The sequence below is a fragment of the Aptenodytes patagonicus genome, chromosome 2 (assembly GCF_965638725.1).
Source record: "Aptenodytes patagonicus chromosome 2, bAptPat1.pri.cur, whole genome shotgun sequence".
Taxonomy (NCBI): domain Eukaryota; kingdom Metazoa; phylum Chordata; class Aves; order Sphenisciformes; family Spheniscidae; genus Aptenodytes; species Aptenodytes patagonicus.
The window spans coordinates 74275169-74419347 of NC_134950.1; the positions used below are offsets into that span (position 1 = coordinate 74275169).

Below are 144179 nucleotides of genomic sequence, written 5' to 3' on the forward strand. Positions count from 1 at the left end.
TCCACCAACCCGTAGATGCCACGGCACAGCGAGAACGCAAAGGTATCCTTAACCCCTAGCTGCAAGTCCAGTCACAAGAGCCCAAGCAAACTTTGGGGGCACAAGCTGGGCTTTCTTTCAGCTCTGTCAGGTTTTCAGCCTACTCATATCGCTGCAGTTACATTGCATAAAATACAAAGCAAGAACACGCAATCAGATAGCGAACACTCACTACCGTGGGGTTTTACCTGAAACGAATGTTAAGTCGCGCTGTGCCTCCAGTCCCATCTCAGAAGTCATTAAAAATAAAAAGTAAGAAAAGAGGTAAGTTCACACAGCAATTACCGAGCAGAATTTATCACATCCTCTTGAAGCACATGCTGAGAGGTTTTGGTGAATCGAGGCCACGGGGGCTGCCAGGGACGGCCTGGTGCTGCCCCCCGAGAGCTGTGCACCAGCCTGCGGGAGAAGGTGTCCCAGCAGCGGGGTGGCTGCTGGGTGGGGTGGGCTGTGGGGCGCTCCCGGCGTGGGGCTGGGGGAGTGCGGGAAGCTGGTGAGCGGGGAAGGCCGCCGTGCACCCCTTCAGCAGTGGTGCCAGCGGGAGGGCTCGGTGCTGCCAGGGCTTCGCCCGGGACGGGGCTGGGGGCGACACCGCACCGCCCACGCACACCGCTCCCACGCACACCCCGCCCCTACACCTTTTCCCCCGAACACCCTCCCACACCGTCCCCTCACCCACCCCCACACAGTCCCTCCGGCACCGCCCGTCCCCGGGGCCGGGCGCCCCCCGCCGCCTCCCCCGCTGCCGGCGGCGCAGGAGCCCGCGGGCGGCCGCGCAGGAGGCGCGCGCTCGGGCGCCGCCGCCTCCCCGCCCCGCCGCCGCCGCAATGGCTGTGCGGAGCCGCGGCGCTTGGCGGCGGCTGCTGCTGCTGCTGCTCCTGGCCGGCTCCGCCGCCAGCCCGGCGGAGGAGGGCGGCGGGCGGCGGGAGGCGGGCGGCGGGGAGCACGGCGAGGAGGCGGCGCGGCCTCACCACGACTCCTCGTACGGCACCTTCGCCAGCGAGTTCTACGACCTGCGCTACCTCTCCGAGGAGGGTGCGGCGGCCGGGGGCAGGCGGCGGGGCCGGGCGGGGCGCGGCGGCCGGCGAGGCGAGCCCGGCGCGGGGGAGGGAGGGCCGGGCCCGGCCGTTGGTGGCGGCCCGGCGGCGGGCGGGCGGGCGGCGGCGGCGTTCAGCACGAAGGCCAGCGCCCGCCGCCATCTTCCGCCCGCCGCCGCCCGGGCGGCCTCCGGCCTTGCCGCTCGGGGACCGGGACCGCGGGGAGCCCCGGGTGCCCTGCCCGACGGCCGGGCCCTCCGCAGGGCTAGCGCCTCGCTCCCCTCCGGGCTGCGGCGCAGCGACACCCCCGGGCCCGGGCATCTGCCCCAGGCGGGGGCCGGGGCAGCCCACGCCGGGCGGCAGAGCCGGGGGCCGCGGGACCGCGGCAGGAGCCAAGGAGGGAGCCGGGGGGCCGGGGCTCCGTCCCCGTCCCGCTGAGCGGGGCAGGCCGCCGGCGGCTTGCCTTCCAAGGTGCAAACCCTCTCGTGAAAAGCTTTCCGGGCTGCTAACTTAAAAGGAGTCCTGGGTTTTGTGGTTTTCGAAATGCCCTGTGATGTCTTAAGTAGTAAGAAGTATAGTAGCTGCGTCTGGTTTTTGTGGCTTTTTTATTTTAAGCTACAAACGGCAGAATGGTAAAGCTCCAATTTTGTGGCTAGGCTGCATTGAAAACCCGTTGTTTGATACATTTGAAAAAAGGAAGGAGTGAGAAGATAGTCCTTCGGTGATGCTCCGCTACAGGCTGTGGTGAAATTTTGGCAACTTTATATGTTTATGCTGGGTAATTCACCCAGGCCCCTGGTAATGGAGGCTGTAATTTGCAGTTTACAGCATACGTTCTCTCTCTGTTGGCACTGTCAGAAATCTAGGAAAGCGAATCAGGGCTCCCAAATGCCTAAAGTCATGTAGGTTAAATGTTTGTAGATGCTGTAACTAACTGCAGTGTTTATTTCCTATTCAATGGAGCACTTTCAGAGGACTTTCTAGTTTCACAACTAGCGCTTTGGTTTTCAGTTGGCTAAGTAAAAGAACATCCTATTAAAATATCTGTGTTCACGCAACAGACACAAACTTCTACAAGCCAAGACAGAAAAGGTCTGTTTGCAAATGTTCGCACTTTCTCTTTGGTGTACTGTCGTACAGCAGACAGGGGATTGCTTGGAGTCGTAACTTTCATTGTCCGGCTCTTCTGGGTCTTCCAAGCGACTGCAGGTCATAACTGCAGGCAATTCCCTGTTTTGATACTCTCTTACCTTTTATTGCAATGCATGTTTTATTTTACTTCTTAATGGAGGATGTATTATAAGGTCCTTTCGGTATCCATTCCTACAGCTCTGAATCTGGTGCCCTGCATTTATATTTAATGCTGTCATTTATAGCTAAAGAGTCAGATTTAGTTCCCTTAAGGATTTCCTGAGGGGACTAAGAGCGCACAAAGAGATAGCTAAGTGGAGATCCCTAACTGTTAGTTGACTGCACTACTCCGTGTTCCTGCTGCCTTAAGTTCACTTTTGCCCTCGGTGTAGCAAAGCAATGCTCCGGCATCCTTATCCCTTCTTGATGAATGTAGGAAACCTGAGAAAATTTTTGTTTTCAGTTATCAGTCTTACTTTGGTACCTGGACCCAGGATCGTCTGAGCAAGGGATTGTGTGTGTGACAAAGCAGTCCCTCAGCTGAACAGCTCAGTTATCAGCAGACAAAGTAAATGCTATTGGAAGCCTTTCTCTTTAGTACGATTGCTTTTTATTCCTTGTATTTTATTTAGCAATGATTTATTCTCATTATACAGGTTACCCTTTCCCTACTGCTCCTCCTGTGGATCCATTTGCAAAAATCAGAGTGGATGACTGTGGAAAAACCAAGGGATGCTTCAGGTCAGTCTTGCGATAAGAGTACAGATACCTCTATGTTTGCAAATGCTGACTGATTGCATTGGAGACTTTGGTAAATATTCCACATTCATTTTAATAAATGTTTATTATTTAAGAACATACTTTGTAGTTATGGACTACATTATTTGAGGAAACTAGATTATTTAAGGATATACGTCGTGGTTATGGACCTACAGTTATTTCATGTTTCTTGTATTTTCATGCAGCACTTACAAAACCAGGGCTAGGAAGGTCAACAGAGTAATACTGTGTGCAATTAATTGCTTGCCATACTGTTTAAATACTATACCTTCTTACAGTAAAAGGGTAATAATTGCAAACACTTAATTAATGGTACTTTGTGTATAACATAATATAATATGTTTTACTGCCATTGTACCAAAATGCATTCTTTTAGTTTTTTCTTGCAGAAACGTGATTAAGTTCCATAGCAGGAAATTGCAAGGAAAAGTGACATGTATTTCCAATTCCATTTAGGTACGGTAAACCTGGATGCAATGCGGAGACTTGTGACTACTTTCTGAGTTACCGTAGAATAGGAGCTGATGTTGAATTTGAGTTGAGTGCCGATACTGATGGCTGGGTGGCGGTGGGATTTTCCTCAGACAAGAAAATGGTAAGACATGTACAGTTCTTCATGTTGGCAGCGTGCACACTTTTACGTGCTAGGATATAAATGGTTTATATTTGATCTGTCAGAAACAGAGCATATAAGGAAAAACTGACTTGCTGAAAACAAAGCGCCGTTTGGTAGCCACCCTGGGAGCAGAAGCCAGGCCTACTGCCTCCCAGAAAACCGCCTCATCCTTCCTAACATGTCCTTTCCCTTCTTCTCTGAGAATTACAACAGTATTTTGGTTCGGCTCTGAATGTTGTTAGCTTTTTGCCTTCTTATTAGAAAAGCCCTCAGGGATAAGCCAATTCATGTGGAAATGTCCTGTCACGCTTTATGTCAATGTTACTTGGACAAAAGGCACATCAGAAACTAAATAGCAAATAATATTATTCTTCAGTAAATCAGCTGACTTTCAGTGATATAAATATGCTTTCACCATTAAACTTTGGAAATCTTTTTGTTTCTTTCATACCTGTGGGTTGTTCCAGGGAAGCCACAAATGTGTGACAAAATGACTCCTGCTAATTTAAACATACATACTCTAGAAAGCAGTCTTGTTAAAATGTCTTCTTCTATCTCTCCTGGATTTTATTTGATTTGGTTTTATGCTTATTCCTGCGCTTACTTTTTCATTCAAAAGCTTCACTTTTCATTGTGTTTCAATGAGCAAAACAGGAGCATGTACTGTGCAAACTTTAAAAAACCTGAGCAATAGACGACTTATGCAAAGATGTTTTGTCTGTGATCCTTGGTAAAATGTTTAGGATTAAAATGCAGTTCATAATGTAGGTGTTTGTATACAGAAACACTCCTGAGTATATAAAACGATACTGAGCCTATGTCCTAAATCAGAAGTCAGAGGACAGGACTGTTTCTTGTACAGTTGTAAGCAGTAGCCTGAAAAAATATGGAATTTAGACGTCCTGGGCTAGGACCCACAAAAACGAATGGGAAGACTCGCGCTGACTTAACAACATCTTTATCAGACCCAAAATGAGAAACAGAAAGTGTGAGGGCAGGTGCTTTTCAGTCATTACCATATGTTTTAATATGACTCTGTAAATAAACACAATAAAGATAGAAGTCTTTTGTGTCATAAAGAAGAGTTCACGTCACAAGAAACAGTTCATGTTTTTAATGTTGTGAGGAACAGTTTTACAGCCAAATTTTGGGAAGAGTTTAGATGCCTGGAAATGCAAATACTCAACAGCATTTTCAAAGCAGCTCAGCACATTTAAGTATTTGGCCCCAAGCTATCAGTGATCGTGTTACCAGTTTGTAACTCTGATGTACCTGTGGTAGATCCCAGGGTCCCACCACCTGCACCTCATCAGCCCCTTGGAAAGCAGGCGTTACCTTTTGTCCTAGGCACACCAAGCAGCATGTTAGGTCTCAGCTTCTGGTAAGAAGGATAAAGTAAGTGTAGAGTAAAAGGGTTTGCTTCCAAATTTGCTGCGTACGTGATCTAATGCCCATCAGTCAGCTGGACTAAACCAGCTATCATCTGCCTTTATCTCTTGTTCCCCTGCCGACTTCATCCTTTTTCATAACTTCCAGGATGTTTTGGTGACCTGAGATACGGAGGCTGTAGTAGTAAAATGACTCTGGGTCAAAACAGCTTGGCTGTGAGAAGTGGGCTGTGCCTTGGAGGCCCTAATAAAAATGGTGTGGCCTGGATAGCTACAGAAGTTCAGGGAAAAAAACTATTTTGTGTCCTCAATAGTTTTGGTTTTTTTAAAGTCCTGTGACCCATTTCTTTGTCTCAAATAACACTATGCTTTTCCGCTTGCAGGCTTTTGTGCCTAGGTAGGATTTTGTAATGTCATTCTATTAATTGAGATTCAGAATGCTTTTTTCTTTCCTTTTTAATTTTTGTATGTGAAAACAGCTTTATTTTTGCCTCTTTGTAATTAAGAACAAGGGATTTGTGCTCAGATGTATAAAAATTAAACTTTGAAAATAAGTTACGGAGAGCAAAGGATAGGCTCAAGACAGAAGCTGGAAAGGTTGCCTGCAGCAGCACTGACGTGCAGAAACTCTTCAAGCATGTGTTTTACCTAGTTGTCCCCTTTTCCCCTCACTTTCTGCACACCTTTTACAAATCCACATAGCAATATTCCCAGAGAGCTGAACTGCACCTTTTTCTCTCCTTCCCCCATAACAAAGAACTCGGAGATGATCACGCTAGCAAGCATCGTGTCTATCATCAGCATGACATATCGGAAAGATTAGTACGGGAGAAGTAGGACCTGTATTTAATATGGCACCGATACCTGTGGCAGTGGTGTTCAGTAAAATGCCATTCATCCAACTGGCACAGTGTTTTAATGGTTCTAGATACTAAGGCTTCTATGAGATAGTACTCCTAGAATTAATGCTAATCCCTGGGTGATGCAGTGCTCTACCGCTTTGGCAGTGAGCTTGCCTAACTCTTCTAGCAACTGGTTTAACATTTCTATGAATGACCTCTACAAGCAGTTGTCTCACACTTCCTTCTGTCCGTTTCTTTGCTTGATTGTAATGCTTGGTGGCTGTTGATACTATGTGAAGAAGTACATATAGATTACTCTTTTCTTGTGTCTTACGGTGTTCTGTATTCTGTTACTGCATGCTGAACATTTTTCATTTTCTCGTAAGAGATATAAGAAGTGATGTTCCTTTAAGTGAACTTGAGAAGAGGTTAGAAAAAACGGACTGGAATTTATGCTATTATTTGCCCAGATTTAGTAGATTCATCACCTCTATTTTACCAAATTTTATCAGATTTCTGTCCGTGATTTGATGCAGTGGATTTTGCACACATCAAGGATTCAAGGCCGCCAGTTTTTATGAAGCAGGATCCCAGAACTTCACAAATTACAAAAGAAAACAGCCTTCCACCGATCAATTAATTGTGTGATGTCAGGGTGATATCATGTCTTACAAATATGTTATGTATGTTCGGTAAAATAACTCTTAGAAAGATCCAAAAGAGAATTTGGAGATAGTAAAGGTAAGTAAATAATACTATCCACTTTGTGTTGTTCAATCTGATTGAAAACATATGGTTAGGGAAACGAATATTTGTGTATATGTAACACAGAAAGAAGGAATGAGAGCCCCAGGTCTTGATAATAATAATCAAGATAAATAATAATAATAAAATAATAATAATAAATAATCAAATAATAATCAGGTTTTTAATAATTAAAAATATATACATAAATGAGGAAATACTTTGTGACACTTTTGTTTTCCTTCTACCAATATGTTTTTACCGTGCAGGGAGGAGATGATGTCATGGCTTGTGTTCATGATGACAACGGAAGAGTCCGAATACAGCACTTCTATAATGTCGGTCAGTGGGCTAAAGAAATCCAGAGAAATCCTGCCAGAGATGAAGAAGGGGTTTTTGAAAACAATCGTGTAACGTGTCGATTCAAGCGTCCTGTATATGTTCCCCGAGAAGAAACCATCGTAGATCTACACTTAAGTTGGTACTATCTGTTTGCTTGGGGTCCAGCAATTCAGGGTAAGTTGATTTCCATGCTTCTGACAGAACTGGGCTGCCAAAATTAATAAATGTCTTTCAATTACAAAATTCTTACTAGACCCCCTTTTTTTTAAATGGACTAAAATTCTGGCAGCATGAGGCTTAAAACAGATAAAAAGGAAGACAAAATAAATAATAGTCCTACCTGTCGTGTTTTTTTCACTATGTAGTTCTTATCCCCACTCCCCAAAGATAAATTTAAGTAAGGATAATTCATAACTAGAAGTTCTGAATTCCTTTGAAGGATGTTTATTGTTTACTTGAATTTCATTTGTTTTATTCAGAAGTTTAATTTCAGAAAGCGGAGAAATGACCCTGCTCACTGACAGTGTAACATTGCATGCTCCTGTAGATTTGAAAATTACTTGCCTTTCTACCTGTTTCTTTGGTAGAGTTATAGAAAAAATGCATCTGATGTTATTTCTTTCTGTCCTTACCTATTAAAGGTTCTATAACTCGTCATGATATAGACTCACCACCCGTATCAGAGCGTGTTGTCAGTATTTACAAGTATGAAGATATTTTTATGCCATCAGCTGCCTACCAGACCTTCTCTTCTCCGTTCTGCCTGCTCCTCATTGTTGCACTGACCTTCTATTTATTGATGGGAACCCCATGACCGATGGAAAATAGCAGGGATTTGTCAGCGGAAGTTTCTCAGGATGGACTGCTGTACGGATGGACGATGCATTTTTCTATTGGAATTTATATCACACCATCATCATCATCATCATCTAGCTGCTTTTGAACATAGTTAGCTTCTCAGAAGAACGAAATAACCACCTCCTTTGAGTGGCAGAGTGGTGACAAATCATTTAAGAATAATCAGTGAACACATAGGAGAATATTTTCAGTGTTGTGACTACTTGCTTAAAGAAAAGGAGACTTTTGTAAAATCAATGTGCGTGCATGTGTGTGTGTGTATGTGTGTTTGGGAGGGGTGTCTGTATGTGTGTTTAGGCGAATTTAGTGATGGACATCTTGTCAAATAACAAAATTGCCTTCCAAATTGCTCCCAAAAAGCAAATTTGGGAAAACATTATAATGCCATTTGGTAGTTCTGGTGCAGACAGCACAACTCCAAGTGCAGTTTCTGAACTTAAGATCAGGATACCGACACAGCAGTATAAAACCTGCCCTTCAGCAACGGACAGTTCTCCCAGATTTTTTTTTTTATTTATCAAGGTTTACTTGCTCTGGTCCTTTCCAAAACTAAACTTGCATAATCAAGCATTAACATGATTTTTTTCAATGGAAAAGAGGTGATGAATATCTTTATAAACAATAGTGTTTCAACAGCCTTCTTGAAAGAAATGGCTGCTACTTCTATGAGTGAGATACAAAGTTATTTAAACAAGGGGAAGGGAGAATACAGTAATGTAAATTCTCCATACATGGGAGAAAGATGTAAAACATAGAGAATATAGAAGTTCCCAACAAGCCATAGGACGTCCTCCCAACAGATTAAATCAAATTTTCTCTTTTTGTGAAAAGACAGTAATATTGCTGACATGTAAATATGTTTTTAAGCAGTTGTGTAGTAGTACGAAGTCATCTGTTTCTCTGTGTTGTATGCCTGTATATCCCGTTCATGTTAAAGATGAATACGGGCAGCTGGTGTTAACTTACAAAGAAATGGAAATATAATTGAGATTATTTGTGAGAAAAGATAGGGATTAATAAGAAGAGCGGTATCTTTAGTTTCATCAAACCATTGCTAAAATGTAGTTACTGTGGAAAAAGATGAGCTAAAGAGGAAATACATTAGACTTTTTTTATCACCAATAAATATTGCAAGTGTGCTAAATATTACCAAAAAGGAAAGTGTCAAAAGATATTTATGAGCCACACAATATTATGAAAAACTTTGATTTCTTGTGGAGAATTTCTGTTCTTCACGTAATAGGAAGTGTATGGCGCGTATACATGTAGTGCTCAAATGTGCTTAGATAAGGTTACTCATTCACTTCCTAACTTGCATTGAAATTCTATTTAAATAGAATTAAAATTTGAATTGTGCCAAAGTTCTATTTGATGTGGTACGCTTGAGGACTCTGTAACATAGGATCTGGTAAATTATGTGATGGACCTCATTTCTATTTTCATTGCTGCACAGAGTAAAAAGATTAACTAGCTTTGCTGGGTTTGCATCGTTATTCACAGACTGAAGTTTGTAGACTAATTTTTTTTAGGCTCAGCACTCTTCCAATCTGTGCTTAAAGTATATGAATTAAGTTTGAAGAGGAATTTATCTCCATCACAAACACTTTATCCCTATTTCAAAAGAAAGATTGCCTCGTAATATACATTTTCATTGATATCTTTAAGAATTTGTTCGCTTAAAATTGCTGGACTAGAGTTCAGGAGGGGGAAGAGAAATTCGGAATGAAGTGAACTTTAAAAGTGCACATAGTAGCTTTATTTAGTATAAATTACTTCTCTCAAGTTGGATAACCTACTCATCATCTGATGAAATACATAGCGGAGACCACCTCATAAGGAAGGTCTGCTTTGGTCCATGATAGCTGTAAAATTTAGCCTTAAGATTGGCTGAAGCCGAGAGCTGAAGCCTTGGATAATGAGTTTTATATTCAGCAACCAGGTGAAGTGAAGAAATCGTTAGGGGAAATTCTTTCTCATTTGTGCTAATTTGTAGGCAGCTGAGGTAGTGCAGTTCCTTCTCAGAGATCACAGCTATTTAAAGTAGCCTCAGGGTTGCTTTAGTTTATGGCCTTGTATTTACTGTTTTAGTTTCAGGTATTTACCTGATTACCCACTAAAGGGCTAATCTAATAATTGAAAGGTACTGAAGTAGGATAGGAACCCATTTTGGCTCCTCATTTCTTTTTTAATACACTGCTGGATTTAGGACAGTCTGGCTGGACCTAGGCACAGAGGTATGATAAAGATGACAATAATAATACCAGGGTAAACGTGCAACACCCGTAGAGCTGCTTTCCACTTATGTGGAGTCAGATGTCGTTTAAAGGTGTAAAGTTCAGGCTCTAAACCAACAGCGAATTCAGAGCAGAGGCAGAGCTGCTTAAGGATATGTCTACTGCAAAGCATAAACTGCTTCTGTCTTCAGCTGTACCCATGTTCTCAATTAGGGTAAAAAATACTTTTTTTTTTTTCTTTTTCGGTTTACTTGTCAGTGTGCTGTCTGGTGTTTTTGTCATCGTATTTTTCTCCCATTGAAGTATTAGCAGAAATGTGCATTTCTATAAAAACTTTCACCCAAGTTTCAAAGTACTTAATTAGCACTAATTAAGTATTTCTAATCAAATGGGAGGAAATAAAAGGCCACAACAAGCAGCAAAACAATTTATTCTTTGGCATTTCAACTGATGGTTGAGTTTAGCACTGAGTTTGTCTGAGACTTGCTCTTCAGAGTGGGAAAAGCAGGAATATGAGGTTCAAGTTGACAAGCAAAGAAGGTACAAGTGTTTCGAAACTAGTAGTTGGGAAGAAATATGAGAAGAAAATAGGCCACAAGGGAAATGAAAAGGCTTTAACTCAGTGGTATTTAACTTTGTGTGATACTTGGTCAGTCTTAACATTTGAGTGCGTATAGTAACTTGTCATGGAAGGTATTTGGTTTTTTAATATTGAAAAGCAGGATTGATCCCTGTTATACAAAGTTACTACAAAGTAACTATTGTCAAAGTAATTTTTAAGTGATTATGGCATTTCAAATCGGTTTTTTTGATTCTTCTAATTAACAGGTACCAACACAAACTAGAGGAAAAGGTCTCCTTTGGAAAAGGAGGCAGACATTTCCTTCTCCAAATCAAATTATTTTTAGTTTCTTTATGGTGACTACTGGCAAGCAGCTGTTAAAGAACACATTTCCAAAGTGCTTTTATTTTGAGAATTACTTGCTGCGGGATGACCTAATACAGAGGCATAGAGTTTAGAAAGTGCATGTTTAGAGTATGGTGTCCTTTGGAAATTTAACTTCGATTATTAATTAGAAAGATAGGACTGGCAAAGACCATAAGGCATTAATTAACATCCTTGAATATGTTCTTTCCATGCAGAACAAAATTCAGTTGTGACCATTGCTTGTTACATTAACCATATTATCACCCTCGCACACTCTGTCCATCTTATCTAGAATGTTTTATACTTAAAGTTTGTAAGTTAGTTGGAAGAGAAATCAGCTGTTTAAATTTGTGACAGTGCCTATCGCAAAGGGACCTTGTTTTTTGACTGTAGTGTCTGACTGGTACCCTGCTACAAATAATAAGCTAGGCCTGAAATGACATTAATAGTAAGTAGGATAGGAAAGAGAGAAAAATAAGTGGAGAGGACAGACTTTCAGAAAGTCTCATTTTTCTTCACTGGAATCAAATAACTATGTATATTTTTATGTATAGGTGAGATACTCCTAGATGCTAATTGATTCCACGCACCCACACACCCCACCCCCCCAAAAAAAAAAAAGCCTAGCTGATTTGATAATGTCATTGGGTACAGGGTGATGCTTTCTTCAGAATTCTATTATTATAAGGGAAATATTCTGGTTTTGAAAGAGAACGTATTGATGAGAAAAGTTTGAAATCCCTCTGTGGCCTTCTTGTCCTTCTTGATTGGTTTCACAATACTTGGATGGCAAGAAAATAAACACTTGTGGTCTCCCTGATCTGAGGAAACCTCCAGATTGGGTTAAAAGTTGTCAAAGCTGTGTTTGGCACTGACTTTTCCAGTCTTCAGCACAGGGATTAGAGAACGACTGGAGCGTGGCATACATCAGCAAACCCAGGCAGCAGTTTTGAAGCTCGCTTGGGGCACCATATCCTGGGTCTGAAGCAAAAAGAAGAGCCCTGCAACTGCCTCCATGTACTCAATGGCTACTGCGAAATGGAAATAACCAACAGCACAACCCGTTCTATGCCAAATCCCTTAAATATGCGTATCTTCTTTTGCCAAACTGCGGATGGTGTTCTTACTGTGAGTGTTAATGTCTAGTCTTCCTCCGAAAAGTACCGTGCTCCTTGTCCCTAGCCTATGTCCTGTCCCTGTTTCCACAGATGCCTCATGCTATATAGCATGACGATCCTGAGAAGTCTTAGCCCAGCTGTGAAGAGGAGTTAGTGGGTAAGGAGGACTGACACACAGCTGTCTTCATGATTATCCAGGTCACAATCAGAAATCTGTGTCATTGATGATACTCCAGTTATCTGTAAGTAAATGACTGCTGTAAGTTTAAGGGAAGACGCAGGTCTCCCTGTTTTTTGTCTGTCTTCTCCTTACTTTCCCATCCATCCAGTGCATCAGAAACTTACAAAGAAGCAAATTATTCTCCTTCTAGAGAACAGACCCCCGTCTGGCCTTTCTGATCTCTTCTGGGGCCACTGGAAGTTTGCACCATGCTGTACTCTAGAGGCAGAATTAAAGCTTATACACAAACTTCATGACTCTTATTAGCATTTAAATTGCATTTTATGATGCCTCTTTTTGCCACACTGATGTGTAGCAGGTGTACTTTTTTCCTTTTTCTTTTTTAGTATCTCCAAGTAGTTTCTCCCAAAGAAAAGTATTCAGTAATAGCTTTAGGAGAAGGAAACACATATCTCGTGCAATTACAGAATTACAAAAGGTCTAATATTGCTCATTTTCAGAGATAACTATTGTGAGAGTGCTAATATTTTATATGAAGTATAACTTGGTATAGAGCCTTAGATTCATGGTAGAAGTGGAGACAGGCTTAAATATTACAGTTGTTTCGGTGCTTCATGGGGCTGTGTATGTGTGTAACTTGCATGAATCGGCATCCTCCGTTTCAACCCTGACTCCACAGCGAGCGATGAACGGACGAAGCAGTCTGCTTGAATGCTATACAGTGAGTCATAGGTGACCTCAAAGAGTTTGGGATAGAGGAGTGAAGAGACTGGTAGTAAGGCTGAACGACAAGGAAGGGCTAACGGGTTTGGCATACTTCCTATTTTTGCATGAGTTTACATGTGGCAGAGCACGTCTGGCACTCTGAATCACAGGGAAATATTACTTGATGTGACTAGAAGGAACAGACTCTGACTTTAATGAGAATTCAGCTTTTATGCAGGCCCTAGCTGTGTAAAGGCTGATGTGGGCACAAGGTCAGACTATGCCTCAAGATGTGTACTCCCATCAGACTCCAAGGCAAGAGCCAGAGGCTTGATTCTGCATTTGGAGGTATGAAAACCTGTCAAGACCCTGTAGACAGTAGTGGCAGTCGGCTGCTGCGTATGTACCTACTCACTGGCCATTTGACAGACTACTACTGCAGCAGTTGGAGTATCAAAAGATGGAGGCTCTACATCCTTTCTTAGCAGCTTTCATTGTACATTGTCTATTTCCCTAATTAAAACTTCATTATCAGTATTTCTGTAGCGGTGTGTTAGGGCCTAATGCAGCTCTCCCGTAGCCTGCCCAGCACAGATAGGATCTAACTGGAAGGTTTAAAAGAAAATCTCAATTTCCTGAGTACAAAAGTTACTCAGAAGAAAATAATTTATATTTAGTGACCATATGTCAACTTTTCACATCTTTTTTTTTTTGTATCTAGTTATTTCTGTGCAATTTATATGTTGAGGTACCTGATTTTTGCAGATACAGAGTAAGATCTAGGTAAACCTTCATTTTTCTAAACCTGTTTTATTAGGATGAAATAATCACTTAGGTAACTTTGATTTGATTTTTTTTTAAATTATTATTTTTACAGTGGGTTTGGTAAAATTATGTATGCTTGAACTTGGTTATTTAACTTATCTAATTTGGGCTCAGATAGTGAGGCAAAACCAGTGTAATTTTGAAATGTCAAGGAGGACATGTGCAGCTTGTAGAGCTGATAGGTGTGAAAAAGCAGACTGAAAAGACATTACTTCCTTTGAAAATCTGTGATTTGAGTTGGCAATAGCAATGAATCTGCTGTAAGGAAAGGGGCAGGCTTTTTTTTTTTCTTGGATTGCTAAGTAGTTTGAATTGCACTCATATTCTCATGAAATATCTCAAGTTAGAAGGGACCCATAAGGATCATCAAGTCCAACTCCCTGCTCCTTGCAGGACTACCTAAAACTAAACCATATGACTGAGAGCGTCGTCCAGGTGCTCCTTGAACTCTGACAGGCTTGGTGCCGTGGCCACTTCCCTGGGGAGCCTGTTCCAGTGAGCGACCACCCTCTCAGTGAAGAACCTTTTCCTAATGCCCAGTCTGAACTTCTCCTGACGCAGCTTCATAGTCATTCACAACTGTTGCTTTTGCCCTACTTCTGTGTTTCTTATCTAAGTAGGAATGTTCTTTCAAACCGAGATGAGGTTGGAATATGTGCAGGACTCCACAGCCCGTATTTTAGAAGAGCTGCTGCTCCGTAAAGGTTAGTTTTGATCTGCAATTGGAGGCTATTTAGGAATGTCCTTACAAGGTGAACTTCTATATGGCGCTCTTAAGAAACTTCTGTAAAGGTGTTGTGCTCTTTAGACTAGAGCGTTACAGAATTACTTGGTAGTAGCACTTTTCTGAGCTGTTTCTAAAGGATGCTTACTCAAATTCATGTTTACATTTTTAAAGAAGTAATTGGATTTTTCAAAAGTGTTGAGCAGCTGCAAATCTTTTATGGCTCCAATGCCTACTCAGGGCAGTGAACATTTTATGGCAACTAATGATTGCAACGTGTTGCCTAATTTAGTTTCACATCTCTCTCAAGCTTGACATCATTCAGTTCAATTTAATAAGATGGTATTAGTAGAAGACTAAATAAAAGAACAATTCACTTAGGTTGTGTGCCAAGGAATAAAAATGTTCTTGCTGATTTTTCACAACAGTGATCTGCAAAGTTTAGATTAATGAAAAACATTCTTCCCAGAATTAATATTTAGGCAATGTAAATTTGCTGAAGGTATTTTTTTTTGTGTGTATAAGTCTGAGAATTATACAAGAGAGTTTAAAAGCAAAAGGGTGCACTCTGCTTTGGAGATAAAAGAAGACAAAACACAGAATCCTACATGTTCCCTGACTCCTAGCTGATTTTTTGTGCAGCAGAGTGATCCAGAGGAATATATAGAAACCTGAGGTGTTACCAGCTAGGGTATTATGTTTGCAATTTTTATATACTAACCTTTTGTCACCTTCTTCGGTACAAAAATTAGCCTCACATTAGTGTTTTTACAGTATTGTTTACATTTTTTTCCCAAATGATGAAACGAGGATAAGTTCAATAAGTCAAGAAAATATTGCCCTATAGAGTATTAGGATAATAGGAAAGGAAGCACAGATGCCATATTTAAACCTAGGAGGAAAAAATCTTATTATTTAAGTATAAAATATGATACTGTTTCTGAAATATTGGACTGCTCACATATAAAGCAATGATTTATTTTTCAGTTTTTCACAGTTGGTGATATGAAACCAGTGATAAAAATTGAAATAGAAAAAATTACCACAACAGATTTTCTCTAAAGCTATAAAGATACAGATAGTCAAAGATGAAATTCCAAACCTATTAACTAATTAGAAAAATGAAATGGTGGGACCCTGATATTTGTGTGTGATGTCCCCAGCCTTTATTTGGGCAGACATATTTTGTTAGCATATTTGAAGCATCATAAGTTCTGTTTAGGTTAAAACAGATGCCTGGTATGCCTTGGTATTTCTGATTAATATATCCTGAGGTCTGGTTTGCTTTAACCTCTTTGCAAGTAAGCAGGCTGTCGTAACTATGTTAACTCTTGCCACTTTGTTTTGTATTACATGAAGTGTAATGGTTGAACCTGAAATGTCACCTCTACCTTTTGACTTTGTTCAGCGTTCTCAAGACTAATACACAGATAAAACTTAAAAATAAGCAACTTGTAACTATAGTGCTAAGTGGTGTTCTGCCTTCTGTATGCGAGGCTCTGTTCTGTGTGCCAATAACCAGCATCCACTTGAAGTCAATGAGCATTCGGTTGGGTAGGAGTGCAGAACTCGGGGTTTGTAGTCCAGAAGTAATCATCAAACTCTTTTTTGTATTTATGCACTAGTCTTTTCAGAAAAATAACACTGAATGAATACAAAATGAAATTATGGTGACCTGCGGGACTACTTTACAATCTGCGCATGCCCTAAAATACTGCTTTGTAACATCTGTTTTATACTAAATGTTGGTGTTCCAGTGAGCCTTGTTAGCTATTTGACAGTGACAGACAACAATATTTATAAACCTGTTACAATAAATGCCTCTTTAGTCTAAGAAAATGTGTGGTATAGCATTTATAAAAGGGAAAAAAAAGGTCTCTATGAGGCTAAAGAAGTCTCCGCTGCTGCCCTGTGTTAACCATTCCTTCCTGTGCCATGGGCTTGAATTTATTACCCTGAGGAGTTCCATTTAAGTCAGTGAGGCTGGTCACAGTAGCAAATTAACAGATGTGGGGAAAGACATTTTTTTTTTTTTCTCTTTCACTATCAGAATCACAGTGAAGCTGTAAATAAATGTAATCATCTGTATTTTAACAAAGTATTAGCCCAGTTGTCACTGTAAGTAGAATGTAGAGGTTCCTGTGGTGACCTCTATGCTGTGTTTTTGTAACCTATTTGATGCACCTATAATCAAGTTGCCACTATTACAAATTTGGGTGTTCTTTATCTACTGTCACCGCTGCCCCATTGCTTGGCCAGACAGAGCAGCTCCTGAAGCAGTCAGAACAGGCTTTTGCAGAAAAGAAGATGCGATTGTATTAAGAGATTGGGAACAGAGAGGAGGAACTCCTGTAATACTCAGCAAGCAAAAGCAGCTGTAGAAGTCTCTCAAACAGGGATGCTTCAATTTCTGAGATCTCTCAGGTTTGAGCAGGTATTTTAGCTCCTTGCTGGTGGACTGAGAAGAAGCGTTGGCTCAAGGCACCAAGAAATGTACTGCTTTTACACTGTGTGCTCTCTTTGTTGTGTTTGTAGTACTGCTACCCGGTAGTTGCAGGCTGCAAGAAAGGATGGCTCTTGTGCGTGTCAGCTACTTGTGCACTACCCAAGTGATCATGATCAACAGAGGCCTTAAATATACTCAATAGAGGGTCTTAAATTATATTCTGTTTGTGCTACATAACATTTGACGGATTGATAAGGCATTTTGTCACAAACCTGACGAGGCCAAAATATTATTCTGTTACTCAGATCTCTCTATATTCAACTCTTGTTCCATGCACGCAGCTACCACGTGGGCTAACCCTGCAAGACAGTGCTCTGGATTTTGTTCATCCCAAGGTCTTACTGGTGCTGTGTTTCGCATGCTGGCCCACTGAGTGAACATCTTTCTGTTGGTGCTGTTGACTGCTCTGCCTTACAACCATGCATTTCATTCCCCTTGTTAACTGAACAAGATTCATAGTCTTCTACGTGAATCATTCGAGTACAGCACTGCTGATAATACCGTATACTCTACCTGAGATATTGAACAAAGTTGTTTCTGCAATAAAGTCAGGCATGGCTATAATCACTGGGTACAACCGGAGCCGGTGTTCCCAAGAGCTGGTTTTCATTTTCTTGTTACCGCTATTTTGTAAATGACATATTTTTTTTTTCTTTGGTCCTGCTACTATTGAAACTATAGTAGTTTACATTGAGTATTTTTCATTCATCAGAAGAGGGTATTACCTTGTCATTAAACTGAGGTGAATTAATGAAGTGAGACTAACCTCAACTGAAGGTTCACAAGTGTTCAGTAACGCAGGTTAAAACAAACAAACAAACACTCTCTCAAGCAGGGATAGAGTTATTTTCTAAATACACAGGCCAGTGCTGACACCTTGTGGCTTTGTTACCGAGTTATTTCATAGTTTCATGTGGTTACTTCAGGTATAAATCATGATTAACTTGCTGTTACCAGCGGTGTCTGTCTCCTGCTTCATGGCCACCTCAGTACCCAGTATTTTGGTACCACATGTAAGACAGCTTGTAACTTTGGGCTGTGCTGGCTGCACATCGAGTGAGTGAGAACTATGGGTGACTGGGATTTCTTGAAGGGGACTCAAAGCTTCAGTTCCGTGCACAAAATCATGGGTGCTAGTGCAGCAGCAGACAGAAGTTACAAGCTTCTCTCTTACTAGTTAATACCTCATTTTATATTTCCCTTTACATAAGAGAGCACCGAGGGCTATCAACACTTACCACATGTACTTTTAGGCACATACGTGTTTTCTACGTTGACACAAAAGCATTCCTTTGCCCTCTTCACCCTTGAAGAATTACTAATAGTAAAAATACATCCAAAGGGACTGTTGGAGAATTTCTGGCAGTATAGGACCCTGAAGCACACTACTTATGTATGGCCATAAAAATGCCTAAACCGCAATGTATCAGTGCAATTTATACCTAAATGGGCATCTAATCTAAAGTCACATAACATTTCAAATCTTAAACAAAACCAGCTCTTGAGGCTGCAGTCACTGTTTGAAATCTGTTGTGGAATTAACTTTTCAGAGCTTGAGGTGTGTCTTGTGAAGATCACGCATCCTCCCTCGGCTGTCGCCTCAGAGATTGTTTTCTGATGTTTACGATCATGTCCCTGTTCTTAAGTGTTCATGTTGTGGTAATACATGAGTTAGAAATCTTTATTTTATTGCATTGTGGGTTTGTTGTTTGGGTTTTTTAAAAATTGTATTTCTGGTATGTTTAGTTGTTTATAATGAATAGTGAAACACAGAATTGGAAAGGAAAGGTTTTCTACAGTAGGGACCAAATCCTCAGCTTATGTAAATCAATATTTATAGCTTCACTCAAGTCAAAGAGGTGACATTAATTTCTATTCCTGAAGAACATGACTGCCTGAGTCTGTTAAGAAAAATCAAAGGAATAAGGATGTGCCTATGAAGATTTGATTTGTTGGCATCTGTTTATCTAACAGAAGGCTTTGTACTCTTAACTCCCCCCCGTGTAAATCTTAATTGACGCTTGCTAATTGAACTTTAATGCAATAAATGTATTATAATGAGCCATTAGAGTCTCTTTTTGGCATGCTTCCTCCGTTCTGCAGGAACTGAAGAGAAAAGGTTCAGGTAGTGATGCATACTGGTTACCTATTTCAACACCCTGCCAGGAGGCAGATCTATCTGATCAAAGAGCAGTGAGTGACAGTATCATTTTAAGGTGCAATAAAAGCTTCTCATATGGACAACTGCTTGTAATGCCTCATCACTCTCAGGATCAAATGAGGTACCTGTAGGTCTGTAAATGCCTCCGCTGCATGAAATTAAAGCACTTTGTCAAACCTACATGTGCTCTGTTCAGCAATGGTAAAGAAGGAGCTGCAGGAGCCAAGAGGGAACTCTAAGCACAAACGGGTGTGTAACTGGCAGGAAAGGCTTTGCAGCATGGAAAAGTTGGGACTGCAATGCAAAAGCTCTAGGAAACTGGCTGGGACCAGCCCCACCTACAGCTGTAGGATGCAACGCTGTTACAGGAAGGGTATGGAAAAACCTCTAGCTTTCCCCCTTGGGATGATGATAGGGATAGGTCTCAGCTATAGTCTCTTGTCTTTATATTGCTCTGCCTTTAAAAGCTGGGCTATGAATAATTGTATTCCCATTTTACAAGTTAAAACCAATTGTGCTCGGCATAATTTCAGCTTTTAGACATCTGCATCATGCAAGAAACATTCCACCAAAGCCCTGGTAGACACAAATCTACCATGAAGTTACATAATGTTAAACTTGCATGTAAATCCTAAAAAGGGGGGGGGGGGGGGGGGAGAAAAAAACCCAAATTCCTGTATCTATGCACTTTTCACATGTTCAGAGGTATATAACCTCTGTAATATGTTGTAGAGGATATGCTGCATCTCTCATTCAGAAGAAAGAGGAAGCTCCTTCTGGGGGTTTTATGGTAGTGTTACCAATAGCTTTAGTACCTGATGAAAGGTTGTATTAAGCTGTGAAAGGAAAACTGTTTGAGTAGCACAGTGCCAGCGCTGAGCTAGTTCAAATGTCGTGGATTCCAGCCCTCAGAAAACTTGCTCAAACCAAGCATATTTATTATAGAGGCATTTAGACCACCTGTAAAATGTTAGCTGTCACCCTCTTGCATGGACACAGAGGTCTGGTGTATGCCAGATGCGGGAAATTAGCTCCTCCCTAGATTATTTGCAAAAAACATTTGATGTAACATAATGTCACAAATGTTAGGTCTAAAAAACCAGACAGAACAACTACTTTTCCAGTGGGCCTAATTCCCAGTAAAAGCGCAGATGTTTCCTTGTTAAATAATTTGACGCCAGAGCAGGTTCAGACAAGAAAAAACTCCGCAGCTGGTCGAACCAGTCTTGCTCTCCACCTTGCAAGGACACTGCAAATTTCCAAATATTTTCAGCTTCCAGAGACTAAGGCAGCAGCAAGGTTGGGAGAGCGTTTAAGCGAGCTGCGATAGGGCTGCGCGGCTGGGACGGGGATGAGGATGTGAAGCGTGCTGCCGGGCTCTTTCAAGCTCCAGCCCTTGGCTGCCGCCTTCAGCAAAAGTAACGAAGGCGCTGGCAAGTCTCGGCCCGCGCTCGGCGGTAACCGAAGCGGGAAGGACGGGGTAAAGGATCTCCAGGACAGCCCCTGGCCGCTCCGGCAGGCCCTGCCGCGGGGGAGAGCGCGGTCGCCGGCTCTCCCGGAGCAGAACTACATTTCCCAGCACCCCTCCCCGCCGGGCTGGGCGCACGCTACGCTACAGCCCCCGACAGCCCCGGCCGTCTCTCCGCGCCCTCGCCTGTGGCGGCAGCGGCGCGTCGCCCCCTGGCAGCGGCGGCCGGAGCCGCGCCCGTGCCCGGCGCTGCGCGGGAGGGGCCGGGCGCCATGGCTGACAGCGGAGAGTTCCCGGCGGCTCCGGCCGCGGCCCCTCCGGGCTCGCCGGGGCAGAGGCGGCGGCCGGGCGGCTCCCCCAGCGCGGGTGCCGCCGGGGCGGAGGGCGCGGCGGCGGCCATGCCGCGGCTGCCGCTGAGCGGCCCGGGTGGGGCAGCGGGGATGTCGCTGCCGCGGCTGGAGAAGCCGATCAAGCAGGCCTTCTATAACACCGGGGCGCTGCTGTTCGCGGGGCTGTGCTGTGGCGCCGCCGTCCTGGTCTACTTCATCCTGGAGGCCTTCCTGCGGCCGTTGCTCTGGGCTGTGCTCTGCGGCACTTTCCTGCACCCCTTCAAGAGCTCCCTGACGGCGCTGGGCCGCCGCTGGCTCGGCCGCCTGCACCGCTCCCGCACGCCCGTCCTGCTGGCCGCCCTCCTCCTCCCCATCTGCTTCGCCAACTACGGCGTGGAGGCGCTGGGTGAGCAGGTGCTGCGGCGGCGGCGGCTCCTGCTGCTCCTGGGCGCCGGGGGGCCGCTGCTCTACGGGCTCTACTGCCTGGGCAGCTCCCTGGGCGTGCAGGCGCTGCTGGCCCAAGCCGCCCGCCTCATCTGCCAGGGGCTGGACTACTTCAGCAGCCAGTGGGTGAGTGCCCGCCTCGGGCGGGAAGGGGCTTCAAGGGGTGGCCGAGTTCCCCTAGGGGCGCGGCGGGCACCAGTTTCCCCCCCTCCCCGCCTCGGAGGTGCGCGGCCCACCGGGGAGGGGTGGGACGTGGTTCTCTCCCCCTTCCCGCCTCCGGCGGGCCGCGGCGGTCGCCCTGCCTGCCTGGCGGCGGCCGTTGGGCTGCCTCGGGGGGCGGTTGCGGCGCGCGGGCTGGGGCGCGGCGCCGGCCGCCATCTCACTTGTTGCGCGGCAGCGGCGGGGGGCTGGCAGGGCGGTGCCGGGGCGGGCGGGGAAGGCTTGCGGGCCCAAACGTTTAAAATCGTAAGGCGCCTGTTTGAAGTCGCCGCAGCCTTTTTTTTTTTTTTTTTTTTTTTTACGCTAAAGGACGCAGAAACTCTCCTCACAGCACGTGGGTGTGACTTCGGCCGCGGCGTTGCGGGGCGCACGGCACTGCTCGGGGGGCGCAGCAGCGCCAGGGATGCCCGGGGCAAACCACTAGCTGTCACGGCATCGCGGTGGTGTAGGGCACACCTAGCCTTCGGTATAAAAACCGTATGTAAAACAGCTTTAAAAAAGCTCCCGAGTTGTAGCCCACGGCATGGAGAGGTGCTGTGTGTAATTAAGTGGGTGCAGCAGAAGCAGATATGTTTTCTCTGTCGATACGTCGTGTCCGTAGTTTAGTCATGCCCCAGTTTTGAGATGCTGTTAAGTCAAAGGTAAGTCAGGTGAGGTCTTGGACAAACATCGACTCCGTTGAGCTGTAAGATGTGTATTAAGTGTTGTGAAATAGCAGTTCAGCTCTGCAAGTGACTCGGGGGGGAAAGGCATCGTAAGGCTTGTTTCTCAGTGTACTGATTGGTTTTTTTTCTTCTTAAAGTATGAAACGGTGCAAACTCAGTTTGAATGTTAAAAAGTAAAGCTGTTTATTTAACTTGCAGATTCTACTTCTGGTAGTAAAGATACTGGGAGACTACTTTTCCCTGTATTGTCTTCAGTAGGCAGGCTAGTTAAAACCTCTGGCAGAACTTATTTTCACTTTCTAAGTTATAATCGTTGAATTGAAAATGCAAAAAATACTGCACATCTGAAGTAAATGGGTATGTGAAAGCACAGAAGATCAGTAAGTTGTACTTTTATTAAATACTGGTGTACGATTGGCATGCTCAGATTGCTTAGTGTCAGAGATTTCTTTTAAGCTGCTCTAGTTTTTTAAATGAACAAAGAAAACACACACACACACACCCCTTGGGTGGAAAATTACATACACGGTTTAATGGGGATATATGTGGAGATAAAACTGAAGAACTACCTAAAACTGATCTTCTTAAGTGGGCGAGAGAAACTGTAAAGAAAAAAAGAGATACTCTGACAAGCTTGTCCAGGCTTCTGATTTTGAATTACACGTGTTGTTTGAATACTAGTTGTATTCCTTTGGTGGAGCTGGTGCATGCTGATATCTCAAACACAACTTTGGAGGTGTATACCAGCAACAAAAAAGTAATAGTTCTCCTGAACGTACTGACAAAGGATATTTTGAGCTATTTCTAGTGTGAATAGGATGGACTGGATAATGTGTTTTGTCTCTTGAAGGTAAACATTGGAAGAAGAGATTTTCTTGGCTTTCTATTCTGAAGTGTTGTCATATGCTGGAAAATGTCAGGGGAGATGTGTTTCTGGTCTGTTTTGTCCTCAGAAGTATAATTAAGGCTGACTAGATAGTCTCTCTCTCTCTCAGCAAGATACAACCATCTTCACCTTCAGCTGATGAGAAGTTTTGATTAGTTGCCACACAATTTACTTGATAAGCTTAAGATTTTCCTTTGCATTGGCCTACTTGTTTTATTTTTAACATATCAGCGATATTGCTACACTAACTGACTTGGCTAAGTCCGGTCCTTTATTCAAACTTGGTTAATAAAACTATACTTACACTGCGTAAGTATAAGGGTACTAAAGGAGGTTGCACTGATTTAACCTCATAACTATGGTTGTTATGCACTGCTGGATGTCTGTGCATGCTCAGTGCAATTTTGTTTAGCAGTGTCTGATACTTTTGTTTTGCAGCAGTCTTTCTGACATGACACTTGTGTTCACTGAAGTGCTGTAAGATTTTAACTGGGAAAAAGATAGTAAACTCCCAGAACTCTTCCGAATTGAATTCCCTGGGAAGATTTTGGGTTCATGTCAAAATAACTGACCACGGACCTTCCTTAAGCAAACCAGTTGCCGTAGCTTTCTAAGCAAGCTGCTTATGTCTCTTTCTGGGGCGCTATATGAGAAAGAAACTGTGGGGCTTCCCTTTGTAAATAACTTCAACTCAGCCTGGCATCATCTATACGCTTTACAGTGTTTTCCTATTCCAGTTTTTTGAATTTTGCTGTTACCTGATTTGTATTATCTCAGAGCTGTAGCAGGATAACTTAATTTTATCCGTGCTGCTGAGGAGCCTTGAGCTGGATCAGTTAATAGTATCTGCTTTAACTTCAGTTAAGCATTTTAAAGCCATTTAATTGCCATGTTATATTGCAGGGCTCTGTTTGCATGTGTACATTCTGCTTCTTAGCTGCACAGGAATTTTGGATATTATGAGTCAGTTTGCTCCATCGTACTGTTCTTCTCTGGGATCTGAATCCTCCACGGTTCCTTCTGCATGTTACCTTGCATGAAGATTACGACTATTTTTGTTTGTAGAGTCTCTATGTGATAAGCAAAAGCAATGGTAATTTCATTTCTTCCGCTGTTTCTTTTAGCAGCCCACTAAGCCTATCTAGGTTTCTGTGTTTTGAAATACTTTGATACGGAATAACTTAATTAACATAAAATAAGTAAATTTTGTGTTTAGACAGCAAGGAATACTTTCTTGCCAAGAATATGATATATAAATCATTTATTAAAAGCATAAAAGGGGTGAGCAAGCATAGTTTGTTTTAAGTGTGAGACCAGTGTCTGACTAGCACAGTATATTTGTTTATGGTAATTTTCATGTTGTGAACTATGAATGTCTGTGCTTCAGCCACCAACGATTCTGCCTTGGGCTGCAAAGGTGTACAGTGTATTTATTCTTATTTGGAGCTTTGGCCCACCTGGATGGCGCTGCTGCTTACAGAGAGGAAGAACATACACGGTTGTCTTCTCCCTTTCTGATTCCCTCTGCTGTACTAGAGAAGTGAGAGGATGCCTATCATTAGAATTTGACTGAGAACAATTATGGGGTTTTAGGATACCAATTTGATGTTCTCTAACTAAAGGTATTTTTATGGTATCTACTAGGCCATGATACAGAGACAGAAATTCTCTTCAGTTCCAGAAAAAAAATGTTCTCCAAATGCAGCAATTGCTTGTGATAATGACATAGTAAACTGTATCTTGGCACCAGTATGTTACAGAGCTGTCTTGTACTGTTGTCCTCAAATCTGGGAAAGCCATTCATGGTGTTGATGAGTGAAGATTTGGAAATGGCTATGTTCCCGTCTGTGGTTTTTAAGTCACACCTGCAATTTAGGAATTAGGAATCTGAGATACCTCCATGATAGGACCGTTTGATAGGTGATTGCAAAACACTGCATTTGAAGAACAAGTCCAAGATCTTGGGCTAGTCTGCAAACATCTTGTTCCCACCATCTCCTTTTCTTTCCCTTCGTGCTTTTACAGTTCCTGCATCATCTTTGAAGAAGCTTGCTCAAGAAATGTAGTAGGCTGCTGGGCCTTAAAGCTAGGAGCTGCTTATAAATTCCAGATGAGTTCCTTGCTCTGACTCCAGCCTTCTCTATGGGTTGTTTGCAGAAGTCTTACGTAGAGGATATGTACTCTGCATGAACTTCAGTTACATATAATAGGGAAGGGGAATGTTTTTCTGTATCTTTTTTTTTGTGAAAAGGAGGGGAGTTTGTCCCATAGCAGACTGAATATACCCTTACATGTTTATATGCTATGGCAATTTCAGCATGGTTACCCTTGGAGTTAGCATACCTTCTGAAGACTAATCTTGGACTGCCTTATTGTCCTAGTTTTGTAGGAAGTATGTGTGTATCCAGCGCTGTATCTAAGGTATGGGAAATTCTTCTGCTTTGCGGCGAGAGTTCAAACTACTTTAGCCTGACATTTTACACTTACAGTAATATACAGGAAATGCCAGGTATTGGTAGTGTATTATTTTTTTTTCAGCAGGGGTCACATGCTCATATTTATTTAGAAAATAGTTTGTAGATCCCCGCAGATGAAATTAATTATACAGCTGCTGTAGATTGCCTCTGAAGTTCATCTTAGTAAATTAAATCTGATATAATCATAACTGGCAGAATTCTCTGGAGTGAACTTGGCTACAGGGCTGTCAAAATCTTTCTCCGATGGCCAGTCTTTCTTCCTTGGTTTGTCACAAGTTATTGGTCAGGGTCAGAACTGTGTACTCATGTGTGTGTGTCAGTGTATTTTTATCTCTCTGACTGTACTAGGTACAACTCATGTTGTTCTAGCAGCTAGCATGCAGTTAGAGGACCTAATCAATCCTTTCCTCACTACAGTGCTGGGCAAATCTGGAAACACCATGATTGGCCATGACCACTACATTGGAATATTGTCAAAGTAGATGTTGTCTGGTTTGGCCAGTCGACTGTCTGCTCCCTGTAAGGGAAGCTATCAAAGACATCCACCAGGGAAACCCCCTTTGTGTTGGCACTACATGTCAGCAGTCCCTAAAGTAACCCTTGCAGACTGAAATTCTCAAACATGCTTCTTGGCAAATGTTTTGGGTCACAGGTTCCAAGATGCTTGGCTTCCTCAGTGCTATTGAATATCACCTGTGGAGGCAAAAAAGCATCTACATTTTGTCAAGTTCACCTGATGGGGCAATTTCTCTTCTAGCAAAGGAATGGGTTAAGTTTGACTGTAATGTTGGAATAACTATAAATGAGAAAAACACAGTTCTGATTTTTGGGTTGCATATAATTCCTATTTTCTGAGTGTTTCAGGAAGGTTTTGGGTTTTTTCTTCCCTTTCTTCTTAGAGCAGGCTTGCAGGTTTCTAAAACTTGCCCAGCATCTAAAAAAACCCAAAACCAAAAAATAACAACCCACACCTGAAAAAGCCCTTAAGTATTCTTTCTGCTGTTTATAATAATCCTTTCATTATTTGGTCTCAAGACTTATAAATCATGCAGCCAGGTACTGACTGTAAACACACCTTAACAAAACCACAGTTTTTGGTTTGTTTTCACAACTTGGTAGAGATCAACTATGTAAAGACCACATGTGGCCTACTTAAAAACAGGATGGGGAGGGGCAGGGAAAGACTTGAGATGTTGATAGTGTTTTCTTTTCCACCTTCGTTTTTCCCTTCCACACCCACCCTCAGTTTTGGGAGAACCCACTGTGAGGTACCTTTCTTGAAAAGGCTTAGGAGCTTGTTTAGATTTATATGCATGAACTGCAGCCCCAGGCGCTAAGCTGACACTAGCCTTGAGCCTAATGATATATGCTACATAAAGTTAGGGGTTTTTTTGCTATTTATGTGTATTATTTGAACAGAATGATAATTCTTTTTCTACCACCTCTGAAAGGAATGATTTTTACGGAACTGTCCAGAAAAATTTTAACTGTGCTCTCTATGATAAAGCGGGAAGGTGAAGAAGTTGCGTATGTTGAGGAGCCATCTCTTGTGAAAGTGTCATCATGAAGCATGTCAGAGGAGTGGTGCTGTGTCTGCAGGGAATTTTATGTGCTCTGAAAAACCTCTTTCCACAAGTGAATCTTGAAAAGTTTGATTTCTGAATAGCATTTTTATTAACAGGGTTTCTCGTAAATAACTTTTGTATTAAGACAGGAAAAGTGAACTAAAGGAGGAGCATTTTCAACATCCATAGCTGCAGTCTTCTGGATATCTTGGATGTAATGTATTTCTTAATTTCACAGTGAAGGAAGTGTTGCAGGACTCATTGAAAATACTTTTAACCTGTGTGTGGCAGTGTTGATTTTGATGGTCAGTTCCCCCCTGCCCCAGGATTCTAGTTATAAGTTCATAATTTTGTCCCTTCAAAAAGGGGTAGTCTCGCTAAATGCCAGGCTTCTGTTTCACATGGTTTAGCAGCCTATGTGTGTTAATGCCAAAGATATCTACATGGATATATGTCACAGCTGGGGGTTCCAGAAGAAACAGAACTGGTATGCTGTTCTAGTCTTTTGGACTTAGGGCAAGGAATAACTGAGTCTGTCAGGTTTATGCTTACTTGGGTTCACTTAGGAAAAAAAAATCAGGATGTCATTTACTTGCTTAGGTAAATGATGGCTTCCTTAGTGAAGGGAAGAGGTGGTTGAGTTTACTCTGAGGTGGGCAATGGTATTATCTGTGCAATTAGTTGGTTTGGGGTTATTTTGTTTTAGTATCTGTTTGACAAAGACTGTCTCCATGCTGAATGAAGGGCAGTTATGCTTTCTTCATTCTGCCAAACTCTACACGTTGTGGAATATTTCCTCTTGTGTACTGTGGAATATACAGTAAAGCCACATGGAATTAATATTGGTTCTGAAAACTGGAATCAAAATGACATTTTCATAATTACTCACCTGCCTCCTTATTATCTTTTTTATGGTTTAGAAAACGATTTTCAAATGAACAGACAGATAAAGAAAACACTGTGGTGTTCATAATGGCAAACACAGTTTGGCTTTTAGCAATGCATTTAATGCCTTGTGTTGCTTCATTTTTCAAGTCCAACACTATTCTGCTCAGCTTTTGTGGTAAGTTTATTTTCCTTTGCCAGCCTGCATTGCCACTGAGGAGGAAGAGGTAGAAATAATGAACTGCTGTTATAAGGCCACTCCTTCAGCCAGCTTCGCTCAGTGCAGCACTGTTCTAAAAGTTTGCAAAAGTGCCATGTGAATGTTTGGTCAATGTTTTTAAGGATTTCCTATTTTAAGAAAAATTAATGAAAATCTCTATTTCCAAATGAAAATTTTATTTTTAAATGTTAAAGGGAAGGGGTGAGATAGTTATGATTTTCTTTTTTTGTCCCAACCCTGAAACAAACTGGAAAAGAGGAAACTATTTGAATTGGATCCACAGTTTTATCAAACAGCTTTAAATTTAAATCTCAATTACAAAAAAACCAAACAAACCAAAACAAACCCTAAAAAACTTTGCTGTATGATTTCCAAGTGGAAAACAGCAGCCTGGAGAAAAACAACACTTTGAAACGGCAAAGGGAGAGGGTAGAGCTACAGCTAGAAAATGGAAGAGTTGAAACACGCCATTTGGTAGGTCCTGACTTGTTAAAAACTGGAAACTTTTGGAAGGTTGGCAGGGCATAGATCAAAAGAGTTATTCTAATCAGTCTTCACTGTTGTGTTTACCATGGGGTGGTTTACATAGCAGGTAGGAAATGTGTTCACTGCTGGATGTTGTGTTGTTGGGGCAGCATTCCGAGGAAGGCTGCATCGTTCCAACAGCTGTGCTACCAGTGAGGAGCAGTTCTTGCTTATCCCATTCCTGACATATGCTTCAGTTGCCCTCTTGTCGGTGCCTGTCTTAGCTCTGTGAGCCTGTTTAGCTATAACTGAATTAGATTATAAACTCTTGGGTTTTTTTCTGGATAGTTTTTTATCAGCTTAGGGAGCTTGAGCTGGCTGGCTGAATGTCAAAGCTGATGTGCAGGAGAGGTGGGACTGCATGACTGGCAGTGGGAGCGAATGAACTGCCGCTTTCAGTAGCAGTGAGCTATTAAATGAGCTCATCGGTAAAACCTCTCCCTTACAGATTAACTTGCTGATAGGAAAAAAAGGGAGCGAACTGTGTGATTAAAGAATTTTACTCTTCAGTATAAATCAATACAAATGTTGTCGAGAGTTGAGTAGTGAGAAAGAGTTTGTCCTCATTGAAAAATTATGCCAAAGCCAAAAGAATGTCTCAGATTTTCAAATTCTCTCAACTTTAACTGGAACTGGAAGCAGACGTCGAGTAACATTGGTGATATGGTTATGCTGATAAATCCTAGACTTTCCAAAACTGAAATTTAAAAGAAAAATCAAAACACTGAAGCAGATGCTTGAGCTTAACATAAAAGCTGCATCTTTCTATGGTGTAATTTTGCCTCCAGTTGGCAATTTAAAGAGAACTGAAGCCCTTCAGACTTGCCTAGACATCTCAAAATCTGGCCTTTTAAATTTACCACTGTAACTCAAAAGTGGATGCTGAAATCCAAGAGGTTGCACTGCAGTCTCACAGCTATTTATTCTGGGAAGCAGGCAGTTTTACTTCTTATGCCTAAAGGCAAAACAACATTTTGTTCAATTTGCGAGGGGTGCTACAAAATGCAAAGGAGATGTGAGAAATGAGGTCTTTGTTGTCGTTCAGACAATGAAGATAAGTGAGGGAAGGAAGAAGAAGGAAAGCTTACAGGATTAAACCATCCTAAAATTCTGATATATGGGAGTTGTGCATGTCTGTAAATATTAATTGTGATTGAATAGGCATTTAAAATCTCAGCGTATGTGGTGGAAGTTAGGCATCTGCAACTGACGTCAGCTTGATAAATAAACAGCTTATGGTATCTAATGCATTCTGCAATATCTGAAGTGTATGTATTAGTTACCTGGTTAGCTGTATACCCTTATAAATCAAATTTATAGGCATTTTGGTTTAGCATGGAATTTGTATTCATTCTAGTTTCAGTGCAATAATTACAGTAGCTTAATTTTAATGAAAGTAGGCAGTATCTTTTATTCTTCATTTCCATGGTGTCAGTTGTTGAGATGGACATGTAATAGTAAAGAGGCTATTAATATTTTCATTGTCTTGTAGCCAAAACCTTTGGAGACCATTCAGAAAAACAGTGGGAAAGGTTATATAACATGCATTTAAAGGGTTAAGGGGGGGGGGGAAGAGTAGGCTGTTGCCAAGTTAGTATGGGATGAAATCCTAGTCCATGTCATTTTAAGTTAATTTGCTTTGTCAGTTGCTTTCAGCTATGAATTGTTGGAAGTAGGCTACCCAAGTTAGAGAAGTAGGCTACCCTAGTTCCCATGCAGTGTATTTCTTGCAGCATAGGGAAGTGCATGGCTGTAACGTTAACTGATAAGGAACTGATTACTCCATGGTGTCACTGAAATTAAACCTCTTGCACCAGTTGACTACATAGTATTTTTTACAGGGGTTCAGAATTGTTATTCTTTGATTTCCAAAACAAGATGACTTGTTCATTTTAAAATAAGCTATTTCTCTCTATTCAATAGAAATAAGAAATACTTTTACTTGGGTCATTTGCTAAGCTTTTAGAAATGAGAATTGGTGAATTATTGTCACTTAAAACACACAAAAATATTGAATCCTAAACCCTGAAATGCTGGCTTTTAGTTCAGCTACATGCATGGCTAAAAGCAGCGCAACATGTTTTGCTTTGTTGGCTGCTGAACATAGGCTTGTGCCCTGTTAGCGTCCTACTTTTGGAGTATTTTTAATCAGAAAGTTTAATCCATTGAACTTACTGAGTCTCCTATTTGTAATTTGTCATTAAATTTAAAAGCCAAAGAGAAAAATTCCAGCATCAAGGCAAATTTATCATACAAAGGTGTTGTGTGGCTGATGTTAGGAGGTAGGATACCATCTTCATGCTGAGTTCTCTTGCAATTACAGTTGTGCTTTAATATGCCTTGTGAATTAATTTATGTTACGAGCATATACTGTTAAAGGAGTGCTGCCCTGCATTTCAGGTCAAGTTTTTTTTGGTTTTGTTTGTGACTTTAGTCTTAAAGTCTAAGAGTTGTGTTATTTTTTGACATTTGTCTTGAGCCCAAATTTGGCCATAAGCATTGCGCAGCTCTGTTGATGCAAAACTAGAGATAGATAGCAGTGAAAAGTTGGACTGATGAGCTTTGATGAGAAAGATTAGCATGAAAAGGGTATACATTTGTTCACATTTTCTAAGTGATTTTAAATTACCTTGTGTGTATGAGCGTTCTCTCTGAAGTTAATGGGGTCAATCACTGCTTGTCTGCTGAATTGGGTACAATTAAGAATTCCTCTACACCAATTAGGTACATGGGAGTAGTCACACAAACCTGCTTTTCCTAAAGACTGTTGCCTTTTTGGCATGAGTCATATAGTGCAGAGTAAAGAGGTGAAAGCTCTTTCGGTGTGTTCTGTCTAATTGCTTGTTCTGTGTCTCTGCCAGTGCATTCTTTCTTCTTACAGTGACATCTGATTCAGCAAATGTTGTTAATGGAAGTTCTGTTTAAACTTCACTGGGATTTATGGATTTATAAGTGTAAATTTGAAAGTGTCCTTAACTGGTTATGGATAGGGAATATTTGTTGACTTTGGGCCAGAAATGTCAGATGTTCTTTTTTTTTTTTCCTTTTTTTTTTTTTTTAAGAATGCAACACTGAGGTTTTATTTTTACAGGTTTTCATACCTCTTTTATTTCACATATTCTGCTGAGTAGCAGCTTTCTACCTCCTGTTGCCTCTTCTGGTTTCTGCTTTCTTCTTTTCAGCATTTTCAAGCTCAAATTCTTCATCTCAAGATTCTTCATTAGAACTCCCTATTGTGATTATCTGATGAGCAGAGTTGTAGAAGGCAGTTGGAAGCAGCAAGACCAAAATGACCACATCTGCCTCTTGATACGCTGTCACGGACATTTTTCTGTCTCTTTAGTGTTTTTAGTTAAATATTGGATAAAATTAGGTGTCACAAGTCATTTAAAGACATGACTCTTTTGTGGACCAACACTGCTGAGGAACAGCAGTTTCTGTTGTGCTTCCTAATGGCTATCTTTGGCTTAAAACCCCCTTTGTCTCTTTGGACTGGAACACAGGACCTGGCAGGCTGTTCTGTGCTGGAATGAGTGGTGCTCTGCTGGCTCTGTCTCCCTGTGGCCCCACTGGTGCTGCTGGTGGCCCTGTTTCATTTAGGTTCTCACCTTTCAATAGTAGTTCCAGAGTAATTGCTTGGTCTCAGCTGCAAAAACATCTTCCTTCAGGGTTTGTATCCGGCAAAGTGTGTATACCCCCTCACGTTAGAACCATACTGAAGGCAGGCCAAAGGCATGTCTAGCCTGTCCTTACACTTCACACGAACTTTACATTTCTCTTACATGGAACAAAAACTCTTGTCATTAATTGACACTTCTGAAATGTAGGCTTCTTAAAGAATTAGAACCTGACTTCAGTTCTCTCGATATGGCAGTTAGGGGTGCGTGCATGTATATGTGTACACACACATCAAAATATAGCTGTATTGTACTCGTGTGTATACATACCTGTGTGTATCTCTTTCTTAAAGATATGGACGTTGGTAGTTGGTTACCTGCTGATGGTTTCATTCAAGTGGAATATAAGCACTGAACGTTACTTGAAAGCAATCTCAGTCCCTGTCTGGATTATGCTGCTCTTTCACTTAGGTGAGTAACAAGAAGTTACTATTCTAGTACATCCACTGGGATTCTGTTGTCTTGCAAACAAAGCTACGCACTTGCTCTTCTGCTAAATCTTTATCATGGAGTCTTAGCTGAGATGCAGGCTGTTTTCTCTGCTCAGTAATTCTGGCTGCATGTGGCCAGGAGGGAGCGTTGGAGTAGGGAATAGGAAGGCATCAAGATGCTGAGCAACACGTGTCTTCCACTCCTCCTGCCCAGTTTGTACTTCCCAAGGTTTTCCCTTATTTGACTCACAGACCTGGTACTGACCCCTGACAGTGGGGAAGGGCTGGAGTCACATGTGGGTGGATTTAGACATTCACTTGTGATGATTTTTAATATTATTATTTTCTTGAGAGCCTGCCATTAACCAAGGCTGAAGCTGTAAAATGCATTTAATAGTAGTAATAGAATTTTTTTTTTTGCTTCTATCAGTAATCAACAAGCATGTTGATATGATATCAACAATATCAAATAAATGTGCCAGTAATCTATACAATCTGTTAATACAAATACAAGATTATAGTAGTCTATTAGTGTTTTATTTTACATATTTACTGTAACAGATTATCAGATTATATCATATCGGAGGTTATGGTGGAAGTATCATGCAAATAACAGAAGACTATCATGATGGAAGGTTTCACAGCTTGCTTCATGATTTACTTTGCTTTAGCAGCAGGTTTCAAGGATTGTTCTGGCCATGTGGGGACACTTTCCTTAGGTTTTAAGCTACACATAATAGCTTTGCCTTTGGTTGCATTTTGACAGTCTTGTATTTGTTGAAAGTACTAGCTGAAAAGCCAAAACCCAAGAAGGCACTGCTTGATGCCACTCTGTGGAGATCTAACATAAATACAGATTTTTGGGGGGAGCTTGGTTTGTCTCTGATATCTAAAATGTTTTTATTTTGTGTGTATTTTCATGTAACTTTGCATGTTGTTTTTAAAATTGTTTTCTAAAGAATATCAGCATAGTTTAAAGTCACGATTTAGGAACAGTAACAACTTGGTTTATTCATTGAGAAACTTGTTCACCTGTTTTTTCTATTCTTCCTTTCCATGAATGTAGAAAACTTGTTTGCTTCATGACAGTTCTTAGCTTCTGCCCAGATTGTTCTTGGTTGATGTGATGACTTTCTTGGATTTGCTAAATGTAGAGTTTATTAATGGCGTATTTTTTCTTGTTTAAAAAAAAAAAAAAACAACAAACAAACCTGTATCTTTCAGCTTCTGTGGCAGGTTCCTGGAGAATTCCTGTGTTTCTGGTTATAGTTGTTCTGATGACTGTAGGCATGTTGCATGAACAGCAGAATGGGAAGGAGTCTTCTGGTAAGAAATGAGTCACTATTTCTTTTATTGTTGGAGGCAAAAGCTCTGTAAAGTCAAGTGAAAGAATCTGGACTGTATTACTGTAAATTCATTATCATACGGATTGCAAGAATTTACCATAAGATTTTCTGTATGTTTATTTCAAAGTGGTTTATGCATGCTGAAGTTAATCTTTGATTCTTTACAGAAAATCTTTGTGATGGACTGATATTTGTTTTCCACAGCAAAGTAGTGACTCTCATTATCAAGCCCGATTGTTTAAGTTTACAGAATCCAGTATGTAGTTTCAAGCATAAAGAAAGCCCAGGAAATTTGAAATCAGAGGCTAATTTTGAAAGAAATGGGCAATATGGGTTTAGTAGCTCCTATAATATTGAGTATGAGAGAAACAGACGACTGCATCCAGCTAGCTTCTTATATCCAGTCATTCGTTTTTAAAATACCAGTTTCTTAAAACTATGGTTTGTGTTTCGACTTTGAGAAAAATAGGGTTTGCCTGTTGTGAGTCAATTTTGCATGAAAGCAAATGTCAGGTGTTCCTTTCTAGTACTAGCTGTATGATTATTTTGGGAAACTTTTTTCCTGTCTTGCTGTTTTAGTTTTCTTAAAAGTCATCATAATCTTGGTTAGTAAAATTGATTATCTGGTATAGAGATTTTTAGATTAATCAGACTGCCAGCAGCTGCGAATTACTTGGTCGGTAGCAGTTTGTTAGCAAGGAAAGTGCTAAACAAATAACTGGTTTTGTGTTTTGGCTCCAGGTGTATTGTAATACTAAAATTAACAGCACTCATTCCTGTTTGATCATATTGACTACATATAACACATATTAAAAACTAACAGTGTCTATCCGTATAATTTCTGTTGCTTGACAGCTTTGGTGGATATCAGGCAACAAATAAAACATTTTAAGACTTAAGCTTTTCTTTATTTACATATACGTATATATTTTACAGGGGCAGAGCTTCCTGGTCAGATGATTTCCATTGCTGCTTCAACAATTGCCATGGCAATTTCAATGACAGAAGATGAGTCCAATAATGAACGTTCCTCACAACCCTCAGGTGACTGAATACTCTGTAAGAAGATATTTGAATTTGCTCTAAAGGCATGAAATTAAGGAGGGAATTAAGAACAAATTTCAAAATTGTCTCTATCCTCTTCATCCTGTCCAAAATAGCACATTTATACTTACCTTGTGAAACAGGTTTATCTGTTTTTAAAAATGTTAAGACGACAATAATATAAAAGCTATCTTTCAAATGATAGTTTACATGGCTGTCTGCGCATTTAGAAGGCCTGACTAGAAGATTTTCCCGCCCCCCACCCCCAGAATGAGGGCGTGTGTTTTTCCTATTCTTTATTTTTAATTTTTTTTATTTTCCGTAGCCTTCTTTTGATTTGTTGGCAGTTATGAGATATAACTGGATTTCTGGACCAGGTACAGACAGACTGGAATAACTTTTGTATACATCACAGTGACAAAAAACCCTTTTGTTCTCTGTTTAACTATGGCATGCTCAAGGTCTCCTGTAGTGAGTTTACTTGACATTGTAGCTTGAGTCATGATACTTTCACTTGCAATAACACAACTAGAAATCTGTAAGAAATGGCTCAAAAGAGTTGCAAAGAAGCTGTTTAGATGTCCATCACTGGTTTTGAACTTTACCATCATTTTTCCAGGTAGGCCTCTGATGGAATGCAATACTAGAAAAATAAGCTATTACGGACATCTTTGGAAATTGAAAGTTTTCATCCATTTCCCGCAAGTAGACAAAACAGGTCATTCAACTTGACAGAATGTGAACTTCCAAAACTTCTTTTTGAAATTGGCTGTGTCTAAGAGTCATCTACTTCAAGACAGTATGTTCTTAATATCGTCTGTAATGTGTAAATTGTGCTCCAGAGGAGGAAACATAGTGATGGTGCAGGAGAGAATGCTTTGAGCGTGTGGCATTTAAAACTTCTGTCTAAACGCCACCATTCGTGAAACTAAAAAGTTACTTCAGCCACCAGGTGAAATGGTGTATAACAAGCTCTTCAGAAATCTTTCGATGAAATGTAAACACACTTCCTAATTTTCAATGTGTCAATGGAAGCTGTACTTGAAAACATGCTTCATTTTTAAATATAAAAAGGGAAGCTTTAGACAACTTACTCTTATCTTTGTTTCTGCATTTTACGTGACTATCATCAAAATAAATACAGAACCCTATGGATGTATGTCCTGAGTTTGAGAATGGAGCATCATGGTGACAGTTCTGTTACATTGCTGTCTCTAATCTTTAATTTTGGAAATGGGATTATTTTTTTAGCTGGATTTTGGACATCTGGTCAAGCAACAGTCTCCCACAAATGTGCTATGTAAGTGGTTGTGTTCTTGTTTGTTGCTTGGGGTTTTTTTGTTTGGTTTTTTTTTTTAACTTACACACCGGTTTTAATTTTTTTCTGTTCTTTAAGACAGTTTGTTTTTCTGTTTTCAAGCTGTAACCTCTCTTGGCCAAAAGAAGACTACAGCAGTTTTACAAAGGTGTCTTTTATAGTGAATGTTTTCTGACTTATTTTCTTGAGACCAGAGTTAACCAGATGTTTTTTTGTCTTGCAAATTCTGTTGTTTTCCTTCACAGCAGGAAAAGAACAAATATGGAGTTTCCTGTTTACTCCTAACAATAGTTCATACAATTTTCCAACAGTCTGTTGTTGTGAATTAGCATTCTATTCTGTGATACATGTTAAGCATCCTTTTGGTCATCGTTGGTTTGGATCTTCTATGTGAATGGTGATGAAACATTATTCTTGTACAGCAAAAGGATTACCTGCAGGGTTGAGAAACTGCAACTCTTTTGGTTTTCCTCTGCAGTGATTTTTGGATATTGTGTCATCTTGCTTTGGAACTTGTAATGTAACACACATCTATTTTATGAGAAGTTTAAGATTTTGAAAGTTTTCACATCTTCAGGCAGGTGGATAGCAGACTTCAGGAGGAGATCTTCCTTATATCTATTCTAAATATGTCAGTGGTTGTCAAGGTTGGTTAATTGTCAGTAGCAATAGCAATGCATATACTGTATTAAAGCAATTATAGAACAATCAATGCTTCATGTTTTTGCTGTTCTCCTTACACTTCAATTTTTTCCATGAAAAAAACAGGAGGGGAAATAAACTGTATTGATTTTATAGTTTTTTATGAACACTCAGGTTTTTCCTTATTTTGTTGCTGAATACTGGTATTTAGTGTTGGGGGTGAGGAATTTAATGATACTGGTGAAGGTGGTCTAACTTGTTCTTCCTGGTGTCCCAAGAATTTCCAGAGTATACAGCAAATAAGAAGTCCGCAACTTAAGAAGCAGATACCACTGCAGTATTTTGTTAGCTGCCTTGTAGGCAAGATTCTGTTGTCTTGTTGGTTTTGAATATGATAGATACTGAAATCCTTAAATGTAGTCAGGCCTCTTACCCTCCCTTCCCCCCCACTTCGTTTACTTAAAAGGAAAAAAAAAAATCTTTTTCTCTTGAAATTACAGAAAGATGTGGTTATTCATGAAGGGGTATCTTCATCCTGGTGTTCTGAAAGACTTTGTCATTAATAATAATAAAATTACTGTTTCATCTAACTCTGAAGATTTTATTCTGATACCCCGCTCCATAGAGATACAGACACTTGCCTTCCTGTTTGTGCTGCTGTTCCTTTTCCTTTTATTTAAGGAAGGGGAGGAGAATAATTCAAAACGTTATGCCAGCAAGAAGTTGACTTGACAGAGAACATATTGTGTAAAGAAAAGAACAGCCTGGAAAATTGACTTTTTTGTTGTTTTTATTATATTCAAATAAGTACCATACATTCTGATTTTGCTAGAATTCTTTACCAGGTATTATGTTAGCCATTTGGGAAAGACTGTCATACTTTCATTAATTGGAAGATAGAAAGGTGTTTTTCAGGTTTCATCTCTAAAAATATCGTGAAGCCCACTGAATGGGGTTTTACAGAACCTGAAGTTACGCTAAATCAGTATTATGATAGCCCTTTTTTTTTTCCTATTTGTGTTGACAAGGCACTCATGCCTTGGTTTGCAGAGCATATCTTGCCAACAAAATGTGGCTTTTTTCATTTGCAAAGTTTGGTGGGTTTTTTGGGTGGATCAACTTTGTGACCTGACTTATGATACAGTCATCTGAACGGCAGTTCTGATGCTAAGGAGTCTGTGTGTTTGTCATGGGGAGAATACTGCGTCATTGGCAGTGCCAGTTTAGTTTGGCTTAAAGTGCTGCGGAACTGCATTCTGAAAAAGCTCTCTTGTCTTGGGATCCCCTAGGAGGTTTTAGTCTTAATTCTTTTCTTTCCCTGTCAGCTCTTTCCCATCTGTGTTTTGCATTCTGTGTCCAGTCTGCTCAAGTTAATAGGGAAACTGTAAGAGAATGAGGCAGTTTAATTGGTACTACTCTTAACGTTACTGTTGCTGTTATTTAATTAAGGTTTTCTTCATTGCAAAAATATGTTGATCAAATTTTTCATTATCAAAAGAAGGAATATTCTTTTTTCTTTCATAAAAGTGACTCTACTAAGGGCTTTTGGGGCAAAAAGTGTCGGATAACTTTAATCTTGAGGCATAGATTTCAGCATATTAAATTGCTTTGTTTTTTCTTGTCATGGTTTAACCCCAGCCGGCAACTAAGCACCATACAGCCACTTGCTTACTCCCCCCCGGTGGGATGGGGGAGAGAATCAGAAGGGTAAAAGCGAGAAAACTCGTGGGTTGAGATAAAGACAGTTTAATAGGTAAAGCAAAAGCCGCGCACGCAGGCAAAGCAAACCAAGGAATTCATTTACTCCTTCCCATGGGCAGGCAGGTGTTCAGCCATCTCCAGGACAGCAGGACTCCATTGTGTGTAACGGTGACTTGGGAAGACAAACGCCATCACTCCAAACGTCCCCCCCTGCTTCCTTCTTCTCCCCCCAGCTTTATATGCTGAGCATGACGTCATATGGTGTGGGATATCCCTTTGGTCAGTTTGGGTCAGCTGTCCCGGCTGTGTCCCCTCCCAGCTTCTTGTGCACCCCCAGCCTACTCGCTGGTGGGGTGGGGTGAGAAGCAGACTCTGTGTAAGCACTGCTCAGCAGTAACCCTCTACTTCTTATGACAAAAACACTTTGTCTTTTTAGGAAAGCTTCTGTTTACAGGTAGCTGTCTCTCCCCTTATGAAAAACTAACTGGTGTCTTATTCTCCAGTGTAGTTTGTATATGATAGGGCTGGCCTTCATCCCTTTGAGACATGAACTGATTTGCCAGGAAGCACTCCACCTGAAGCTTCTGCTGTGTTTAGCTGCTTGCAGAATTCCTTCTTTCAGGTTGCATGCTGTAATTCCTTTGGGAATATTGTGAAGTTCCACCAAATAATGTTACCAGCAACCCACTGATGTTCCTGTCATTGTTCCAGTGTCCATCAATTGGGAGAATCAATAGATCTACCTTATTGTATTAGTGTGGTGGGGAAGTGTTTATAAGCTCTAAAAATAGTTCCCCTTACTTGTAGAAATCTACACTGGTGTTCTACAAAAGAAGAGTGTTTATCCAGTGTGTGAGGCCGCAGAATTTGTCACTTACCACTCCTGCACACGTATGACAAATCTGTCTTGTCTTTTTGTACATGCTAGCTGTCATGCTTTAGGCTAGGAATGGCTTTAGTGACACATTGCAGCTAAAACTGCATGTGTGGAACTTGAGTTGACTGATACGCACGTAGTATATTGTAATATGGTTTTTACAGCAGTTTTTCTTTGTGGGAGGAAAGTGGTTGGTGTTCATGTGACACAAGTCCAGTGAGAGAGTTGTGTTCATTGCTTACCTGCTGCAGTATGTAGCAACGTAACAAATTGCCTTTTATTCTTCAGCATAGAGTAACTTTTCAGGTTTTTCTTGTGTGTGCATTCTTCCACCGCGGCTGCAAATTTTTCTCAAGTAATGGTGTGTGGGAAGTGTGTGCATTTTGCCACCAGTGTGGGGCCTCAGTAAAAGTTAATACTGATGTTCTCAGGGAGAGATTCTATGTACGGCGACTGAAGATGGATTTGGTGTCACCCATACTAGGCAGATTTACCAACTAAAAAGTTAAATAAATAAATAAATCACTGTGTTCTCTATACAAGCATTTTAATTTGGACATAATATTTTTGCCTGAAATGACTGTTTACTGTTTATTTATAAGTGCCTTTAACACATCAGTTCACATTTTTGAATTGAATTTCATGTTTACTAACTTATGAATGAGAGAATTACCCACTAATTTATGCTTTCTCTTGTTACTAAAATAGGTTACACAAGCAAATAATTCAGGATCACAGTGTGAGTGCTATGTTTGTAATGTGAGTGTTCAGGAAAAGAAAACATTGTAGTAAGAAATTTATAAGATACAAGCTTTCTCTTCAATGTATGCTGTATTTTTTTGTTTTGTTTAAATGAGCTTTGAAGAAATCTAAGATTTCTTTTTGAGTACTTGAAATAAAGAGAGAGATTTCTTTTCAGGCTTTAGATTTCTTTTAGGAGTGAATTACACTTTGTGTTTTTCAGGGTTTTACAGTTCTTTGGTAAAATTTATTTGGCTTGTAACTTACCTGCAGTGACAGGAGGCCTCTTAGAGGCTGTAGCATCTTTTCTTCTCCTCCCAGCACTGCTTGGCGTAGTGTTGCATGATGTGGGAGAGCTTATACAACCCTGTTCTAGCTTTTCAAAATTCAGATCAGTGCCAAGGCTGTCTGTCTTTTAGAGAAATTACAAAAAAAAACCAAAAAAAACCACAAACAAAAAACCCAACCAAAAAAAAAGGTTAATTTGGCACTAGGGAGCATATTCTGTTCTGTGGTGAACATTAATGTGATAATTTCCACTTCTTTGTTTGCATTTGTTTGTTTCAGGAGCAACAGAAGGTGATCAGCCTCCACATGCTTCATCATCTTTCTCCTCCTCTTCATCCTCTTCTGGGAGCAGACAGAGACCTGAGATTGGATCTTTTCTTAGAAAAAAGAAAACTAGTGATATATACTTTGTTACACTTGTGTGGGCCATTGTCATTGTCCAGATCTGGCTGAATTTCTGGATTGTGCAGCTATTGCCGGTGCCTTTTGCAGGTAATCGATTATTAGAAATGTACGTTAAATGATGACTTTGGATAGCCTTAGGCTTTGTGTTAAATAAATTAGAAGGAAAGGCTTGTAGGCTTGTATGAGTTTTAAATTAAAACTTTTGAAAAAGTTTTTGTTAAGACAACATGAATTGTAGGAACATTGATGTGCACTGTCTGTTACCATGTAGTGGACAACTCTGTAAAATTGCTTTGTCTGTTGGCTGTTGTAGTTACCTGGAGTAATTTAGTGCCATACCTTACATTGTAAGAATACTTCTGGTTTAGAGTACTTTGTTTTTCTTCCTCTTGATGCCATGTTTTTCATGTTTTTGCACCTATAGATAAAGAATATTTTAGCTGTTATTCAGTAGTGAAGTACAGCTCATGTTAACTTTTAATTTCCATTAAAAATGGGTTGCTAGGCTCTGTGGACAAATCGCAAGATAAACTTGATTCTAATTGTAGCTCTGAGGTTAATTAGCTTTGTTGCTTCACATCTACATGCATCTGTTCTCTTATATATCAAGCAAGAATAGCTTCAAATAGGAACAGTTATGATAGCTATCTAAAGAGGTTATTTTGCGACTTTTTCCAATACTCTTTTGGGGGGTGAATAGGGAAGATGGGAACTCTGGAAATACGCATGAGCTACTATGAATCTGAAGGTATTTCCTCCCATCCACCTACTGTAAACAAAGTGAGTTTCCTAATTTGCTTGGATTTTCTCTAAACTTCAGTTAAAAAGCTAATTTTCAGCATTTTGTGATGTATTTAATGCTTAAATGTAGCTATTTTCCCTTTTACCAAGTATGGTGGATTGGCCCCAGCTAGTGGCCAAGTACCCACAGAGACAGTCACTCTTTTCCCGTCTTCCAGTGTGGGCTCATCCATGAGCTGCAGTCCCTTTGGGGAGGTACCAGCTCGGGCGTCTCCTCATCCCTAGGCCACAGTTCCTTCAGGAGGTGTACCTGTTCTGGCATGGGTCCTCCATAGGCCACGGTCCCTCTGAGTAGTCTGCCTGCTCCACCGTGGAGCACTTCTACTCCCCTGGCCTTTTTATTCCCTCTGTTCATCCCTCTGTTCCTTCTTCCTCTCTATTCACTTGTTCTCTCTGTGTGCCCTCCTCTTCTCCCTCTCCAGTGTTTTCTGTCCTTTCTTAAATATATTTTCACAGAGGCACCACACCCGTGCCTGATGGGCTCAGCTTTGGCATGTGGTGGGTCCATTGTGGAGCCCCCTGGAACCGACTGTGTCTGGCACAAGGCAGCCCCTGGTCTCTCCCCATGGAGGCCACCCCAGTGGCCACCCTGCTACCAAAACCTTGTGATTTACACCTAATACACAAAGCCATTATAAACCATCTAGTTGTGCATCTGGAAATCATGACTGTGGGGCCACGCTTACAGGTTCGAGGGACTGTGAACTCTGAGAGGCATGGTGAATGAGAGGCGCGGTGAAAGGAACAGCTGCACATTTGGCTGTGGCACTGTGGCAGCAGCTAAAGGGTAACGTGATGGTTAGGCATATAAATAGCTGAATAGAGGGTAAGAGGAGAGAGGGGTTTGATCTTTGTTTCATTCCCATGTAGTTGCTACAGAAGAAACTGCCCTGTTTTGGTGTCTGGGCATCATGGGAAATGGCGATGGCAGGTTGGATGTAGCTCATAAATAAATCATAAAAATTATAAAGGCATTAGATAATAGATTTTAGACTTAGTAGAAGCAGAGCTTATGTGGCTTAATTTATTGAAGAGTCAAGGAGTGACTTAACTACTGTTTAAAAATACCTACTTGGGTGGAAGGAAAAATGGATGCAATAGTTTTGCAGTTAGGCAGACAACAATGAATGGTTTTAAGCTTGAGCCAGACAAATCTAGATTAAAGTGCACATCTATAACTGAAATGGATGAATACCACTGCTGCTAGTCATTAGGTCTAAAATAGCTACCCGAACAATAAACTCATGCCAAAATAGAGATTAATTTTGAGAATATTTGTGACTTGTTGCCTTAGCATGACACTCATTAAGTGCTTTTTCTTGGCATATAACTGAATATAACTAAAACACCACAAAAATATTATGAAAAGACAGTATAGTGATGAACAGAGCCAAATTTAGAACAGTGGATCACATTAAGTGTCAGAAAGTGAATGATGATAACCTGGATCGTTAAAACAGATGTGGTATTAAAAATACTGAGTAGTGGAAAATAGGAAGGCTTGTAAAGCAAGTTTCCTTGCAACTGTTCAAGTTTAAGGAGACTAATAACTTCAAGCACTTCTGAGACCTTAAGGAGAATGCTTCTAGTATGAAAAAAAATAAAATAACCCCCCAAAACCTTAAATAAAAAGGTGTTAATTTCACCAGAGTTCCTTATATTGGTAGACAAGACTTACGTGAAGTAGCATTTAGATTATTAGAAATATCTTGGTACCATTAACATTTTTCTTTGAATGCATTTGTACTTCGGTAGAACGAGACACTTTTAAAATTGCTTAATGTAGAGGGTGGAAAAATTATACCATAATTATACCATAAAATGGAAAGGTGAAAAAATTACTTTTGATTTCAAAAGCTAAGCAATAAACCAGGTTGTGGACCACTTGTAGCATTTTGTTCAGTGATGTGAGCCTGGGAATCCCAGTATTGTCTCTTTTTAAGATCTTTCATTTACTTCCTTGCTTGTTCTGTTGTATGCTTTTTTAAATTACGTTTTTGTCTTCAGGTCATTTTCTGCTTCCTGGAGATGTTTGGAATTTCTTATTATGCAGCCTTTCTCTTCTTTTGCTCACAACTTTCTAATAACAGTGCTCCTTTAGCTTTTTTTCTCTTGCCTCTTTTTAACCTAATATAATTACTGCTGTGTGATTGACTGTAGCACCTCCTGACATCACCTTTGCAATGAGCGTACACTCAGTTATTTTAGAAGATACTATTTAAACACGTACTTTTAAATAATAGCAGAAGGTTAGAATGCCATTTCAGGTATGTTGTTCACCTTGTAAAATGCAAGCTTGCCCTGTTTTGCTGAGTAGCAGTTTGAGTATTTACCATGAGTTGCATTTCATCATACAAAACTTCAACCTGTAAGTTAGGTGCTGGCACTCGCACTGTATTTTCTCCTTTTTTGTATGTTGCCACATGATCTTTAGTAGAAAGATTCTTAAGTGTGTGTTCTGTTTCTTCAAGAGAATAAATCCTGTATTTGCCACGTGGTGGTGCCAGAGGGTAAGTAAACCAAATGTCATGTTGAACAAGAACGTGAACTATTACACAAGTGGCTTACAGATAATAGGCTCTTGTGGAACTTTGATAAATGCCCTGTGGATATTAAAAGTTAACCTTTTCGGCTATGTATGTCATTTTACACATCTCCAAGTAGAAGCATGATGTGAATTTCTGAGGATGAGGGAATTACTGTGGTGTCGATGTATGGCAGTAAGTAAGGAATCTAGTTTGGAGAATAGTCTTTCATAACAAAAAAAAGCTTTATTAAAAGTACTCTTGAATGTAATGATAGTGAGTTCCGTATCAAATGTTGCTATAAATACGATCTAATTGGAGGAATACTGCTAGCATTTTCACAGAAAGTTATTTTACTGTGTAAGTAGAATTTTTAACGACTGTAATTTTTGATCTACATGTGGTGTTCACTGTTACTAAATTCTGGTTTGAAAAAAATGGGTAGAAATTAGGAGAATGATGTGATTCTGTTGCTAATAGTTTCACTTTGTTTTCCTTTAGAACCATAGTTTTCAGTATTTGGGGATGCAGCATAATTTTGTTTAGGGGTTTGTGTATCAGTAGTTCATGGTAGGACTGGGTTGTGAGACCTTCTGGTCTGTTACTGCTACATATACTAATTATGATCCTTTAAGTTGATGTATCTTGTAATGATGTTTTTGTGACTGGTATGTTTGCATCAATACCCCAGTAAAATCAGTTGTAATACAAATCTTTGTTTATGATGTGAATTAACTCCTCTGTTCTGATGTTAAATGTTTGAGGGCCCGATATGCCGACCGGACCCGTCCCACAGGGAAGTCTGCTGCCTCCCTGGGGCCCGGGTCAGAGACATCACTAGGAAGCTCCCTGGTTTGGTACGGCCTTCTGATTACTACCCGCTGCTGGTTATACAGGCTGGCAGTGATGAGGTTGTGGAGAGAAGTCCTGCAGCGATCAAAAGGGACTTCAGGGCACTGGGGCGACTGGTTCAAGGATCGGGAGCACAGGTAGTGTTTTCCTCTATCCCTGCAGTGGCAGGGAAGGATACCGAAAGGAGCAGGAAAACACACCTGATCAACGCGTGGCTCAGGGGCTGGTGCCGTCGGAGGAATTTTGGCTTTTTTGATCATGGGGAGGTTTACATGGCACCGGGCCTGCTGGTGACAGACGGAGTCCAGCTGTCTCACAAGGGAAAAAGGATCATGGCTCATGAATTGGCAGGGCTCATTGAAAGGGCTTTAAACTAGGTTCGAAGGGGGAAGGGGATAAAACCAGGCTAGCTAGAGATGAGCCGAGGGGTGGCGTGCCGATGCCGGGGGCGAAATCGATAGCCCAGCTCAAGTGCATATACACCAATGCACGCAGCATGGGCGGCAAGCAGGAGGAGCTGGAAGCCATTGTGCAGCGGGAGAGATATGACTTAGTCGCCCTCACAGAAACATGGTGGGGTGACTCTCACGACTGGAGTGCTGCAATGGATGGCTACAGACTCTTCAGAAGGGACAGGCGAGGAAGGAGAGGCGGTGGGGTGGCCCTGTATGTTAGGGAGTGTTTTGATTGTATAGAGCTCAACGATTGTGATGATGGTACGGTTGAGTGTCTATGGGTAAGGATGAGGGGGAAGGCCAACGAGGCAGATATCCTGCTGGGAGTCTGTTATAGACCACCCAACCAGGATGAAGGGGCGGATGAAGCGTTCTATAAGCGGCTGGCAGAAGTCTCTCAATCGCTAGCCCTTGTTCTCATGGGGGACTTCAACTTCCCGGACGTCTGCTGGAAATACAACACGGCAGAGAGGAAGCAGTCTAGGAGGTTCCTGGAGTGTGTGGAAGACAACTTTCTGACACAGCTGGTGAGTGAGCCTACCAGGGGAGGTGCCTCGCTCGACCTGCTGTTTACTAACAGAGAAGGACTGGTGGGAGATGTGGTGGTCGGAGGCCGTCTTGGGCTTAGCGACCATGAAATGATAGAATTCTCGCTTCTTGGTGAAGTAAGGAGGGGGGGCAGCAAAACTGCAACCATGGACTTCCGGAGGGCGGACTTTGGCCTGTTCAGGACGCTGGTTGAGAGAGTCCCGTGGGAGACGGTCCTGAAGGGCAAAGGGGTCCGGGAAGGCTGGACGATCTTCAAGAAGGAAGTCTTAAAGGCGCAGGAGCAGGCTGTCCCTGTACGCCGTAAGAAGAATGGGCGGGGAAGACGACCGGCCTGGCTGAACAGGGAGCTCTTGCTGGGACTCAGGAAAAAAAGGAGAGTTTACCGCTTGTGGAAGAAGGGGCAGGCGACTCAAGAAGAGTACAGGGATCTCGTTAGGTCGTGCAGAGAGGAAATGAGAAAGGCAAAAGCCCAGCTAGAACACAATCTGGCCGCTGTCGTTAAAGACAACAAAAAAAGTTTTTACAAATATATTAATGACAAGAAGAGAGCCAAGGAGAATCTCCATCCTTTATTGGATGCAAGGGGGAACATTGTCACTGAGGATGAGGAAAAGGCTGAGGTACTCAATGCCTTCTTTGCCTCAGTCTTTAACAGGCAGAGCAGTTATCCTCAGGGTACTCGGCCCCCCGAGCTGGAAGACGGGGACGGCGAGCAGGATGAACCCCCCGTAATCCAGGAGGAAGCAGTCAATGACCTGCTATGCCACCTGGACGCTCACAAGTCTATGGGGCCGGATGGGATCCACCCGAGAGTGCTGAGGGAGCTGGCGGAGGTGCTCGCCAAGCCGCTCTCCATCATTTATCAGCAGTCCTGGTTAACGGGGGAGGTCCCGGAAGACTGGAGGCTTGCCAATGTGACGCCCATCCACAAGAAGGGCCGGAAGGAGGATCCGGGGAACTACAGGCCTGTCAGCCTGACCTCGGTGCCGGGGAAGATTATGGAGCGGCTCATCTTGAGGGCGCTCACAAGGCATGAGCGGGACAACCAGGGGATCCGGCCTAGCCAGCACGGGTTCATGAGAGGCAGGTCCTGCTTGACCAACCTGATCTCCTTCTATGACCAGGTGACCCGCCTAGTGGATGAGGGAAAGGCTGTGGATGTGGTCTACCTGGACTTCAGCAAGGCCTTTGACACCGTCTCCCACAGCATTCTCCTCGAGAAGCTGGCGGCTCACGGCTTAGACAGGTGGACTCTGCGCTGGGTCAAAAACTGGCTGGACGGCCGGGCCCAGAGAGTTGTGGTGAATGGAGTTACATCCAGTTGGCGGCCGGTCACGAGCGGTGTTCCCCAGGGCTCAGTACTGGGGCCGGTCTTGTTTAATATCTTTATTGATGATCTGGATGAGGGGATTGAGTGCACCCTCAGTAAGTTTGCAGACGACACCAAGTTGGGCGGGAGTGTTGATCTGCTTGAGGGTAGGAAGGCTCTGCAGAGGGACCTGGACAGGCTGGATGGATGGGCCCAGGCCAACTGTATGAGGTTCAACAAGGCCAAGTGCCGGGTCCTGCACTTTGGCCACAACAACCCCATGCAGCGCTACAGGCTTGGGGAAGAGTGGCTGGAAAGCTGCCTGGCGGAAAAGGACCTGGGGGTGTTGGTCGACAGCCGGCTGAACATGAGCCGGCAGTGTGCCCAGGCGGCCAAGAAGGCCAATGGCATCCTGGCCTGTATCAGAAATAGTGTGGCCAGTAGGAGTAGGGAAGTGATCGTGCCCTTGTACTCGGCCCTGGTGAGGCCGCACCTCGAATACTGTGTTCAGTTTTGGGCCCCTCACTACAAGAAGGACGTTGAGGTGCTGGAGCGTGTCCAGAGAAGGGCAACGAGGCTGGTGAGGGGTCTGGAGCACAAGTCTTATGAGGAGCGGCTGAGGGAACTGGGACTGTTCAGCCTGGAGAAAAGGAGGCTGAGGGGAGACCTCATCGCTCTCTACAACTACCTGAAAGGAGGTTGTAGCGAGGTGGGTGTTGGTCTTTTCTCCGAAGTAACAAGCGATAGGACGAGAGGAAATGGCCTCAAGTTGCGCCAGGGGAGGTTTAGATTGGATGTAAGGAAAAATTTCTTTACTGAAAGAGTGGTGAAACATTGGAACAGGCTGCCCAGGGAAGTGGTGGAGTCCCCATCCCTGGAGGTATTTAAAAGACGTGTAGATGAGGCGCTTAGGGACATGGTTTAGTGGGCCTGGTGGTGTTGGGTTGATGGTTGGACTCGATGATCTTAGAGGTCTTTTCCAACCTCAATGATTCTATGATTCTATGATTCTATGATAAATTTGCTAGGGGCTTTGGAAGATTACTCGCTTTTCTTTTCAGTGATGAGAAGATAGATAATTTGAGTGGTGTAACTTTTTGTTGAATAAAAAAAGAATATGGCAAATATTTCCTGACTAAGGTCTATTAGCTTCCAAGGAAAGTTTCATATGTATCAATGCTTTTTTGCTTTTACATTCTTGATTGTGATGATTCACAAGTTTTGCATGTATACTCGGTAAGTGAGGGAGAGCAGAGCCATTACAGAATTGGAACCATAAGCCTTATGCAAAAGTCTCTGGGCTTTGTTTCATGGCTTTATTTCATTTTAAACGGACATGAGCTTTTATTTCTGTAACTGTAATGCTAGACATTTCTAGTGGTGTTGAGAAGCTCTTTATTTTACAGTGGATATATGTTAGGAGTGTTGGAGAAAAGCTGTTTGTGGTAGCAAAATGCTGCTTTTTGGGGGGAAAAAAGTAGTATGTGTTTCTTCTGTTGTCTAGTTTTGAGGAGCAGTATGGATTTTTCTGGAGCTTTGTGTGATCATCTTCAAGCCAAGATAAAAAGCTGATCTCAAAATAGTGTTTTTGATGTTTAAAAGCAAAATTAATCAGTAGTTGTATTTAAGTTGAAGGTTTAAATGAACACTTCTTTACTGTGAAATTACACATGATCTGTTGTCAGTTCTTAAATGAAAGATACGGCTTTAACAGTACAGAAGGCCTAAAACTTAAAAGAAAATTTTCAGCCTCAATTCTTATGTGTAGCATACTGTTAAGTTCTGAATGTGGTACTTCATGTGTAGTCATCTGGTGTGGTGTACGTGTGAAGATGTGATAAATCCGCTGTACTGGAATCATGGAATGGCATCTGCTTATTCCGGGCCTTGCTCAAGTCTGTTAGCTGCATAATCGGGTAGTGCACAGGCACCTTTCTTCTGCTGCCATCTAAATTCCATGTGGATAAGCATGGCTGTAAAGCGAGAAAGGAGATTAGTGCTAAAACCACTTGAAAATTCTGAAAGTGCTTTCTAATGGGAAATAAAACTCAAGAATCTTTTTCTTTCTTTTTCATAGGTCTTTCAGAATGGAATAGATGCGCAGTCTTCGGTGCTCCTCTGAAATCTCTAATACTTAATTTCCTTCTTGTGGTTACAGTTTGGGCACTTAAAAAACTCGTGGTTCACTTTGGAGTTTTGAACTTCATGGCAAACCATTGCAAAAGTTGGTGGCAACTTGTTGAAAATTTTGTGAAGGAACGTCAGGAAGCTCTTGCTCCACGGCCCATCAGAGGGCTTGGAAGAGTCATGCTAAAGCTTGACAGTAAGGTATTTCTACTTATTTCCTTAAGCAACCTGAAAGTTTGTTTTATTCTCTGTTTATTGTATGCTGAGACTTTAATTCTGAAATAAATGTCTGTCACTAATGGACATGTCTCTCGTGTAAAACTGTTACCTGTTTTATGGTGTATTTTAAACTATGTCTCTTCTGTCACTATTCACACTTAAGTACACATTTAAACTTCGTTAAATGATTACATGCAAAGCTTGACAGAAGTCATTTTTTAAATGTTGAGTTAGCGCTAAAAGATCCTTTATCTGAGTAAGGCAAACTTCTCATGGTTCAGTCACCTTACCTGATTACAAAGATTTTGAAGTTAAACTTAAAAAGCTTTCATTTGAAGGATGAGACGTTCTTACTTCTGTTGTGAAAAATTAATTTAAAAAGCAACCCATTTTATTCTGTAAGTAGGGCCTGAGCTAGTTCGAACGCATTTGTTTATACTGTGTGGAAGTATAGTTGTTGAACACAGTGGCGTGGTGGTGCAGGAGGGAGGCTTCTCTCTGTAAGAGAAGAAATATGTGGGATAAGGTATTTGGGAAGTACCATAGAATAAGGCTTCTGTGCTCCCCTCCCTCCTCCCCCAGTCAAAATATGCCCACATTTGCATTGCAAATTGCAGAGTTGGAAAGCTCCATAAAATTTATTAAGGCTCCTCCATTCAGAATTGTAAGTTTTGACTTAACCTGATAGATTATTTTGTTTGTAACAGCTATGCCAGTGTGTAAGAATGTGCTTTCTGTAACTGTGTTGTTGAAGTATTCTCTGCTTTAGAAAAAGCCGTTACCTCAGAGTTTCTATAACTGAAGAGCTGAACCCTGTAAGTACATTTGTCAGAGTATCTGTACCTCGGCAGATCCGTCTGCAGTTCATAGCTCTGAATTCCTACAGCAAAAGGAAGAGCTTAAGCCCAGATCTAATGGGTAAATGGATGTCAGAAGGTCAACAAAAGCATTAAAATGGCTGTAGGAAATAAGTAAAGATTTGACAGCGTTCATTGAGGAAGAATTTGAAAAAGGAAAAGTCTTTTGGAATACAGCTATGAACAAGATAAAGGGGGTTTCCAAAGGTAGCTGAAAATATTAACATGTTAGGATAAAAGCTTACGTTATACAAAGCTTTTCATTAAAAGCTTTTGTTCTGTAAGTAAGAAGACTCTAGACACAATATCATATATATTGTATTTCATGAGTTGTCAAGTTTAGTATCCTTGTCTTGCATAACTATATGATACAGTATCCTTCCTAATTCCACTAAGTCTTTTCTCCTTAAAGAAGGTAGGGCTTTTGTCGTAATGTGCAGCAGAACTTCCCACTCTTCAGATTAAATGTGTTTAAGGTCAGTTTATATTCATGTTGTTCTTGTCAAAGCAAAAGAACAGTGTTGGCACAACTCATTTGTCCATCTCCTCTGTCCCTCCCTTTTTTTAGATGGCAGTCATATTCCTTCTGAGTCTGTGCTGTGTGTATTAAAGCAATTCAAGCTCTTTTAGCCGTTACAAGAAGGACACTTGATACTCTGCATGATTCTGTTGTCCTCGTTTGTGCCTATTCTAATTACAGTTCACCTGGCTTTATCATGGGTGGCTGGAATTAGATGTGGTCTTCCAATGCTTATCACACTAATGCTTTCATTTCTTTTAAGTTCTACTGGATATGCTTATTCTGTGCATTGTAGGATCATGGATGCATCTTATTTCTGAGAATTTGGGAAGCAATGCCATAGGATATTGGCAATTGTGATTTTTTGTGGGGACAGGGAAAGGCAAGGAATGAAAGTTGGATTACCAAACATTTTGGCTTCAGTAGGCACTGTTGAAGAGGAAGTAAAAATATGCAAACACAAAATAGAAATTCATGGAGTAAATTGTTACAGCTTACCTTTTATGAGTGTGTGTGGGAAATCAAGATTGAAGGATCATTTCCTTTGCAATTAGATGTTTGTTTTTTTAATATTTTATTTGTACTTTCTTTTCCTGGGAGCTGAAGCTGCTTAGTGATTTTTTTTTTTTTGGTTGGTTGGTTTGGTTTGGTTTTTTTGTATACTGAGTTAATTGGAGGCTGAATCTCAGCATCAGGACGTATTGGGGCTCTTAGCTAAGTACAGCAAGCCATTGACAAGGTCTGTTTCATACAAATATCTAGTGGTACTACTTGGTCTTTCCAAAGTGGTATGCCCGATTAGGAAATAGTTCCAGTTTTGAGTAAAAGGTAGTGAGGACAAGGAAGACATCTTAGAACGGCATGTCTCTTTCTCCCAAACGGAAGCTTAGGAGGCTAGTGTAGGTGGTCCGGAAAATAACCCATTGTGAGAAATTATGGAAGAGTACTGCTCATGCATGCAGATCTTTGAGCTTTACTGATTATGTCTGTTTCTTAAATAAAAGCAGTAAGAAAAGAACTGCTCTTCTTCTTTCCCACTGCTCATCAATCTCTCGTTATCTTGGAAATGCAGACAAATTTGAACTGAAGAGAAGTTCTGATCAAGAGGAAAGAAAGTAGGGCATTGCTTTTTATTTTCTTTATAAACAGTAGGTCAGGCTGTGCCTGTATGTGCAGGCCTGCTTTAAATATGGACTATGGAAATAGGATGTCCTTACTGTATTATTTAGTCCCTGGTTGTGCAGTTGCCCCATGGAGCCAACAGACGCAGCAATTCAGATATGAGAGACTTCCTGAAGGAAAGAGTACGGAGGCTTCTGTTGTCATCCATCAAGTCATCTTAAAACTTAAAAGATATGGTGTTGTGCATGTTTTTATCAACAGTCAAGAACTAATAATTTGCTTCACTGATTTTTTTTTTTTTTTTTTTAAAGATGACTTATCTTTTAATATGGTGACTGTAGTTTTATTTTGATTAGAGTTTGCGAGGGAGTTCAGCAGTATAAACAGTTGCTCAACTGCATGCACTGGACTTACTCATTAGAATGTGCTAGTATTCTGCATGCATGCTTTCTGGTAGACTTCAGTGAATCGTAGTTATTATATGTTTTTTTCTAGGTATAGCATACTAGAATTTTATATATGGAGGACTGTAATAGATTGTTTGGACTTCGGGCAAAGTCAAGGTTTGGTTCTTCTGGTACCAAGTTTAGCACATAGTTAAAACAAGCACAGAAAACAGGCAGAATCTCTACTAGTGCATATATTATTCTAGGAAATACTTCCATAAACATGTAAGATCTTATATAAATAGTTTTCCAATAACATACTGGAAAAGCAGCTGTAGCCTTGTTAATTTTGGATGACCTGAAGATTAGAATTAAGCTGTAGCCTATTTTTAAGTGTAGATTGATTATGTTTGTAGCACTACTTAAACATCAGTATTGGTAAGATAGTAGGCAGGTAGAGCCGCCCAGATATTGTCTTAAACATTAATAAAAAAGATTGTTATTTTTGTCATATAATGTTATTTCCTAGTTATTGTATTTGTCAAACCACAACACAATTCCAGGAGGCTGAAATTATAGAAAAATACCAAAGACTTCCTTTCACATTCTGCTAAAATCTCAGGCTAACAATAGAGCTCTAGCTTTTGTTGTATTGGAGTTGCAAAGTGCAGAAATACAGCCATGAGATCTACGTTTTTTCCAAACTGAATCTAATGTATAGTGGGTTTTAGTAAGCAGAAGTAAAGTTAAAGTCAAGAGTATGTCACTGAGTCAGTAAACAACTTTACCTTTCTTCACTGAGAAACTATTCCATAGGTGAAGAGGTGAAATAGAAACAAATTCTACAGTGTCAGTTTGAGGCTTTTCAAGCTTTGTCATTGCTTTCCATTACTGTGATTCTTTCCATGAGTAGTAAAAGTGGGTGCTTTGTGACATATTTTATTTTCATGTTTCCTGATGTTCATATTTCTTTGTAAATCTGCTTCTTGCTTCTGATATAACTTAATTAACATTCTGAGATTTTTTTAATTTGAAATGTTCTTACATTTTGTTTTCATTGGGAGCTAATACAATTTCTGGCAACTGGTGAAAACACTAGATTTTTTTTTTGAGCATTCAATGATCCTGTTTTCAGGGAGAAACAAACTTCACTTACTTGATCTTAACCTCTAACACAGATGAATAATAACATTAAAGCTTTTCACTGCTGTGATTGTGCTGCTAACTGATTACTAATGGCTAGAATTAAGAGTATAGTCCTACATAAACTAGGTCTTAAAATGGGTGTACTTGAGGAGTATGGGTGAGAATTAGCAAGGAAAGCAACTGTAGTACAAAAGGAGAAATTGACTGTTGAGAAGTGCAAAGAACCTTCTGCACAACCAATAAAATTATATGAAATCCATACATTTATTTGATCTACAATATACTGTTGTGTGTATATTGGATTTAATTACGTATTTGATGGTGTGCCATTCAATGTGAATGTTGTAATATGAATGTGGTACTAAAAAACATAAAAAATTTGTTTAACAATAGTTGACATAATAGGAGTGTTTTGAAATACATAGGAAACTCCCTGAATGGGAGTATTAATGCAATAAACAAGTATCTCGTGTTAAGTTTTGGTGTTTCAGTAAAGTGCCCTTCTCAGAGTACTTTTACAAGTCCTGCTCTGAATTCTGAAATGTTAAGTCTCAGTATAATTAAACTGGAATTGCCCAGATTATGCTGATAGCTCTGTTAATATCATTAAAGTTGTTCGTATTTGTTATATCCCTCTTTGTTTCAAAAAGTGCATGGTAATAGTAAAATCTAGATTCTTGCATTAGAAGTTGTTATAATCTTTTCTTCCTATTGCAATTTACCTTTGTGTCTGGAACAATTTCATTTTCATTCTGTGGATGACTTTGCCTGCCTCTCATTGCTTTTTTTGCCCTCTCTATTACTGCATTTTTCAATAATTTTCCACTGTGTTCTTGTCTTTTTTTCCCTTTATCTTCCATCTCCCCCTGCCACTGACAAGCTGTGGCACTGGCTTAATGAGAAGGTAAACAAACAGAAAAATTGTGATTCCAGCTAATGGATTCTGTGGTTTTGGGGAGGTTTGGTTTTTTTCTCCCAGCATGAACACCCCTTAACATGCCTTGCTTCTTAGTTTTCTCTCCCAAGTGTCTCTTTTCCAGCTCTTGATATAAGCTACTGAAGGTCATATAATTCTGCCTGATTTCTTGTCTTCTACTAAATGAATGCACATAGTTAAATGTTTTGTACAGCAGAATATTGCATTAGCCTTTCAAGCAGTAGTTGGATTTAGCAGCACTTTTATTTAAGAACAGTTGATCTCCACCTGGTCCCCTCTTATATGCATAACAAAACCAGTTCTCTCCCGGACTGGAGAGCTGTTCTCTGCTCAGAGAAAGCATCAGTTAACTGAACTAACATGGGAGTGGTGAGGGTGAAGCACAGTTCTAAAGCTATGAATGTAGTGCTTGCAGATAGTGCATTGACTGGCTTCAGCCAGTGCTGTTAATCTTTTACTTTTGAAGTGTCAAACTGGCCTGTATATTCAGTGGTGTTCACTGTAGCAGGAGTGAAATGAGAATATTCATCGTCTCAGAACTGCTGAATCTCATGACAGTCTTAAGGGAAGTGAGGGCTAGTAAAAAAAACATAAAAAATATAATTAAAGCAGTTGGTATAGCTAGAACATTTTTTCTTCTGTGTGACTTTTAAAAGCGTGTGATGTGTTTTATAAGAAATGCACTCCTCGGTTCCCATGGTTCATCTTAGTCAACTAGGGTTCTTTGGGGAACTGTCATCCCAAGAGAAGTGAAAACTGATTCAGCCCATACTTGGCCTCATGTGTGACTGAAACCTGGACAACTCCTCAATGCAGTGATATCTCTCTGGGACTTGGGCAGTGTCATTGCTTCAGACAAGCACAGAGCTGGAGAGGGATGCCTGTAGCATGTGTATGTCTGCAGGACCTCAGAGTTTTAAAGGTGAAAATCTAGTATGTGATAAAATATATGAACCCCAAGTAATTAAGTGAAAGAGAAAAAAATCAAATACCATATCTTGAAATGGGTTATGCTTCCAGCAGCAACTTTTATCCTCACTTACCACTTCAGTATTAGTGGGAGAGTCAGAACAGTTACTATGGTTTTATAAACAACAACTCATCCTTTCCATTCAGTAGCTATTACAATAGAAACCATAGATCTGCCTTGCATGTTGTGAAAGACACCTGAAATACTGTCCTTCTGAATGCTGTTGAAAATAAGCAGAACAGAGTAGAGCATGGACTGGCACAACTCTCCAAAAGGTTCTTGTAAGCAATGAAATGGGGCTGCACAGCTGGTATCTGCTGTGGGTGGCAGATGGGGAATAATGCTGCATGTAGTGTCCAGGCTGAGCAGCTATAATGAATTTAGAAAGTTTGATCTACAGTATTTAATCGGTGAACTCAGGATTATATGATGGGGGACTTTCTGTGTTTCTGAATAAGAGGGTAGAATTGCTTGTTTTATGATTCAGTTATAATTGCCCACAAAGAGGTGAATTTTTGAATGTTCTTTTGCCCTTGAATATCGTTTGGTTGTTTTTAAAATTACATTTTTATTTCCTGACTTTGAAACGTTTGTGTTATGTGAGTGACTTAAAATTAGTAAATATGTGCAACCATAACCCTTCGTAAAAAATTTTTGATTAGGTATTTGTTTGTTAGCATGGTTTAGGTGAAGAGCTGAGCTTAGTGAGCCACAGGTGAAAGTTTAGTCTCAACTACTTTTTTTTTCTGGCTCCGAGTTTGTCATTTGCTTGTTTGAAAATTCATGTATGTAGATCAATTTTTTCCTTAATATTGATAGGCTGCAAAAATAATTTCACTGTAATTGCTTTGAACTCTAAAATGTCTGGATTTTATTTTTAGTTTAGAGATTTGCATTATTGGGCAAGACCCTGTGGATATAGTTTCTTAACAGAGGGTTTTTTTAGTTCCTAGGAGCTGTTTTTAAAAACTACTGTTTTACTTTACCGTTTCATAGGAAGAGATCCTGAAAGTCCTATAGTATTACATGCAGTGCTGACTCCTGTGCATGAGCGAGTAGTACTAATATTATAATCAAGATTAAAAAAAAAAAAGGCAAAAACAAATACTGTGCAAACACTGTCAGGTTCTTGCGAGTTTGTTTTGTTCGGTTGTTTGTTTGGTTTTTTTTAATAATAATAATAAAAAAAATCATACTCTACCAGAGGCAAAGAAAGGAGGATATTTGTAATACAGAACGCTGGATGCAGTTAAAAGGTTGCTGCCTTTGCACCTTTCTCCTTTTTGCCTGTCTTTGAAGGGAAGTACTTGTGAGAACTTCAGAAATTATCAGAAAGATAAATTTCTGATAATTCACCAAGAAACTAAAAATACACCACCTAGACGTGGCAGAGTTTGAAATGATGGTTGGTTATGGCTGCTAGTGATAAACCTTATTTTTTTTTTTTTCTTCCTGTCTAAGAGCTTCTGTCAGAGAGCTGCTTGAAACTTTTTTTTTTTGTCAAACAAGAATAATATATAATCACATAGTTTAATGCGGTATATGTAGTCCAAAATATAGGAGTCTTTAGAAAGAATTGCTAAATTCAGCTGTTGCTGTTGGAGGGACACTGGTGTGTAAATAGACTTGAGACCTCATATAGACTGTTCTCTATCTTTTCTAACTTAACTACTCATCTGACTCATCTCAACATAATGAGATGTGTCCTGATGACAGGCTTCCCCTTATTTTCATCAGATGATATTATAAGATGCTATCCTCAAATATTAACTGAACTAAAGGGAAGTGTCAACAAGTCTAAGAAATGTCTTGGAAAAAATCCTGATAGATAGTGAAGCTGTTTAAAGAAAAAAAAATAGTCCTTTTTGGTAATTTTATGTAGATTTAATTGAAAATGAAGTAGATGTCCAGGCATGCTTCCCTGTGTGGGTAATGCAGTAAATACAACATACTAGAAAAACTAGTGTTCTGATGGCTATGCAGTGTGAAACATGAAAATATGAATTCATAGATGATGTATCATACTGCATAACATGGAGAACCTGTCTAGATAGTAGGATTCCCAATTATTAAGCATGAACTGCAGTTCTGTTACAGCTCAGTGTAATATGGTTTGTATCATCACCCAAAAGTTGAAAGCAGGAAGTACTTGCAGATTATTGAGAAGCATTTTAACAGAATGCAACTCATCTTAAAAACATTTTTTACAGTGAGCTAAATTTAAGAAAAAATTTAAAAGTTGGTATCTTTTCCTTCAAAACTGTGACAATTAAGGATAGTTTTTTGTGGACAGTCTATCACAAATCAGTAACATTTCAGTTTGGTTTTACAAGTGTGACCTTCTGTAGCTTAGAAGCCTGGCTTTCCTTTACCTTTGCATAATTTTGGATGTTGTGGCAGCATCAGCTTCCTGCTGTTGACTAACCTTTAGATTGGAAGTTTGGAACTGCATTTAAAACTTCATGATCTCTGGCTAATGACTAGTGTTTAGTCAGTATATGTTTGTCTTCGTGTGCATGCCCATGGTTTACAGGAAGGATGTAAAGGGAGGTCTGACAGGGTTGTGGTAAGAACGAAGTCTGGACCTGATTTCAGTGGTAAGTACAAGCACACAGGGATTTAACAGTCTGACTTACCTGCAGTAACATAGCACCTATGCATTATTTAGCATGAGTGTGCAAAGGTGAGTGCTTCCTAAGTGTTGTGGGTAAATGTAGAGGAAGGAAGGGAAGTTTAATAGCAAGCAAATTAAAGGAGAAGGAGTAAATACAGCCCTAAATGAATGTTGTGCATCTGCTTTTACTTCTACAATACTCAGTCCAATTCAGTCTTCTCCTGTGATACGCCTGTACCAGTTGTATAACTTGGATCTCATTAAGACTGTGGTGAGAGATGTAGTTGCAGTACCTGTAGGCATACCAGAGCTGGCTTTCATCTAACTTGCTTGGGCTACCTGCCCAAGTAAATAAACACAAAGTGGGCTCGCATGGCTAAGGCTGCTGCCTGTACTGGTACAATGTCAGTGCTGCCATTACTTTACTAACTAGATCAAAGGTAATTCAGGCTTTACATGTGCTGCAGCTGCACCTCAATGGCAGTGTAGGCATACTCCAACCCACAGTAAGGAGTATCAAGAAAAGATCCCCTGTTCGTCATGTTCCAGTTCAGAGAGAGAGTCCTCATCCTGATCTTTCGGAGCTTGATCTTCCAGTAGTAGCTACCATGGTGAAACATCTAAAGCATCCAGTTTCAGCTGGATGAGATTTCGTCTATTGGACACCACTCACACAATCACCGAGGCTAGCGTTTTTGGAAGTCTCTGACAGTACCTCCAATTTCTTGGGTTCAGTGAGTCTGATTAAGGTGCTATATGTAAGACTAGCTAGTGGATTTCTTTTATCTCTAATTAGAAAGTAAATAGCAATTAGTTTGAACTTTGTTAGCTGAGAACTAACAAGGGCAGCTTTAGTTTTTAATAGCTTCATTTTGAAGCCCATGCTATAAAATTTCCATCCCCTGGCCATCCAGTGTTTTTCAGTGATATTTTTGGTTTCTGACCTTTAGAACAGGGACTTTTATTTCTCGCTTCTCTTGTGTAATCCTTAGATGTATGTGAGGCTTGGAAGGGCACAGCAAATCCTGTTTTCAGTCTTCTTTCCAAAGGGCTAACAGCTGCATTTAGAGGCTACTCAGAGTTTTTCAGAAAGCTTCAGTACTGCTGCAGGCAGGTAACCTCCCTCTAGCACTAGCAAGGCATTTCTGGTGGCTGAAATATTTCAGCAGTGCTGAAAAATGTTAAAAATATCTAAGAAGATTTTGCAGATTCCTTCAGGTTCTCTGAATTCCTTTCTGCAGGTCATAATGTAGTGCAGATTTTGTTACAAAAACTTGCTGGCTCACCACCTTGTTTCTTTTAAAAGGATTTTGCTTTCTTCCAGTTTTCTTTATCATTTTGAACAACAGTTCTAAAATGCTGAATATAATCCTTGTGTTAATTTAGATCAAACAAGGAGCTGGTTGTAAAAGAACCTGAAGTTTAAAAATAATTGCTTTATGAACATTAACTGCTCAGATGCTACAGGATGAGTACAAAAAAAAATCCTTACTTTTTTTTCAAATAGGAGATATAACTTCAGTGTTAACCAATTCAATCATCACACAGCAGTCTGTAGAAGTCAGTTGTTCCAGGGCCAATTTCACGTGTAGGGATAGGGTAAATAATGAAGAAAGAACTAATGTAAACCATCAGCAAGCATATTAGTAGTTTTGTAAGATCTCTAACTAGAAAGTTACCAGCCTAATCGATGAATTTATAACTTGTACTCACGTGGAAATACTTTCATCTACTGCACATGGGCTTTGACCACAGTTCTCTTAAAGCACAAATTTTACAGCTGTCCTGCTGCTGCTGCTTTTTCCTGCAGTAATGCCAGATGGAGTAGAAATAGCCTTGGTATTTGAACCATAGAAGCTAGAAAAATGTATTTGGCCATACTCGGATGGGCTTTCACAGCTTTTTATGTAAACAGTCAATTTGTGTATGAGACGAAGCTCAGCTTGCACTATTCTAGAGTACTCTGCGTAGGCGCGTGGCTGAGCAGGTTTATTGTTTTGAATGACGTTATCAGAATTTCTCTAATCTTAAGTGGTATCGCTATTTGTTTGTGGACATGTATAGAATGGGCCTTTCCATAAACTGACAGAACAACATACACACCTGTTTCCTTCATCAGTAGGTTTAGCTGATGCATGTTTAATGCTGAGCATCCTTTCGAGATTGAAAGTGGATAGAAATAGTCAGTGCTGAATAATTGGCCTGATGTTCAATAATGTAGAAAACCTCCAGCCCCATTTCAGTTCAGAAGGTGATGAGCAGCTTTAAAAATTTGGTTACTTGCAGAAATACCTCATTTGTCATTTAGATGGCCATTAGCTATTCATTGAAAGTCGTGGTTGTACTTTACAGTATACCTTGATAGCTTCCAAGTCCTGCACAGATAGTATCTGTAAGTTTCCGAGTTGCTGAAGGACAAGAAACAAAGACAAATTTCTAGGTTCATAGCTGACATGAATGCTAGGTTTTTTAGGTCTAGTAAGTAAATGTTGAATTATTGCTTGCTTTGCAGAGAGCTTGCTGTGTCTTGTGGTAATGTGTAAATGTCGTTTGCAAAATCACATGTCATACCATGACCTTAATCATGCTAACATTGCTTCTTAATTGTTCATCTCCAAGCTTGGGCATAAATGCTGTTTGATTAGAGCCTGATTTTGCACTGTGATTGTAAATAAAGATAACAATACTGTCATATACCATACAGCATTGCTTTCATTAAAGATTGATTTATATGCGATGATTTGTTTTTTCTTTTTTCTGCACAGATGATCGTGTGGTTGGAGAAAATGCTAGATAAAATAATCAGCATTTTCATAATATTTTTGCTAGTGATAGGAACCCTTCTGCTAGCCCTGCTCCTTACTGCAAAGGTACAGTACGCTAGGGAATGTAATCATAGAGCTCATTTTAAATGCTGAATGAAAGTCACTGATACTTATGCAAAACTGTGTAGCTTAAAGAATTTTTTGAAAAATTTAGCAACTAAATGCTCTGTAGTTGAACTTCTTACCATTCCAAGACTTCCTGTATATAAAAATCTATATATTTATATTTACTTGTATTTATATGTTTATTTACGTACATGACAAAAATATAGACATTTGAAAATACGGAATTTATTCTATTAAAATAATTACTAGCTTAGATATTACAGGAACAGATTTGTTTTGCATCTTGTTACACTTCTCTTGTCAACAGCAGAGCCAATTAGAATTTTTTCTTATTAATTTACCTTGCATCAGAAACATATTTGCAAAATGTTTAAGGTGTATTTGTCAATTTGTTTGTGTAATTGCCTGTAATAACCTCATGGTATCCTGTTCTGAGTTAAATGTGCTGAGATTCATGATCAGATGTTCTCTGAAATTGATTTTTTTTGTTTGTGTTTGGGGGTTTTTTTTCCTTACCAGAAGAGGTCACTCATGTACTTTTTTTTTATCCTTTTTTTTTTTTTTTTTTTTTTTTTTTTTTTTAAACGGAGCTGTGTTCATACTTGAAACGGTCAATGGAGATTGAATGTTTGACTTGAATACAGTTACGGAACAAAAATCAATGGGTTCTGATGTCAATCTCCTTTTTCCAAAATGTAGGCTTATGTAATGTTGAATGCTTAAAATTGAAAGCTTTAAAAGTTGTGCAAACATTCCTGTCTAAAGCTTCCTTATATTCATAAAAGGAACATTAAGATATTTGTAAAAGGTGTCTTTTATCATTCTTATTGAAGAATTAATTTGGTGTGGCACTTCATAGCATCGTTGGTCATGTTAGAGCTGAGCATTCATTAATTTTTACACTTCTTTGATCCATGGCTTAAAAAGGTATATCTGAAACTGTGCTTTGTATTTTAGTACTTCCCTTGACAGCACTGCTGTATTGTTAAATTTTTTCCGCTGATGAGATAAGGTTTAAATTTCCATTTGCTATTACTAGTCACACAGTGTGTGACCAAAATTGTCAAAAAAGACTGATGATTATTGTATTGACTGCTTTTTTGGGTTCATGGCACTTCATTCTTCATAATGGGTTGTCTACGTTGGAAGAATTATTCTTTAAATGTATAAACTGGTCACCCTCCCCCCCCCCCCCCCCCAAAAAAAAAAAAAAAAGAGAAACCTCTCTGAATGTAGGAAGAGTTCTAGTTTGCATTACATAACATTTGTCCTCTCTATATTTAATTTAGGTACATCAAGAGAGTGTTCACATGATTCAAGTCACAAGCAGCTTGATCAATGAGACAGTAGCCAGTCACCCAGAATGGGCAAAGTAAGAATGCTGAAGTTAAGCAAATAGTATAGGGTGGATGAAGAAGCTTCCAGGTGCTCTTATGCATAGTTTTTAATTTTAAAAAATCCCCTAGGTGAACAGAAATGGGAATGACTGTTGCAGGCAGATGTAGAAGCTAAACTCTCAGGCAGCATTAGTGTTTATGCATTACTCTGGAGGACTGTCAATGTGGTATCTCATTTGAGGACTGGTTGGACTTTGGAGAAGGACAGCTGTATAAACTTCTCTAGTTACAGTTTTGGAGAAACACCTGCATAGTGCAGAGAATAAAGAGGTCTATTCTTTTCCCTTTTATCTGCGTAAGAAAAGTAATGGCAAAGAATGCTCTCTGTAGAAGGTTGTGAGATGAGAGCTGGATTATTTTTTCAATGTGGAGAGCTGGCTGCAGAATGCCTTTGAGGGAATAGGAGTTGAAGAAAAGGTTTTTGGAGTGAACTGAAGAAGAGTTAGAGGGTGGAAAGAATGGTGGCTGAGGAGAGTTTGGTATGAATCAGTTGGGAAGGGCTGTTCCTATTAAGAGTAGATGTGTATAGTGTATGCAGTGGGAAATTTATAAGATACTGTCTGTGTAATGATTAAAGCAAACACTAAGGCAAATATTAAGGGAGAGAGAAGATTTTGAGAGAAATGCATACAGAGAAAAACAAGGGCACACTGGTGAGCAGAGAAAGTGATTGCATGAACAGCAGAGGGGGAGGGAGTAGGTAAGACTGAAGAGTGATTTTGAAGGGGGGTGATGTTCCAGTTTGCTTTCGTTTCATGCACTCACTCCCAGTGAGTCCGGGCACTTACCAGGAAAAAAGAATTGTCTCCTGGACGAGAATGGTTGACTTTTTTCAAGGGCACTTTCTAAACAAAAGCGATGATTGTTGAACAGGATTGAAAGAAAGTGCATGCTGTATTATAAGAGTGAGAGAAATTTTCAAAAACAGAACTAAAACGATATAGTTAATAAACGCTATAGTAATATGTGCTTTAGCAATACTTAGTAACAATCAAGAGAACAGAAGGCACTTAAAAAATGTGTTTGTTTATTCCTTCATGGCATCTCTTGTGTTGTTTGGCCTTTCCATTTTGCCATAAGATGGAAATAAGTAGGACTAATGAAAATGGAAATTTGACTGTCAGAAGCTTATTCACACAATGAAAATACTGGAGTACTAGTTGAGTAATTAGCAGAATTTTAGCTAAAATTTTTATTTCCAGTGTTTGCATCCAAATTTGAAGCATCCAAAACACTATCTTTTAATTCATTAGAAGTAAGTATATCTCTTGCCAAATCCATCAAGCTTCACCAGCTTTCAGAGCTTGATGCTCTTATTACATTTAGAGGTGAGCGACTGAAATGTCTTGGAATTCCAATGCAGAACCCTTCAGAAGGGTTATACAGACAGAAAAGCTTCCATGTTGATCTTCAGTCAGGTGAACAAATGCAGCAGTTTTATTTCCTGAATGCTTTCTTGTTTTGGAAGGGCTCCAACGTGTGCCATTGAATCAAGATGTAGAAAGAAAGTCAAAGCAGAGAATGTGTGCCCTGTATTCACAAGTGTTGAAATGCTGGCAACTCAGTAGGTTCATTGCTTGAAAGTGACATGAATCCCTGAAGAAATTGATGAGCAAATAGTTTGGTGGGGGCTTAGAAATAACTGGTGCCCAAACCTGTTGCTTCATTTGGTGGTTGCTTTTTCAGGGAAACTACATTAGCAGTTTACACTCAGCTTGTAATTCAGAAGGTTGTCTTTGCGGCTAGACGAGACTGCTTCATATAGTATTTTCAGAAAACTAGAACACTAGGAAAATCTCGAAGAATGTAGTGTGAATAGCATGCATACAGATTGAAGAGCAGATCTCTTGAAAAAGCTGAGATACCAATTTAACTAAGGTTTCAGGAACATTAGAGAATTCCAAATGCAATGACGTGCTCTAGATTTAATTGTGCTTTGCTTATGAGAAAGTCTGTTCCTTGATATGTAGAAGGAAATATTCTAGTTGTAGTAAGTTTATATGTATTTAACCTTAGCTGTTCGTTGTTGTTTTAAAATGTTAATTTGTAATGTGTTTTGGGTGTAATGAAATGGGTAAAATACGTAGCAGTTAACTTTGTTTTCCTTCTTTAAAAAAACCTAGCTGGCTCCCAGAAGCCCAGGTTATTCAGAAGGCACTCAATTCAGCAGCTAATAACGTATACCAGTATGGCCGAGAATGGATTACACATAAGGTAAAGTGAGCTCCCCCACCTTTTTTAATGTTTTCATTTCTTGTATTTCATAAAAGTAAAAAGAAAGAAAAAGATTTTTGTCAGTGGTTCTATTCTGCGTGGTTCACCATTTTGTTGACAGATCTCTTCTTTCCAGTCTCTAGTTTGTGAGTTGAAGGAAGGGTGGGAGTGATTTCAGTAGTCTTTTCTGCTCAGAGGAATATTTATTTTTAAAAGCTGAAAAATCTGCCATCATTTTAATAAGATTGCCAGTGAAAATGCATCAAATAAAGATGAGTAATTTTTTTCATCTAGCTTTAGCTGTCCAATTGTAGACAATGTAGACTTCCACACCACCACCACCACCAGTATTCTAATTTCTATGTGGGTTGGGTGTAGTAGAATGGATTTTTTTAGAAAAAAATTATCATTTATTTAAGTTAACTTTCTTCAGGAGAATTTGCCAGGATTCTTATTTATACATTTTGATATCTATCACACGTCTCAAATTATTTGAAGTATTTACTCTAAAGATGATCAAGGATTTTGGATTAAGTGTTTTAGAGACAGCACTGGTTTTTCAGTGCAGAAAGAAGACCTCAACTTAGTGCAGCAGAATGTTTTGGGTTTTTTTTTACAGACAAAATCTTCACATTGTGAACCATGTTGTCTGAAGTGTGTATTCCGTACTGATACTCAGCTTTTCTAATCATTTGGGTTTGAGCCATGCCTTTACTGACAATCTTGGGTGATTCATCTAGCTTGGAGTTCGTCAGTAGATGCCAGCTTCATTCTGTCCTGTATAATAAAAGATTTCTGTATGTTTTAGCTCCATAAGATTTTAGGAGAAAAAGTGAATAACACCGCTGTGATTGAAAAACAAGTGCTAGAGCTCTGGGACAGGCTTTATCACTCTTGGTTTGTGAAGGTGGGTAACTTATTTAAATGGTATTTATATAAATTATCACTTAGTGCTTTGCGATAATTATGCTAAATATGCATTTCTGAGAAAGAGATTAGCAAAAAGTTGGAATGCTAAGGTCATAATAATAAAGAGTTGGTAAAAATTTCAAGTGTGTAAGATAGATCGTTCTACAGTCACAGATTGAGTACAGCCAGAGCTATGTCCTTCACTTAAGTAGTTATGTGTTTTTATGTATGCCATTTAATTTATGCTTTGCTCACTTTTTATATTTAGTATTTCATAGTTTAGAGCTTTCTGTTGAATTTTTGTGATCTTGAGGGGTTAGGAAAAGGAAACTGGTATTCTGCATCATTTTTATAACTTTCATTAATTTGAAATTTTGAGAAAGAAATGACCTTTCACTAAGTTTCTTACAATGCATTTTTCCCAACTGTAGCATTCCTATAATGGGTTCTGCACACTGAATCTTGAAAAGTTCATAAGCGTTAAATCATTTTCATGCTGCCAGTGCTGTTTGCCTTTTAAAGGAAAAAGCAATTCATTGGCCATGGTGCAATGGAACTATCAAAATCCGGAAGTCATATCCCTGAAATACTTCTGTATATTTAAATAATTGTAATTGTAGTATATGAACACTTTTCTTTATACAGTCGCTTTTAAAGTACCTCTAAAGTTCCAAGACGATCTCTGTATTAAAAGAAGTAAGAGTTTCAGTACAGTAGTCAAAATAGAAGGGGAAAGAGTCAGTTTCTTTTTCTGACAAGGTAATGCTGTAGAAGAGCATGTGGAGAGATATCATGACGCTGTTGAGGAATATGGGACCACTGAGGAGAAACTAAAGCTGTATCTACAATAGATTTTGCTGGCCTTAAGCACTTGGGAGTACTCAGTGTTAAATGCTTGACCAAGAAAAGTGCCTACTTTTCATACAGTTACACTGATAAACCTATTTATGTTAGCTTTTACTAATACAACCTGTGTGTCAGATGGTCTGTAGCCCTGTGTTGTTCAGTAGGGCTCTGTGTCACTACATGTGCTGTAGGAGTACTTTTGTTGCTGCAGTATGCAGCACAGGTTGTGTCTGTGTGTGTTGCATTATGCGATTTCTTTCCTGCAGCTCTTATCTGAGGGAATACTATGAGGCTTCTTTCTTGTAGATGCTCTTCTGGTAGGGTAAGAAACAGCTTTCCTAGCAATCAAAATGGCAGAAAGAGCTTCAGGAATGCACTGATGCTCGCTGCCTACAATCCTGAAGTCTGTTCCCCTGGCTGCTGTTTGCATATTAGACACCCTATGTTACCATTGGCCTGCTGGGCTGCAACCGATTATCTGCGTGCTGCAGGTAACTTCTCCAGAGTCTATTTCTAATCTTGCCCCTTCTATTGCACTCCATATCCATATAAGTATTTCATCCGAGTGCTTTCTACCTGGCTATTTCCTTCTGTAATATTACAGTAGCCTTGCCTGGTTCTTCAGTGTATCTGAAAACTGGTAAACTAGGTGATAGTGCAGTGTGGAGGACATCTGTACCGTATCTAACTCTCTCAGTACAGCTTTCAGGTTCCCCGCTATTTCAGTTGTATGAGCCCAATAATTCAAGTACAATGAAGCACACACTTCATTTTGAGGCTTGCATAGTGTTGCTCTAGTCTGTACGTGACTGAAGAACCCAGGCTCAGGTGATACTTTTCCATGAAAGCTGTAGAACTGAGGAATAATTGCTGATGAAGCGTGGATTCAATCATTAACTGCTACTTTCTGAGAAGATCAGTAGGTAGCAAATGGTGTATATTTGAAAAGGTTCTAGAGATGTTGTGATAGATCAGTTGCCATTGCGTCTATGTACCCAGTGAAGTAAAATAGTAACAGAATAATAAACCACTTGGAAGATGATAGCATAACTCTGCAATCAAGGTGTCTTTTTCAAGGACAAAAAAAATTTTCTTTACTGAAAGAGTTGTTAAACATTGGCACAGGCTGCCCAGGGAAGTGGTTGAGTCACCATCCGTGGAAGTATTTAAGAGACGTGTAGATGAGGCGCTTAGGGACATGGTTTAGTGGGCATGGTGGTGTTGGGTTGACGGTTGGACTCGATGATCTTAGAGGTCTTTTCCAACCTTAATGATTCTATGACAAGAATCTCCTCTTCCTAGTCCATTCAGGTATGGGATTTTGTTTTGTTTTTAAGATCTAGTGAATTTGCTGAAGAGGAACCAGCTGACAATTTCTTTGAATCCCTTATTTATCAATACCCGAGGCCTTAGGTGCTACAACAGTATAGTTGCTGGGTAACAATGAACTTGAAATGTGTACGAATAACAGTGTTACAAAATTTGCAAATGATACCTAATTCTGCTAGTTAACAGTGAGAGCTGTCTTTGAAAATAGAACTAGATTAACAGAAAATAGATTCTTGATACAGTTTACAAATACAAAAGGCCTATTGGAGGGAGATTTTTGACTACTCATATGTTTCTGCTCTAAATAAACTGCCAGCTCAGAAGAAGGATCTCTGTGTTGCTGTGGATTGTTAAAAAGCATTGCTAATTCTGCATCATAAAGTGTAACAATGCATCTAGGGAGAATTGGTAATAAGCAGAAAATGTAATGCTCTTAGATAAATCAGTGTAGGGACTTCACTTGGAATACTACTTGCCATGTATGCCAAAAAAGATACTGTCATTTTGAATGCAGGCTGGTAAGGTTAAAAGTTTTTGGAAAATTCTAATGGAAGTAGTGGGACGCTTATATAAATATCAGAGTTGAGAACTTGAGAAGTCTCTTGCTATTAAAGATTAGGATGAGATCTGTTGTAGTCAATGGGTTTGCTTAGACTTGCTTACAGTAGAATTTTGGCATCCTTCTCTGAAACACTTGTCACAGTCCCAGACTGAGTCAAATAGTCTCATGCTAGATGGTGATCAGGTGTGATTCAGTTGGACAATAGGCAACTTCATAATTAGGGTGAAGCCACTTAAGGAATTAGCAGTTGTGGTTATGGCCATTTCCCATTGTCTTGCTGTGTTGCAGTTACAAAGCTGTGTAGTCAGAAGAAATCCTCCATGCTTCCAGTTTAGCTTTTAGCTTTTGCATGACTGAACATGGCTAGTGGAGAAGTAGACACTAATTGTGAGAAAACTAGTTGTTTTGGCTTCTGTTTGTATTTTCCTTTGTGGATTGTACTGGGAAAAGTTGTATGTTGCAAACAGTAAATTATGTAGGCAGTAACTGAAATCATTACCTCTTTCTTCTGTGCTTTCATAAAGAGCAAGATAGATACCATTGTATCAGTTAGGCAGTAAAGCTAATGTTTAACTGAGGTGAATCAGTACAGTATACAGAACTGTTAATTATATGGGATATTAACAACGGTTTTCTGTCAGATTTCAATTTTTCCAGTGAACAGAGTACTCCGTACTTCCAGGTATTTTTGAGGATGCCACAATTAAAGCAGCTCTAAGTATTTGGATGCATGTTGGATCTGTTCCTTATTAAGAAAACGCTAGTCTTGGGCTTTCTCATTTCTGTAAGTTATTCAAATGTCTGGTTTCTTTACATCTTTGTCTCTCTTTTTAAGAATGTAACACATTCTGGAAGACACAAGGGACACAAATGGCACATAAACCGTCAAAGCAGCTGGCTTGGTGATATTCTGGACTGGCAAGATGTTGCGTCATTTGTTCATGATAACATTGAAACATTTCTTTCAGTAAGTATTTTTTGCCTTTATTACTAAATAGGTCTTATTTTTAACTGATAATAATTCCTTCTTGGACTACCACTAAGGTTATGGAATTCAAGTACATGGAAATTTATGGGAACACTGTTAGTGTTACTCACAATTACCTAAGCAATTATTGTAAGCCTACTTAGGATATAACTATACTACAAACAGAACTGGTTGTGATGAAGGAGCTCTCCTGATTTCAGCATCTTCATTAATACTAGCTTGCCAGACTTCTTCCTGAGAGAGATTGTTACTGTAGGATTACCTGTGTCACTTGCAGGCTGGTTTTAAATGCTTCATATTTTGTAGTCTACTCTTGGAGGTTGTTTGTTTGGAATTTTCTCTTACTTCATCTGTGTTTTCTAGAAATTGTATTTGCTAAATATTAATTTGCTTCAGCCTTGTTTTTCCATAAAATGTATGGCAAGTGTGGGGTTAGTGGCTTTTCTTTTTGAAAAAGAGACCAATTTGTCTAGGAAACTATTGACCAAGAGGTTGTGAAAACAATTTTTTTTTTTTTTTTTTAGTAGTCTTACTTTTTTCCCCTCAATTTATTATTCATAATAATTGGGTTGAAAGCAGCTTATTTCTGTCTTCTTTTATGAAAGTTCTGGGGAGAATGAAATTAATACTTTTACAGTGTGTGAATTCCTGAATTAATGCACTGGACTTTTCACCTCATGAGGAGAAAAAGAAAAAGCATTGAAAACAATCCAAACTGAAGCAAATACATATCTCTCAAAAATGATGTTAAGTCTGAAACACTGAATATACAGAGTCAACCCCTGATATAGTTAATTTTTGACTTGAGCTGTTGTCATAAACTAGAAGTATCTTCAAGTTACTGTTTATCCATTTTGGAAGAATATTATTTATACCTAACTCGCAACATAATGTTTCTGTGGATGCAATTTAAGCTAGCGTTTGCCTGGAGGCAGTTCTTGGTTTAGACTGATGGGCACGTGTGCTTTTTCTGTCGTCCCCCAACTGCTGCTTAAATGGTTACAGTTTCTATCATAGAAGAAGGTGTGAGTCAAGAAAAAGTTGAGAGAAACTTTATTGTAGTGAACCTTTTTTCAGTTAATAGTGAAATTTGCTTAATACTTCCTCAAAGTTGACCATGCATGCTTGAGGCAGAGTTATAAAAATGCATGACACATCATCATGTAAAATCAATATGGAGTTTCCTTCTAGGCAAGAGGGAGAGAAGGAGGAGAAACTACAGGATAGGTGCTAGCCATGTCATTTACAACATTACTGCACAGTGCTCAGAAACCATGATGATAAGTGTACTTCAGTAATCTAAGTAGGCTAGAATAATGCAGGAGATAGTGTAAAGAGAATAAATATTTAAGTCTGAAATACATTAATATTAAAATTTTCATCTAGCTAGCATGCTTTGCTTTACTTCTAAAATCTGGTTTAGAATTTCAGGGAAAAAAGTGCCAGCAGTTGATACTTTCCTGTTTATTTCCATGAACTCATTACTCATCAGCTGTGGGGAAGCACCTGTCCTTTTTCTCCATATACTCATGTCCTTAATGACAGACTGTAAACCAGTCAGCATAGTATATAACTCTAAATCCTGATTTCACATCCTTACTGGACAGCATTTTCTTTGCTAGCTTGCTCATCCACGATGCGTTGCATAAATATTACTCACGCTGATATTTCAAATTAAAATTGATGAAAATCTGATTTCTCTGCTTGTCTAGGTCATTAAAACTTGGGAGATGATGAAAATAAGAATAGTTTTGACTTAAGTCTGGTGTTTCTAAGCAAGTTGCTTACCTACCCTAGGATACAATGGAAGCTTACTGTATTCAGGATCTATGTTTTTATGAGAGAATGAAAATCTTTCTCTTGGTATTTTGAAGAGGAACAATGAGTTATTAGAATGGCATACTGAATTGGGAAGGATCAATATTTTAAATTATATGGGTGCTTTTGAGGGGGCTTGTTTTTTGGGGTTTCCTTTTGCTTTTGGGTGGATTTTGTTTGCGTTTGGTTTGGGGTTTTTTGGCTTTTTTGTTTGCTTTTTTGTGTCTTATGGGACTTTGGGTAGGTTTTTTGGGTTTGGGTTTTTTTTTTTTTTTTTTGGTTGTGTGTGTTGTGTATGGTGGGGGACTGGGGGGGGGAGTGTTAAATTGGTTAGCTATAATTCAAACTGTAGGATGTTTCTGCATTTGGACACTTGAAAACAATGCTAACCTGCAATTCTTAAGAATATAGCAAGACATGGTACAGTCCCAAAACTGCTTTGACAGTTTTTGTGGTTTTTTTTTAAAAAAACACAAACCATTTAAAGACAATGAGATAACTATAAAGAAGTGTGTGTGAATATGCAGCTATAGTGAGACTTCCTCCACCTTTGGAACAGAATAAACTAAGATTGCGCTACTTGCACATAATAAATACTTATGCATAGATTGAGGCTAGAGTTTACCATAGAGTAACTGTCTTGCTAGCCCCTTGGCTTTCTGAAATATTTGGGAATAGTACAGATGACTCTGGATTCTCTGAAAATACAGCTCTTTCTTTGACAACGTCATATTGCAATCACAAGCAGATAAGCTCTTTTCCATTGATGGAAATCATAGGAAGTGTTCATCCTCTTTAGTAAGAGGAGGAGCATTTGCTGTAAGAAAAATGTTAAAAAACGACAGATGCAAGTGTTTCAATTCAGGCTTTTCCCATAGTGGAAGAAAGTTTCATATTAGAGTTGAAAGCATATAATTAAATCACTGGTATAGCTTTGCTGGGGAATTACTGGCATTCATTTAACTTGTAACAATATGCATCGATTCAGTAGTTTGACTATGAGTATCAGATAAAGCACAGAAGACTTCTGTACCCCCCCTCAAAACGTGCTGTCCATTATAGCACTTATACTTAGCTCTAGTTTGATGTAGACAGACCTTAATTATTTTAAAGTAATTCACTGTATAAACATGCAAATTGCCTGAAGACTTAATATGAAGATAAGCTTTTCCAAATCATCAGTTTGCTTTTTTCTAAAAACGGTGGTGTTAGCAGCACTGCTGCCTTTCAGCTTCAGATTTTTCCAGTATTCTTTAGAAGCAGTAGTGTTATAAACCAGTTTACCCAATGATGTGTTTCTGAAGTGGGGTTTATTTCATCCTATTCTTAGTTTGGGGAAAGAACTAGAGTGGATCCTCACTTATGCCTCGAATTTTGTACCCCATGCTCTATTCTAAGGTAGTTTTTCAGGTGAATGAAATATGCAATACATAGCTGGACTATTAAGATTTAATTTCTGAAAAATAAAAAAGCTTCATTCCTTCCCCACTCACCTGCTTTCCATTCATACCCTTTTCCTCCATTTCTTGAAGGCTCGAAACCTTGAAAAAGTAAATTGCTGCTGGCTATATCTGTGAATGATCACTCAGAACTCCCTTGCTGGTATATGAGACATTGCTAATGTCCCCTTAAATTGATCTTTTTGCTTCTTGCACAAGAATATTCATCATGCCACCAGCAGCCAGTATCTCATTCAGAGATTTCCTAGACAAGAAGGCAGAAGACCTTTCATTAAGATGTACACAGCAAGCGTCAGCTCAGTTAGGTTTCTCTGTCTGTGCCTTTAGTGTGACTGATCTGTGTGTTCCAAATCAAGTCAGTTTCTCAAATATTTCACTGAGTTACCACATATCCTAATGTTTTCTCTGGACCTGAGAATTTCTTCAAGTAATCCCCTAAGTTTATCGCTAATACAGTCCATTCTTCAGTAATAATTCAACTACTATGCATTTTTTTTTTTCTAGTAAGGTAAGCATTCAGAGGTTTGGTGTTCTCTTCTTCATAATGGGTGTTGGTTTTTTTCAGGGTAGGTGAAATTCAACCTGATGCATATTTTTAGAGAAGGAGTTGATTTCTTTACAATCATAAAGTCAAAGACATGATGCTGGAGGATAGTCCTTTTTCTGTTGCTGTTTTGTCTCTGTTTCATGTAAAGGTCAAGCAAAGACATTTTTTCAAAAATAAGCTGTTGAGCCCTGAAGGGTTAGCCCAGAACTTTATGGGTAAACATTTATTTGGAAATCAGCTTTTCATTGGAGCAGGAAGCCTTTGATCTTGTGCATGCTGCATTATTCTTCACAAAGTCCATTGCTTGTCTTATACCTTAAAGGTTTATTGACTTGTTCTGTTGCTGTCATTTTTGAGTTGTCAGGATGAGACATCTTTCTGAACAGAAAAAATAAAAGTATACAGAAGGACAAGTTTTTTTCCTAATGCCTCTGTGCATCCAGTTTTATTCCCTTTATAAATCTGTTAATGTTAAATTAGGTACATGAATTTACCTGGCTTCCAGAAGTTTGTTGACTTGAAGTTCTCACCAGATAACTTGTTTTGGTCAAGTGCCTTTTAAACCTTGCTTTCAGGTATTGGCCAGTTGAAGTGGCCAACAGGACACCTTAGATGGCTAAGAACATTAAGTGCAATTTTGATTTCTTGCCTGTTACAGACTGGAAAGGCACAGCAGCTGATGCTGATTGTGACACATCATGGTGTGATGCATAAGGGAGTCTTGAATTCTGTATAGCTTCCTAGCTCTTTTAAACACAGATCTCTTAAGGCTACTTACAAAGCAGTATTTCGGGAAAAGAAGTGTCTTTTTCAGTTATTTAATAACTCTAATATTAAAAGTATCATTATTGCATAAATATGCACACTTAGTTGTGTTTTGGAGAACTGGTCTCAGTTGGCAAGGTGTTAGAAATTGTTTATGCATAGTAACGGAGCTCATTAAGTCAGCTGCAGTATGCTCTGGGAATCAAATGGCATTATGAATTATTAGGTGCAGGTACATGTATTTTGATTTTGTGACTGTTAGTGAAGTATTTGAGCACTTCCTGATACTGCATTTAGTAATGATTAATGTCTGCTATGTCTGTCTTCTCATCCTAGCAATGAGAAGCATGTGTCTTGAAATTTTAATGGCACATATGCCTAAAGAGGAGCTTACTCTGTAGCTGGAAACAAGTCCTAAAAGATGCACTTGCTTTCATAAGACATACCAAAGCTGAATGAAAGGCACTATCCGAACTTACTCTAAGGCAAATGCTAGTGATAACTAGTTCAACAGTTCCGATCAATGACTCTACCTAAGAAGGATGTTCTTCTAGGAGAACCATTCCCGATATTGATAGAACCACCTGCTAACTGCATTCAAACTAACTGCAGTTGTACACTCCTGGTTATCAGCTCCTTAGGCTAAGGCTTCTAGGGGAAGTGTTAAACAAATACAACCTACACTGGAGGAACATACTATTTTGAAGGAAACTTTCCCAGCCCCCACCAGATGTACGCTCTCTTGTAGCAGATGGACCAAGCCCCTCTCCTTGTGAACCACTCACCAATATCAGCTCAGCTGATGTGTTGTAAGTGACAGTGTGCGAGGGAGGAAATTAACCATTGCTGTGATTAGTATTTAGAAGACTGATAAATCTTGTTTTAATCTTTCAAACAAAACTTTACTAGACCAACTTTCATTAACAACACACTTCATGCTAATGGTTTGTTTTACAATCTACTAATTGTTATCGTTATGTATTCAAAGTTGTCAGTCCTTAACAGTCATATCCTACATGAGCTGTGAGGATAGAATACCGTCGTGGTGACGCTGTGTAGTTGGCACCAGTAGCCACTATACTTGATGGTCTGAGTCACAGAAGTCAAAGTGAGCAGGCTCAAGAGCACTTAAATAAGGAAAGCTGGAACTGAAATGGACATCTTCTTCCCTCAAATTAAGGAGCTTGTCCTTTTATAAGGTGTTTTTGTTTCTGGACAACTCCCGCCCCTTGACCTCTGCCCCTGGACTATATGCTGTGTGATACTTGGAGAGGCATTACTTTTCCAGGTCATGGCAGGTGCCTTACCCTGTTGCTTGCCTGTTTGGTTCCCCCCCACCCCCTTAGTTGCTACCACATTTTCTTAAAGCAAAAACAGTCTTTTCCTAGCTCTTAAGGTTATGTGTCTTCAGTGCATCTTCAGTGCCTTCTTCCTCAATGAACTGTTTGTGTTTCAGGGGCCTTTGTTTTCAACCTGTGTCCCTATTTTCAAGGCCTTTGGTGCTGTTCTGTGATTAAACTCTACATCATAACAGGAGACCTGTGGCACCAAGTGCCTGTTCACACGCCAAGTTGTAGTAACAGGCTTAAACTTCTGCGACTGGAGCCTTGTGCAGTTAGCGTACAACTTATGGCCTGTTATTAGCAATGGCAGTACTATTTTTACTGAATACCAACTGAAAGGCCTCTGTTTTAGCTACAGACTGTTCCCTCAAAAATCACTGTCCTCTGTGTTTACAGTCCTCATAGAGTAATGGACATTTAATAAAGTTACCTGGTGGCTGCATGAACTTATACCACTGCTGCACCCTCAGAATGAATTCTTAATCCATAGAGGAAGGAAAGGGACAGGTACCAGTGGGAGAACATTTTTCAGCAGAAACACCCTCTTCACTTCTAACCTCACTTGAATTCTCAAGAGAGACTAATAAAATCTGTTCAAAAGATAAGCCTTAAAATTCATAATTCCCATTAAATAGTAAGAAGCGTGGACTGAGTACATCTTTCTGGTTTTACTGTGTGTTGTAATTCCGTTGTTTCCCCCAGCACTTACTCCCTCCCAAGTTTATGCTTAATAAGTTACCTTCTATATGTTTCACTCAGTTCCAAAGGAGAGGCGATCACATGGCTCGTACTCCTTTGCTCTACAAATGCTAACTACTGGGGGTTTTTTTGTTTTGGGTTTGCTTTTTTGTTTTAATTCAGTCTAATTGATTAAGATATTCATTAAACCAAGAGTAACTGTTGCTAGTTTTGAAGTCTTCACTTACAGCTTTGAACCTGGAGAAGGGCTTTTGTGTCAGAGCTTTTACAGTTTTTCCAGTTATATTAGGCTGAAAGAAGGTATAGCTTCTTGTTTGTAACTTTGCTTCTTTTATACATTCTTACTGTATTCCTTCTGAATGAAATACTTGTTATGAAATTGCTGTGCATTGCATTTAGGATGCCTCCATGTGCCATGCCGTGCCATGCCTTTATGTCCTTAACGTCTCATGAAGTTGGTGCCCTATTCAGATTGATGTGTCTGCATCCATACATAAACTAATTTGGCTGTAGTGGGTATTCTATGTCTAAAGGCATGTCTCAGAGCTACTCTTTACTATCTGTAACTAATAAGCAATCAGTTCCCTAAGCCAGTACGAAATTTAATAGATTGTCCAGCATTGTTGGATTTATTTTCCGTAATTGCTTGACTAACTGATGATTCCCTACTCAAAATCACAACTTGTGGAGTTGTCTGCAGACATTATAAAAATTATGCATCTCATTACCATAAAATATTTTTAAAACAAATTTATTAAAATAGTAATTCTATTATTTGATTTGAAGCTGTCTTCAGATTTATTTCTACCCTGTGATGTTACTCCTCGTTCTTCATGTTTTAGCATTTCTGCTTTTGAAAAGATGAATTTTCTCTCCCAAGACAAGATCTGCTTTCAATTGATGGTGATGTTAATCGCAATAAACAAGTGTCACCGCATCTAGGTTTTTTGCAATTTTGCATAATGAACTAATTTTGAGCATTGGGAGAAAAATTTTAAAACCTTGTAACCATCTACCTAGAAACTTGTCTTTGGTAAAGTAGACGTTTTCACTTGATATTGCCTGCTGTAATTTAGGAGTGAGGGAAGATGATTTTTTAAAAAATGTCGTCTTTGTATGGCTTGATGGAGATGAATCACTCTGTAAGCAGTTCTCTGTCCTAGCTAATACCATCTGGTGCTTGACTTTGTCTTTGCTTCCCCCTCCTTTTCCAGATCCTGGAGTCTCTGTGGATAGTGATGAGTCGCAATGTGAGCCTCTTGTTTACTACAGTTACAACATTAGTGACAATCCTTTTCCATAGTGGGACAGCTCTTCTCAATTTTGTGCTTTCAGTGGTAAGTAGTATGTCATCGGTTTACATGGTCCGTTTTGCTGAAGGAACCTAATTGCATGTGTTGTAACAGTGAAAAATCAAACCTAAAGCATTGAAAACATCTTCTAACCTTATCTAATACCAAAATTCTTTAAGATTTTGCAACTTTCAAATCTGTTGTTTGGGGGCATTCTAGGCAAAGGGCAAGATTTGTGTAACTTCCACGTTAAGGAGCTGGCAGTCTTCCTGTCATTCTGTTCCTGGAAAACTCTTGTTTCTGGCCTTGAAGATACTGAGCTGTAACTTGTGATATCCTACATAACTACTGAAATCTTATGACATGTCCTCATAAGCATATCCTTAAACAAGCCAATGCTCTCGGAAGAGGGGAAAAATTGTTACAAGGAAATGTCAGCAAAAATCACAAGTATTACCTTATATTCCCTTTTTTAATGAAGCATCTTCAGCAAATCTGTCTGAGGAGGTTGTTGCGTTGTTTTTATTTAACCTCTGTGAGCTCTTAATTGCAGAATTCTTCCTATAAAAAGCTAATTATTATTAATGTTATTGCCCATGCTGAGTAGTAGCCTCTGAAACCTTTTTATTAAAGGTGTTTTCTTTAAAGGATGTATTACTTCTTAGTGTATTATGTGAGCTAGATGTCTACAGTTTCTTTTGTTTCTAAATGCCACAGCTGTATGGAGTAATTTATAATGGTAGAGGTAACTTCTTTCTTCTCATTTGCTGTGACAGCTGTTACTTAAAATAAAAGTCTCCTAATACACTGGCCTGGGACTTTTTCCTGTTTTAACTAAACAAATACTGATCTTGGAAGCTTGACTGAAATCCACGTCCTGGTTTTTAGTTCAGGATTCAAAAACATTTGTTAGAAAACAAAGTGTTTTGCCAGTTTAACTTCATTGCCTTCATTGATGCTTGCTCAGGAGGGAGGTCTTTGTAGACAAAGCTGCAAAATTGAAATAATGTTTTAACAGCATTTCAAGGCAGCTGTGTGGATTCTCTTCAATATTTAAGAAAGAAATCACAGTAAGACTTAATGGAATGGCTGTCTTGAACTGAAGAAAATCAGTGCCACTTAATTTTGTTCTCTGGTTATCTTCCAGTTAGTAAAGAAAAGATTGCATGGGAATATTTCATTTCTTTTCTTCCTTAGTTCACAACTTCACCCGTGATGACACATTGAAAACAGTGTCTGAGAAGTTAGTATACTTAATGACAAGTTTGGATAATAATTGGCAGATGATTTCAATGCACTCATTGCTCAGACACAAAATCTAGCTCTAGATGCCTAGTGGCTTATATCAAGTTCATCACATGCTGTTGTTGTGATGCATGATCCTGCCTTTTTGACTGTCAGCAGGGTCCTGCCACTTGCTGGGGCACTGTGCAGTCAGCTGGGTTAGCAGAGCTAGTTGGGATATTGCTGTGTTGGAATTCTTTTAAAGATTAGATGCCCTAAAGGCTACTCTGTTTCCTCCACATCTGTTGTAGGTTGAACATGTTACTTAAAATGGTCATATAAAGCTTTCCTCACCAAAACACATCAGTCCCGCACTCTTGGTTTCTTGGATTTGACCAACAGCTTCTGTTTTGCACTCCTAGTGATCTTGCGTATATAGGAAAGGTTAGTTTTAATATATGTATAGGTTCTTTCTGTAGATTCTTGATAATGGTAGCCTTTGAAATGCAAACAGCAGAACTGATAAATTTGAAATACTTCAACTTTTAAGAAATAAGGCAAAAAATCACTGAACAACTTTGTCCTGTTAAGTGTACTTTAAATGCGTCGGGGTAAAGGGATATGCTTGCCTCCATTTTTATGCACAGAAAATGTCACGTGTAAGTGTTGGTGTTCTTGTAACTGTATGAACTACCTCTTTTGAAGGCATTTAAAATTTGCATGCCTAATTGAAGAGTAGTTATTAATGCTGTTAAATGCTGTGGGAGAGTGGTATAACTTAGTCTTGGTTGCACTGTATGTTTCATAGGCCATTGCGTCTATCCAGAGGGGTGGTTTCTCATCTTTATGAGAGTCTTCCGCAAAGGTTCTTGCTACAAAAACTAAGCAGATTTTCTTAAAACACAAAAAGGTAAATTAATGGAACTTGTTTTAATAGTGTTTAGTGTGGGTTTGTTAACAGCTTATAACTGAAAGAGAAAGGACTTAAATTTAGGATATTCAGTAAATAGCCTGCACTAAATAAAGATTAATACAGACCATTATTTGGGGCAATAAGTAAATGAAAATGCTAGTTGTCGTGAGAATTTAGTTGAGCCTTAAAGTACTTTTTAGGATAACTTAACTGAACTGTCATGGAGTCCATGTAGAAATATAACTGCTTCTTAATTTTTCCTTATGATTATTTTTTCTCTTTCGCTGCTGCAACAGCTTAATGCTGTAAGCAGAGAAAATCCAAATGTGACCCTAGGATAAATCACTGCAGCTTTCTTAACTTTTGTGATGTGCATTGTTACTGAATCCCATTTGGTATTATGTCATTGTTAGATTTGCCTGCTATTCATGTTCCTTCCTTCAGAGCTAAAGAAAAACACCCTCCAAGTGAGGAAGAGAAGATGACCAGAAGTGACCTTAAAAGTTGTTGTTCTTCTGGGGTCTCAAGGCATACTTATATCTTTCGTTGTAGCAAGATTCTTCCCCCCCCCCCCCCCAGTTTGCTTTCCAAGGGTGGCTATCTTTAACAATTTAGTTTTTCTTTAAGCTGAGATTTCAACATGAGCTGTTTTCAGCTCTTTTGGAAAGTCATAGTTTCCTGGGAAAACTCTCACTATTCTCCAGTAAGGAGAAAGAGCTTTTGTATAGAATTCATTTTGAATGTGAAGGCAAATAGTTTCAGGCAAATAGTTTCAGAGTGTTTGATTGTTCTAAACCTAGTTTAGTTGCTGCATCTTTGACTGCTACCTGGCCCAATATCCTTTCCCCATCTCCTTTTTTTTTTTTTTTTTTTTTAAATGCAGTTTTGGAACGGAATTTTTACATTTTGAATGGACTGAATGCTAAAGCTAGGCAGACAGCATTTGAGCACACTTTGTGTGTTGCTGTGGTCCAGCCGGCAGCATCAGCTGAAAAAGCTGACTCTCTTGAAAATGCCGTGACTGTTTTGACAAAAGATATATTTAATGGGCTAACGAGGGAAGTTTTTTTTTCTAAATGTGAAACAGAAGGAATTCTTTTAAATTATGTCTAGGTAGAGCTGTGTTTAAAAGAAAGCACTACTCCAGCTTTAACTTCACTCTTACTTTTTCATTTTGCAGGATTCTTAGTTGCTACAGAAGAGTTTTTACTAGATTGAAGTGTCACAAACTATTTAAAATTTTCCAACAAGATAATTCCTGAAGTGGTTAGCTTTTCAACTGATTACATTTCAGTCCCGTTTTAGTCATCTTGAATAAAAACTAAAATAGTGAATTTTATTTTGATAAATGGTTTAAAAAATTGTGCTTTAAAACATAGAAATAATGGACACTGTTCAGAACCTCAATTTTGAAAAATACATCTTCCATCAAAACATTCAGTAGGAAGTAATCTGCGTAGCATATATCCATCCATGATCCAGTAAGACTGTATTCAGATCCTCAACAGATGTTTGAAAACTGATCATTAGTTACAAGAGTGCCACTTCTATTTCACTTCTGAATACAAGTTCCTATCCGCACACACATGCATGTGGATGTATATATATGCCTTTGTGTGTGTGCGTATATATACGCACACACGTATACTCACACATGCACATGCTCACACATTCTGCTCATACTCTGTTACAAAGATCGGAAGAGAAAAGCTCCATTTGGCTGATGGGCATCTACAGTGCTGCGGGGAATACGCAAATTTTTGATGCTATTAAAAGAAAAAGGGCACGAACAAAGCTTTTGGGCAGAAAATTGAGTATGAAAGGCAGATACAAAAATATTGCCCAAGTCTATGGACCTGACACACAAGCAATTAAGTCATGTGTTTCTTGATAGATGTGGAAATGCTGAATTACCATTTTAGTATAGAGTGTTTACCCATAGCTTACTCCTTGAATTCAGTCTATCCCCCCTCAGATTAGAGTATTCAATGTTTTGGGCTACAGAACAAATTCTACAGCAAGAAATAGTAATCCATCAATTGTTTAACAATGGAAAGATCTTCTTATTTTATCTTTGGTGAATTCCTCCTCATACTCATCAGCAGGATCTTGAATTATTGCTTAGGAAACAATTTAGGTAATGTCTGAAATCTCAGATATCCTGTAAAAGAGGTCTGAAAACTTTCAGACTCCAGTTGATATAGGGTAGGACATATCTTTTTGCCGCTGACTATACTATTGAGGCTATTCTACTTGTTTGAAGGGTCAGCAAGCCACTTGATAATAAATTATTATGTTCTGTGACTCCTGCTTCTTTTTGCATTTCTGTACCTATTGAGCTAAAGCAAATATGTTAATTTCCCACAATGCTGATGATCTAAAGTTCAGTTGATTTTGTATGGTGCTGTGGTTACATGCATCTTGTCTTGACAGGAATTGAGTTAGGTTTGTATCTTTTCCTAGCTTGTAGTTCAGTTTAACACCATTTTATTCCATTGCTGTTCATGCCCAGCTGTCACTTTGGCTTTTACAGTTCAGGTGGGTATGTGTATGTCGGTGTGCTGTTACTCCCTAAGAAAGCAAGTTTCTTCTGTAATCACTGGGGAAGAGCAGGTTTTCCAGTCAGTACAGGTGTTGTGCATGTTGCCACTTGAACTAATCCCCAGCTCTTATTCATAGCCTGCCTCAAGTCAGCTCGGTATGTTTCTCGTACCGCAGGGAATCAAGCTTTGCCTGTTTGCTGCAGTTAATTTGCTCATTCCCTGGCTGCCGTATTCTTTTCAAAAGGCAACATCTTCAGAAGTTAACTGAGGCTGTCCTAATAAAACAAGATCCAGTGGAGCTGTGTTCCACTTTGCTTTTTGTACGTGTCAGGATGAGCGGATATTGTACTTAGAGCAATATGCTGCTTTCTGTGTTGAAAACCACACTGCAAGAAGGATCTGTAGCCGGATCCCAGTGGAAGGAAGACAAAACACCACCTGGATGCCTGCTTCAGTATAGGGAGTTTTGTAGTGAAATCAGGAAATATTACAGTAACTTAGGAGAAATGGCAGGCCCTATCAAGGAGAAAATAACCATACTTGCAGCATTACAGAGGATGCTAAAATCTGATTCAGGTTTTAAGATTTACTCATTTGAAATTGTAACAAAACATAGCTGATACTGCTACTGGCACTGGATTATTTCCCATTAAACCAATGCCTAATTCTTTTGGGTGTTTGGGTTTGTTTTTTTTTTAATGATCTCAAAATGAATGTTAAGAGTATGCTGTTTAAATGTGCTGATGTAATGACTTGTTTTAGTTGATAGATTGGCTTATCACCCAAGGCAGAAGTTACACACCTGGGAAGATGGAATACAGCCTACACCTATATATGACATTTTGGAAAGGGGTCACAGTAGGTGAACAGCTGAGTGTGACTTCCAAGTTAAAGGCTGGGAGGGAAGGGGGAAGTAGTAGTAACATTTCAGAGTAGAAAGGAATGAGGAAGAGAGACAAATGGATGGCATTCTTGAGGCTGCTAATGGAATACTGCATGTTGGGCTGTCTGCATCTTTTTTTCTGAGCATGTTCAGGGAGAATACAGCAAAAGGGCATGAGGTGTCTGCAGACTGGATAAAATGCTTGAAAGTAAGAGCCTTACGGAGGTCAGGCTGTTTAGCTTACCAAAAGATTAAGGTGTGGTTTATTCAAGCATACGAGTAGGTTGGAAATAAGGAAAGTGAAAGAATTCTTTTTAATCTTGGGAAGAAAGAACGGAGATCTAAGGCTTACAGATGAAGCAAATATAAGCCATAGTTTACCATTGGAGCACATAGAATGGATTTTCCTTGTTTGAGGTATTCTGTTTCAAGCTGGACACATTTCTGTGATGTATGCTTAGCCCAAGAACTTGCTGAGCCCACTAACAGGAAAATAAGTAAAACATAGTGGACTGCAACATACAGGAAGCTAATACAATCTGATCGTATTTTTTTGGTCTTTAAACTGAAACAATGGAACTGCCATTACTTCTGCTGAGACTCATCTTCAGACTCACAGAAGGAACATTCAGTCAGGATTGCCAGCCTAATAAATATTACAAATTTTCTGTTTGTGAGTCTTTGTTTAATTCTTATCTGATACCCAGCTACATAATGATTCTTGAGACAACTCGGATTTATTTGGCAGGGTGGGTTTTTTGGGGGGTTTTTTGGTTTTTTGTTGTTTTTTTTTAAGAATAGATGTTACTATTCAGCAATTCTTTGATCTACTAAACATGCTGGAAAAAAAACCCCCCAAAAAACCCAACTAGAATGTTGATCTAGATTGTTTGATCTAGCTGTGACTTTGGGAAGAGGCTAAACAGAGCTAAAAGTTTTATAACGTTTAGCTATAACTGTTATGTCCTTTGTGGAGCAGGGGAGAAAATTATTCTTCTAGCTCTGTGTGTTTCTCTAAATCCAAGCTTGTGGAATAGTATTTCGTGCCTTTCCAATGAAGTTCAATATCTGAAGCATAGCTGCATACTGTAGTTCTGGAAAGTATTTATTGCCTTTTAAATTAAAACTCCAATTTGTTTTGCAGGTGATTTTTCTGACCACACTGTTCTACCTATTGAGTTCCAGTGATGAGTACTACAAGCCAGTAAAGTGGGTGATAAGCCTGACACCTTTGTCTCAGCCAGGTGCCTCCTCAAATATAGTTGGCCAATCTGTGGAGGAAGCAATAAGGTATGTTGTTGATTTCTTGCCCTTTCTGGAAAATTCTTTTCTAAATTTGATGTTCACAAATACTTAGCAATTGTAACAGCTCATGTTTCAAAGACGAGTTGCAAATCTCAAAGATTTTCAAGAATCTAGCATTGATAACTTTTCCCCCTTGATTGTTAAAAAAAGCAATTTGGTTGGACTTGCCTAAAAAAAATTTCAGAGGTCTCTGCTGTAGTGAATACTAGTATTTTATAAAACTGATACACCCATCACATCCCTAACCCATCAGGAAGCAGAGTGCGTTTGCAGCTGCGTTGGCAGTAACAGCTAGTGCAGCTCAGTAGGAGCAGATTCATACAGCGAAACAGTTGAAATGGAGGACCTGACATCTGTGTTGTACACACTTCAGCGTTACTTAGTTTGAACTATTTTTAGTCTAATCTTGGGGACTAAGTACCCATTTGCAGCTGAAGTGTATTAGATATGCTCCTGGAGCACATTTTCCAGTTCATTTTCATCTGAGAGAAATCTAGTTCATGATCTCCATGAACCAAATTACACCAAAGGGAACAACAGGGGAGCGCTTTCCTTATCCCACTTAAAACACTACTGTACTGCACCTCCAGAGCGCATCCACAGTGTTTCGTGCTTAGTTATCATTCTTATGTTTCACCTCTAAACTACTACAGTAACTGAAGGAGGATTTTTTTGTGTTTTTAAATATGGTTCACTGAGATTTCAAAATAAAGTGATTTTTGTGGTGGTACGGTAATGTATTTCATTCATCACAGGTGAATGAAACTGTCAGCTTTCACCTGTTAGCAGCTTGAAACACTAACATGTGGGTAACGTAATAAATGGATTTTAAATAAGGTATTTAAGTCATAGCTCACTTTTTCAAAAAAGTTGATGGGCTGGGCAAAGTCAACAGACTCCATGCTAAATTCTATACATCCATTGTCTCTTACACCACTGCTTGCTGTGTCTTCTTGCACGCATATACAAAACGTGAATAGACTTTAAAGCGGCGATGTATTAAAACTGCTTTCCAAACTCATTGCCAAATGTTTGCCATTGTTCTTAGGTGTACTTTACAAGTGAGTATTGTTATCGGTTACTGGAATTAAGCTGTTTCTGGGTACATTTTAAGAATGAGAAAGTTATATCATGCTGTGTAAGGTCTTGAACAACAACGATAACTGCTGTAGTAATTTGAAATGAAGGGGCAATCCAGGTAGAAAGCAACACATTTGGAATTCTGCCAAAAAATTAATAGCCCTTCTCTTGAGTGAATGCTATTGCATTTTCATTGATCACATGGTTAGTATCTCAGTTCTCTCCTGAAGAATGCGAGCAGATTTAGAAACTGAAACTTGTCTCACGAATTGTTCTCTTTAGCCTTTGGTAGAGGGGAACAGTGTCAAAAATAGGATATGGCTTCTCTGGGCATGGATACTCTGCAAGGAGGATTGTATTAAATGCAATTTTAAGTTTATAGGTCTGTGACACAGGTGACCCAAGATATTTGTCAGAGTTTAGAATGGTGGAAAGAAAGAAAATAATGTTGAGAGAAGCCACAGGAAAACAAGTAGGAAAGAGTCAGCATGCATCAGTAACTGCAAATATGATGAGAAAAAGCCAGTGTCTGGAGAATGTGGAATGTGAAGCTGCTTGTCATACGCAAGGGAACTCAGTCTGTGTGTTCGCTAAGGTAGCCTGAATCAGTCATTCGTATCTGTTTGTTTGGAGTAGCCTGTACTTGGTGCCTTATTTGAATTCTTTGGAATGTCGCTTCTGAGATTTTCAGAAGTTCCTCTCTTACTCGATTGTACCTAAGGATTTATCATAATGCTTCTAGATTAGCCTGCATTCCACTCAATACTTACTGTGATCTTCATTATGTAAATATGAAGAGTATAGTAAGAAATGCCCATGAGTTTATGCATGCCCAATTTGTTGCCATATGAAAAACAATTGCCACATTTCTTTTGTCACAAAGTAGCAGCTATCCTTTGTTTTTGAAGATGAGTTGTTGCTAGAGGGGGTAGGAACCTAAAAATGACTTGTTCACCTCATCTATAGAAGGCATGCAAAATGGATATTAACACTTGGTGGTAGGATGGGAGGAAGAGGCTCCATTTGTATTATGAATTATCAAATAATGAAACTTCTGTAGTCACTTTCATCATTAGACTGTGATAGCATTACACAACATGAATTCAGCCTCAAAATACTCACACATTCAAGTTCACCAAAAGTGTAGCAAGATCAGGTTATAAACCCTGAAAGTCACCAGCTGGGTTCCAGCTTCCCTCACGCTTCAGCAGGACGTAGCACGTGCACAAAACTAACAGTGCATCTAACTAGTCCTGTCCAGAGGGCAGGGATCCTCCTGGCAAGAGGTGCAGTTACACGTCTGTTGCTCATGGACCAAATGACATGAAAATACTCTTCTTCCATGTTGTCAGTCACTTCTGTTGCTTTTTTGCTTAAATAGTGTTCGTACAAAGCACTACGGAACTTGTATACAATCAAGGAAGTCTGTTCCTTTGTGTCCTTTGCCATTTATTTGTGAGGAGAGGAGCAAGGGGGAAGGAAAGGGAGGGCAATCAGCAAATGGTTTCTGTAGCTCGAGAAATCCCTTAACTTGAAGCTGTTCTCCAGCAAGCACCTAATCAAACCAAGACCTTTTCCTGTTACAGTTTCTCTCATCAGAGCTGTGTTGTGATTTTTATTGTCCTGACTATAAGTAGCTATAGTTTTTATAAATATTTTTCTAACTCCCTTGGTGATGAGTTTGCAAAGGCAGTGACAGTTCTCTGTTCAGGTGGATTGATTTGTGAGCTGTATTGGGGTAAGAACAGCTCTCCAGCCTATTTTAAGCCAAGTGTTGAATCTGACTGTTTCTGTCACAATACCTCAGATGTTAAATTTGCACTTCAGTAGTGGGAGGAAAAAAAATGCAGCTGTGGTGACACTGCAGGAGTTTTAAAGAAGTGGAAGGGAATCCAAGAGTTACCTGCTGCAAGCCAAGGGATGAAATGCCCTCCTGGCCTTTGATAGGAAATCTGTTTGTCCAGAACAGAAGGGAGGCAAAATGCCAGCAGCACGTATCAGGTGGTGGGAACCACCAGGGATTCACCAAGGGCAAGTCATGCCATGCCTGACCCGAGAGCTTGCTTTGCTAGCCTAGTGGTACAAGGGCAGAGCAGTGAATGACAGAAGATGACTTGGAGGCATACGAAGGACAAGGTGACGTCAGGGAACACTCAGTACAGCTTCACCAAGGACAAGTTGTGCTGGGACCAACGTAAGCCTTGCTTTGAGGAGGTGACTGTTCTAGCCTGACAAGGGGAGAGCAGTGACTGCCATTTACTGACTTTAGCAAGGCCCGTGACGCAGCTGCTCACGCTATCCAGATGGGTGAGGCGTGGACAGGCAAAGGGAACTACACAGTGGGAGGACCACTGCCTTGTGCTCAGCAGGACAAATCCCACCTGCAGGGCAGCTGCTAGTGGTGGTGTGCCTCAGGTCAGAGGTGGGGCTGATGCTGGTGATGGTCTGAAGTAAGGGCCTCGGGTGGTAGTGGGACAGGCCACCTTCCGCAAGGTTGTGGGTGTCCTTCCCATCTGGGGAAGGCAGGACAGCTCATGTTCAAAGAACCGCAGAATCACAGAGGTTGGGAGAGACGCTTGGAGGTCCCCAGTCCAAGCTGCTGCTCAGAGCAGCCCCACTTGGATCCCGTTGCTCGGGACTTCGTTCAGTCATGTTTGGATACCCTCAAGGACAGCAGCTCCCCAGCCCCTCTGGGCCGTGTCTGAGCAGCCTCATGGTGACAATCTTTTCCTTTTATCTAGCTGGGATTTCTCCTGGGCCTGGTGCTGCTCGTTCAGCTGTGGTTGCCAGTCAGGTCCACCCCTGAGCCTTCTCTTCTTGATGCAGACCAGAGGCAGCTCACTCCGCCTGCCCTTGTGTGCCCCTCACCATCTCACAGGCTTTGGGCTGGGCCCATAACAAATCTTTTCTGGACTGTGGAGACCAGGAGGGGACAGAGGAGTCCAGATGACGTTGCCAAAGTGCCAAAGAAGAGAGGAGGCATTTTTACTGTGGTGGTGGTGGTGGTGGTGTTTTATTGTTTGGGGGTTTATTTTTAATGGTTTATTGCCCAGTCTTGAAAAGAAATTCTAATGAAACACCTAAAAGGGACCTTAAGGGTGAAGTCCAGCACTTCTTCCTGGCAGAACTGTAGTCTTCTGCTTTTCCAAAGCAACAGCTGTCTCTCTAACGTCTTTGCTTGATCTGTTGCTACTCTTTGTGCATTGCCACCAAGTGTCTGGCTTCATCTTCAAGAAGCTCTTGCTCTTCTGAGACTTTAGACACCCAGAGGGGAGAGAGGGATGCAAGAAGCGCCTTTGCTCAGGGTGAAGCTTCTCAGCCTGGGAGTGTAATTCAGTCTTTCTAGGCTTGTCCCGGGACAAGGAGGTAAAGGGAAACAGAAGGGATGGCCTGCTGCTGGTTTGGTCTTTCCCCGTGTTGTGAATGTGATTCTGTTTGTAAGCTGGGCATTTGCTTTTGCCCCAGATACCTGCTTTCGGAGTTGTCCCAGTTCTCACAGGTAAGTCCTGCTGGCCTCCAAGCAGTCCTCCAGAAAAGGACTGGCAGTGTTTGGACTATAGAACAAACGCAGATTTGTAAATTGTTCATAAATCAGTTTTCCTAATTTTGAGTAACTTTCATGATGAAAATGCTCCTATCATTTTAGAGTAAGCACCTGTGTGTGCTTTGTTGCTGTATACTGCCTTTGCTCCTCCTGATCGGTTGCCTCTTGGGGAAGGCAGCATTCAATCTGCGGAGGGAGAGGGAAAATCAATATTTGCGTGATGATTCCATAAAAAAACAGTAAAAAGCCTGGGAGGAAGATCACCACCAAAGGCATGTGTGACCACAGGGTTTTTTGACTGGTGCTACTTCAAATAAAGCAACTCATTCAGAATTCACAGTGCCAAATTCCGTGCTGGAATTTCGTGTGCCATTGCCTGCAAATGAGGTAGGAAATAAAAATTTAGGAAAATTTTAATAATCCTGAATACTGCTAATGCCTCAGTACCAAAATAGCTTCTGTTCTCTAATAGTTTTGGTCTTTCATGCCCAGTTGGTTTATCTGTTTCTCTTTTTCTTTGGTTTGCAATCAACCTCAAGTCTTTCTCACTCCAATTTTAACTTTCTTGGTGTGGCCACACTTTGTTACTATTTCTTCTTGATAAATGCTCCATTTGCCTTTCGTCCCTCCTGCCATTCTGTCCTTTTTTTCTTTTTTAATTTTTATTTTTTCCTGTTTTCCGTATTACGTAAGTGGGTATCAGCACAAAAATGTGGTGACTTATGAAGGTAGTATTGCACCTTCATCGTGTGCAAAGAGTCTCCCTTGACTGGCGGTGGTGTTTAGTAGCCTGTGAATATAGTAAATACGTTATTTTCTTTCACTGAAACTACTAAAAGTCAGCTACAGGAGCCAGTAAAGAAAGGGGAATAGGGAGGGGGCTGGCAACTGGGGCAGAAGGGTTATGCCAGAGTAGGTTGAGCTGCAGGAATTCTTTCGGCAGCACTCTCACTCAGGGTTAGGAAGATCACTTGCTTTAGAAATGTGAGAACCACTCGGACCGGTTTACTGGATTTGGATAATTTTAGTTCTCGATACTAGTTAGTGAAAGTTTTCATTGTAATTATATTAATAATGTAATATTTTGAGGGTCGGTGGGAAATCGTTATCTGCACATATCACTGTGATATTTGTTTTGTTCAGAAAGGTTCTGTAAAATCAAGTCACCTACCTCACTGCATAAGTAGGAAAATTATGTCCTTTACCCCTGAAATAGGGAGGTGGTGCTCTTGTCTGGATCTTCCCCCTTCCCCCCCCCCCCTTCCCCCCCCCCGCCCCCGAATGGATGAAGCAGTAATGCTCCAATTCACAGGTCTCCAAAGTAGTAGCATGCACACCTTTGCCTGAACCATTTTCCTTTCCCTGAGCAGCATGTCGTTCTCTTCCTGAATGCACCATACCCTTCTTCCCTGAAGCTCCCATTCTGCTTGCTCTGGTGGAGATATTGCACATTACTAAGTTGCATGTTGTCACGGCCTCAGTGCAATTTAGTGTGTGCGATACTTTCACATGAGTGCATGCACACGGGTATGGCTGTGGCTTAAAGTTACTGCAGCTTTCAATTTTGGTGGGGACTAATTACATTGTGAAGTGGTCTTAAACCCAGATCAGTATTTTCAGTGATGCCTTGAAACGTGTTAGTGGAAGTTTGTTCTGTAATGCCAGGAAGATGAGTACTGTTTGTTTTCAACTTGAGAAGGGTTATCATTATTTGCTTCATTTTCTTCATTTGCCATGTACGCCTCAAATTTGATTAGATTTTTTCATTGGTTATAAAAGTTACTTAAAATATTAGGTGTTTCTAAAGAGGAAATAGTAATCATATCCTTAATTGAAATTTGCCAGAAAGTCAAAGAGAGATCTGATATGAAGAAAACCTATAGTGCCTTGATGGCTGAAATAGGTTCTGACTGGTTTTTCAGCTTTTATTTATTAACATTTAAAGAGATCTGAAATGAGCTACCATGCAAACAAACAAATAAACAAAAAAATCTCAGCTGTTTAAGCATCGAGCTGGTTTGCTGTGGCATCCCGGCAGTAATGATGGAGAAAATGAGATGGTGATACAATTCCCACAGAAAACAATAATCTTCCAGCATGTTAAGCTAATGCTTAGAAAAAGCAAAATGTGTGATTTTGTTTATTTTACTGCAACATTAATAATGTCTTTCAGATTAATTTTTCAAAGACAACTGTTAACTGATTATGTTTTGACTGAATTCTTGCATGCAACGTATGTTCTTTAGTAGCAGGAGTATCTCTTGCAGAAATCTCTTTTGTCACAGGAATGCATTTAACAGGACCTTACTGAAATTTTATAAGCTCTACTTACAGTGTACGTTACAAGATGGGAATAGAATTGAAAATGATTCTGTCTTAATGAAATAATTTCCTAGTCTAAAACTGGGAATAACAGATACTTTTTTTTTTTTAATTACATGGAGGAAAGGAAAGCTTCAGTTGAATTACTTGAAAACAAAGTAGAATGTAGTCTATAAATCTAGAAGAGATGCTGCAATGTTTCAGTACGTTTGCAGAACCAAACTGACAGTAAGTGTAACCTGATTATCCTAGTGGGATAGATAGTAGTATTTATCAGCTGATTGGTTCAGTAGCAATAACCACATGACTCGCTCATACCACTATTTTAGTCGTAAATATTCTCCTATATGCAAAAAAAAAAGGATTTGCCTTTACCTGTATTTCCTTTTCCTTTTATATCGAAAATACTTGTTCTTATTAAACACAGCTGTCTGTATATTGCTTTATGTACACAAAGAAAAACAGACATTCAAAGAATTTCAGAAAATAATTGATTTGATCATGCTTAATCTTTACTCTTTTTCCAAATTTACGTAAAACTATGAAAACATGTTCATTATTGTACACACATAATTTGTGTCAAGCATGTCACAAAATCTGTAGGAATTTTACAGTTTACTACCCCTAATTCACAAGATTACCTAAGTGCATAATCTGATGCTGAAACAACAGTTCTGTTCTCTACGCCGTGCAGACTGGTATAGTGTATTTTCAAACACAGTGACAGGTTACTGAGGGCTTCCTTGTTTTATATCAGGCAGTGCCAATATTCTGCCATTTGCTTCTTTCATATTCCAGATGGCACATTCTGTATGTTCTAACAGCAATTTCTTGTAGTGCATTTTTGTAGTTTGTAGTTCTGTGACTGTCCAGTTTGTTTAAGACTGAAGGTATCTGTAAACACGTAGAGGGTATGGGTTATTGTGTGTGTGCATGTTTAAACACATAAGCAGATTTGCACACAATCTTTAAGAATAATGTAACCACATTGCATCTTAGATACTAGTCCTTTAATTACCTATTGCACTTATGCAATTATGCATATACGCTACTTTTTTAAACAGGTATTTGTATGTCAGAACTTACAGTCTTTATTTGAATGAAAGTTTAGTTGGTATGTGACATTCACTGTTTTTACTGATACAGTCTCACTTGCATCTGGAATTCAGCTCAGCCAGTTAGTTTTTCTCTTTGCTTCTAAGGCAGGCCTAGTAGCTGACTGGGAGGGATGGAAAGACAAGGGTTGCTGAAAGAATTATTAAACGTATAGGAGGAGATCTGCTATCAGGCATTTCTAAGAATAAAGGGATACTATGAGAATTATTTTTACTATTACTATTATTTAATTATAACATATTGCAGGATTCTGTGCTTGCATATCTAATAATTCTTTAGTATGTATTTAAGGTTGCAGTATATACTGTTATAACCTTGGTTAGATTTCTGTTATTTAAAATACAGATTAATTGTAATGTAAGAAGACAGCATGAAGGCTGATATAAAACTTCAGGATTTCCTGACATTTCAAAGATTTAACATCATAGCTTTAGCTTTTTGCTTTTTTGTCATATTAGGTTGAATTATAAAGTCAATCCATTATTTATTCTCTCCACCAGCATAACCAATCAAAATACCCTCTTCTCTATGCTTGTGATTCATAATTTTAAAATAGTAAAAATCTGAACAGACTGGGAGTTTCTTAATATGACTGCAACGGATTTTGAGCTTTGAGTCCAGCTAGCTGTTGCTCTCATTCATGAACTTTTCAAGCTAAAATGGGGATCTAAAAGAATTACATCCTTACAAGTGGTGTGGAGAATAATAAATGTTCAATGTACAGTGCCAGTGCATGCTAACACCTCAGAAAGGCTTGAGTAAGGCTAAAGGGAAGACTGACTGCATAGCTGAACAGCAAAGTAACACAGGCCACAGGAAATGAGAAACTATCCTTTAAAAAGCTGAAGTTTTAGCTAAATGAAGAAAACAGAAGGATCATAAACTTCAGCAGATAGAAATAGGCCTAAGGTGTGTGGGGGGAGAGTTTGATTCAGTTGCTCAAAGCTCCACAAAATGCTATTAAACTGAAATACCATTTTTCATATGCAGCAAGAGCAAGAAGCACTCAAGGGGGCTGAGGGTTGACAAGGAGTACTTCAGTAACAACAAGGCTGCTGCAGGTTGTTGCAGGGGGGAGGTAAATTGATGCATGTTGTTCACTGCTGTGAAAGTAAGTGGAGGGAGTCGCATTGTAAAACCCTTCTTACAGGTGGGCTCCAGCAGAACCTCTCAGAAATTACAGTGACTGTAGAAGAGGTTGTAGAAAAAACAGACAAAATGAGCAATAGCAAATTGCTGAGAGTGGATGATATTAACTCACCAAAGAAAACTCAAAGGCAAGACTAAAGAAAAAATAAAAAATGTTCCAGGGAACCCAGGAAGTACAGACATGTAAGTTGGACATCAGTACTGTGCAGCTTAGTAGGAACTAAAGTTAAGGACATACCAGCACCTGGTGAATATGATTTAGTTGCAAAGAATCAATGGAGTTTTCACAAAGAGAAGTTCTGCCTTACTCTTCGTGGTTTTTTGAAGTGGTCAGCAAGCAAGGTCATTAATAAGTTGATCTGGATGCTATGTTCTACTGAAGTTTCATAAAGCCTTTTAAGCATCTCTTTCCAAAGACTTTAAAGGAAATTAAGTAGTGATGAAATAATAGAGAAGGTTTCTGCATGGATAAACAGTCAGTTAAAAAGATAAGAAACAGAGGGCAGGAGTAAATGATGGTGTTGAGGTAGAGACCGCTACTAGCCCATCTATTCATAATTGTCCTCGGAAAGAAGTAGAGAGGGACACCTTACTGATGCTGCAAAACTATTTGAGCTAGTAAGGATGAGGACCGATTATGGAATTGCAGCAGGATTGTAGACAAACTCACTTAGAAGACAGCAGTGCCTGGGGAATAAAATGACTGCTGAAATGTAGTGTAGATGAAAGTGATGCGTGCAGGTGAAAACCAGTCCTAACTTGACACATAAACTGATGGCTTCTGTGCTGACTGTTACTGCTTGGGAGCTATCTTTTGAGGTAGGCATGCTAGCTCAGTGCTTGGCAATACTTAAAGACATCTGCCAGGCATATCAAAACATTAAGATTTGTTACAACAGACATAGAAAGCAGAAACACAGAATATTACTCCCCTTGTATGAATCTATGGTTTGCCTATACCCTGAATTACTGTGTGCCATTCTGGTTCTTGCAGCTCGGAAAGCTAGGAGGGCAACAAGACTGACTAGAGGAATGAAGTTATGCATCGGTTTTTGTATGAGGAATGACTGAGCTGGTTAGGACTCTTCAGCCTGGAAAAAGGATGTTACACAACTGAGGTTTGCAAAATCAGAATCTGTGTGAAAAGGATGACTGGGGTTGGACTGCTCATGGTCTCTTCCAACATAAAATCTTGGGATCATCAAAAAGCAAGCAGGCAGTTTCAAAAAATAAGAAAGTTGGTTCATGTGACAGACAGTAGACATGGCGGAGGTCTTGCCAAAGGATGTTGGAACTGCAGCACCCTGCAGGATTGGACAGGACTATTAATTGATATACAGACAACAAAAAATGTTTTTACAAATATATTAATGACAAGAAGAGAGCCAAGGAGAATCTCCATCCTTTATCGGATGCGGGGGGGAACGTTGTCACCGAGGATAAGGAAAAGGCTGAGGTACTCAATGCCTTCTTTGCCTCAGTCTTTAACAGGCAGACCAGTTATTCTCAAGGTATTCAGCCCCCCAAGCTGGAAGACAGGGACGGCGAGCAGGATGAACCCCCCATAATCCAAGAGGAAGCAGTCAATGACCTGCTACGCCACCTGGACGCTCACAAGTCTATGGGGCCGGATGGGATCCACCCGAGAGTGCTGAGGGAGCTGGCGGAGGAGCTCGCCAAGCCACTCTCCATCATTTATCAGCAGTCCTGGTTAACGGGGGAGGTCCCGGACGACTGGAGGCTTGCCAGTGTGGCACCCATCTACAAGAAGGGCCGGAAGGAGGATCCGGGGAACTACAGGCCTGTCAGCCTGACCTCGGTGCCGGGGAAGATGATGGAGCGGTTCATCTTGAGGGCGCTCACAAGGCATGAGCGGGACAACCAGGGGATCAGGCCCAGCCAGCACGGGTTCATGAGAGGCAGGTCCTGCTTGACCAACCTGATCTCCTTCTATGACCAGGTGACCTGCCTAGTGGATGAGGGAAAGGCTGTGGATGTGGTCTGCCTGGACTTCCGTAAAGCCTTTGACACCATCTCCCACAGCATTCTCCTAGAGAAGCTGGCGGCTCACGGCTTAGACAGGTGGACTCTGCGCTGGGTCAAAAACTGGCTGGACGGCCGGGCCCAGAGAGTTGTGGTGAATGGAGTTAAATCCAGTTGGCAGCTGGTCATGAGCGGTGTTCCCCAGGGCTCAGTACTGGGGCTGGTCTTGTTCAATATCTTTATCAATGATCTGGATGAGGGGATTGAGTGCTCCCTCAGTAAGTTTGCAGGCAACACCAAGTTGGGCGGGAGTGTTGATCTGCTTGAGGGTAGGAAGGCTCTGCAGAGGGACCTGGACAGGCTGGATCGATGGGCCCAGACCAATTGTATGAGGTTCAACAACGCCAAGTGTCGGGTCCTGCACTTCGGCCACAACAACCCCATGCAATGCTACAGGCTTGGGGAAGAGTGGCTGGAAAGCTGCCTGTCGGAAAAGGACCTGGGGGTGCTGGCTGACAGCCGGCTGAACATGAGCCGGCAGTGTGCCCAGGTGGCCAAGAGGGCCAATGGCATCCTGGCCTGTATCAGAAATAGTGTGGCCAGCAGGAGTAGGGAAGTGATCGTGCCCCTGTACTTGGCACTGGTGAGGCCGCACCTCGAATACTGTGTTCAGTTTTGGGCCCCTCACTACAAGAAGGACGTTGAGGTGCTGGAGCGTGTCCAGAGAAGGACAATGAGGCTGGTGAGGGGTCTGGAGAACAAGTCTTCTGAGGAGCGGCTGAGGGAACTGGGGTTGTTTAGCCTGGAGAAAAGGAGGCTGAGGGGAGACCTCATTGCTCTCTACAACTACCTGAAAGGAGGTTGTAGCGAGGTGGGTGTCGGTCTCTTCTCCCAAGTAACTAGTGATAGGACGAGAGGAAATGGCCTCAAGTTGCCCCAGGGGAGGTTTAGATTGGACATGAGGAAAAATTCCTTTACTGAAGGAGTGGTCAAACATTGGAACAGGCTGCCCGGGGAAGTGGTTGAGTCCCCATCCCTGGAGGTATTTAAAAGACGAGTAGATGCGGCGCTTAGGGACATGGTTTAGTGGGCATGGTGGTGTTGGGTTGACGGTTGGACTCGATGATCTTAGAGGTCTTTTCCAACCTTAATGATTCTATGATTCTATTCTATATTAATTGAGGATGACTCAATAGACGGGCTGCATCAGGCTCATGATATCCCCTGAGGTGGAAATAGAGGCTGGAAAAATGTTCGGGGGATTGTTAAATATGTTTGTCCTATTTCTTTTGTTCCCTTAGCACCTGCTTCTGGCCTCTACTGGAGATGGGATGCTGGCTAGACAGACCTTTGGTCTGAACTAGTTTGGCTTTTTATATGTTATGTTCCAAGATCCATTTTAAGAATAGTTAGGTGTTGCACTTAGTAAGCATTGTGGTCTGCTCATGATAAAAAATCTGGAAGTGTTAGTTATTTCTGAATCAACTATTTCTAATGCTTTCAAATGTGATTCTCAGAAGAATAATTTTAAGTTTGTGGTATATGTGACTAAAACAGGACAAAATAGTCATTAAAAATAATTACAAATATTACAAATATGAAAGTATTGCGAAGAAATAATCAGATATAGAATTTCTTACAGGTTGGACTACATTAATTGTTCTTTTTCAGAGAATGTAGACATTTCTGTGTTAGAGAGGAAAGTCTGTTTGCTGCTGTGTCCTTCAGACTAGTTGCCACTGTTCAAAAGCCTGAAGTTTTGATACAGTCACTGGAGCCCTGTCCTGCCTTGAGAGGTGTAATATTTGCATCAGTTACACCATCTCAAGGACCTATGCTTTGTTCAAGACTGTATCACTTTACCTGACTAGTGTCATTACTCCATCTGTTGGAGCTGTTACCTCTCTTTGTTCAGTTGTATCATTCCTAAGGAGAAATTAATTTCAACAGCAAAAATCTTGTCATGGAGTTGTCTCTGAAAATCATTTGCATATCTACATTGCTCCTGAGATGATCTCACTCTATCAAGAAACACAGCCATTTCTGCTTTATTCATAGCTGGAATATATCTTAGTGCTCTTTGCTTATTTTCATGTGTAATTTGAAACTGTGTCCTGGTTTCGGCTGGGATAGAGTTAATTTTCTCCCTAGTAGCTGGTACAGTGCTGTGCTTTGGATTTAGGATGAGAATAATGTTGGTAACACACCGATGTTTTAGCTGTTGCTAAGCAGTGCTTACACTAGTCAAGGACTTTTCAGCTTCTCATGCCCTGCCAGCAAGAAGCTGGGAGGGGGCACAGCCAGGACAGCTGACCCAAACTGGCCCAAGGGACATTCCATACCATGTGATGTCATGCTCAGTATACGAACTTGGGGGGAGTTGGCCGGGGGGGGGGGGGGGGGGGGGGGGGCGTGTGAGTGCTGCTCAGGAACTGGCTGGGCATCGGTCATGCGGGTGGTGAGCAATTGCATTGTGCATCACTTGTTTTGTATATTCTATTATTATTATTATTATCCCTTCCTTTTCTGTCCTATTAAACTGTCTTTATCTCAACCCACGAATTTCACTTTTTTTTTTCCCCCGATTCTCTCCCTCATCCCAGTGGGTGGGGGGAGTGAGCGAATGGCTGTGTGGTGTTTCGCTGCCTGCTGGGTAAACCACAACAAACTGAGAAATAATGAGGACCTTTTCCTTTAAGGGTACTGTTCTTTTAGGAATGAGAGTCAAAGAACAGCTTAAGAGTTTTTTTGCAAAAAGACTTCTTTGAGTCATTTCATTCTTAAGTGTTTTCCCGGTGATCACTTGAAATTCAGGGGATCATTGTAGAAGAAGAATGCTTCAGTCCTTTTTAAGATAATAGCTGTCCTTTGATTGTCACTGGTCGCTTGTCTTTTGCAATGGATCTTGGTGGTGTCTGAAGGAAGAAAATGAGTTATTTGGTTTTGAAGTTATGGTGACAGCGGCTGTTAGTTTCAGCTGGGGTAAGACAGCACTATTGTGCAAAGAAGAGTTCCTGCCCTCCAGCCGTGAGTGTGCTGGCTTCTTCGCTGGTGGGAACGCAGCTATTTATGCCACTGCTCTATGAGTTGGATGGGGAGTAGAGAGCTGAGCTAGTTAGTTAAAACTAACCCAGCAAAAAATACTTATTAGCTGAATTCATTGTAAAAACTGTCGTGGCACATAAAAGAGACTGTGCTGGCAGGTAGACAGGGGAAGGGTGGTCTGCAGCAGAAATGAATGCTTGAGAACAGGGGAATGGGAGGGCTCTTTTCTTGTGGCAGTGCTGAGTTAACCTGATTTGAAATAAATTGTGAAACTGTGTTGTGAAGTTTGGAATGCGTTGCATTTGCTTTTATACCTTGAACCCTCTACTTTTAAGATGTAAAGGTTGTATTCTCAAAAGAAATCGAGTAGCTGGAGTTTCTTAAAGCATTGTTTTGAATTAGTCAGCTCTGTATACAGGAAGATTTTGCAACAAAGATACAGTACGATCCTTGTAATGTCTACTTAGAGAATGTGGGAAAATACCGAACATCAGTGGTTTTAAAGAAGATGATGAAAGAGTGAAATTGTCTTTTTCTAATAGTATTTTTGGCTTAGGGTGTTGCTGTTATCGAACTTGCATTTTAATTGGATTGTAAACTACTGTATGGCTTGTGAAGTGTTTTGTAAGGTATTTAGAGAAATGCTAAATCTTGCAAACGTTTCCAAAGACAAATGTCACTTTTGTCTAGTTTTTACTCTTATGCCCATTCAGCGGCTAGGGTCAATATGCCTTCGTTATAAATTTAGTATAGTAACCAGTAAATCTCTCTTCTGGACTTAACTGTATGCTTACTCTAATCCTACTGGAAACTCCAATTCTCATCATTTCAGCCCATATGCTCTTCTTTCCTCCAGTGCTCTGGGAACAGAGAGATCTAGAAAATCAAATAACTCTGAGGTCAAAAAATGAATGCTCTGAGTTGAAGCTCGAGGCGTGTTCTGCATCCCAGGAGTCTTCACTTTTCTGCCTCTTTCCTTTGAACTGGGGTTGTTGCAACGTTAGGTTGAAATTTTTGAAATTTCACTGTGTCACTAATGGTGCACAGACCTTGCCCGCAGGCTCTGTGAAGTGAACCTGGATTCAGGTGGACAAACATTTAATGTAAACTTCAGTAGAAGCAAAGGGGAAGCTGTAGACTTTTTATGGCAAATCAATAAAAGAGAAAAAAAAAATCCACTAAACCCCACAAAACCCATAAAATGAAAAGGTGGCACTTTCCCTTGTGAAATCCACAAGCAAATTCCCTAGCTTTGCAGTGAAGTAGAAAGAACTTTAACAAAAAAATATTTAGGCCAGCTATGCAGAAACATTTGACAATTTGACAGAAGTGTCTTCATTTTTAATCTGACTGATGTGAAGTATGACCCATGTCCTCTGATTTTTTTTTATTTTTTTTTTTTTAATTTTACATGCTTGTCAAAGCTCAGTCAATGGAATATGTATGTCTAAGTATGCCTTACACCAACTTGCCATGAAGTGCTCATAAATTACACATTTGCAGATGACAGCTCTTGCAGGTAAAGTGGTTCATCCAGATACAGTGACAGTGAGACATGAGCAGCAAATGGATTTTCTGATTTCTGAAATATACAATTACTCTTGTATATAAAAGGAAGCTGTATGTATGCCAATAACATATTAAGAGATTGAATTAATTTACTTTCATAATTTCACCAGGAAGGTCTGCATTTTACAGATGGTAATAAATTCATTCAGCGTTCGCACTAGCATACCACATCATCTTTAAGATCTGGTATCACAGATGCAGAGTAGCTGAAGCATACTGTTAATGAAGATTCTGGTTAGTGTTTTCAGCATTATTTTTTTAGCTTCCTTAACCATGAAGTCAAATGGATATGAATTTCTAGAGACTTTAAGATATGATTCTTAGTTTTTCTGACAAAAGTAACAAACATGAGTCTTCAGAAACTTAAAGTTCTCCTGGGCCACACTCGCGACAAAGTAGGATCCCCTGTGCTTTTTTCTGACTAGTTGAGGCAGACACAGAGAAAGGTGAAGGAGAGGAGGAGAATGACATTAGGTATAGCCTCCTCTCGCTTCCTGCTTGACCACTGGCACCTCACGGCTTCTCAGCACTGTGTGATGCCTTCGCCTTTCAGCTTATTAGTCGTGCGTGCTAGATGCAAGGAGCTAGAGAGATGCTGTACTGTTCTACAGTCTTTTAGAGGTATATGCTGTTTTGCTCTTGAGATAAATTAGGTATCAACTTGCAGAATGACATCAGACCAGGACATACCTGTTGGTCCACGATTAGCTTTTCTGTTATTCTACTAGTGCATCTGTAATGAGTAATGGACTTAACAGTGTAAAATTTGTTTATAAGCTGCATGATTACATCAGCAAAAGACATGGCAGAACTTGAATTTAAATTTGAATAAAATTAATCTGAGGATAAAAATTATGCTTGTCTGAACTGTGAAAACTGCATAAATTAGAATGGCAGTTTTGGATGCTTTCTTATGAATGAGAAACGGTTTTGCAGTTACTCCCTAACTTAATTAAATTCACAGCTATTAATTATGGCTGTTAGAATAATTTTTCTAGTTTGTTGTCTTTCTTTTGGTTACCATAAGAAGATTGTCTTCCCTTCTTTTGTAGTCTCTCTGGGAAAATCTAAAATGATTGCTTCTTTAAAAAGTAAGTCTTTCCTGTAGTTGTAGATGGATATTTTAACTTCAGGTGAAGTTGATACTTCAGATACTTGCCTGAAGCCAGAGGCCTGTCTTGCCTCCTGTATACTTAAATGTAGTTTTGGGGCATACTTACAGAAGTTGTTAAGACCTTGTTAATTTTACTACAGTACAGAAAACATCTTTATGGGAAAAATAAGGACATACTTCAAGGACAGTTTTAAAATATTTTTGACAACTGAGATGTATTTGTGCCACAGTTCCTGTTTGATTGACAGGAAAAAGATTTACTCGAAGATTTAATTCTAGCATGTTGAAATCTGGGTTCTCATAGATGCTGTTAAATATTTAGATTTAATGCTTCCTTCTAACAAATTGTTCTGGATATGTTGGGGTGTTTTTCGTTTTGGTTTTGTTTTGGAAGGACCTGGCAAATTGCATTAAAAAAAAGTTGAAAACTTTGTGTCACCAATGAAGAGTCTCAGAAATTGTGAGATACCTTCTTTATAGTGCAAAGGGATTTCTATGGGACAGGTCTAAGATTTAAGAGACCAATAAGGCTGAGGAAGCTGGCTTGACAAAAGCGTAAGGGTTTAGTTGGAAAAAATGTATCTTTAGTGCAACCAGGAGAAGTGATGGGGTTGTTTTGTTACACCCTCGTGATCATTGCAGTACAGACAGCACTTCATCTCTCCAGCTGCCTGGAGACTTCCATTGCCAAAGACCCTGTTGTAGTTGTTCATGTTCTAAATTCTTAAAATCCAACCACAGATAACTTCCACGTATGGATTAAAGTGGTATTTAGCCCTCTGTTTTTGTAAGGTATCCTTAAATAAAATGTTGATAGATTGATTATTTCCCCCCCTTTTTATATGATGTTTATACTTAATGGTTGACAGAATCTGTTTCAATTAGTAAACAGGTTCTTGTTACAAAAATATTATGCTCCTTTCATATCCTCGGAAAGAGCAGACATGAATTAAATGTCACAGAAAATTAAGAATTTTGAGTAACTGAAGTATGAAAACATCTTGAGTTTTTAATGCAAACTAACATTTAGCATTCTTACCGTGGCTTTTGTTTTTGGGGTCTTCTCTCCTCCTTGCCAATTTTTTTTTATGCCAGAAGCTTACTTTTCTTACAACTAAACCACAGGTGAGTATTTCACTCTTCAAAATCTGTAGACTTTATATATTTTGGTCTGTGATTTCCCATTTTAAGGGAAACATTTAGAAGTTCATCTAAACTGCAGAGTATTCAGGCTCTTTTCACTGAGGCCACCACATATTTGTAAATATTCCTTCTCCTTCTTCACGCACCACATATTTGTCTTGTCAAAGGTTGGATTTGTTATTTCAGGTCATTCTTTAATGCTTGCTTTTTTCCATATTTTCCCTTGCCCTCTTTTTGGGGGGAAAATGGCTGACAACAGCTGTTCCTGGTTAATCTGTTAAGAGAATCTCACATTTTGGATAACAGTGTTGATGTGTGAGGTTTATGCACGCATAACTTCCAGTGGGTAAATTTTAAATACGATAATTTTGGTTCAGCAGTCATTAGGGAATCTATGCGTGCCTTTAGGTGGGAAAGGAGGGCAAAAGTATGCAAACTGCCCACAGAAATAATAATGAAGATAGTGCCCAAAGAAGCAAAAACTGGGAGTCTTGGAATTCTTGCTGGTAGTTCAGAAGAGAAGACTCTACCTAGTAGTTTAATAGCAGAGAAGGTTTCTTTTCTAGAAGGCTTTATCGACTCGACAGAGGAAAGAAACTGTGCTCTTAGAGGCTTTAGTTCTAGAAAGGGATGTTTTCTGTGCAGACTGTGTTCCTCTTCAAAGTGCAATGAAAACCTTTCCGCTAATCATCTGGCTGCATGATTTCTGTTGCATGTCTTCCTGTCCTCTGTGCCCTCCTGCCAGAGTTCCCAAAACTGCAAAGACACAAGCAGTGTAACTAAAAGCACGAAATGTAAAATGGGAAGTTAACATCAGCAAACTTTGCATTGATCTTTGCTAAGAGGGGGGGTGTGCCACCACTTCTGCAATGATGTAACTGTTAGGACTGTTCTGAGCAGAGGAACTCAGGGATAGTTTGGTTACTTAGATCCAAGCTAAAATAGTGGTTTTGGGAACCGTGCCTTTCTCAAAGAAGGGTGAAAAACTGGCATAATGCAGTGGTGAGATATACCAGTTTTAGAGTATAATTTTTGTGACTGTAGTCCTAAGGCACAGGTTTTCAGTTCAGTTGTAGGATACTCCACATGTGTAAGAGCGCTAGCCCTGTAAAAATGATACAGCACCTAGCTGCCTGTTTGCTGTCTCATGAAGCTGTGGTCACACTTAAGAGAGGAGAACTTTGTTTTGTGGCCAGCATGTTGGATGTAGATTCAGCAGGATTGAATTAGATTACCAGACTTTCTATTTGGTTTTTAGTAACGTAACCTAGTAAGCAACCTAAAAGCTAGGAATATAAAGATATTGAGGCTAAAATCCAGTAATGAATATGAGGTGCTCATTTATTTTCATCCGGAAAGGCATGTAAGTATGTAGGAACATAAGAATTTAAGCAGTCTATTTCACTTCACAGAGCAGTGGTTTTAATCCAGTGAGAATGAGCAGGTATGGAAATGTAAGCAGATAAAGAAAATGAATGAACAGGTAGAAGTGGAAAAGGGCAAAGAAAAAGTAGTTCATACAGAGAATGGTACTGCTTCTCATAGATAAAAGGTTATTTTTGATAGAGAACGTGGTCTGATGCTTGAGCAGTTTCTTTCAAGGAGTTTATCCCTGGAACCCATTGCACAGTAAAGAACAGTCTGGGGTTTTTGTGTCCAAATACCTTAAATGACAGATGTGATAGATGCTTATTCTTTTCATAGGGAATAAACGCATAAAGGGTTCAGTGTTATGTTTTGAGTTGTGTTATTGGTGGCACTAATGGCTTTGCAGTTTTTCAAAGCAGCTTGTGTATATAGTTCCCAGAATCCTATTGCCAATAAAATTTAATACAGTTTCTTTGATTGTTTTAGAGGTGTATTTGATGCTTCCCTCAAAATGGCTGGGTTCTATGGACTCTACACTTGGCTAACTCACACTATATTTGGGATTAACATAGTCTTCATACCATCTGGTAAGAATCTGAACAATTATAATCTATTTATAGATAATATTACATAATTATTTATTGTACAAGATCAGTAGGATTAAATGTTGCTGATAAGATAAGTCTTGAAGTTATTTTTAGAGAACATTAAATCAGAAGCTGGCAACTATCAGAATTTAGAGTTGCATAGGCAACCTTAATATGGTTGATCTGTGCAAACGTCTTAAGACGGTTTCTAATAACAGGATTGGTTACTTTTTTATCATAACACCTGAGTCTATTGATGAACTCAGTATATGGTATGAACTTAATGAGTAGCTATTCAGAATTTTTTTCTTTATTCCCTGTTTAATATGTAACCTCATTTTTATTTCCTGTTTATTGTTCAAACCCCACTATAAAAATACTGTGACAAGTTTAATACTTTTGTGTTATGCATTGTGGTTCCAAAGAACTTCTTAGCATTGATTGATTCTTCCAAGTTTAAATTTAAACTACCGTAGATCTAATTATTCTATGAAGACTGTACAGCTTTTCATAGCTCTTATTTTCAAAATCTTTAGTTCCAACTGTGAATGTATGTAGCACTGCTGAAAACTTATTCCAGGGGTGTTTCAGGATGGCCATGGGTAGGGTGGAGAGAAGTCCCTGAATGCTATCTTACCTCTGAGCCTTGCCTTTTTCTGTTGTCACAACACATCCCCTGCCAGCTATTTTACTTCTCCTGTCTGTTTCTTTTGCTGGATGTAATTCTTTCTTCTTTCTATTCAGTCCAACTCTTTCCAGGTTTTAACTTCATTCTGCCTGCCTTAGATTTTGTTTCTTCCATAGTTGACAGGTGCTGATTTTTTCAAGATGTTTAAATGCAGGAAGATGCAGTATCATGAAAATGCACGATAGAGGCGTGCTTCTTATTCTCAGTACTGTTGCCTGACTGTATTACCAGCCTCTGGTTTTCTGTTACTCTCTAATCTTAGCTTTGGAAGTGGCTGAACAGTTTTCACTGAAAAATTTTGTCCCCTGTTCCTCTTTTGCCTCTCTTCCCCTAAAAATAATAATAGTAATTTCAAAAATGTTGTACCTTCATGTACGAGGGAACAAAAGGGGAAGCTATAAAGCAACAAAACCCAATATGATAGGAAATGGCTGTATTATAAAGTGCAACTACCTTAATGTCATTGGTTGTCGTTAGACCTACTTAGAAGATAATTGTTCTTTTTCTTTCAGCTACATGCAAAATCTTAAAAGTTATTGCTTTCTGGTTAATGGGACCAAAAAAGAGGAAAAAATCTTAATTATTTTTTGTATTATGTTCATTCCTGTTGCATTAAATTAGAATGACAGCAGTACTGCATCAGTTTAGATTACAGTGGGTATTTGTACTATCAGAAGGGTGTACGCCTGTGTGTACACATCTGCATACAGAAATACATAAGTCATGGATTTTATATTTGCCTGGTTTCTCACAGCACTACCTACATTATTATGGTTGACTGCAGGAGATCCGGTAAGTTACAGTGAGACTTCTGCTTGTGTACTTTCTTGCACACAGCTGCTAATTTGTAGTTATGTAAAAGTTTGAAATGTGCATGATTGGTATAACTTCAAATTTTTCTGACTTGGTGCTGCTTTTGGAAGTAAAACCTTATGACTGACAGTTGGTGAAGCTTTTCTGTATGGGGAATAGCGTAATTTTCTTTTTTCCTAAACCACAGCTATAAAACACCAGGAGCCTTATGTGGCACTTCTTCAGTGTCTTATTTACAACAGTTTATAGAAATGGGACTACCGGTGTGGCAAAAGTGTCAGAATTTAACTGTAAATATATTTGTGAAATACGTTTCTCTGGTCTTTTTCTCACCTCTGCTTCTGTGTGCTCTAGCATTAGCAGCAATCCTTGGAGCAGTGCCGTTTCTGGGGACATACTGGGCAGCCATCCCTGCAGTCCTAGATTTATGGCTTGTGCAAGGACAGGGATGCAAAGCCGTTTTGCTCTTGGTTTTTCACCTCTTGCCAACCTATTTTGTAGATACAGCAATTTATTCAGATATATCAGGGTAAGTACATTGAAGACTTTTTAAAGTTAGTACTGTAAAAATGCTTAATGATCATCAACGCCTTTAATTAAACTTACTTTTTTGAAGCATGCAGAACAGTATCTTCAAGCATAGGAATAGGTGTAGAGATACCACCTCATCGTAAGAAGTCTTACTGACCTAAGTGCCTTTACTTTGCCAGGCTTCTTTTCTGTGAACTTTGTCACTTCAGAGGTCTTGAACTCGTTCTCAAAGTCAGCAAAATCAACTCTTTCAGTTGGTAAAGTAATTCTAAGAATACCTTTGCTATTTGTCTAATCGTTGACTAAAGACATGTAGCGTTTTCCTTTACATCGCCTAACGCCAGATGACGCTGCAGAGCAAACAAGAAATCCATGAGCTAGTTAGGGACCTGAAAAAAAAACTTTCATTTTTCAGAATGGTTTGTGAGAATTTTGAGGATTTTTTTTGAAGCCAGCCTTTGTGCTGTGTCACCATACCCCAGTGTAAAAATCTATTGATTATGGATAGATCTTTAAATGTGTTGAGACAGATGAAACTGGACATAGGCTCCTACTGAGACAGTAGCCAATGCGTTTTCCTGTTGTGGGAGGTAGGCACAAATTCATTGAAAAATCTTGCTAGGTGTTTGGCTGCCTCTATTGACTTGAAATGTCTCCTGGTTTCAGCTTTGAGTTTGTACACAGAGAAAACTCCAAACTATGGAGACAAAGTCGACGTCTGCAGTTGTATCTGGAGTGCAACTGAAATGTCCACTGACATTTTCTGCTGCTCAAATATCTAGTGAATCCCTTTATGCAATTCAGATTAGAAGATAAAGCAGCGCTGTTTAACAGAGCTGGAAAAAATGTGGACTGCCAAGTTTCATATGTGCAAGACGTTCACAACCATGTACAAGATAGATATAAAATGGTACTCCTCTAGTCACTGCTTCAGTCTTGATCGTCAGAAACAATCCTAGTAAACTGTTTGAATTGAGAACTTCATGGTCCAGACTTAGTTACATGCTGGTACTAGTCCCTCATTTGTGCTGATTTTTTTTTTTTTATTATTTTGGTGGAGGTAATGTAGAACAAGAACATTAAGTGTTCTGTGTTAAGTTCGAAATTAATATTTTTGTTCACCAAATATAATTACACTGAACAGAGAGAACCGAATAATAATATGCACAATATTAATAATAATTTTCATAGACTGCGGCACTAGTTATTTTGCATGGATTAAAGCTAACAGGTGAAGTATAATCAAATTATGATTTTTTTTTTTTTTCCCCCAACAATAAATCGTGGATAAGTTTAAGGCTAGTAGCTATTTAACCAGCCAATAATTCTTATACTTATTAGAATACGTTTTTTGACTGTAGGGGATGCAGACTGTGTTTACTGTCCAGAAAATATATGTGGCAGGAATAGATTTTCTGACAGTGGAGCAAAATTGCATTCTTCCCATTAAATAGAACAGTAAGCATCATGCTGTCTTGCAGATTAGATTAAATCTATTTGAAATAGCTATAATTAGGTTATGCAGGGTTTTCTAAATGCATTAAATTTATACTGTAGTCCTATTTCATCAGGTGACCTGTTGTTTAATTTAGCAAACTAGCCAGAAGAAGATTCAAACTGATGCAAATGCTGGAAAAAAATTATTTGAAGTTTTTAAAGGTTTAGAAATGAATCATGTGTGTACTGTTGGAGAAACATAAAACTTCAAGGTCAAGTCTGTCCCCTCCAAAAAACAATCTGGCCCTACCAGTAGGTTAAATTTGATCTAGGTAAGACGTGACTGAGGTGTGTATGATGTAATAGGTCATGTTTCATGGTCTTATTCTGCACACAGTTGTGATGAAGGCAAAGACTGTGAATATGGGAGTTGGGTACAAGTCAGGACCATGCTAGAAACCGGGCAAAAACTGCCGGAGCTCTAAACTGACTAGCTGGTACTTTCACTCCATTACACTCAGAATTTAGAGCAACTTCCTGAAAATCGGGTGCTAAGTTTCAACTGTAGCTTTTCTTATATAATTCCATATTACCATCATTATTTTAGCTATAAAGATTAAGCACAATGAGCAGGTTTTGTGTAAATGCTGTTGACAGGATTCATGTTGTGCATCTGAACTGAAACATGGAAAAGAAAAATGGCATGGCTTACTTGCTGCCATAATAGCTCTTACCAAAAGCTCCGTTGGCCCCAACTTTCCAGTAAATATTAATTTCTTAAAAATCTGGGTTTGTTTTTCATCTGAAAACATTAAAAGCTAATGATAACAAACACTCAGTCTGAGAGGTTGTTTTGTAACAAAATGAGAAGATACGACTGTTTATTTAAAGAATATATGCTAACTATTCTTTGAAAGATGCAATGCAAGTTGCTATCATCGTGTAAATTAATGTCTTTGCTCAGGGCCGCTCATAGTACCTGTTGCTAGTTGTCTTAATATTTAACAATTCTTGACCATAAAGCTTGAACGTTCTTTGTAATCAATCATCTTTCTATTTTCAAAATGGAAATGTTTTTGCCATTGACTCCTTCAGACATTCTTCAGCAGATGTCTATAAAGTAGCTACTCCATTGTGGGTATTACCAGCGTTACGTGCTACAAAACATTGTTTGATCTGTTGTGCAAATATAGCACAGAATACAGCTTGGAATATTTGCGCAGTCATTCAAACAGCAGTTTATAGTGTAAATATGGCTGTCTATAGCTAGCTTTGTCATTTCCTAAGCTTAATAAAACTTTATGATTAATTCACATTTCATAATTGGTAGTATTGTTGTATGGTGTTCTTAATTTAATTTTATTCTCCTTGTGCCGTAATTCCAGAGGTGGTCATCCTTACCTGACAGGTCTTGCGGTAGCTGGTGGAGCATATTACCTGGGACTGGAAGGAGCCATCATAGGACCAATTCTACTTTGTATACTTGTGGTTGCTTCCAACATATATAGTGCCATGTTGGTGAGTCCAACAAATTCAGTGCCCACTCCATCACAAGCAGCATGGCCATTACAGATTTACCGGTAAGTTATAAATGTCTTATACGTATGCGTTATGTTTTTACATGGATCAGTGTATATACGCATAGGTATAGAGAATGTGTGCATGAGTCATATATGAGTGTGCATACACACCTACATGCGTATTGAAGTACTTGGAGAGGATTCAGCTATCCTATATTCTACAAATAAAAATTATGGTAAAGTCAAATAGTCACTGGAACTTGTAAACTTGAAATGTTTGTTTAATGTCTCTCAGCTTCTTATAGAAGGCTCTTTTAGAAAATTCACTGATAATACCTTTGTATCCTATAATTTATATGTTGCCGTTGTGCTAGGAGATGATTGAACGTCCTTTTTTCTGTGTAAAACTGTTATTCATGGATGTCTAATAGTCAGTGTTGATTGTCCTTAATAAAAGACCTGCCTGCAAATACTGCATTTTTATGTTACTGTACAATACTGTGAAATACAAATAAGCATACTTGAATTTAAAAAATGAGATAACGTTATATGCCATTATTCCATTAAAAGTATGATCTTGATTAATCTCTTTATTGAAGTTACCAAATGTGGAATATAGAAATGTATCTTTACACTGTGCAGTTAGGAATGGGATGAATAAACTCCTAATTGAATGCTTAATTAGAGTTGGAAATCATATTGTGAAGTTACTAATGACAGTAGCCATTTTAATGTCTCTACTGTCTTGTTCAATTACATAGGTTAGCTCATTATACATATATCTTAAAGAGGATTCTGTGCTTGTCAGAAATAATCCTTTGCTTCATTCACATGAATAATGTTGTCATCTTTCATATGGGTACTTAGGAGAAAAACCACTAATTGGACCTGTCTGTAGTCTCCGACTTGTAGAAGTTATGTTCCAAGACTTCCTGTTTACGCCGTAGACAGAGCTTCCCACAGTACACGCAAAAATTTGCGTGTGTGATTCCTGTTTCATTTGTAGGAGACTAGCTATTTGTACTTGCTCAACGGATAGGAGTCTTACTTCTTTTTTTCCCCGCCCCCCAGGTCATCTAGAGAGAGTCCTGAGGAGATGAAAACGGCTGCAGAGTGATGAAGGTGCCTGTGCCGCACCTATTCAACATGAGAGAATCGCTGTCTTCTGTCTTGAGTTCACAACAGCCATGGCCGTCTGTCCTTTTCCAGCTGTGCCAAGGGGCAGTTCACAGGGAAGCATAGCTTGGGTTTTAGGAGAAACCACTTCTCAAACATCTGCTGGCCTTGCGTTATTGTGCACTTTGCCTCTTCAAGAGAGAATGTCTACTTCCCACGGCTTTGCATACTAACACACAATTCAACTGCCTTGTTGAAGACCTTGAAGACCTTCTGTCTTCCTAAAAAGAATGGTTAAGAGGACAGGTATATCCACTGGAGTCATTATCTGCTGAAATGACTAACTTGGCTTTTATTTATTGGGTTATTTGTGTTATTAAATTGTAGTAGCTTTAAAGAAAGCTAATTCCAAAATATTTATTCTCAGTTAATCTGGTGGCAAAAAAGGTGTAAACCACTCAACTCTTAAACGAAAGTAGAATATAATTATTTGCTGCTCCTTGAAGTATTTCTTAGAGGCTTTGACCATCATCTGTAACTTATAATAACACCTAAATACTATCTTCTTACACACACTGAAATTGAATGTTGTTGGAGACTGGTATTTCTAATATCTTCCTGAAATTAGTAGACATGCAAATTGTTAAATGTGGGTTTTCCTCATATTGAAATAGGAGGAGTTGTCTAAATAGTTTAAATCTTGCCCTCATTTGCAGTGAAATCTGATAGTATTTTGCTGCTTACTCACCATCCCAGTGGAGTCATCTTGTCAACTAAATTTAATCAAAGGCCTTAAGTGTTTTCAGGCAGAGGTAATGTACGATTGTCAACGTCTACTTCCGGTAATAGGAAGAAGCTGAATGGGGATTGTTTAATGTTGGTTTTCAAATGCTGTGGCTGAGTTCAGTTAAACTTAAATTTGTTTGAAAAGTTACTTCCAAAGAGGAAGGAGAGAGAGCATGGATTTTGTTTTAGTTTAGTTTGGTGGTTTTCCCCTGTAAGCCTCTGGCCAAATATCTTAAGAAGATATATCTTAATATATAAGATAGATTTTAATAATAAACAAAGTTCTTAAATTCCTGAAATGGTGTGTTGCCTAGGTCACAGCATCAAACTACTCTAGGGTTTTTCTTCCATACGTAATTTTGCTTAAATTGCAGTTTTGGTGACAATTAAGGCCTTTTGTACTGATTGTTGAAATATTTTGACACAATGGATCTTTATAAATGGATCCTTTTTATAAATAGGAAGTGGGGGTTTTGGTAGAAATTTCGTACTTGAACAGCTTTTCCACAAATACAGTGAGGCCCTAGGTACAAAGTAGCAGATGCACATGCTTAACCAAAGAACTACCTTCCAGTTTCTAGTAATTTCCCTTGAATTTATTTCGGAGTTTGATTGATAGTGAGTTAGACAAAATACAGGCATGCCTTGCATTTATTGTTGACGGTAATGCAACTGTTGGAACAAAAACCTGTTCTTATCTAGGGATAAGGATATCTAAGATTTGTGTACAAACAGCTCTCGGTAACTCAGATGTTTGTTTTACTCAAGTTGCAGAAGTGCTGACAGATTTGGAAGGCTCCTATTTTCATGATACTGCATGTATTTTTACATTGTTTCTAAAACTACATTGCCATAGGAAGTGATTGGAAGGTACTCTGATACTTACTAAGCAAGAAAGTCCTGGTACAGGTTTGCAATAAACAGGCTGCCTATTAAGACACAAATAGCGTACTCCTCAGATTCTCAAAAGTAGCCACTGCAATTTTACTGATGAAATTTTATGCTTAAATGGGGGGTTTCAAGCACGCTGTTTTTGCACTTGCAAACCTGCAGGTATGTGTTTGGAGGACAGACTCAGGCTTGATTTAGCAGTTTGACTCGAGTTCATTGAAAGACAGAAACATCCCATGTAGTATTTTAAATTCTGAAGGACCTACACATCAGTTCCAACTAACTGAATAGGAAGGATGTATTGCTTGAGTTAAGTAACTGTCCTGTATTTTAATTTCCTTGGTTTTGTGGATCACATAAAAGCTTTAATGAAATACGTTTTTATAATTTTTGCTGGCTAGGGTGGAGGATGACAACCTGAGACTGTCCCTAAGTATTCCCCCAACATTCTAACCAGCTTGAATGAGACCACTGTGATACTTGGGAAACTTCTTTATTATATTACTTTTTTAGTTCAGAATTTTGCACTGATATTGTGTTCTCATTATAGCTTCTTGTAGACAGCATTTAAAGAAGATTACTGGCAAGAAATACGCATCTTTAATGTATTTCTAGTTTTCCATTGCTCCTCTTTACTCACTGGTCAAGACATTTCTATTGTCCACGTTTGCTATCCCAGTTATTTCTGAGACAATCTTTCAGGTTCCTATGGTACTCAACATAGTCATTTTAAAGAGTCATTATAAAGCATTCTTTTGTTTGTTTTTAAGTTTTCCTCTTCTCCCTCCCCTTCACCCGACCTCCTTAGATCAAAGAAGGGTCTCTGCCGTGAAGATTAAAATAGTCTTTCAGACACAGTTATCTTCAACAGTGGCAAATCAGTAAAATCAGCTGAGAAGATATGTTGCTATTTTGAAATGTTCCTTTGCCAACGTGAAGAGAAATCATTTTGTACAGAGAATTCATATCTGATGTGGTTTTGTTAGTTGGTCCTGCTTTTAAATGAGGCTTCATATTGATGCTTCCCGTTTCAAATTCAGCTAAGGTTTGCCATGAAGAACCATCCGTAGTACAGTCATTCTCAGTAACTGTAGCTTAGGGAGCTCATGCTATGTGCTATGCCTGATTGAGGAACCAATTGTATGGTTTAGTGGTGGTACAGTAACAGTATACTGCCAAAAAGAAAAGGAAAAAAAGAAACAAACCCTCCAATAATAGCTTCTTAGAATGTGACATGCTCACTGAATTTTGCCATGTTTAAAAAAGAAAAAACAGAAAATCCCAAAACACCACCTTATGAAAAACATACCTTGATTATTTACGGTTTGTCTTTAGTGTCTAATTACCAGTAGAAATAGAAAAACTTGTCCTTGCATATTTAACAATCCATATTCTTTTTTGAAAAGACTCAGCCTCTTCAAGAACAGTTTCATTTAGATCAATCTCACGTTAATGTGAAAATAATCAAACTGGTCATTTTGACTTCTGCTCATTGTAACGTACCAGTTCCTGGTTATATTGCCTCATCTGCAAAAGCAAGCAGCAGCTCCGTGGGATAAGCTTTTAGATGGCTTGTGGGTCTCAAAAAAAAGAAAAAAAAAAAAAAAAAAGGAAAAAAAAAAAAAGGGGGGGAGGAGGAGGAACTCCTCACACACCCTTTTCTGTAGTGGCATTAAACTACAGTTTTCTTAGGAGAGACCATCTTTTTCATAATGCTTATAGGCAAGAAGTTAATGGTCTTTAGCTTTACTGTAAACAGTCATTCCAGGAGCAGGTATTTACTTGTATTTAGTACATTTAGTATTCAGTTTGAACAAAAACAGTTTAGAATTCAGAAGGGAATGCTTGTAGTAAACAAAGACAATGTGGTCTCATGGTACTGTAAAATACAATTGTGCTGGTTTTTACATTCTCTTCTAGCAAATCAGGCTTGTTGCAAATAAGCGTAGTGCCAAAGGGCTAGTGGTAACTGTTTTTTGCACAAAGTTAGCCCTTCTTCCCCTTCCTGTACCTTAGCTGAACGTTACCGTGCTGTAGCAGAGCTAGCAGAAGTGACTGTGTGCCAGTTTACAGCCCAGCATGTTAACTTCAGGTCACTGTAAATACTGGCTTAATTGAATACATGAAGCAACAAACTGCAATGGGCGAGAATCTGGCACATTTTGCCAGCCTTACTACAATATGTGACTTTCAGCACAGATGCACTGTGACCAGTTGGGAGCAGTAATGACTTATTTTGAAAGACTGCCTTTTTTTTTTTTTTTTTTTAAAGTTTAACATTATAGTCATATATACGATATACATTTTTCAGAAATTAAGTTGATACCCGTGTATCTAATAATGGAGACAGCAGTCGGATATTTCCATGCGCAATGGTATGTATTTGCAGCTCATCTAGGGTACATTTAGGCTTGTCTGATTTCAAGGACTGTGTGGCTTCTCTTGAAGACTTTGGGGAGGAAGGTATACTTATGTGTATTTTATCAGTGATTATTGGATTAGGAAATCCATAATCTGTTTAATTGAATAAAATAAGAAAAAAGCATTGTGTAGGGAAAATTAGACTCTGTCTCCAGTATTACACATTGTGGGTATCGGTGTAACTTCTGAAATAGGTGTATGGTTGCAATGTTAAACATTGTTTTTCAGAAAGCCTGAAAATACAAAACTGGATAAAATTGTTCCCCGGTAAAAGCAGCAGCAGAACTGCTATGCTGCTGATCCCTAGTACTGGTGACAGAACACTGCAAAGAGTGCTGCCTCTCCTATGGACCTGATATACTGAGGATGGGAAAATACCATTATTCTACTGAGACTCTATGGCTTTGCATCAGTGGTAGAAGATGCTCCCACAGTTGCCTTTACTCAAACCTTGTGTTCATATTATATTGGCTTAAGTTTGCCACTGGAGATAGTGCCACCTTTATGGATACTACCTCTGGAAACAGCTACAACTTCCTTCAGAAGGTGCTGAAAGCTGTTGAGATTGGAGTTAGTATTCATTATATTTAATAATGGAGGTAGCATTCTTCTAGAGATGCCGTTGTTTGCCTTGAAGTTTGCAATTTTACAAGAGAAAATTGGTTTCCCAATTAAATAATCTTCACTGAGTGACAGCTGGCATCTCTTAAATCCATGGATGCATCATCTTTATAAACTCTATCTTGGCTTGTATTTCAAAGGGTTGTTTATTATTATTATTATTATTATTATTATTATTATTATTATTATTTATTTCTTACGCTTTTTGGTGAAGAATACGTTGGCAATTCCCTTCTTATTTCTATTTCTACAAAACTAGAATTGCCTAAAACTCTTAACAGTTAACGTTAAGGAGGCTTGATCTTTAACCTGATACTGTTTATCTGTCACTTTTAGGAAAATACCTTAATGCTTTATGGTAAAATTCTCCAAAATTGCTTTCAAGTGATAAAATTGGAAATTTAAAAAAAATTGCAATGTGGAAAATGAACTTGGTATTTTGAAACCAGAAACAATGCCAGAAGTGACGAGCATATTCAGGGATTCTGCACTGGGTTTGTAAGTGTATATACCGATATGCAGCATTATATAAATATGAGCAGTGTATGTCCTATTCAGATTTCAACTGAAATTTTTTCCTATCTTTTTTTTTTTTAAAGATATCTGAGAACAAAATTGTGCCTGTATTTAGTGAAAACAAGCAACATTTTGTAGAATTAATGTTTACTTGATAAACGTCGGGGAAGAACCAAGGAAATACTGGTAGGGTGACTAGAACTGTTTTGCTGTAGTCAATATAAAGTCGGGAAAAGCTGTTCTTCCATCTAGTAATCCATTGCTAAGAGATTACTGTTCCTGGAAGTATTTGCACACAATCCACTAAAGAGCTGCCAAAATTAATAGGTCATGAAATACGTCTTCAGTTCCCCCGTCTCTTAACTTCTTCCACACCTCACCTTGTTTTGAAGCTGGTTTAGTACATGAGAGTATTGCTTCATCCTCTTTTGGGATCGATTCCAGGACCTGAAGGGCATGCTTTGAATGTCCATACTGAAATAATATGTCCAATTTGGGAAGGAATTGCTAATTGGCAAGTAAATGCATCCTTGATGTGCTCTGCATATGGATGGACTTGGACAAACATAATTCATGTTGCACTGAATTAAAGATTATTCTTTGAATATAGCACTATGTAGCGATACCGAAGCTAGGTTTGAGTTAGAAGCAGGGCATATTTGCTTGCAGCAGGATGCATTTGCAAGCTAATAAGGCAGAGTGAGTGCTCTGGCATCCGTGTATATAGCTGAATAATTTTCAGCATGATGGTTTTAAAGCAAAAACGTTGATTTCTTTTTTCCTAGCCTCACTTTTTTCCACTTGACTATTGTATACAATGATCCAATGAGGACCTAAAGTCAAAGTAACTATTCACAGTGTCAGTGTAGATTAAATGTAAGAGGCATCACAAAGCTAAAAAGTAGCCACAGAACAAAAGTTCATTAAGCTTAAGAACTGACATCCAGGCCATAAGGTTGGAAAAACAGAATCCAAATTTTTTGCCTCCTTTCTGCCAGTCTCAGCCCAAAACTGAAGCTTTTTCAAGAAGTATCAGTAAAAAATAATTTTGCGTTGTTTATAACCTACTGGCTGTGTAGGTCAATGTTTTCAGTTTCCAGTGTCATCACTGGTATATTCTGTGAGCATACAATTTGTTCAGATTGTTACCTTTAAAAACAAATTTTCTATGCTTCAGTGATGGTTGGAAACCAACTTTTTATACTAACAGTTAGGTGTTTACCTATATATGTATATAAAAATAATGTTAACTAGTGTTTGATGTTTTGGTCGGAAGACTAGGGAAGTTTGTTTTTTCCCTTTGGTAACTTTTACCAAACCAAATCCAAAGAAACTGTTGACATCGGGCCCTAAGACTGGCTAGACCCTACTCAAACCTAACAGCAGATCTTTTGCATTACAGAGCGCGGGTTGTTCTAAAGCGTGCATTCCTACCCAGAACCTGTGGGGATTTGGAGCAATAACTTCTATTGTCTGTTGATACAAATTTTGTCTGTAAATGTACATGTGACACATTTTCAGAATGGAACTATGTTCAAAACTAATGTTACCATAGTTGGTTTTGGTACTGTACCCGGTTTTGCATGTATAATATTGAAAATATAACCCCTGTGTCCCTCTGTGGCAGAACAGAATGTGTGAGTGAAGATTGAGAAGTACTCATGTAGACTGCAGAGGTATTTAAACTAAGTAATTTTGATTGTATGCACCAGCCCTCTTCCCAATAGAAAAGTTTTTTGTAGCAGGTTTAAGAAGCTTTTAACTTAATATTGTATTCACACTGCAGTCCTTTGTAAGCACAGAATGGTTAATATATTTTGAAATAAAATGCTGTTAAAGTAAAGAAAACTGAGTTTGATTTGAATGATGAGATCTTTGGAATGAGCCACAAAGACGGCAGTTAATCTGGTGAAGTAACAGGTTTGCTGGAGACGAAGTACAAATACGGCAGTGGATCTGCAGTCCCTGAGCATAACTTCATTTCACTGAGAGAAGCCGCACTTTTCTTTTTTTTCTTCACATTTTCCGCGGGGTAAGGAAGGACATGTGCCTCAACAGTAACCAAGGTTCAGCTGACGTCTGGCAACTTGCTACACTGCCTGCAGTAACACAACCACGCGTCCAGACCCTACAAAAGCTTACGTTCAGCAGCTGTAGGTAATTCAAGTTACTTCCATTATGGCTTACTCTCTGGAATGGAAATGGTTGTTTAGTGTCTAAGCATAATTTTAGATCACTCTCATAGAATCATAGAATAGTTTGGGTTGGAAGGGACCTCTAAAGGTCACCTAGTCCAACCCCCCTGCCGTGGGCAGGGACATCTTCAACTAGATCAGGTTGCTCAGAGCCCCGTCCAACCTGACCTTGAATGTCTCCAGGGATGGGGCATCCACCACCTCTCTGGGCAACCTGGGCCAGTGCTTCACCACCCTCAGTGTAAAAAATTTCTTCCTTAGATCTAGTCTAAATCTACCCCCCTTTAGTTTAAAGCCATTCCCCCTTGTCCTGTCGCAACAGGCCCTGCTAAAAAGTTTGCCGCCATCTTTTTTATAAGCCCCCTTTAAGTACTGATAGGCTGCAAGAAGGTCTCCCCGGAGCTGCCTCTTCTCCAGGCTGAACAACCCCAACTCTCTCAGCCTTTCTTCATAGGAGAGGTGTTCCATCCCCCTGAGCATTTTCGTGGCCCTCTTCTGGACCCGCTCCAACAGGTCCATGTCTTTCTTATGCTGAGGGCTCCAGAGCTGGATGCAGTACTCCAGGTGGGGTCTCACCAGAGCAGAGTAGAGGGGCAGAATCCCCTCCCTCGCCCTGCTGGCCACGCTTCTTTGGATGCAGCCCAGGATACAATTGGCCTGGGCTGTGAGCGCACATTACTGGCTCATGTCCAGCTTTTCATCCACCAGTACCCCCAAGTCCTTCCTGGCAGGGCTGCTCTCAATTCCTTCATCCCCCAGCCTGTGTTGATACCGGGGGTTGCCCCGGTCCAGGTGCAGGACCTTGCACTTGGCCTTGTTGAACCTCATGAGGTTCACATGGGTCCACTTCTCGAGCTTGTCCAGGTCCCTCTGGGTGGCGTCCTGTCCCTCTGGCGTGTCAACCACACCACTCAGCTTGGTGTCACCTGCAAACTTGCTGAGGGTGCACTCGATCCCACTGTCTATGTCATTGATGAAGATCTTAAACAGTACCGGTCCCAATACGGACCCCTGAGGGACGCCACTTGTCACCAGTCTCCATCTGGACATTGAGCCGTTGACCACTACCCTCTGCATGCAACCATCCAACCAATTTCTCAGCCATTCTATTGACTATAAAGCAAAAGTGATCAAATCCTCCCTGCATGGTTGCTCACACCTTTTAAAAAGAGAGATGGCTGGTGTTCCACTTTTTATCCCTCTCGCTGTTCTGTGACCAGACTCATTGCCTTGAAGTAATTCATATAGCACAGTCAATTTTGGGTAATATCTCTTTAGTTCTCTGAAGGGATCAAACCTTGTTTAGTTTAGTGCATACAAGGTGGGGGTGTTTTAGCAATTGATGCTAGTAATGTAATAATGATTTTTTTTGAAAATTGGGGCAAGTCTTCTAAGATGCTCCGAATTCCTTTTAAGTTGTAACCAAAACACATGCATCTGTAATCAGGCAGCCCGAAGCACATGCACTTCTGTGAGAACTCCTTAGCTCTCGTTTGGGTTTTTTTTAGTGGTTTTAATGTGCAGATACAGTACTTGTTTTTATTAAGAGAAAATAAGTAGCTTTGTTCAGAACCCATAGTAGATAAAGCTTTATAATGATGTAGCACCGGTGAAGCAGCCGATTTGCTCAGTCTCAACTGTTCCTTCAAAATAGTTCAGGAGGTATATGTCCAATGTAGTTCATTAATATTTTGGGGGTGGGAGGGTAGAGAATATGAAAGAGTTACCAGGCAGACACGTAGGCAAAAAATGTGCTGAAAGAAATATGTTACCGATGTATTTTGACCTTGACTAGAGATATAATTTGAAAGATAATTGTTTCGTTATAAGAAGTCATCATGACTACCAAACTACAAATTTATTCTTTGGAGAATTCAATTGGCTTGTTAATATAAGTGAAGATTTTCTGGTACAGTAATTTATACTGTAGTAGATTTCCTTGAAGATTAATTTCTCTCTTATACTGATGGCCTTTTTTTTTTTTTTTTTTTTTTAAAAAAACTGTTTTTAACCTCAGAACAGAGTCAGCTTTGCCTACTCAGGACCACAGTGTTTCTTACAACGCCTCTGTCACTTTTGAGGAAGACATGCACTGAGTATCTGCAAGCCTCTGAAGGCCTTACACCTTCTCCATTCCCTCCTTAGTTCTGCTGCTTGTAATTTGTTTAGCACTTAAAAATTAATTGCTGGGGAAGGGGTGGTAAAAGCCCCTCCATCAGATGGTTTCAGCTGTTAGCATTTAATTAAAATGTGAGAAGAAATCTGTGGCAAGTAGCTGGTTGCTACTTTCAAGATAAATCAGTTGTGGTTTTGGGACTGGTGGGAACTAAACCTGGAAGAGTAGCCTTTACTGTATGTTGCATTTTTTTCATCCATTCTGAAATAATTATTGTTGTATGTGTTATAAATTGGAATAAAATTTTATCTTAGGTTGGTTTCTAATCTATCTTTCAAAATTTTTCAAGATGAGCAGTGACACATGAATTTCCTCTCCCTGTTTAGTGAGGCCAAAGCAAACGACTGCCGTACTAAACACCATGTCTGCCTGTATCAAAATGCACTCCCTTGTATGTCCATGGGCGTTTATGTGTAGGTACACTCAAAGCGTATAGTTCAGGTGCATTTACTTGAGTAGACTGATGATGGTAAGAGACAATTTTATGAAGCTTCAGGTCTGGACAATTAGCTGTGAAGATGTTTGCTTTGTAAGGTTCTGGAGTATCTTTTCCTAGACAGTGAATAGACACAGCCAATGGCTTCCATTTGAAAAATCAGATTGAAACTTTCACTGAACACTGCAAACTTTCCAAAGATTCCTTTCAACTGTTTTCACTCTTGCTGCTTCAGAAGACTGTAGTGATACACTTAAGTTTTGCTTTTTAATTAAACAGCACTGAAAAGTAATAGTTGGTAAGATTATTTTTTTTTTAATCTTGTGAACATTAAAGTCCCTCGTTCACAAGGCAATTGCAGTCTTTTGGCTTTACCACTCATAAAAACAGCAACTGGCGTTTTGAGAAAAAAATACCCTAGACATTCAAGTACCTCTAGGTGACATCAATCCAAACACACAATGAATGATAACAAGGAAAATAGTATGAAGAATGAAAGCAGCTCAGAAAAACACCGAGGTGGTATCTCATGCTGCCGTATAAAATTTCATGCTGCAACTGAAATAGATAATGTAATTCTAACTTATCAAATGTAAAAAGAATTGAGTTTCCATATGAAACATTGTCTATTCTTACCTTCGACTGAAGGATGTTTGCATCCTTTGACGTAGCTTTGTATCAAACAATTAATAGCTTTCCTCTACCGTCCCAAATCAGAAACTACTCTACGCTAATTACTTTTCACAAGGAAGTTCATGTTTCACATCATAGCAAGTAGTTCCTTTTTTTTTTTCTTTATATGAGGTAATCTTTGAAATTATAGTAATGCTGCCATTCTTTGTGCTGTGATGGACCCTGACGACTTCTTCGAGGATCCGGTTCCACTTCCCTGAAGTTCTGAGCATGCACGCTCGCAAGCGTTTTGGTCAAGTTGGTGGATGCAAGGTGGTTTAAGGAAAACACAAGAAACGCACTTAGCAGGTGCGCAGCGATGGTAGGAAACAGCTAATTCATGGCTCTGCTCAACTGAAGAGGGGTGTATCTCTGAAAGTTAGCACCTGCCACAAGTTACTGATTTGGTGGCTGCAGCTGAGTGCACAGCCTCGTGTAGGGCTGAAACCGTCTGTCTTAAGCACAGAAAACCCCAACTGTTCTTCATCCTCCAGAGCTCCGTCTTGTAATGTGTTGCGTAGGTTTCTGCTGCCTTGGAGCAGAGAAGAGCAGAGAAAGAGATAGGATGGGAGCCATGAAGCAAAGGATAATTTAATTTTTATTTGTTTCCCAAACTCCCTTACTGGTCTCTTAGGCTCCTTATTTTATGTTCTTAATTTGTGCCATGTTCCCCAGTGCTTAGACTAGAATATGCTTGAGCATAGGTGTGTAGGACAGGAGCACAGTACCCAGTGCAGCAGGAAGCTAAGAATACGCATGAGTAGCACTGAGACCAGGCTGTGTATCTGGAAAAGCCTGGAAGCAGCAACAATTATTGAAAGCTGCTCATGGAGACGTTGCCCTCACTGCCACCCCATCCAAAACTGTGTTTGTGACCACATGTAATAGAGCTGATGGTCTGCCTGGGAGGAATACTGCATCGGTCCCCTGTGCAATGCACAACCAAAATGAAGCACATGGGACTCCTCCACTGTTTCTACACAATTCTTTATGTTGTGGTAATAGCTATAAAAAAACTCCATCCATTCCCTCAGCTAGTTACTTCTCCCTTCAGTATGACTCGGTGTTAAACGCTGAAGACACTTGCAATGCATGCAGGTGAAAGCTGGGCTCCAAGTATGTACCAACAGCTGTGTGGGGTGGGTTTTGTGGGTTTTGTTCTTGTAGACCTAGAACAGTGCACACACTTGCATTCTTGGTGCACAGGTAGAATCAAATCCTTACACCTTGGGTAACTAAAACAGGCTCTTTGCTTCAATTTTGCCTTTCTTACCAGAATTTAATCTTTTCTATTAATAAAAAATAAAACCAATATTATCTTGGTCAAACACCTGCTTTTCTTTACTTAAGAAGACGAACAGCTGAGAAAAGACCATTGTGATAAAACTTGTAAGAACCTTTGGTACTTTCATAATTTGTTGATAAGTATCTTTCAGCTGAAGTTGTCTGACGAGTTTTAGGGAAACTCACACATAATCTTGGCTGGCCTGATTTAAAGCCTTCTTGTTTTTTTCCGAAGAAATAAAATTCTCTTTGTTGTCAGGGCTGTGAATGTAATTGGGCTTGTTTAGAAAAGGCATGCTTTGGTAATTTTGGTTTGTTTGAACTTTAGCAGTTTCTTGAGGCATATTCACCCTTATGCTGGTGAGTTAAACGTGCTACCCCCAGTCTGGGATTATGGATTGAAAGGCTAAGAGCATTTGATTATGGAGATTTAGAAGTTAATGAGTAACTAATGGTACAAACAGGTTAATGATTGCCAGATTAACAAGAAGCACCGTGGCAAAGAAGTATTTCCATGTAATTCTCTCCTACCTCTGTTTCACCAACAGAGGTAACTGACCTGTTACGGTTTAAATAATGAATCTTTTCTAAGACACCACAGTCAATGAGTGGTAACGATGTATATGTTTATAATTACTATTTAATGGAGACTTTATCCAGGCAGGTTTATCAAACTAGGGGGATTTTCAAGTAAAGACCTACCCTCAGTAGCTTTAGAACTCGAATGAATGATGGCAAAGTTAGGAGATGGCAGCTCTGCCAGCCAGAACCATCACAGGGATTTTGGCATTGGACTGGTGACAGGATGGCTCTATAGGCTAAATGTCAAAATAACACGTGTCCAGTGGGTGTCAAGGCATAGCAGTTCCCCAACAGTGTCCACATACAGGTTACAAGTCTGTGGATCTCCAAAAATAGGACAAAAGAGTTGAATGATATTGATTGATAATTAAAGGGTAACTTCATAATTTTATGTTTTCTGGTTGGGAGTTTGGTGCTGTGTTTTGTGACAATGGGGATATCGGTCTTGCAGTGAGAACAGTATGATGCTCCAAGAGGACTATGTGGTGTGGCCCCGTTGTACGATTTTGCTTAAATGTGATGGGTTTCAAAAAAACAGCCTGTACAATTCAGAAAGGGAATCTAGATCTGATTTTTATCAAAGGAAATAGTTGCTTAGACCCCTGTCAAAGAAAGGTCCTAAAAAAATCATCTTTCCCTGAGGTGTTCTGGACCTTTTTCTTGGTCGAGACAGTTCAGTTCTACTCATTTCAGTTCAACCAGGTAAAAATCACAGCTTCCTGTTCAGATGTCTGAGTAAAAGCCTATAACCAGTATATATCCCCATCAGGAGGCAGCAATGTCAGATTTTCTTTAATTTTTTTTTTCTTAAAAAGTTGTTAATCTACAGAATTCTTCAAAGAAATTTCTGTTCTGTGAAGAGCAAGGCTGCTGGCTTTCATCAAATGCTGGTTTTGCTGTAGACTTTCAAGAACTGAGACAGTGGCAGGGGAATTCAGAAGCTTACACACTGGGAATGTCAAATATTTTCTTGTATGCTTCTCAGTGGTCTGTAACTAACATTGCTTTCTGAAATACAGTTAGTAGATAGTTGTAGCTAGACTGTCAGTGATACACTATTGCAATCGTTCTAGCAGTGGTTACTGTACTCTCATTTTTCTATGCATCCTGACAAAGCGTAAGCTGCCTGTACACTGTAAAGCCAGTTTCTTTGTGGAGATTTAAACTAAAGAATTTTTTTGTCTCAGGGATGAAATAATTTTGATTTTTCTCTTTGGAGTATTGCCAATTATTGCAAATTAATGAAGTCCTATATGTTCTCCCAGCCGTATTTATCTGAGAAAGTGTCAACCTTATGCCTATGGGTTCCTAATATAACTACGGAGACGGCAATTAATTTGCCTCTCTGCTTGCCATCGCCACTGGTTTACAGGCATTAAAAAGCTTGCCTTCAAAGCACTTCTGGTCTCTTATGAGAGCAAATGAATGTCCTGTGGTGACACAAACTTCCAGTGTATTTAATTTTCTGGTCAGAATGAACTACCTTGCACTGGTAGTTATTAAGTAGCTAAATGGAAATTTTTCAGTACCTGTACGAGAACATCAGATTTGCCTGTGCACTTTCAAATGTCGTTACTCACTTTATCTCTCAGGAATAAATATCTGAAGAAAAGGATTCCGAGGGTAAGTTCTCCCAGCTGGGAAAAATCCACCATATCCATGGCCACAGAGCAAAGACACTCTCTTCTTCCTAGATACAGCAGCTTATTTCTACACTTATGGCCTATCTTTAAAAGTAGAAGTGCTCTGAATGTTCACATGAATTAAATAAAATATGAAAAATAATTCCTTGACTAAAATGAAATGATCCTTTGATAAAGGGGATTCCTGTCTTCTGGGCAGTCATGCACATGGCAGGTGTTGCCAAAGAAAATACTTTCGTTTTGATTGACCGTGAAGAATTTTGTTGACCTGGTAGGCTCCTGTGAGAGCTGGCGAACACCATGTCAAAATAACGTCAAGATTAAAAAATTGGTAACACACAGGAAAACTAGATGGATTACACGCTAGTCAAGTGACTGTAGAAAGCAGAAATGAGAATACTCGTTCTAGAAAGCATTCCAGTAGGTTCCTGTGAAAAACTGGTTTTGGTCTATCACAATGTTGTTGATGTATATCAAGATAGGAAGAAAAATTGTAATTATTTGAAGGTTAAATGTGGTAACTCTCAGTATTTGCAATGATAGGTAGAAATTGCTCATGAGAAATCTTGCTTACATGTCAAACTGGTCTCATTTTGAAATGTACGTGTTAATAGAGCCAAATGCAAGGTGATGTATTCAGGATTATACATCTGTTATGAGGATTGTATTTTGGAAGCAAATGCCTCTTTAAGGCGTTTATGGTTCAGCATAGATATCTGACAGGATGAAAATTCCTGGTGTTGGATGACAGTTAAAACAAATATGGTCCTTGGTTGTATAAAAAGGACCAGGTGTACCAGGTATATGTCTACGGCATTAATAGGAGAATTGAGAAAATAATTGGGCTGGTCCCGAGGCTTATGCATTGAAAAGTATGTTGGATAGTAGAAAAAGTCCTGAAACAAGAGAAAAGGGTGATTGAGGCCTGACATATTTTCCTTCTGATGAGAGATTAAAGAAATTCCATCTTTGGAGTTTAGCCAAGAACAGGGTTATTGATGGTGGATTGGTCAAACTCTAAGGAAAAGCGAATTTAAAAATCAAAGGGTCCTCCTTTCAAGTAGGAAAAAATGTCAATGCCGGATGGCTGGAAGTTGATGCTGAACAAATTTGGACTAGAGTCAAGGCACATGTTTTAAAACTAATTAACCAATGGAAAAATCTCACTGATGAAGGTTTAAATCATCCTTGAGGATTTAAAATCATTCATTACACTGCGTCTAGGACAACTGAGTTTCTGAATGAAAAAATCCTATGGCCTCTGTTATATAGGATGGAAAATAGGGGCTAGAACAATCCCTTTGTCACAAAATTCTGTAAATGCTTAAAATAGGGAATGTTTCATTCAGTTAAACCCCCTCATGTACTTAAAGCATCTGTAGTTGCCTGCAAAGATAAGCAAGGCCTGCTGTCTTGGCAGCTGCAAGATCAGCACCTGAAATTTCATGATAGTTCCTTGCATTCTACTGATCTTTGTTCTTTAATGTATCTTTTTATTATAACACACAAATGGTGATTGCAAAAAGGCATTTTACTGGGGATTTAGGAGCGGAAATGGGTTCATGAGTCATGCTGAAGCAAGATAAATTCTTCAGGTCTGTGTGGCTTTACTTTGATGTTAGCTTGTTGATTTTTGTTTGTTTTGTTTTCCAAATAAGTATCTGTGATGTCGAGTGAAAAAACATTCTGCTTTTTTTTGTCTTGTTTTTAAAAAAATGATGCCTTGTCTTGATCTCTCTTAACAGTAACGTTTGTTGCTTGTGGTGTGGAAAATGCTGTCAAGTTTCCTGGCTTGCTTAGGTGCTTCTTCATTTTCTTCCAGGGTCAGTATATTTTTTGGAATGACATGTAGTGTCCACCTATCCTCCAAGTATAAATCGCTCTTTAGTGAAGGATCAGTCTAATCCATAATGCTCTAGAGTACACAAGAATGGCCTTGTAGCTTTGCCAAGTTGATAGAAGTATAGGAAGGTCCCACTGGCACCGATTGTTTGTGGTTTGGGTTTCTTTGTTGTTGTTGGCGGCTTTGTTTTTCCTCCCTGTGAAATCCAGTTCAGAAGAAGAACTGCGTAAACTGTTGCTGGCTGCAGCCTCTTTGTCATGGTTAAGTGACACTGAGGCATTGGTGCTATTTTTGTAAAGAGACTTGACCGTTTTCTTGTACTGTTTGCATACATTTGGAGCAAGACTCATGGCTTTAATTTTTATCTCCAAAACAATTTTTTCCCTCATAATCCAAGTATTTTATCAAAAAAAATAGTGGAACATTTTTGCTGATGCACGGAGCCCTTCATGGAAAAAGACGGATATTCCTACTGCCAGACAGTTCTTTTTCTTTTACTTCTTTCCAGATGAGGATGTTTGGGTAACTTTGGGTAACTGAGCACATCTCAGCCTACTGAGAAGTGGGAGACTGTTGAGAATTGTTTATTATTCACTGATAAAATGAGGTAGTGGGAAATTCTCGATGGGATAAACAGTGTCGACGTAACCGTGCTTTCACTACAAACAGGAGTTTAATCGGGTACTTCAGCGGCATCAGAGTCAAACCAATGTACCGAGTGGTTTTTGAAAAATCCCACCCTGCGTGGTTTGCTTTGAAGCTGGGGGAAGCCGGCGGCGCAGCGGCAGGAGGGATGGGGGATTTTGGTTTCCTTCCCGCTCTGCCTGTGCACAGGCACCTGTGCACATCACGCGCCCGCTACATCCGCGTGTACCTGCTACCACCGAAACTGCTTGATCTGAAACAAGGCTTTGGGACGTCTGCGATACCGCTCCGGCAGCTTATGGGGCTTTGCGTAAAGATGAAGCCGAGTGATTTGGGTAGCCGTGTTAACGGCGGTGAAGGAGCCCTTTAGGTGTAACTGGACGAAGCCTCCTGAAACACCCCCTGCTCACACCGGCCACTTCCAAGCCCACAGACGGTGCCCGCTGTCTCCCGAGATGCGTGGCGGGAGACACGCTTCCCCTCCCCTCACCGGGCGTTGGGGCCAGGGGCGGAGCCGCCGGCGGCGGCGGCGGCCGACCTTCCCGAGGCGGGGCAGAGCCTGCGCGGGGCCTCACCAGCCGGGCCCATCTGCTCGGAGAGGGGGGTACGGCCTCAGAGCACGCCCCGCCCTCCCGGCTGCTTGCGCGCTGCCTGAACTAATTGGCTAGTTAATTCTCTAATTAGCCATCAGATTATTTTGATTAAAGCTTTTTCGGGTTTGTGTAATGCCCCCCCCCTTTTTTTTTTCTTTTAAAATCACCGGAGGCAAACCCAAGCGCTCCGGCCGCCGCCTCCTCCGCCTGGCCGTTACATGGCGCCTGCCGCCACGGGGCAGCGCGCCTCCCCCCCCCCCCCCCGCTGTGGGGCTGTGTGGAGCCCGAGGCGTGGGGCGGGCTGAGGGAAGAAGGGCTGTCCGGGGGGGGGGTGGGGCTGCCTCGTGCCCCGGGGCTGCCAGTTTGCCTGCCGGGCCGCGGCGGTGTGCTGTGTGAAGGGGGAGCAGCCTGTGGGAAGCGGCCGTCCCCCCTCCTGAATCTGTTCCGGGTTTGTCTTCTGGCACGACGGGCACCCTCGTAACTTCTGTGGGCTTGTTCCATGTTCCCGGCAGTTGTAAACCGTTGAACGTCCTTTGTTGCCCAGCGCGGGCTGCATTTACAGCTGCCTCTTCCCACTGAAAGGCTAAGAAGTAATCCCGGCTCTGCTGGTGGTTGTGGCAGCGTTGCCGCATCAGCGTTTCCTCGGGCTCTATCGGACACTTGAAACTCTAGGCTCTCATTCTGACCACTGATGGTGTTAATTATCTTTTGGGTTTTGTTCCTCTCTTCCTTTCCAGGCGACCCTTTGCTTTTGTTTGCCAGCAAGTATAAGATACTGACAAGCAAGGGAAGCTGTTATTTGTGCGTTCGTATACATTAACGCAGAGACACGGAATAGGGGCACGGTCAGATCTGGAAAGGGAATTGGGATCTACGTGCCCAAGATCACAATTGCTATGATGAACTATTAATTTTAATCCTCAAGGCAGCTAAAGTTTGTAGGATTACTGTTTTTGTTCCCGTGTTCCTCAGAATCTGTTCTTGGATGAGCTTAGAAGCCCGTCAGCTTGTCAGATCTGAGCAGCTCAGTAAGAGACGTGCACCTGAGCTCTTCCAAACCTGTAACTCGGTGGTGTTCCTCTGCCTCTGTCAAGTGCACATACTCTCAGTAGACTTATCTGTGTGTCTGAATTTGGGCTGTTGGCCCAATAGAGAAGTAACTGCCATTGAATTGTAAAGCACAGCAAATACCAGCATTATATATGGGGTTTTTTTCCCCCCTTGTAAATGAGCCTGGTGGCTTAAGTATCCATTGGGGATGCAAGTTCAGTTTACTCTTTTTCCTGAGAGCAGCCTGTGTGGGAGAGGATCCTAATACCTTGCTGCTGCTCTGGTAGCAATGTCATACAAAGTAAGTGAACTTATTTTTATACCTAGGCTAGAGACTGCTGCTCACTGTGATTTAATTGCTATTTAAATATTCAGTGTGCAACAGAACAGCTTCAGCGGGGAAGGGAAACTGCCTTCCCAGACAGAAGCAGCAGTGCGGAGGAAAGAGTAATGTTTTGGTGTCCTTAGACAGAATACTGAACCCTCTCAGGCAGGTGTTCAAACACTGAACAGTTGGGTAAAAAGGGGCTGGATACAACCCTCTTCAGTTTGGCTGCTTTATAATAAAAGAGACCTGCTGGTCTCCATCAGAAATGTGGTTTTAGGAGAAGGTCCTAAGCCAAAGAGTGTTCCCCCAGTGGTGCCAAGCAAGGTTGCTTAAGCACCAGGGAAAATGGATGTAAAACACATCCTTGGCATAAATGTCCGGTAGGTAGTGCTCAGAGTACATCTGTCTGTGTTGGAGGAGAATGTAAGAAAAAACCCACATGGGTATGATTCTGAATTCTGTCGGGGTTGTCCATTTAACTTGCCGCTTCCAGAACATCTGCATAGTAGGTTCCTGAACAGGTTAGAACATCGTGAAAAGCAGATGCTGCTCTTCAAATAACAGCCATTTCTCCAAAAAGCAATGGCATGTTAGCATTGGCTGTGTAGTATACCCCACTTCAGCAGTAGATCTGTTTTCACAGACGAGAAACCATCTTACAGTGGGGTGAGACCGCACAGTTAAAAATTAAATTCCTAATGAAGATCTATTTGGCAGCTTACGTAACAGAAACTTGTCAATGCCTTCATGCTTAGCGGGTTCTGACATTGCTGTTTGCAGCTGTGCCGATGACCATGTTCTTTCTAGGAGCTGCAGTTCTTTAGAAAAGACAATAATCTTGTAAAGAATTTTGACGTTTAAAAATGAGGTTTTAATTAAAACAGGAAGTGAAACCATTATGAAAATGGCACAAAATGAAAATGCAAAATATTTCCCACCAGAAATGGCAAACTAAAAAGGTGTTTTTCCTGAAAATGTAATTCAGAGTTGCTTTCATCTGCCATTGACCAAGTTTCAGAATGATTTTTTTCCCAAGCTGAATATTGAAGCAATACTTGATATGAACCCATAATTATCACTTGAATATTCCTCACCAGTTATCTGAAATGTTTGCTGGGAATTGCCACACTCCTGTGGGGAAAAATTCAGTTAAGAAACTTCTGAGAAGAGGATTACCTACGCAAAATTTTTGGTTGTCCCTTTTAGGAAGATAGAATTGGTTCAGAGGATATGGGAGAATAACCAAAGAAGTCCAGCAGAGAAAAATGTATTGCTGGCGTGTGGTGGGGCACACCAGATTAAAATACAAATTTCGTCTTACTTTCAACAACAGACAAAAGACGTGGAAGAATTTTTCTTAGTAGGCTTCTTGTTTAATGAAGCAGAAAGCCAAAACTCTCATTGATTCTGCTCTGAAAAGTCCTTTCTGGTAAGGAAGATCCTAGGGATTATTCTGGGCCTATTGATCTTCAGGGTACTTCGTGTGTCTTCGACTCCTTTAGAGGCATGTTCCCGTAAGGCCAGGGAACAGTAGCAATGCCAGCCCCAGGCACTTCTACTGTGTGTTGCTATAGTGGCTGTTGGCCATGGGAGGGATGCTTTGCGTACAGCTTCATACTTAAATGACAGTCTAAAGCAGACTCTGAAGAAAGAAGGAAATTTCGAGACTCTACGCTTGCTTTACTCCACCTTGATAATTTTGACCTAGAGTAATCCTGTGTGGTCAAGTAAAGAAAGAGTTAAAATACGCTAGTCTGGCATGTGGTGAGCGGTAAGGAGGAATACCTACCTATTGTGAACCAACAAATTCATTCAAGACTACCTTCCTTTTCAGACCAGTCTGGAACAGTAGCTAAAATAAGTATTTAGGCAAACTGTTAAAAAAAAAAAATTAGAAATTAAATATGAATAGTTAGGTGTGTTATGTGGAGTTACTTGTAAGCAAGGTTGTAGGCACAGTATATGATTAGTGCAATGGTTGGTATAAAATAGTGTAACATGATTGGTTATAGAAATGTGTATTTGAGAAATATGCAGAGACTTCACTAAATAAAAACAGATACAAGTGAAGTCGTAAGAATTCTCTTAAGGCTTGTGTTTAACATGCGCAGTCCTTCCTGCCAGTCAATATTATCACTTTCTGACAATGTAAATCAAAGGCTACCTTAGTTTGCAGCTGCGGTATATTTTTCTCCTTAACAGAACAGTGCTGCCAGGGAAACCAACATCATCTTGGAATCAAAAAGATACTAGATCAGCAAAGCAACAAATAGGCTTTGAACTTTGTAAACAGAAGTATTTTTGCGTGAAGGCTTTGCTACTGATCCTATCCTTAGCTTACAAATAGATGATTTGAAAAAAAAAAGGATTTGAATATGCTGTTTGTTGTAGTAGTTTACTGAGCTAGTAATTTCCAAGTCTACTATATATTTAATATACTTCTTTAATCCAAAAGCTTTTTTTAAAATAGAGACTCAGCAGTGACCTTAGAAAATAAAGGTGGTTCCTTTGGTTCAGGAGAAGTTTGGTTTGCAAAACTGGTCTCTCTACATCGTTAGAACAAACAGTGACTTCCAAGGAAAAGACCCTGATTTGAAGTGAGTTCATCAAATTACTCGCTGTGGTGTGATAAACTGTATTATCTTTCTAATATATACTGTAAATACCTTGGGAGAGATGTGTTGTTTTTGCATATATTACGGTTTTCTCTCATTGACACTTGATAAATAATAATAATCTCATGATCGTCAGTGTCAGCAAATAGTTTCATCCTGGGAACAGCTGAGTATCCTGTACTCATCAGATGCAATTACTGGCTAACTCTTAAGCCAACAGTATTGGAGAAACTGCTGCTTCCAGTGGATTATTTCAGATTTTAGCATGCAGTGCTGTCAACAGACTTACGCTGTTGTAAAGTAAGGCTGTTATTTCTTGGGGAAAGTATATTGATTTGCTTTGTTTTAGCAGGAACTTGGAAGACTCTGTTGTCTGATGCATAATTAACATCTGAAAGTAAAGGTCACTTGAAAGCTTTAGCATTTAACAGATCATGCGGGCATGCATTTGAGTGATTTTTTTTATTTCTTAATAAATTTTTTTAAAAAATCTAAACTGTGGCTTTCATGTACATAATAGAGCTGGCAGCTGTTCAGTGTACTCTTATACAACTTTTCATATAGACACATATATTCCCTTGGCAGCTGAACATTGCTACCCCAAGTTGTACATTTTTCATAGAAAATGTGACACTGCTGCCAGTTTCATTCTTAAGTCTGTCAAAGAAAGGGTGCTTAACCGTGTTAAAGTTTTCATTGGATTTTCAGGTGTTGCTATAACTTTTTACTGCTCTGTTTTCCGCTCTGTCTGTCTTGTCTTTGGCCAAAAGAAAGGAAGAGACGCAAAGGAGAGAAGACATGAACTGCTTGGTAGGTGTTTTTGAAACAGTATAGGAAAGTTTCATTCTGAGTAGTCTACGATCCGGTTACCTTTGGAGAGCTTAGCTGTGTCCTGAGGAAGACAAGTTAGGAATCCAGAGGCTATAGGTGGCCCTGTGAGGAAAATAAGTCAGAGCAAGATTGTACGTGTCTAAATGTGATTTAAGTTGGATTTGTAACAGGGAAGTATAAAAGACAACATTGACTGCATGTTTATATGTCTCCTTGAAGAAAGATCCACCTGAGACAAGGAAGGGTGCTCTTCAACCATTAGTTTTCCTAACGCTGAGCAGAGTCCTAGCCTACGCTTGAGCCTAGCGGCAGGGGAGAGGTTCTTGTGCAGGTAGGTAGTGTGGTCCTTCTCTGCTTTAGACCCAGGCTAGAGAGTTCTGCTTTTGTCTGTAACAGTTGATTTAAGCACTAGAGAAATGCTGCAGCTACAGAGACCCCAGCCTGTTTGATGACTAGGTTTTAGGTGGAGGCCAGGGATAGGATATTTGCCTTTTTCCTCAGTCTCTGACTCCAGTTAACATGGAGTTGTCCGGCAGTCACACTGTTAAGGCCAAGCATTCAGGCATGGGACTGAGTTACGACATTTCTGCACATCTCCCTGTGTGCTCTTAGCCCAGGGCAAATGCAAGGGAAGTTGATTTAATAAAGGGTGTTTCAGCGGAGTTGCCTTATGTTGTATTTTCCCCGGTATTAGAGCGTGCCCATCAGCTATTTTTAGTGCTTATAGGACCCATGGTAACTTCATTGCATGTCTGAGCCCTAAGGTGTCACCTCTGGAAAAGATAGGGGGAAAATATATTTTGCATGAGTAGCGAAGCACAGAAATATAAATGTTTTATGCTGTAACTTTGCATTATAATTTCTGTTTTAACAGGAATAAAGGGGAAAAGTTAAGAAACCACTGGATGTACTTTGTAATAGTTAGATTTTAAAAGTGTAAAAGTTTAAAAATTCTGACTTTTCTAAATACTGTTTGCAACATTCCCCGTGAAGTCTAAATGCTGTTATTTAGAAACTGTGTGGTATGCCCTGTGAGAGTTGACTTGGAGCTGCTAACATATATCCTTTGTGTATGATAATCTTGAGGTCTCAGTAATGCTTTCGGAAAAGATAGAATTCAGCCTGTACTTCAGCAAAGGGGTGTTCTGAGGTGCAGCAGAAAGGGGAACCCAATTGAATTATATGTTAATTTGTCTTGGTTTCCTCTTGCCTTGTTATGCTACTGCAAGAGATCTAAGGACAACAGGGATCAGACTATTTTTTTGCATTCTTTGCAGTGAAATAAATAAGAAAACATTTTTTAAAATATCAAGTATGTTTATCCAAAATGATAATTAAAGTAACTTTTTGTATTGGATGAGGAAACAGCTGGAGGGCAGTGTCCAAGGAATTTTATGGCGATTGTGTATTTGTGCCCGGAATGCAGAGATAGTAAAGGATTTCTTCAGCTTTAGCTGAAAAATCTGAAGTGATAATTACATCTGTGTGTTTATCAAACATCTGCAAATGTTTCCATTTCAGTGAATGCAGCTAGTGCATACAACTGGTTATTTGTAATCATCCTCTGAATCAGTGTAACAAAGAGCTTAGATTTTGAGAGTATAAGAATGCAGTTTGCTGTTGTGGAACTAACCGAGTTACATGCTGCCTGACGAAATGTCAACCAAAAGGTACTTCAGTCATGCTGTTTCTCTGTAGGGGGGGAATCATCCCACAGTCACTCCAGAATTTTTTTCTCCTTCCTTGGGAGCTTCACTTTTGGTATAAAAAATTGTGTTTTTACATTCAGGGTCTTTGTTATTTTGTCTTAACCTATTTACCGGATAGCCTGACTCTTCATTTAGAACAGGATTTGAAATGAAGAAGTAGATCGATGCATTTGAAGAAGAATGATTTGTTCCTAATTTTAAGTTATTGAAGTTGCATCTAGGTAATGAAATTTGTGTTGAGATTTTCTACGTAAAGATTTTAGCTTTGAGAGATTTTTATGGGTAAGTTACAAATAACCCTTCACTAGAGAGTATGTAATGGAACTGATAGAAAAGGAAAAATGGTAGAAATTCCCTTAATTTATACTTTTTTTTGTGTTTTTTTTTCCCCCCACTCTGCTGTAAATCTTCAAAACTTTTATTACATGTATACCTGTCAAATGTCTTTTCCCGCAGCTGATTTGATTTCCATTAGTATGAGCTGTTGGGTCCAAAGCGGCTTGTCATCTAGCTGTGACATAAGTGGTCCTTTCACAGCAATTTTCCAGCATTGTGTCAGAGCAGAACTTAAAAATTCCTTTCCTTCTAAAATGAGGGTCAGCAGCTTTCAGTTTTAAGGAGAGGGAGGAATCCAAGGTGCAATCAGTGAATCAAGGGAATCTTTGGTTAGTGATGAAAATAGTAATTACTGCAAAATGCGAAGAGATTCAGTGCTGGTTAGCTGCTGCATAAACGCTGTCTGCAGTATGCTGCAGTCCAAGGCTTGTGGAGCATGGGAGGTGAAGCTGGTATGCATTTCTTAAGATGAACCTTGCTCACAAGGGAAATAAAACTAGCAAACTATGGTTCTGAGTCCATGAAGTGCAGTAAATCATCAGGCATACAAATGGACTTCTCTTGGCTTCCCTCTTGCTCTGTCTGAAAAATTGTGCAAAAGCAGTACTGTAGCAAAAAATAATAGTATCCCAAAACATTTCATGCTACACTTTTGTGAATAGATTGAATGGATTTTTTACAAGGTGCTGTGGAAGAAAACCGAATCACTGTTCAGTATGTCTTTCATGAAGAGTTAAACTTTCTTTAGAGATTGTTTTTTATACAAGTGCAAAGTATAGTTAAGGCTATGTAAATACACTAGATCTATTTTCTTATTTAAAGAAATTTTTTCTCTTAGTGTAAAAGATGTTGGTGCATTTTGCCCAATTAGATACAATGCAATTACTAGTTCATATTTGATTTTAAAATGTTCAGTAAAATTTAAATAAGGAAATATGCAAGAAGAATTTGAGAGGTTTAAGTAACTTAAGCGATAATGTAAAAAAATTCAAAAACCCCAAACAAACAAAAAGCTACCAAAAACCCCACTATAAAACATAAGGATGTGAAATTCTGCAAATTTTAGCTGAGTTAGAAACTCTGTTGTGGCAGCATCCATGATACACGGTGAACACATTCCACAGCTGGAATGTTTCATATGGAATGGATTATCAGATTCCTTAATTTTAAAACTTCAGTTTCTTCTACGGGAGTACTTGTCACACAGGAATTTGTATAAAGATTGAAGTAAATAATCCATCTACCATTTAAGAACAATTTAGCAAGTTTTAAAAAATTAAAACCCGATAGGAATCCATCAATTTAAATATGTTCAGCTCGATAGGCAACTTCAGTTTCCCAGAATAGATAGGTAAAGTGAGGTTAATTGCATTTATACTGTCTTTAAGCCTTGATTTTCTATACATTGTGAAGGAGGAGGTATATATGAGGGTGGAAATAAGATCTGATTTTGATAAGATTTTCTCTGGAATCAATTAAAGCTGATTGATAGATTTAAGAAATATAGAGAGAAACACCCCAAGCCTCCCTACGCTTGTGAAAGCCTTAAGTGTAACTTAAGTCCTTCATGTGTATTTTGGCACTCAGGCCTAACTGATTGTCATGAGGAACAGGCTTTGAATTTTTTGCATAGTTAGCCACTTTTTTTCCCCTTAGACTTACATATGTAACAGCTGAGGTGTGGTCTCGCCCTGGCCAAGTGAGCCTTAAGAACCAAAATTTTAAAGTCTTCAGAAGAACCTAACTGCAGTGACCATCTGTTCGTACATTCTTGAGTTAGGCTGGGTTGTGCCTCAGTTCAGTCATGAGCCGCTTTCTGCAGAAACATCGTAGGGAGTGTTTCGATTGCCTAGAGCTCAACGATTGTGATGATGATATGGTTGAGTGTTTATGGGTAAAGATGAGGCGGGAGGCCAACAAGGCAGATATCCTGCTGGGAGTCTGTTATAGACCACCCAGCCAGGATGAAGAGGCGGATGAAGCGTTCTACAAGCGGCTGGCAGAAGTCTCACAATCACTAGCCCTTGTTCTTGTGGGGGACTTCGACTTCCCAGATGTCTGCTGGAAATACAACACGGCAGAGAGGAAGCAGTCTAGGAGGTTCCTGGAGTGTGTGGAAGACAACTTCCTGGCGCAGCTGGTAACTGAGCCTACCAGGGGAGGTGCCTCGCTCGACCTGCTGTTTACTAACAGAGAAGGACTGGTGGGAGATGTGGTGGTCGGAGGCCGTCTTGGGCTTAGCGACCATGAAATGGTAGAATTCTCAATTCTTGGTGAAGTAAGGAGGGGGGGCAGCAAAACCACAACCATGGACTTCCGGAGGGCGGACTTTGGCCTGTTCAGGGCACTGGTTGAGAGAGTCCCTTGGGAGACGGTCCTGAAGGTCAAAGGGGTCCAGGAAGGCTGGACATTCTTCAGGAAGGAAGTCTTAAAGGCGCAGGAGCAGGCTGTCCCCATGTGCCGTAAGAAGAACGGGCGGGGAAGACGACCGGCCTGGCTGAACGGGGAGCTCTTGCTGGGACTCAGGAAAAAAAGGAGAGTTTACCACTTGTGGAAGAAGGGGCAGGCGACTCAAGAAGAGTACAGGGAACTCGTTAGGTCGTGCAGAGAGGAAATGAGAAAGGCAAAAGTGCAGCTAGAACGCAATCCGGCTGCTGTCGTTAGAGACAACAAAAAATGTTTTCACAAATATATTAATGACAAGAAGAGAGCCGAGGAGAATCTCCATCCTTTATCGGATGCGGGGGGAAACATTGTCACCGAGGATGAGGAAAAGGCTGAGGTACTCAATGCCTTCTTTGCCTCAGTCTTTAACAGGCAGAGCAGTTATCCTCAGGGTATTCAGCCCCCTGAGCTTGAAGACAGGGACGGCGAGCAGGATAAACCCCCCATAATCCAAGAGGAAGCAGTCAATGACCTGCTACGCCACCTAGACGCTCACAGGTCTATGGGGCCGGATAGGATCCACCCGAGAGTGCTGAGGGAGCTGGCAGAGGTGCTCGCCAAGACACTCTCCATCATTTATCAGCAGTCCTGGTTAACGGGGGAGGTCCCGGACGACTGGAGGCTTGCCAATGTGACGCCCATCCACAAGAAGGGCCGGAAGGAGGATCCGGGGAACTACAGGCCTGTCAGCCTGACCTCGGTGCTGGGGAATATTATGGAGCGGTTCATCTTGAGGGCACTCACAAGGCATGAGCGGGACAACCAGGGGATCAGGCCCAGCCAGCACGGGTTCATGAGAAGCAGGTCCTGCTTGACCAACCTGATCTCCTTCTATGACCAGGTGACCTGCCTAATGGATGAGGGAAAGGCTGTGGATGTGGTCTGCCTGGACTTCCGTAAAGCCTTTGACACCATCTCCCACAGCATTCTCCTAGAGAAGCTGGCGGCTCACGGCTTAGACAGGTGTACTCTGCGCTGGGTCAAAAACTGGCTGGACGGCCGGGCCCAGAGAGTTGTGGTGAATGGAGTTACATCCAGTTGGCAGCTGGTCATGAGTGGTGTTCCCCAGGGCTCAGTTGCGGGGCCAGTCTTGTTCAATATCTTTATCAATGATCTGGATGAGGGGATTGCGTGCACCCTCAGTAAGTTTGGAGACGACACCAAGTTGGGCGGGAGTGTTGATCTGCTCGAGGGTAGGAAGGCTCTGCAGAGGGACCTGGACAGGCTGGATCGATGGGCCGAGGCCAATTGTATGAGGTTCAACAACGCCAAGTGCCGGGTCCTGCACTTTGGCCACAACAACCCCATGCAATGCTACAGGCTTGGGGAAGAGTGGCTGGAAAGCTGCCTGTCGGAAAAGGACCTGGGGGTGCTGGCTGACAGCCAGCTGGACATGAGCCGGCCATGTGCCCAGGTGGCCAAGAGGGCCAATGGCATCCTGGCCTGTATCAGAAATAGTGTGGCCAGCAGGAGTAGGGAAGTGATCGTGCCCCTGTACTCGGCCCTGGTGAGGCCGCACCTCGACTACTGTGTTCAGTTTTGGGCCCCTCACTACAAGAAGGACGTTGAGGTGCTGGAGCGTGTCCAGAGAAGGGCAATGAGGCTGGTCAGGGATCTGGAGAACAAGTCTTCTGAGGAGCGGCTGAGGGAACTGGGGTTGTTTAGCCTGGAGAAAAGGAGGCTGAGGGGAGACCTCATTGCTCTCTACAACTACCTGAAAGGAGGTTGTAGCGAGGTGGGTGTCGGTCTCTTCTCCCAAGTAACTAGTGACAGGACGAGAGGAAATGGCCTCAAGTCACACCAGGGGAGGTTTAGATTGGACGTGAGGAAAAATTTCTTGACTGAAAGAGTGGTGAAACATTGGCACAGGCTGCCCAGGGAAGTGGTTGAGTCCCCATCCCTGGAGGTATTTAAAAGACGTGTAGATGCGGTGCTTAGGGACATGGTTTAGTGGGCATGGTGGTGTTGTGTTGATGGTTGGACTCGATGATCTTAAAGGTCTTTTCCAACCTTAATGATTCTATGATTCTATCTTTGCCTGGGATACATGATGCAGAAGGCTGTGAGCTAAATGCAGCGTGCTGGCCTTTTTGTAACCAACAGGCTGCCCTGTCATCCAGCCTGCTTTTTTGCCTTCGAATGTAGGAGAAAGGGTGCAGTAGAGTCACAAGAAATGGAAAAACTCTTAATGCATACTTTTAGTAGTAAGTATGTATTGATGTGTATAGTTTAATACAGTTTTCCTAGCTATAGAGTGGCCTCAGTGTGTGCTTGCCTGTATACAGCTAGTCTTTGATGCCATGTTGCATGTGCATTTGTTTTGTTAAAACCCTTTTTACAGCTGTGGATCTCAGTTCTGTGAAATGTTGAGCACCTGCAACAGTGGGTGTTCGGTAGCAGCCAGGAGCATTTAGCATTCAGGAGGTCAAGCCCTCCGTGGCTAGGTCTTTTCACTGATGAAGAAAGATGCACGAATATGTGAACACAGCATGCATATAATGTGAAACTATTTAAGGGTTAGGTATTAGTCATAATTGTGTATTATTAACATAGGTATGCATAGTTAATAGACATACTAATTTTGGGAGCAGAGGCACTGTAACTTCTTATAAAACTTTGTTTAGTTTTTGAGAAATTGTAGGGACAAATCCAGTTTGTTAGGTAAACAGAAGCTTACAAAGAAAATAAGTGTACATTTTCATAAATCTCTGAGGTATTTCCAAATGTGGAAAAATGTGATGTTTACCTTATGTAAAGTGTTTGTGACTTTCTTCTCTATTCTGAATGCTTCATGATGTTCCAATAGGCAGCGTGGATGATTTGCTCGTGCCAACATCTCAAAAGTAGATAGGAGTCTCAGGGTGGTGGTATAGGATAGGTGGAAGAAACCTAATGCTTTCAGACAACCACTCTAGTTACTGATAAAACAATTCTCTGCCACAAACGGTGACAATCCACTGACACCTTCTAGAAGCTGGTACAGAATATTCTGATGGAAAATAAATTCACTAGCCAGGGCACATAGACTCTTGCAAACAAACATACATGCTTTCAGTGGTGATTCAACAGAGTAGCCATCCACGTTGATGTTAATAGCAAACATCAAGGCCTTTAAAATTCTTAAATCCACTTCAGTGGATATTGATTTGGGTAATAAGAAATATTTCCTTAGGGAAACACTTGATAGAAGAGCTTAAGGCAAGGGGAAGTGATTTTGCACTGCAGTGAATGTGAAGAAAGAGAGTTATTTAACCAAACAGCAATCTCTGATCAGTTGTGTTTCTAATTTTTTATGCTGCAGCATCTGAAGTGTTTGAGTACCTCCCCTGGAGTCTGCAAGCACTGCTGTCATCGGGGTGATTCTGCCCTTGAGAGGAGAAAGGCTGCTGCTGTTCATGTGTGATTGCAAATTCAGCTTCATGAGGTCAGCTGGGAGAAATGGGCAGGGCATCTTAGCCCATGTGTAAACACAAGGCTGTAATGTCTGTTTTTCAGAAAGGCTCTGCCTCTGTGAGTGGGAACTGCGAGGGCACTGAGTCGGAGTGTGGCTCTGCAAGAGAGTAACATGCCGAATGGCAGGAGCTGTGTGCCAGGTTCGTCCAGCACCCCCAAACCTTCAAGTCTGAAGACCCGGTCTGCCACTGCTCTGAAGATGTGTGGCAAAAAGTAGGAATCATTGTGGACAAACCTTGCCTCAAGTTTAGACTGCCTTTTTCAGCAGCCTAGCTTCTGCCACATCAACCATCGGGATTAGGTTCTTTGCATGCTGCATTTATGCTGGGATACTGGGATGACAAGCATGTTTGAGATGCGTGCTGAGGAGAGAGAGATTAGCAAGAGGAGGGGAAGACAAGTGATTAGTGACACGTTTTCTTACGAAGAAGAGTGACTTCTCAGTTTATCATGCGTGTGTATTTGGACTCGTGTGTGAATTTGGTCTTAAGATACTTAAATTAGAGCTGAATAAAAATACATCCTTTTCTGTCACCTCTCACCTCCTGTTGCAGTCTGGATCTGCTTGACGTTTTTCAGCTGCAAGATGGGCACTGCCCCTGAGGCCTCTTCAGTCTGTTTTGTGCAGTTGGAACAAGGCAATGATGTATTTGCAGAGGGTGAGGATGGTGTCACTGAAAGCAGAGATAGAGGTAAACTCAGGAGGAAGCATTTCTTTAGTTCACCCCCTTTCAGCATTGTTCATTGGCTGTTAATCAGTGGCCTGAACATGTGCTTTTTTGTTTGTTTGTTTTCCCTTCCCCCCCTTTGCTTTGCATTCCGAACCTATTGATCTGCCAGGTGTTGTGATGGCCCTTATTCAGATCAAGATGACTTTTTGAGTCCGAGTATGTGGGATCTGAGGGAAGGTGAACTGAAGCTTGGTGGGAGCACCGCCTAAGGGCGCAGCAGGGGAGACCTCATGGAGTTGTGACTGAAAGGGGTGAGTAAAACGTGAATGCAGTGGAGTGTAAGATTTCTGGAAGATGAGTTTTGGTACACTTCTGCTGTAACTGGAGAGCCTTGAATGAGTAGTTAAGGGCACGTTGCAAAAGCACTTTGATAAGGGAGTTCAAGGAATAAAGTGATGTGACAGCAGTGGCAGAGGACAGTACGTTGATTATTTTCAGCATGTCAGCCAGATGAGAGACAAGCAGACCAGGTGTGGAGATTGGAAAGGAGGAGGCAGATACAGACCAAGAGCCAAATAAAGGATTTAGAGGTGGGAAAATGGAAAAGGGGTGGATTATGTAATACCAGACCATTTTTGCATTATCCTTAGAATTGAAGAGCAGAGGCAAAGTTTGTGGGATATTTTGTATCTTTCAGAATACAATGTTTAATTTTTTAAGAGATATGTGACACGCAGATGTTTTTTGAGTAAAGTGAAGTCCAGGTTTTGTATACAGCAAGTTTTAGTGTGGTGAATCTCTAAACTTCCAGGTCCCTGAATTTTTCAGGGGGAGGGAGGAGGAAAGAGGGAGATTGAGCCTATGTTTAGAATCGGTTAAATACTCTGATATGTTTTAAAGAGGGAGAGAAAGAAGAAATGTCAACAAACTTCAAATAAGTGTTAAGCATGAATAGTTTACAGGATGCATCTAGGGTAGTCGTATATGCTAATCTTATTAGGGGAGCAGCTGCCTCGTATCTCTGGCAACAGCATAAACTGACCACTACCTAGAAAGTACCTTGCTAAAAAGAACTTGCCTTTTGCCGTTCTCTGTTTTATGTGGTAGGGGAAAAAATTTTCTCTGTTACAGGCTAGAGGAGTTAGGACCATCAGGAATGCTTGGCTGTGTTGAGTTTTCTGGAACCAATATTGAGCCCCGAGCAAAAATTGTCATAAATTGTGGTATCTCTTTGTGTTGTAGTACCAAATATAATATTTAAGTGCATTTCAGGAGGGCTGGATGCAGCTATGTTGCTGCTGGGAACAGGAGGGGAGGGAAGGTGGTGTAGATCCGTGTAACAACTGCTGTATACTATGACTCAGAATATATGAGAGGTGCTGATGGGAGAGGGAGAAGGAGAGGAGGTGTGAGTTTGGGTTAGTCCTTGCCTGCAGGATTGTATCTGCAGCAGAGAGTGATCAGTGCCTCATTCTTCCACTTCTGCACAAGAGGAAGATTTGGATGCCTCAAGGAATGCTATGAGATGACATTTGATACTCCTTTTCAAAGGCAACAGTAGCTTGGGATGGGTGAGGGCTTTCAGGGTTTGTGAAACTGCTCTTTGAGGTCACAGAAGCAGATTGAGTTTGTGACCTTATAATAAAAAAAATCTGGTATGTACAAAATCTCTGTTAATAGAGTTGACAGAAATAGAGATAGTCGTGGAAGTAGAATGTAACAGATCCAAGGTAAAAAAAAAAAAAAGTCAATAAGGAAAGATCCAGCCCAAGCAATTGCATTTCTTCCATTCTTTAGGCAGGCATTGTTACCCATTCTTGTGATTGTTATGTCACAGTGGTTGTTGGGGTTTTGGGGTTTTTGTTTTGGTTTGGTTTTTTTTTAAAACTTCAGCAGCTGAAAGCAAAACAAATAAGGTTTGAAAGTATGCTTGAATGTGACCTAGGGAACCTAGATAATAGCAGTTGTAGATTGAATCCAGCTTTGTGGGGTAAGGAATGGAAAACCATTCTACATTAGCTTAATGATGTTTTAAAGCACTTGAAGTTGGCGGTGTGGCATAGATCTCTGTGTCCACTGTGTTGGTTCACTAAGATTCCTCCAACTTGAATTTAATTTCCATTTCTGCCATTGCCTTGCTAGGTGATGCTGGTGAAACAATTTCATGTGCAGGGTTTGGTTTGGTTTTTTTTTTTCATCTGCAAAATGGGAATAATGATACTTATCTTGCTTTGGAGTTCGTAATGGCCTACTGATGAAAAGGAGTGTAGATGTGAGTGGGAAAATGGAATGTGTATTGGTTGTAATTTTTCCACAAGTGTAGAAGTAGCCTGACTTGTATCCCTGTTGGTATCAAAATCTCCCTCTGCTTTTGGTAGAACACTGTAAACACCCTGTACATTTGCAACAGTGACTAAAGGGATCTGGATAATTTAGGCACCTGTGTTAGGTGATGAGCTTCCTCTCTGTATCTTTGTAAATATGCCATGCAATCTACCTTTGCCTTCATGTTTGATCTCTATCCAGGAGGAATATGCATAACATAATGGCTGCTTCCAGCTGACTACAAAGAGCATCTTCAAGCACAATTCTGTGTGTCTTCCTTTCCCGGGAAAACAGTGATATTAATGAGAATTTACAAGCAACATTACAATTAATAAAATACAGGAATTATAATGAGGAA

At 40.1% G+C, this 144179-nt stretch overlaps 2 protein-coding genes across 7 annotated transcripts; both read left to right on the forward strand.

Moving 5' to 3' along the window:
- The first annotated feature begins 866 nt into the window (after positions 1 to 866).
- FRRS1L (ferric chelate reductase 1 like) lies at positions 867 to 19063 on the forward strand. Of its 2 annotated transcripts, XR_012994644.1 has the most exons (6): positions 867 to 1074; positions 2864 to 2948; positions 3444 to 3582; positions 6847 to 7093; positions 7561 to 12067; positions 12148 to 19063. XR_012994644.1 is itself a non-coding variant. In XM_076330231.1 (5 exons), exons 1-5 carry the CDS (start codon positions 867 to 869, stop codon positions 7731 to 7733), a joined length of 852 nt encoding a protein of 283 aa, XP_076186346.1. In that variant the 3' UTR covers positions 7734 to 19063. The 2 variants fall into 2 exon arrangements, 1 of the variants encoding a protein (XP_076186346.1); XM_076330231.1 differs by having other exon boundaries at positions 7561 to 19063.
- A 1836-nt stretch (positions 19064 to 20899) lies between these two features.
- TMEM245 (transmembrane protein 245) lies at positions 20900 to 115640 on the forward strand. Of its 5 annotated transcripts, XM_076330236.1 has the most exons (19): positions 20900 to 21526; positions 32813 to 32930; positions 34175 to 34276; positions 35233 to 35340; positions 39809 to 39892; positions 41187 to 41399; positions 49962 to 50131; positions 55061 to 55084; positions 61467 to 61571; positions 62882 to 62964; positions 65113 to 65203; positions 66012 to 66110; positions 69685 to 69816; positions 77684 to 77806; positions 84469 to 84614; positions 104549 to 104649; positions 106505 to 106679; positions 109504 to 109698; positions 110710 to 115640. In XM_076330236.1, the coding sequence occupies exons 1-19, from the start codon at positions 20900 to 20902 to the stop codon at positions 110753 to 110755; spliced, it is 2742 nt and encodes a 913-aa protein (XP_076186351.1). In that variant the 3' UTR covers positions 110756 to 115640. The 5 variants fall into 5 exon arrangements, with proteins under 5 accessions (XP_076186351.1, XP_076186347.1, XP_076186348.1 ...); XM_076330232.1 differs by lacking the exon at positions 39809 to 39892; XM_076330233.1 differs by lacking the exons at positions 39809 to 39892; positions 55061 to 55084.
- The last annotated feature ends 28539 nt before the right edge of the window (positions 115641 to 144179 follow it).

Bases quoted from the DNA above. Each gene is read 5' to 3' on its own strand.
- FRRS1L (XM_076330231.1), top strand. From the start codon at position 867: ATGGCTGTGCGGAGCCGCGGCGCTTGGCGGCGGCTGCTGCTGCTGCTG. The intron at 2,949-3,443 runs GTCAGTCTTGCG...AATTCCATTTAG, and splicing joins AAAACCAAGGGATGCTTCAG to GTACGGTAAACCTGGATGCA. The intron at 3,583-6,846 runs GTAAGACATGTA...TTTACCGTGCAG, and splicing joins TTTCCTCAGACAAGAAAATG to GGAGGAGATGATGTCATGGC.
- TMEM245 (XM_076330236.1), top strand. From the start codon at position 20,900: ATGGCTGACAGCGGAGAGTTCCCGGCGGCTCCGGCCGCGGCCCCTCCG. The intron at 50,132-55,060 runs GTATTTCTACTT...GCCACTGACAAG, and splicing joins TGCTAAAGCTTGACAGTAAG to CTGTGGCACTGGCTTAATGA. The intron at 66,111-69,684 runs GTGGGTAACTTA...TCTCTTTTTAAG, and splicing joins ATCACTCTTGGTTTGTGAAG to AATGTAACACATTCTGGAAG.